The sequence below is a fragment of the Chaetodon auriga genome, chromosome 4, assembly GCF_051107435.1.
Source record: "Chaetodon auriga isolate fChaAug3 chromosome 4, fChaAug3.hap1, whole genome shotgun sequence".
Lineage (NCBI taxonomy): Eukaryota > Metazoa > Chordata > Actinopteri > Chaetodontiformes > Chaetodontidae > Chaetodon > Chaetodon auriga.
This window is the reverse complement of record NC_135077.1, coordinates 17,949,977-18,091,835: the sequence shown is the minus strand read 5'-3', so window position 1 is coordinate 18,091,835 and position 141,859 is coordinate 17,949,977. Positions and strand designations below refer to the sequence as shown.

Genomic DNA, 141,859 nt, shown 5'->3' with positions numbered 1-141,859 from the left:
GCTGTGACGTACCGTTCTGGCCTGTGATTCCTACCTCTGAAGGCACGGCACTGTCTTTACGCTCACATCGGCATAAGAGACAGCGATCGCCGGCTGTGTAGGGAGCCCGCTGGTTCAGGCCGAATGTAAATGGAGTCTGTCGAGAGAGAAAATATACTGTAAGGTACACAGCCACTTAAACATTTGCATTAAATTACTGTGATTACTGTTAAACCAAACGGCTACTTTAAATGAAAAACTGAATATTCGTAAATGGGTATGGGGGGTCGCTTGTCGGGATCAAACTAGACCTTTTATTTGAGTCGACTCGTTTGTGAGGAAAATTTAGTCTTTTCCCACTCTTCAAGTTTAACCAGTCTGCTGTACTGTATATCTGCAACACATTAAGCCAGGTCACACGATTCCTTTGTAGCCCATTGCACTCTGGGTACACCAGCTGTCCAAACCGGCCCACCGGACTTAATTAAAACACTGGGACCTTATGGACAGCCTTGTTAGTGAGTGAACCACAGAGTGGTACAAACACAGAATTAGCATCCAGAAGTTTCAGTCCATCACGTCCACATTGGCAGTTTTTGTCACTGAGCAAAACTGTTTTGGGGATTTCAAAAAGGTTACTTCACATCTATTTCAGCAACATTTTAAAGGTGAACTGGGAGTTTACAGGCGACTATGAATCTGTGGGTGCTCTGGGTTACTCAACTTCACCCACTCCAGGCAGCGGTGTTTTCTGACTAAGCAGCGCTGCAAACCAGTGGTTTTTTCCCAATTGTTTGCCAGCATATTTTGTTTTGTAAATAGTATTATATTAGAGATTTTGCAGTCAAACAGTTGAGTTTTGCCTGAACCATTTCTTCATAAAAAGGCTATAAGACAACAAAAACAACCAGATGTGGTGACAAAAACGTGAGGTAGCCCAGGTCGCGAGCCACAACACATAGTTTGAACAAGGGTGGGCGTGGATTATTTCACGCAACGTGTGTGGACAACATATTTGAACATGTTCAATAATGGACATGTTAATACTTTTGTAACTGTCAGTCAGACTGATTTAAATGGGAAAGAACATTTTGACAAGATCTAAAGAGATTTTATTGCTGTATGAGCACAGCTCTGCACAATTATTCAAATGAGTTTTAATGTAGGAAGGGATACATTCAAATAAAACTCATTTGGATATGTCATTAATTGCCCTGATGCTACAATATCCAGTTTAACTGGTTTATTATCTGTACATCATTGTAAAAGCACAATATAAAGTTTTTTTGAGGCCACATTTTCCCCTCAAGAAAATATTTTGATGACAGTAACTTGAAATATGGCTGAATACTGGCAGAAAGCTACACAACTTAGCAGTACTATAAAACTAGGATGGGCACACAATGAGACTGAATGCAGGCGTTGGAGCATCTGTCGCAGAGCACACTGTATTTAAAGCATGTCACATCAGAACCAAACATGATCAATATTTGTGATAGCTGTCACTCTGAACTTGAGTGAGAGAAGACGATAAATTAAGGCATCTTGCAGCATGCTTCCCCTTCACTGAGCCTTAAGCTCTGGCATGAATGTGTAAATTATGTTTGGCAAATGGGACATGCCTTCGGAGAGAAAAAAAAAAAAAACTTTGAATTTCTGATTTACACCTGATGTAAATTTACCTGAAGGACTCCGGAGAAGTCAGCATTCACTGGTCCTTCCGTAAACTGTGGTGTAACACTGTTGTTCACTTTGACCTAAGGGAAACAAACAACTCTGTGTATACATAGAACTGACCACTAACCATTTATGAACTTGATTAATAACAGTTCGTCAAACTTAAATTAACACTGTCAAGAGTGAATTGCCTCTTGTCTACATTGATCATTTTGGGACCTCTGGCTGATTGGTTCAGTGAGTGGGTGACTTATAACATTGCATTTCAATCCTTATAGTGTGAAGGAGAGATCTGTATTTTCAGAGCTTTGTACGTGTGTGTGTGTGTGTGTGTGTGTGTGTGTGTGTGTGTGTGTGTGTGTGTGTGTGTGTGGTGCAAATTCAAGGAAGACAACTGCCTGGCAGTAATGTCAGGCCTGCCCAGGCTGGACAGGTCGACGACTATATAAACATATTAAGCCCATGACTCGTGTCTGCACATTTAAGGGTCAGTTCACCCAAATTACGATAAAACATTTTTCTAACTTGCGCCTTAGTCGACTCTAGTTTAGGTTTTGTTTGCTCTTTTGACAATTTGTATAAAACTGACAGATTAATTGGAAATCATTTGGCCCAAGATTTACATACAACTTAACTAGGCAGGCAGCAATATTAAAATTACAGCAAAGGAAAGCCTTGTCGCCTTATTAGACACATATGTACTGTAAGTGGACAAGCACTATGACCACAACAAATTTTTAAACATCTGATCATGCAGCACTTCTCTGGGTATATGATTTCCTTGCAATGAGCAGAGGAAGTAATTCTCATGATTTAAAAGGTTTCTCTGAATGGAGAGGTCCCAACATCCACAGCAGGAGGTCATTAATTTGTTAGGAGTCTACCTGTTAGTGCAGGCATCATAAACATACCCACACTGGCTGAGTTTAAGACTTTGATTACGTTTATAGTTTAAAGCAGATTAAATATACACAAAAAACAAAGTAGACCAATTTCACTGCCGTGCAAAAATACGTCATTATTGATCCTAAGAGCTTTTCAACCAACATCTGAGTTAAACTATGAGACAAAGTCAGTAGTAAGAAACTACCTTAACAGCTTACGGTGTCTGTGTAAGTCACTGTTTTAGTGCTAACTTCAGGTGTATAACTAAGCTACTTTGGATAACTGGAGTTAGCTGGAGGATTCAGCCTATCCTCTGGAAAATAGTTAGAAGTTAAACTCGGATAAACCTTTTTATAAACAAGAAAACTGGAAGGTCAGCTTGTAAAAACACATCGAGGCCCAACGGGGCTGAAGTTGTTCATAACGTTACTATTAGCTGTTAGCATTAGCTAGCGTGAATGTTTATCTATGTAATAGCAGCATATGGCCAACTGTGTTGAACCTCATAGTACTCCCGAATAATCTTTGCTTGACCAATGTAAACACCCACCTACATGGGAAGTACTAGCTCAAAATACTGCTTCGTGGTGTTTAAGTTGTTGTCGGTTCAGCTACGATCTCTTAACTTAAGCTAACGACGGTAGTCAAAGCGTTTGGCCAGGGCACAAGAAGACTATCTGTTCATGTTTACGGCAGTTTTCTACAACCTCACAAGGCCAGTTTAAGTACACAGGTTACACGACCAGCGAGCTGGTACGGTATTCCACAAAGCATAACACCCAGCACTGACAGTAATTAAGACTGTTAATTTCTAGCTACGTTGTATAGGTTAGTTAGCTAGCTACCTTCCTTGCACCAGTGTCGGGCCCAAATCAGATTTGTGTCGTTGATAACGCTACAAGCTAGTCGCCCCCGTTTTGACATCCACCGGTTCACATTGTGTCACCCTCTTACCTCTCCGTTTATGCCCGTGATGGACCCTATATTCCCGTTGCCTGTGCTGCCAGGTGTTAAAAAGCTGACGACAGAGGCAGGTGTTGCTGTTCCCGCACAGCCTAGGGCCGAGGCAACCCCGGCCTTGCCACCGCTGGTATTGCAGACAGCACTGCAGCTACTGCCACCGCCCCGCTTGTTCTTCCTGCGTTTAGCCCCTCGTTTAGCATCGGTTGGACTCATTTTTTCCACAAAAGAAACGAGACAACTTGCCGTCCAGACTTGGCAGGGTCTCAAGTGGAATGCCGGGCGCAATCACTCAGGTATAAATCCGGGATAGCGATTTAGAGACTCCCAAAACGATAAACACTCAGTCCCATCAAAGTGCAAGCCGACTTCATAGATTCCAATATGGCCTCTAGCTGGACTGCCTCAACCAGGCTTCAGCTTGCGTTGCAACGCAACTGTGCGACGCCCGTCCCGGGGCTTATGGGAAATTGAGTTTGTTGTCTAATATCACATTGTAGCAAGCTATATGAAGAAAGTTGTAGCTTTTGCTGAGATAAACATTAAGGCTTGACCAGCACACAAGTGTACTCATTGTCGTATTTTGACATTAAATGTGTATAAATATATTTACCCATTTCTAAAAGATAGTAAAGTAACTTATGTCAGACCTTGGACACAAACTGCAAAAAGCGTATTTTAACAGCAGGGGGAGAGCGCATGCAGCAAATGATGTGGTGTGCCTCTGATGACAGCCGAGGGCCCACACAGTGGATCAGTCTTTCCGGGGTTCAAACACCGAGTCAAGTGTGCTTGAGTAGGGGAGAGGACCACCGATGAATATTTGGTAGTGTATATATATGCAACGTTTGCATTAACAGCAGGCGCACCGCTTTTCAAAGAAACGTCCAGCGCGGCGCGGTACCAAGGCTTTCAGTGAACTACTACAAGGGCTAACAGTTCACAGCTAAATAGTTAGCCACGACCACAGACAGGTAACGTTAACTAAAGTTTTGACCATCGCCATTCATTTATGGTGTTGAGTTGCATATGTACCAAAAAAGTAAAATAACGTTAACCGCTTAAAGTGCTTTTACTGAAGTTATTCACAAGTTCGTCATCTGCTGTATAGCAACGTTAACGCTAGCTAACACGTCAACGGCTTTGATACATTCACGTCAACGCAAATTAGTGGGCAGCTTGAAGCTAACTGACCGGGCGGAAAAACTACAGAAAGGTTTGTTGAATGCTTGGTTTTCAAATACATCACGTCATCTTAGCCTTAAGCAGACGATGTGTCCTTACTGGCATTAAGTACGTGTTTAATCACTTTTGAACGCCCTCGCTAGTCACGTGATTGTGCTGCAACAGGTATGAATTTACCTAACCTTGCCGAGCCTAAGAGCCAGTTCCGGTGTGTGATGTTACAGAGGAGAGGATGAAACCTTGTGGCTGTAATGTTTGACTCGATGTCACTGGGTCATATTTTCTTGCACCGCCTGATAATCTGGAAATGCTCACCTTAACATTACCTTGCCAGCAGTGCACACCACCTGTATCCTGTCCGGTGATTGATTTAGTGTGTCGAGTGGCTGCTGATATTTACTACTACTGATATATTTTACTGATGAACACCTGAGATCATCAGGTGGTTGGACAGTTGTAGTGTATTCATAAAGCACTAGCTCATAAAAAAGCAAGTTGAAGGCATCAGAGGTGCTAGTTGGAGATTATTTACTCTGATTGTAGGACATGAAACAAACCAAAATTAAATCTGCATCTGCATTAAAGCTATTTTGGTTTGTTAGGTATGTGTGTGGAGGTTTTATTTGGGTGTATACACTGTATAGATGCATCCACATCTCATATAGGCAGTATGAATATCCAGCTTGGGGACAATAAAGTTTCTCCATCTACAAGTGTATTATCTGTTATAATTCTCCATATCAGTCTTATTGTCAGCGATTTAGACTTTCATTCACAATAATGTATTTATATATTTCTTGTCTTGTACAAAATATGCAGCTACTGTCAGACCTTGGGGGGGGTGAATCTATTTTTAACAAGCAGTAGTAGAATATTTTTATTTGAGGATTGTGGAAATGCCCTCTAAACAGCTATAATTGTTGCTGAACAAATATTGTCAGGGATTTACCTTTCAGAAAAACTTTATTGACATGCATTCACATACAGGCACACACTGGGAAAAGGTTAGCAGCACACTGCTGTATTGTACACTATTAGTGCACTGCAAACAGCTAGCTTGACAGGACCCATTCATACCCTGCTATCTGTCTGTTTTCAGGTATGTCTGAAGTTAGTCTTGAGGCTGAATCGGGGAAGACCTCAGCCGAGGACCCTCAGATGGATTGTGAGGAGGAGGCTAAGAAAGCAGGGGAGAGTTTGAGTGAGGATGAAAAACAGGAGAGTGTAGACAACAGTAAGGGAGGAGATGGCAGAGATGAAGTGCTGTACGACATTGATATCGACAGCGCTGAAGAAAATGCAGGAAACAGTGACAAGGATGTTCAGGAGGAGGCTGAGGAGGTTCAGAGTGAGAGCGTGGTGACTCACAGTGACGGTGATGCCGCACACGTGTCTGACAGTGTAGACAATGAGAGACACAAGACAAATCATCATGGTGAGGCAGCTGAAACGCCACAGGAAAGCGGAGATTCGGACGTGGAAACAAAGGTGATAATTACCTTCACTTTGAACGATCCACCTCTCCCAGCGCTTACTCACTGTGCTCTTGTTCATGTTGCTGTTTCGGCCTTTATTTGCTGTGATGGTGGTGGTGGTGGTGGTGGTCGTCTCTTTCCTATATGATCAAATTATCATGAGATTGAACTTTATTGTGAGGCTTTATCTGATACAATCAACAACATGAACCTGAGTTATCGCTGTGAAGTGATTGTATTTGTCTCTCGCTTCTATGTCGGTAGATGTGCTTCAGATTTCATTCTGCTTTGCGGGAGGTTTTGGAAATATGTAGCGGGTGTAGCTGTTGCTGTGTTGATGATGCAGTTAGTGGCTTTCCCTCTTTTACTTGTGTGTGACCTCTTCTGTGTTTGGGGATGATTAAGGCTTCATATCTTTCCTCTGCTTTGGATCAGTGCTGGCTTATCTCAAGGTGACTGTCGAGAAGGGTTCATTACTGTGCAATATACATGCGTGTTATTCTCAAGCGTAAGCATGCACTTCTCTACATTCCTGCCTTCTTTTGTTTGACACTGACTCTGTGTGTGAACATGTATGTGATGTACCAGTGATAACCATTTCCTCACAGTGTTTCCGTGTTTGTAAGCTGGGTGTACGTAGAGCTCTACATGCTGTCAGTCACATGGTTGGGTAAGTGAAAAGGATTTGGGCTCCTGACTGCACATTCTCAGGCAGTCCCACATTTCTTGTGCTGCTGGAATGTGTGACTCCTCAGGCTCTTGATCCACGTTCTGTTTCGGGGCTCAGTGCCAGGTCTCCACATCAGATCGCAGGAATTAAAAATCAAAACTCGTCTTTTTTTGTAAACCCACTTCATTTAGCAACCCCAAATGTAGCACATTATTTCTGGTCTCACTTTAAGGCAAATTTTCTGTCGTTTTTATACCTTAAAGCCGACATTGTGCAGCGTGGCTGTGTAATGTTCTTCCACAGTTTGAGAGGCAAGACATGATTCTGTCCTCTTCAGCTGACGCAGCTAATTGGACAATTAGCTCATTGTTGTTACCCCTCTCTCCCCCCCTCCCATGCCATGTCAGCTTGTATCCAGGATACTGAACTGCAGGGAACAGCACTGAATGACATGCCACACCTTGCCCCTTCATATGCCTGAATGATTTGCAGCCGCTTTGCTGCTCTCAGTGCTCCAGCAGGCTGACACTATTAGCAAGCTTCCTTGCAGAATGTTTGCAGATGGTGGATTGAATCATTTTGGCTCTGAGAGCCCGGATCATCCCTGGATCCACAGCTGAACTGTAGCCATCAGGTTTCACAATAAAAGAAGACTCTTAAATCAATATCCATGGATAGTTCTGCTATGACTGCAGCTATTACAAAAAAACTTTATTGAAAAGCGTGTAATCAGAGACGTGCCTCGACCAGACAGTCTATTTTAACTTGATGTCAGAGAGGATTATCAGGCAGGAGTCTGTCTTATCTGCAGAAGGTGGTTAGACAAGTCTCACAGTCCACGTCTTTGCTGCCTGCCTGCCTGCCTGCCTGCATGCAGGCGTCATATGACCTTTAAGTATTTATGTGTCTGTCACATGACACAACACTCAGTTAAGTCTTTGTCGCACATGCCAACATGAAAGCATGTTTAAGTGCTTCACTTCGGTCTATTTAGTGTGTTATATTCTGGATGAGCGAATCAGAAGTCGTCGGGTTCTGGCCTTAAAAAAAAAGAAAAAAAAAAAAAGATGATTCCAGAGAGTAAAATATCCCAACGTGGCAGATTCTTTACCTGAAGTTTTCCTCTCAGACACCAGTTTTAACTCTGCATAAAGACTCGCACAGCATCAGATGACACATTATGATCACTGATGATTTTAGGAACTTATTTAACACTAGTTTTAAAGAAGCTGTCAGGTTATTTATACTGAATCACCTGATCGTTTTGTGTATTTTATCTTTTTTTCTCTCCTATGAATGGGACAGTCTCTAAGGTCACTCAATCCGCTTACAGGCTTGGCACTGCCTTTCGTCTTATGGTCACATAAAACTTTATTTTGAAAGGAGGAAACCTCACATTTAAATCTGCTTTTTTGTGTGTGTGCAGTTTCAGTGTACTTGCACTCTTTCATTCATAGTTATTGTCTGACCTCGAATTAAATATATTTAGCATCGGAGGGAATTGTATGTGGTCGTCAGGAAAGATATCATTTAAGAAATAACATCGACAGTGAACACGCTAGCTCTGACCTGAAATGTGCTCTTGGTGTGAACTCATGATTTAAACTCACTCTTTTTGCTCACACGGTGAAACCAGTCCGTCTGTTTTGACTGGACCCAGATCTTGTTACCTGGTGATCTGGTAGCTATTTGCATTATTTAGACTGGTCAAGGTCCACCTGTAGTCGAAGGATCTTGTTTGAAGATTGTGCACATAACGATTTATTGATTATAATGTTTTTCCAGTGGTACCTTCCCCATTTGCCACCAAGCAACGTTAACGAGCTTTACACTGTTGCACTCTGCAAAGCTTCATAGCAGTTAGGTTAGTGTCCCAGTTCCACAGTGATTAGGCCACAAAAAATTCACTAAAAATAACATAGCTGTATCTTCAGCCTGCAGCACCGGGCGGCCAGTGTGTTACAGCCTAAACACAACTGAAACTGCCATAAACTGTTGTCTCCACCCTGTGGTTTGCTCTGAGCCAACAAGCAAATATGCAGCTGAGCAAGCCAGTGTGTCACTGTGTCATTTTAATCCACACAGGCACGATTAAGAGAGCCCGTTATTCACGTTATCATAAAGATTATGACAGGTCTGTCCACGTGGTCGTTAATTATATTCAAGGCCAAGGAGAAATTTGTTACATGTGTTCCTGCATCACACGACTTTCCGAGTTGGACCACAAAATGAGCAGTTATAAACTGTGAGACACAGGGTTTAATGTGGTCTGAAATAACTGATGCCTCTGTAAAACACAAATGCTTGTGTTTGCTGGGAAACACTGACATGAACCTGGCACCAGATAGTGTCCATCTGAAGCATCGCTATGGACACATCATGCACTAAACCTTTATGACCCATTTATGATCAGAAACCGTGTTTACAATACTCGACCGACCAAAGAGCACATGTATGTAAAGAGTGAAGATGGCGTAATGATCTTACTCACATATTCCATCCTGCTGTGTTGTAAAATTGGCGAGTGTTGAAAATTGATGTCAGTTGTTGCGTCAGAGCTTCCTGGTATCCTGGCTAATGCTATAATGCTGCAACATAACTGACTTAAAGCTCGCTAAGCTCTCCGCCCTGTCCTGGAAATTAATGAAAGAAGTCACTGAAAGAGGGCGAACTGACCGGAGCGCGGGCGTATTTATAGCACACATTTGCTGTGGTGGAAAGATTTGGCTGAAATCAGTGCCATCATCATCTTTTTTGTTTTATCTCTCCGGTGTATTTTACGATGTTTGAGTTATTCTAATGTGGAACAATCAAAATGGTTTTCATTGAAATTATTATCAACTTTGTTCACCCTGATATCACGCTGTCCTTTCATCACCAGACCACTTTTTCCACTTTTCCACTATGGCTGCATCCACAAGATGGCAGCCCACAACTCTTGTGTCCCACTAGTGGATCCCGAGTCCTCTGTTCTTAATGGACCTTCTCTCTCTTTGAAGTTGTTTGGGAGCGCTTTGGAGAATAACCTTTTCATTTCACCCGCCTCATTACAGGAAAGCACAATGGCTGAGGAGTCCCACAGAAGCTCAGCCGCTGAGATCCCGGTCACCAGCAACGGAGACCTGGATCAGAGCCCAGAGACAGTATTCCAGAGGGTAAGGGTTTGTCTGGAAGCTTCTGAGCGCAGCATCTCTCATCATTGTCCACCGGCTTCCCAAACAAAACCTTTAAGAGGTGTTCAAAGTCCTCTGGTTGAAAGATGGCGCCTTTAACTGTGCTGTAAAATAGTATATTTCATTTAATTGGCTCAGCATAAAACAGTAAAAAATATACTCCTGCTTGAAAAGTAACAGTGCAATGTATGCCAAAGGGGAGCGCTGCAACTGAGTTATTTACATTATTGATTTAAACGCCATTGATTAATTGGTTAAATTGTTATGTCCGTGAAATATCAGAAAAAAGTTTTGACTCCCGTTGCATGTGGAGATTAAAATCAACGGTCCAAAACTAAAAATCTAGTCAGTTTACTGTCGTATTTAGGCGAAGAAAAGCATAAAATCTTCACATTTCAGAAGTTCCAACCAGCAAATGAAAACAAAAGTTGAATGTACACAATTACTCCAAATAGTTGCAGATTCACTTTTGTCGACCAGTTAAAGGAAAACTCAGTAAATCGTTTCATCCTGTGGAGCGATGACCTCTTTAGACGGACGAGGTGAGCTCTGATCTGATCATAACTCACAACCACACCGATGGTCCGTGGCAGGGAAGACGCCACAGCCACAAGCGTGAGTGCAGCTCGAAACAGCTCAATGCTCAAAAACTGGTTCAGGCAGGATGAGGACTGATAAATAGCCCGAGGGACTTACTGTACAGTGATACAGTAGCAGCACATACACCAAACCTATGGTGCAGTGGGTTCAACTTTGTCACATTTAAGTGGCGCCCTGATGGTTCACCTGGACGCAGCTTGTTCATCACAGCAGCCCGGGTTCGATTCCAGCCCGGAGCCCTCTGCCGCATGTCACCCCCGCGCTCTTCCCTCCTTTCCTGCACTTTCAAGTGATGGCAAAAAAGCTCCCAGTCTCGTGCTGATCTGTATGTCTGAGTCCTCTCCTCTGATGTTTTATACTCAACAAAACTTTCACTTTAAAAACACATTGATGTTTCAGGGGACTGCACAAACATCCCCGAGTGCTGCTGAATAATGGGAGAAGTTAGCAGGAAGCAGGTGTGGGGAGCATATTTATGTTAAATTGAATAAACTTGATTTACTGTAAAATATATTCAGAGAAATTATTATAGCTTTTATTTTGAAGTTGATCTAAATCTCCTTTTTTAAAAAATATTTTCCTGTTTTTCCAAGTGGATCACTTTTACACAGGTCAGCTGGTTCAGTGTAGAGTCAAACGCACATACAGGAGGAACCACTAAACCTGTGAAGTTAATCCCAGTTTGATTTTTTCCAACAGGACTCTTACCCCAGTGGCCCTGGGGCCCTAAACCTTTCAGAGTCCTGTGTCACCGCCAGCAACTTTGCTTCAACAACAGAGGGCATCATTGAATCAGGACCATACAAAGGTAAACATGTCACCGTGCCTCTCCTTGTGTTGTCTGCGCACCGCTTCCTCGCCCGGTAGTACTTTGTGACGGAGCAGCTCATCTAAAACTTGTTAGGCCGTGTCAGCTTGTTCCATTATTTGATTGCTCTGCAGCATTCTGTGTTAACAAACAGTGTTTCCGTCCATGTATTCCCAGTGCTCCACTTCTGGCTTATAATCTGTGAAATTTTAAAGGCCAACATTTGAATTTGTAAAGGTGGACATCCAATTGAATTTAATGAGTTTCCTCTGATCTCCAGGTTGTGAGCCTCCTTTCCTTTTCATCAGCACACCCTTGTTGCAAATGCAAATAAAATCTCCCCATAGAGGAGCGAGCTGTTGCAGCCCGTTTACCACAATGTTGCCATGGCTATTTTCCATGTTATGTACACAGGATGAAGAAGGCCTTTGTTCAGTGAGACATTCATCCTGCGGCACGGACAGAGCCGCCGTAATTTAAACAAACGCAGAGGAAACCAACATCAGTGAGAAATTGCCCCTTACACTTGTGTTGGCATACTAACGAATCATAACTCTGAATATCTCCCAGGGTCAGCAAGCCTGCCCACGTCTCCCGTGGCACCTGTAGCTCCCAGCACGGCTGTTGCTAGCCGCCTGGCTCGCTCTTCCAGCGATAGTCAGGCTGAGAAAGGTACCCGCAGCGATGGAGCATGAATCAGATGACGCCGAGTCGTCACCCTGTGCACACTTAATTAACCGCAGTCTTTTTGTGCCCTCCTTGGTTTCTTACCTGCTCCTGGTTCCCACAGGCTGTGCTCCATTCACAATCAAACCTTTCTTCTCCTCCTTTCTAGTGTATTGGCTCTCCAAACTTAACCTTTCAATAAGTCTGGGCTAATTGAAGTAGTTTCCTGCTTTGCAGTGGCTAATGATCCATACTGCTTAGAGTCACTTTCCTAAGATCTTGGTCTCGTGATTTCTAGATCTGATGCATCCTCTTGATGCCTGAAGCATTTGCTTGGCTCGGAAAGAAAACTGCTTTCACGTGTGTTCGCAGTGGGTTTTCCTGCTTGCAGCCTTTGTCCTTGCAAAAGTTGACACCCATAGTTTCTCTCTGCAGAGCCTTGAAACAGACAAAATGGAGTAAAAGGTTGTCCGACAAGTCAAAAATAGAAATGAATACATCAGTAGATACTTTTTAAGTTAAATAATTAAAATGGAGCATTAAAAGAAGTAAAAGTTTTCACATACATGCAGTCGGTGGAGGAAAAATGTGCATTTTTTTATGTTCCATGAATCAGTTGATAAAATAAACTTGAAGCTTAAACTTAAAGTTAAACTTAAAGACCCCTAGTGGCAGAAACTGTGTACTTTTCACTAAGAACAGTCTTACAACTACAGCATTCAGTGGACGACATCTGAATCGTCTGGATGCTGCGTGGTGTTGTAGCAGCCCTGTATAAACTCTGGTAATATATAAACTAGTGTAGCTGATGAGGCTTAAGCCTTGACAGTCCATGACTTCTTTCCAGAGCGGCTCTTTAACAAAGAGTGAACATTAAGAGACATGCACTCGAAGATGAAGCGTTCGTTAGCTAGCTTCAGTAGTGTTAGCTTGTTGGCTGAAAGTGAAATGCTTTGTTTCTTTTTAAACTCAATTTTGATTATTTAACGAGTAACATTATTTACTGATGTCTTTATCTGTATTTTTACTTGTCTGATGATCTTTAACTACGCCTTCACGTCAGTGTCGGGGCTCAGTATCTTTCACCACTTCCCTTCTGTGCTGAAACCACAATAAAGTGCTTTTCACCACGTTCACTGTGACTGTTAGCCTTATCAGAGTGACTAATTGTGTTTAATGTTCATTTTGATTTGGATAATCACAAACCTCATCGGCGTCGTCCAATGCCTTTAATTTCAGTATGTGGTCTGTGTTGAGGTGTCAGCGTTAACATGACAATCTCATTCCACTGTTTGATAATTACAGCGCTTGACTAATTTTCACCACAGCTCTCTAGCCTGCAAATCCAGTAACTTAATCACTAAGTGAATGACTTTTAATTGTCCAGGCCCGATGAGAGCACAGCCAAAGAGTGGAGCGGTGGTCCTTTCGGATGACTTAAAGAACCCGGCCATGGAAAAACTGGACCTTGTGAGAAAGTGGAGCATCAACACATATAAAGTAATCCTCTCTGTCCTCGGTTTATTTGTCTGTCCCTCTTATACCTCTTATCTCACCTCAGTTCCTCTTTTTATTTCCTCTCAGTTATGAGGATGTTGGCAGAAAAGTGAACTATACACACACAGATGATTGATACCGTCTCTTTAGACTTTGTATTTTGGCTCCACTTCGTCCCTCAGATCGTCTCTTTTCCAGTCTCTCTTCTCACTCGCAGAAGTCAGATTTTAAAATGGACTTAAACTCCCGTCAGTTGAGCGTTAATAAGCCTGCTCTCCTCTGCAGTGTACCAGGCAGATCCTGTCAGAGAAGCTGGGCCGGGGCTCCAGGACCGTGGACATGGAGCTGGAGGCTCAAATCGAAGTCCTGCGGGACAACAAGAGAAAGTACCAGCATGTAATCAAGCTGGCTCAGACGCTGGCCAATCAGCTGTCCCAGATGATGCAGACGCAGAGGCAGCTGGGCGACGCTTTCGCCGACCTCAGCCTCAAGTCACCAGAGCTCCATGTGAGTCCAGATATACAGATACATGTTGTGTTATCCTCCTTTAGTGTCACAGAAAAGATGATAATAATAAGAATATGTGTCGACTTCTGGGTCACCTGCACGGCAAGCGATCCCTTTAAATTGCTGTTTATTGTTATTGTTTATTTTTATTTTATTGCAGCACCACACCACAGGGAACACTCCAAACCAAGATGTTAATGGCTTAAAAGGCAATAGAGAGTCATGCATAATTAAAAAATAGGTCCTCCTCTACTTCCTCTGAGTCCTCTAATTGCGTTACAGGATTGATTGATATCCCTCCATGTTTCAAACACCCATACATTCTGTTTTACATGTTTACAGCTGAGTGCATGTTCACATGTTCTTTTGGGAATGTTGTGCAGTAGATTTATTGTTGTAATTGCTGATTAATTACGTCCTCTGCGTATTCAGGTAGTTTTTGAAAATACTTCTGAGGAATTGGCCTCCGGATGTGTTAACGTGTTCTGTTGAATTGATGCAGATGGAAACAGAATTCATTGTTTTACAGTCACTGTTACTCTTGTGTATGTGCTTGTAAAATGTACTGAACAGCAGTGCCAAATAACCAAAAAGCAGCGAGATAATTCAAATTTGTTCAATCTGTTCTTTAGGAGGAGTTCGGTTACAACGCTGACACCCAAAGGCTTTTGTCCAAAAATGGAGAGACGCTGCTGGGAGCAATCAACTTTTTCATCTCCAGTGTGAACACACTGGTGGACAAAACAATCGAGGACACCATGCTAAATATCAAACAGTATGAATTTGCCAGGTAGGTCCTGCATCTTAATTATTGCAGTCATGTTTACTACACGCTAGGGGAAACAGAACTTTCTTCATGATAGGAGCACCCGTGTACTCCCAACACAAGCTAACATGCACGCACATTAATGCAACCTGTGCCAAAATATTAGAAGCATATTAAAGATTCCCTGTTGAGTTTTCTTTTAAATTAAAGTTAGGTTAACATTTGCAAAGCCGGCAGTCTTCTTCTTTCCTGCGTTTCTGCATATCTGGACTGTTAATGATATCACCTGCTTGCACTCAGAGAAAAACTGCTCTATAGAGGTCAAACAGTCGACTGATCTGATGCTTAAACGTGGCAGATTGGACATGGTGTGCAGGGATCGTGCTCCTGTGTTAATGTAATGAATTTATTTCACATATCGTAATGTCGACACACACGTTACATATTTCTGACGCAGTTTAAATAATAACACTCTTCCAGGGTTGAGTATGACGCGTACCGTACAGACTTGGAGGAGCTGAATCTGGGCCCGCGTGACGCCACCACCATGCCCAAGATCGAGCTGTCCCAGCAGCAGTTCCAGATCCACCGCGAGAAGTACGAGAGGATGCGAAACGACGTCTCCATCAAGCTGAAGTTCCTGGAGGAGAACAAGGTGGGCGAGAGGCTAGTCCTGCTCTACGTGCCTGCACCAGCACGCTGGCTTTCAGTATGCTCACTTCCTCTTTATGTCCTTTTCCTGCCCCCAAACAGGTGAAGGTGTTGCATAACCAGCTCATCCTGTTCCACAACGCCATAGCTGCGTACTACGCTGGAAACCAACAGCAGCTGGAACAGACACTCAAGCAGTTCCACATCAAGTTGAAAGCGCCAGGTGGGGACAGTCCATCCTGGCTGGAAGAGCACTAATCAGTTTGACGGGAAATGTCAGATTCGACAGAAACTACAGGAAGCCCCCTCCCCCCTACCCCTCCTCCTTTCAACTCTACTGTCACTGCCTTTCAAACTTCACATTTGTAAATCTTTTAACTCGATACATAAAAAAACCTCCCAGAATCTGTTTGACTGTTGATGTTACATCGTCCTTTTCCGTTTGTTCTTTCAAATCATAGGAAATGCACTTTTATACCGTTTGACAAATCTGTTGAACAGAAGTTGCTGCAGTGAATATGTTTGGAAACTGTAAATGGCCTTTTGTATTCCAGCATATGAATGTTGTATCTCAGCACGGCGGACATATTGGCTCTGTAAGGGCAGCTATGAGATCAAAACAACTGCCACTGTACGCACATTATTTACGTTATCAGCTGACGGGTCAGTGCTTCGTGAAAGTGTAATCAGGAAGCTTCAGGAGACTCTGAACATGAATTCTCTCGTGATTTGCACTCACTGTGATAAATGGAAAAACAGCATTCAGAATTCTGGATCATGCAAACTGGTCACTTTTACCAGCAAACTGATGACATTAATTGTTTGATGTTTTGGGAAATAAGCTTTCTCGCTCTCTCGCTGAGAGTCTGCTGACAAGATCAACATCACTCTTACGCTTGTCTGTTCAATATAGCAATCAGCAGCCAGTTAGCTTAGCTTAAGATAAAGACTGGAAGCAGGTAGCATGGCTCTGTGCATTACTAATATAAAAACCAAAATGTAAAAAATCAAGCTGGTTGGACAGCAGGCAGCGAGCCTCAGGATAGTCAGGCCAGCTGATTCCACCTGATTCCAGTCTTCACGCTAAGCTACGATAACCAGCTGCAGGCTGGAGCTTAATGTAAAAGCGGTAGAGTGGTGGTGTCGATCTTCTTATTCGGATCTCTGCAAGAAAACAAATCTCCCAAAGTGTCAAACTATTCCTTTAAATTGATGTTTAAAAGTCATGACGAGTCCTGCACGTTGTGATGTGACATTGTTGGCACAATGCTACTTTTAATCAACATTACCCTCAGTTTTTTTTTTAACATTTTCCTATTTTGTCTACATTCATGGCATATGACTGAAGGGGTAAAAGTGTTGATTCTCTTCAATTCCAGAGAAAATGAAGGACCAGCCTTATGTGACTAAACGTGCCTTGATGTCTTGAATTCGTTCCTCTCTTCCCCTCCGCGTCGTGATTTCTGGGCCTGTTGCTGAAAACAGGCACTACCAGTTTACGGGACCAACTCTTTAAGGAAGAGAATGGACCAAACACACACACACACACACACACACACTCTCTGAGGATGTACAGTTAGAGCCTGTACAACTTCACATGTTAAAACACTCCACACAACACAACATGATAGCTGTGTTTAAAAAGAAAAAAAAAAGAAGACATTTTAAGACTTGTCAAAGATATTTATCCATATTGCACATATGCACATTTATGCATTTGAGACTAATTACAAAAAAAAAACGGTAAGGTGAAAACCAAAATGCGATTAACTTGAGAAACTTTGTGTCTTCTGTAAAACTGAAAGACCAGCATCTTTTGCCTGAGCTGCTAACAGTTTCTTTCATTGGGCTACATAAAACTGTATTTTTCAAAGAGGACGTATTGTGCGCTGGGATTGATAACCAGCTGCCGCGTCCTCACTTTATTGATTTGTACTTTTCCTATGGTTCACCATAGCAGTTTGAGGGTGTGAATCTTGTACAACAATATATTGTTTCCCTGAAATAGATGGATATATATTTGTAATTTTCTCTATTTTACCTTGAGTATGTAGTCTATGACCAATGCTGCCATTTGGCTTTGTTTTTGTTTATTTCCTTTTCCTGGAGACCTACAGAATGATGTGCTAGTGGATCCTGACCTTTATAATAATGAAACATTAACAAGTGTTGAGTTGAGGAAGGATTCTGAATGTTGTGTAACCTCTTTGGGGAAAATAAAGGTTTCTTTTCTTTAAGCATCTTTGTCGTTCTGTTGAGGGTTTGATGTTGCTGCTCGTATGAAAAGTCACCACCAGGGGCCAACAAAGTCATACAAAGTGAGGTAAAGCCTGATAGTACAACTGCTGAGCAGAGAGCCACAGAAAAAACATCCAAACAAGCAAAGAAAGCTTCTGATATGCCCTTTGAAAACCATTATACTTCAAGTCCTGCACTCTGTTGTTTTGTCAACCTGATACACAGCAGTGGTTTATATTCTGTTGACATCTGGATTCAAATGGACGTGTGTTTACTCAAGTCCAGGTGCTTTTAGATTCCCCTTTAGATTTTCATAATCACAGCCCACCACACCCACAGGTATACATTTGACAGGATCTGGTTAATCCCCAGAAAAGCCTGGAGGATGTTGATCACAGCCTCCCTGTTGTGTTTTATCTCCGTGGCTCCTCCGAATGCCACGCTACGCAAACAGATTAGCTTTAACGCTACTCAGAGCAGCAGCTTCATGTTATTCAGAGGAAAGAAAGGGAGCACTGCAGCTCTAAGACATCAAGTCAAAGGCGGAGCTCAGTTCATCCCTGCAGGATCAGGATCAGAGTGGCTCCTATACAAGAAATCCTTTCAAAAGAATTTAAGGTCATTTAAAAATGCACTTAAGAGAAGTTATACTGTTAATAATGTAGCTGAAAGTTTTCCACAAAACAGTCAACAGCTCTTCACTGCTAAGATAAGATAAACTTTATTGATCCCACACACTTTTCAATTATCTTTTAAAATGATTTTAAAAGCTCAGAGATTTGTGTAAAACCTGGAGGAATGAGCCAGCATTTTCATATCACTGAGGAATAGTACTGCAGGTCTCATCCACCTGAAGTTTGTCTCTCTTCAACACAGTGCACCGAATTCTGCAAATGAAAAAGAAAAGAAATGTTCTGCTGTGCTTTTTAATCATGTGTGTTTGTCTGTTGTCTTGATTAGAACATTTAGAGGAGTGGGCAAACTTGCAAACCCCCTCTGTTCAAGCCCATCAAAGCGTAGTATTATTGGTGTGTAATTTATGTCAGTCGAGCAGTGATCAGTGTAATTTTACCACAAGTGTAGAAGAAAATAACTAATATGTGCATTATTCTTAGAAATCATACTTCCTTTTCACTGATGTCAGCTGTCAGTTTATCTCTGAAAATACTTTTCATTAACAAGTTGTGGAAGAACAGTTCAACTTGTACAGTAGAAGGTAGCTGCAATGCAGTAATACCACACTGTAAAAGTACTGAAGTATGAGTATAAGTCCTTCAGATTTCATTTGAAGACAAGTACTGGTATCTCAAAAGCAGTGGTGGAAGAAGTACTCAGACCCTGTAAATACACTGTTTCAAGTTAAAAATCCTGCATTCAGAATTGTGCCGAAGCTAAAGTATTATCATGAAGTACAAGTACCTGAAATGTGTACTTAATTACAGCACTTGAGTAAATGTTGTTGCTTCTTTCCGCCGCCGCTCAAATCTGCTTAAATGGACCCAGTTTAACGGACCCACCTGAGTCTCCATCACTGCTTGCAGCCTTGTGATTGCACCAGTGGTCACAAGCTGCGTGCGGCGCGCGCCAGGCCCACGTGAACGCGCCCACCCCACCTGGCCCAATCACGTACGAGGAAGCTCACAACACCGCGGTCTGCCGCCGCTGCGTCTCCGCACTGTCCGTGCTGCAGCTCGGCCGGGACGCCAGCAGCTCACCTGACCGGCAGATAACCCGAAGCACGGCGCAGATTTTCTCCTCTGAAAAGTATCGAGCGCTAACTCCAACGGAGCCGGAGCGTTTCACGAGTCCCGACGAGCCCTCTCATCCCTCCGGTAAGTGAAGCGGGACGGTGCCGCCGCCGCGTCAAGCTGTGCGCGGATGTGAAATATGTACCGAGCGGCCGCAACTCTGCTGTGGAAAGTCACGGTACCGTGAGAGAGGAGGCTGCGGGTCCGTGTGAGCACAGCGGGCAGCGGTTACCCTCCCTGCTGCTGTTTGGTCTGTCTCTGAGCCTGTGAGGTGACAGCAGAAGGTGTCCTGCAATGCAGCTGAGGTCCAAAATTACATCATTATGAAGATTTATTGTAGTTTGAGGCCTGAATCTGTTGCTCTGCTGTGTGGCGGCAATGTTAACATGAGCGTCTCCAAGAACTTGATCATATCCGTTGAATGTTGCTGCTGAAGAGCTCAAAATACAACTTATTACACAAGAAATGAACATTCTTTTGGATCCAGATGTGCAAAATAGATGTTTTTTGTTTTTTTTAAAAAAAATCTTTTGATTCTCATTCAAGAAATAACATTGAAATGTTAATATACATACAGCCTGTTCATAGAATGAACCCTCTTTGGATTTCTTCATGTTTTATGATTTTTTAACATTAAATGAAACATTTAACGTTGCTTTAGTGACACTGATGAACAGAAAAAGACCTTTTAAGGAGAATACTGGAGTACTTTCCACAGACACTGTTAGTTGTTATTAGAAGTAGAAGTTCTGCTTATCTACTTGCACAATCCCTGAGTATTGTGTTTTACTTTGAAATCTGAGATATTAGTGCTGTTTCAGCGCTCAGTAACTTTTCCTGGTACTTGGTATAACCATGTTTTTATACAAAATCATTGATTTATTTAACAAAAGTAGCTGAAGTTCTTACATTTACAATGTCTATTCACAGTCATACAAGAACTTTGCATAAAACAACTTGAAACTGGCAAAACTTTGATGACTTCAGGAACTATTTGATTTGATTAATGGGTAAACAAAACTACAGATCTGACCAGATGTTTGTAATACTTCACAGCTTGTGAAGCTTGTGATGCTGCAGATCGCCCCACATGTATTTGATGGGTATTTTACTGGTTGTTGTGGATCCACTAACAGAACTGACCCCCCACCCCCGACCCTTTTAGCTCATCATGCGTGGCTTTATAACTCTGCCCCTGTCGGTTTTGTTCTGCACCTCAGACCTCGGCTTCCTCGGCTTCTCTGCACTATTATACGCACTGAGATGAATTAGAGGGCAATCCATTCAAGTGTTGGGAACAATGCCCCTGTGGAAAAAAAGAGCTTCTCCCCGGGTCAGGTCAAGGGAGAGGGCGGTGTCACCCCCCCGGTTGCTGTGGAAGCAGAGGGTAACATGGAAAACTCAATTCTCTGACGTCATCCCGAGGAGGAAGATGTTTGGGGGGCTTGATTTATTTCTGTGGGAGCACGGAGGGGCTGAATAGCTGTCGCCAACTTGGGTCAACTCGAGTGGTCTTTATTGCCTGAAAATCAGTTTTAGTCTGCAGTGACAAACGGTTAAAAAGTAAAAAACAGAAGAAGAAAGAACAGAGGGAGAAACCCCCTGTCAGCACCACAGTCTATCAGCCATAAAACGTCTCATAATGCTGTGCTGATGGATTTTGTTACTTCTCCACAGTCTGTAATGTGATCGTGTCCGTGCGTTGTTTGTAAGTACCGTTCACAGGTACTGAAGTGTGTTCTAATGAAGCCTGTTTCTCTGGACCCTTGGGCAAACACTTTTCCCCACTGCCACGTAAACATGTTTGCATTCCCTCCATGTTTCCCTGCTGTTGTCTCTATGGTGACCTGAACACCTGCTTTCTAAAACATGCGCCTTCCTCAGGATCTGTTGGTCCGAGCCTGTCGTTGATCAGTCTGCAAGCTTCTGCAGCCGAAGTTGGTTCGATGCTGCACATGACTGCGAAAGCCAAGAGGGACAGCGAGATTTGCCTAAAGCTTATCTTGGCACTGGGCTCAGATTGCTGAAGCAACAATTGCAGAGCAGAGCCAGAGGTGACGGAGGCGCAGTGGTCTGCTGCAGGCCAGACACTGATCACCTGTTAACAAAAGAACAAACAGAGGAAGACTCAAAGCTCTGTTTTTGATCCGTCGCACCGCAGATGGTTTGCTCCGGCTCATGTCGTCCCGCCTCCTGGTCATTACCTCGCCGGAGTGGGTTTTGTTTCACCTGGTTTACTTTTTCTCTGGGCGCTGTAATACCTTTGTATTTTTTATTAGGAGTTCAGTGTGTGTGTTGTGACCTGATGTGTCATTTACTCCTGGAAAATCCTCTCTGGAGTACCTTTGAAACTGCTGTGTCACCATGTGGTTAAAATGTCAGAAAATGGTGAAAAACGTCAATTGGTGTTTCTCAAAGCCGAAGATGACGCCCTCAAATTTCCTGTTTTGCCCACAATCCAATGATATTCAGTTTACTGTCATAGAGGAGTGAAGAAACCAGAAAATATTCACATTTAAGAAGCTGGAATCAGAGAATTTTTTTTTTTCTTAAAAAATTACTCAAAATGATCAATCTATTATCAAAATAGTTGCGGATTAATTAAATAGTGGAAAACGAATCAGTTGCTCTTGTTAAAAGTGGTTCATATCTATGAAAAGTCGTTCACTCTCCTTTAACTCATGATGAGAATCTTTAACACCTGAATGCTTCACTGTTATCACCAGCTAGTAGCAAATTGTGTCTGTCTGTCGTTTGATATGTGGCGTCCAGCCGGTTTGTCGGTGCGGCTTTAAAGGTAAACACTCTGTTGCCGGTTTATTAGGTACACTGAGCTGATACAGATGCAGTCTGTGTCCTGTAATAAATGCTCTCATCATGAAGGTTATGGTGTTCAGCTCTTGTTTAAACTGTCGCAGAGAGGGGTTGATTCAGCTTTATGATCTTTCTGGTGGATGTTTGTTTTGCATTATACCGCAAGTGTTTTATATTTAGTCTACCCTCACTGATGGAAATGGTGTGGACGAAATATTAGAAACACCTTTCAGTATTACACATGGGAACAAATTCTAAAATTATGAGCTGCTTACCAACAAACTTCTAATGAGTGAGACGTTCAAAACATTTTTCTGCTTGGTCAGTTGTTAAGAGGATAAGCACAGATCCTTGTTTGTTTGAACCAGATTTAAAAGGTTTTGCTGTTGGTTATATGATTAGATGAATTCCCTCTTCAGTTGCAGGTCAGCTGACAGGCGTGATATAACCTGTGTCACAGGTGAGATAGTCATTAGTCTTAGCTGAACCCGTCTGAAGCCTGTTTAAACAGTCATTGACAGAGCTGGCGTGCATGCTCTGCAAACCTGCATCTTTAATCTTCAAAATCTGAACACCTCGTTTGAGACGCGGGCTGTTATTACCAGATTTGTGCTAAGCTTTGGGGATGTGTTGTGTTGGGGCTCCCGTATCTGCACACAGTCTTTACACAATCCTGCGTTCCCTGACTCTGCAGCTGTTTGTGTGACAGTAGAGGACACCCTGAAGTGACTGCAGATACGAGGCCGTTTTAATTTTTCTGAATATGCATCTCCATTAGACTGTGCTCCAGGCACCTCAGCACAGAAGAATTATTAGTATTTGTCACATGATGCTACATTCTGCCTCGGATTTAGAGCTGATATAAGCACTAAAATGATTTATGACAGTGTTGGTAATCGTTGTGTTTTGGCGATCTCTAACTCTTATTTTCAAAATGTCCTTTATTATTAATTATTTCCTCATACTGCCAACAGAAATTAAATGCTACACTTGCACAGCCTTCTTCTCTTAAGAAACGACCAGTTAGACATAATTTCTGCCTCAGCATTCTGCAGGCTGTCTCTCTGTGCAACAAATCTAATTAAAAAAGAGGGTTTCAATGGGCTATGATGTTTTTTTTCTATAGATTACCATCATCGATCTGCTTGAGATCAATGTGTTAACGAGTCTAGACGAAGTTCTTGGATGAAATTTTCTTGATATCCCGACAGCAGTCAATAAATCAAATGCTCTAACAAAAAAACACCTGGTATCTGTGGCTTATGCAGACCTTAATTAGCCAATCCAATCATTTCATTCAGGCGAAAAGAAATGATTGGATGACCTACCTGCCTGCCTATCGACATACCTGCCTGCTCGTGCACTCATTGCATACGACTTGAGTCTCCCACAAGGCTCGGCAGATGTGTTGCCAAAGCTATAGCAAGCTAGTTGTACAAAAATGGCAGAGAAAGTGCAGCTGAAATGTCCCAAAGCTAACATGCTAGCTCAACAGCTGTGAGTACTAACGCATACATGTTTATTGTTTGACCAACGTGACCAACCCCAGCTTTAACTGTGGCTGTTGGTAAAATAAAGTATCAGTCAGAAGAGGCCATAAAAGACACTTTCTCAATTCAGTACTCTTAGAGACATTAGGTTATGTAGGCTAATGTTAGCTAATGTTAACAACATTAACAGTTTTTAAAGATCCTGCTCTAATGTGTTTACATTGGAAGTGATTGGGGACAAAATCCACCGTCTTCGTTCTGCGCCGTTCTGAAGCTACTGAGACTTCAACAGCATCTCGAAATATTGAGAACTTATCCTTTAAAGAATAAAATGATGGTGTTCCTCCACTAATCTCTACTGTAGCATCATCATTCCTCTCCAAAATTGAGTGTTAAATGCATATTAATGCCAGTTTTAGCAAACAACAAACATATTACTGGTAGCATGTTTTTTCAGTAGACGATCCAGTCGCATGCAGCTTCATGACTCATTAAACAGGACTCAAAGTGTAGCAGCAGAACACAATACCATGATTATTTGATCATTAATCCGAACCTTAAGTGTCCTAAATAGCCCAGCAAGTGTTTTGTACTTTCTGGACTGAACCACATAACCCAGAAACCCACATTGCAGCAGTAAGAACCAACTTTACCAACTTGATTAGAAAATGCTCATTGTTGTCCAGTTATCCATGAAAATAAAACCTATAGGTCGTATTTTAATCACTTCATGGAGTGAAAATGTGACACATGCAGCAAAAAACAAGATAATTGGGGTTGTGAGGTTAATAATGGAGCTGCTTATAAAACTTTCTGAATTAAAAAGACACTTCTGTCACCTCCAGCTGACAGCTTTCCTCTCACGCTGAATGGGACTGTGATGCAGGGAGAGATGGAAGGGAGATTGCCGTCTATTTATAGTAACGTTTGTGAATTGTGGGCCAGTTTTGAGTCAAGGCAGAGGAACATTGGGGACAGTTTTTAGGTAGATTTAATTGGCATGCTGAGGATCGAGCAGGACTTCAGTTGCTGTTTAATCGATTTTAGAGGACAGTGCACTGCAGGCTTTGAAAAGGTGCTGACGTCTCATTTTTTAAGGCATATTATTCCTGTTTCCTGCTTCTTCACATCAGCAAAGTCGGTAAAATGAGAACTATTGGAGACAAACAAGACAAAGAGGATCCTCAGCTGAGTTTCAGCAGATAAACACGATGGAAAGATCCATGTTCAACAGTATGGCAGGTTGAGTTTCAAATGGCTTGAGGAGCCGTGAACTGTACCTTGGCCTCATTAGGGATTATATTCCTCACTCTAGACAAATAACACCATGTCATAATCTCCTGAAAACCGATTTTACAGATTTGAGAGTGAACTGTTGAGTTTTGTTGGAGCCATGTTAATCCTCCATGCAAAGCCTTCTGTGTCACACATGGCTGTTTGGTTTGGAGGTCGTTGGCCTGTACATGCAGCACATTGGTAAGCCTAAACTCAGCCTGAAACTCATTCTGCAGCATTACTTTGAAGTTACCTGTCACATACAGTGCTGTTTTAATCAGAGGTGGTCCTGAATGACAGCTTCTGGCTTTTATCGTGGATTGAATTATGGATGTTTAAGGGGAGAAAAGGCCTGGGACAGCCTTGGAAGAAAAGTTAAAAGATGAGCAGACAGGTTGGAACGAGAAGAGGAAGTAAAGAAAACTCCCATGATGAGGATTATCAGATTTGACAGCTTGTGGACAGAGTACTGACATGTTCATTGATGTATTCGCTCATCCAGAGCCAAATCTTGATCGCTTTGTGTTCAGGGAGTAGAGCTGAAAGCTGGAGTGTTTTAACTCATTGATCCTTCAAAAGTGATGAGCTAATTTTGCTCCCACATAGAGGGGATCTGCAGGCCTTGAAAAGTCCCAAAAAGCATTGTTTCAATTTACTCAAAAGGGGCTGAAAGGTATTAAAAAGTCTTAAATTTAGCAAAAATTCTGAGTGCTGATGTTCCGGACTTTCATATGTGGGCCTTAAGTTAATTAGTTATTGTTTCAATTGGTGAATCCATCCATTCATCCTCCCATTTTCTGTCACTCATACATGTTTAATGATTAATTAATGATATTATTATGAAAGAAAACTGCTGGGAAGTACTGAGGAAAATGTCATATAAATGTCAATGAATTCTTGCTCATGGTAGATCATTCTCAGTCATTTCACCCCTACTGGTTTTCATTGGTATCTATTATACTGGTATGACTGTGAAACAGGTTAGAAATTGATTGAAGATCCTTCACCTAAGTCTTTTTTAACTTGGTGAACCCTGTAGAAACCCTAACATAGCGTAAAACCTGTCAATTTTCTAGATATAAGTCACATTTCTTTTGGCCTTCAAGAACATGTTGCTCACTGCGTTATGAATATTTCATTACGCCATAAATTTGCACAGGTGACTTGCCTCTGGGTCAGCACCACGGAGTGAGTCTCCGCTCAGGACATCAGCAGTTGGGTTGGAAGAGGGGTTACTTTATTCATGGGCACATGAATAATTCACTCTGTAAGGTTCTGCCAGGGTTCAGTCAGAAAATACAGACATAACGGTACCAAGCACTCAATCTTTGAAAACATTTGATAAATCCAGGATTTCCTAAATAATAGGCCCATTGTCAACAGTGTTTCCTAATTAGACTCCTTTTTCTGCTGCGTTCTGGTCGAGTGTTGCGGTGCATTACACAACCAGTGACACAAGGTGATGAATGGCCTGCAGTTCATCAGATATTTGATATTTGGTTTGTAATTTAAGCACATTTTGTCTGGATAACACAGGCTATGAGACAAGGAAGTTATATATAAGTGTTTCTTTACTTGTAAGTGACATAAACTTTGTTTGACTGAGGTGCATTTTGTTTGAGGATGAGGCTGAAGGTGATTTATGTCAGACCAGATTTCTATGGCTTGAATACATTAGTGATCCTGCTGCAGTCTGTCACCTTCTGCTTCATCTGAATGACAAACAGCAGACACTCAGCACCTGCCAAGAGCTGCTGTACTGTAAACATGGTCACTGTTTGCTACATCACCTAAAAGGTGTCATTTCATATCCTCTGTGTGTGTGAAAGGGAATTTTTGGCAACACAGTCCCTTTGTCTTTGGTATCTGGGCAGTAGTAGCTGGGGCAGTGTGTGTGTGTGTGTGTGTGTGTGTGTGTGTGTGTGTGTGTGTGTGTGTGTGTGTGTGTGTGTGTGTGGAATATGCTCAACTCTCAGTCTATTGTGTGTCCTCTCCATTGTAAACAATACATGGAAATCAGAGAAATAAGGCAGCGCTGTGAAGAGTTCTCAAGTGGACCTGAAGTCCTTTTCATCCACAGGCCCAGAAAACACACTGTCCTGCTGTACGATAGGAAATGGACTGCATTGCTTTTCTAGTATGCCGACCACTCAAAATGTTTTACAACACGTCAGCATTCACACTTTCATACACTGATGGCAGAGGCTGCAATGCAACGTGTCAACCTGCTCATCAGGAGCGAAGGTGGCATTCTCCTCAATCCTCAGTGCCTTGCCATGTCCTGTTACTCCTGCTACTGTCTGTGGTGAGAGTGTGTGTGTGTTTGTGTGTGTGTGTGTGTGTGTGTGTGTGTGTGTGTGTGTGTGTGTGTGTGTGTGTGTGTATGCATGTAGTTAGTTGAGGGTGCGTGTTAGTACATATGGAGGGTGGGAGGGTTGGGTTTTTGGTGTTGTTCTGTTTTTATTTATATTGTTTTTAACTCTTGTAAAGCACTTTGTGTTGCATTATGTATGAAAAGTGCGATACAAATAAAGTTTGATTTGATTTGATACAGCTCTTTCATAGGATACAGAAACCCACAATCCAAGTGGTGAATCACAAACAGTGTGTTCATATTTGCTTGTACAGTTATAGTACAGTTATACTTTAATCCATTCAATCCATTATCTGTGTAAAACCCTCTAAATGGGGATCCCCCATGGGCGCCATAAACAGGGCCTCGACATCCGTGGTGGTGAGGTAGAGGAGAGGTGAAGTGGTACAGACTCTAATGACAGGAGAGAGACAAACAGGCACTTTAAATATCTCTCAGCGACGATCATCATTGGCTGGCAGCACAGCCCACAAACAAATCCCAAGAGGTGAAGGCCCTTTTGATTCAATTACAATTAGAAAGGTTGTTCCTTGCTTGAACTTGGGCTAAAAGCTGCATTAGACAGTCGATTAGCTGAAAATTAATCAGCAACTGATAACTGTTCAACTCATTTAGCAAGTAACAAGATGAAGAGTCTACAGTTACGATGAGGCTGTACTTCAGCTTAGCACTTCAAGCCAAATACTAACATTAGCATGTTCATAATGCTAATGCTAGTATGTTGGTAGTAGGTATTTGGTTTGAGGTTTGGATGGTTTGTTGGACCAAACAATCTGAATCTCACATTGGTCTCAGGGAACTTGCGATGGCCGTTTTTCACTATTTCATGTCATTTTGTAGATGTGATGAAGTGATGACTGAAATGATCAGAAAAGAAAATGATGAAGATGAATTAAGAATGAAAATGATCCTTTGTTGCAGCCCAACATTGTAAAATGTCATATTATTGTCACCGAGTGCATAAAAAAAATCTCAGTGCCACTAAAATCCTGTCACTGGCCGCCCCCTCACCACCATTTGGACAAGTGGAGCTCAAGGTGGTCGAAAGGAACAAACAGGTCTGACAGCAGTGTCCCACTGAGCCCTACGCAAAACTTCTCTCCACTAACGAGCGTTCCCATGGTAATGATGATGGAGCAGGACTCGCCAAATTCCTTGCGAACGCACCCCTTTGCCCCTACGGTGTGAGTGAAAGACCTCGACTCTGTGGGGTGTTCACTGACCGTCAGGAAATTGAACTGGAAGTTAGCAGCAGGGGATTGTTATAACAGGCAATGGTGCCTTGACCTTCAGCATTACGCGTTTGTGAGTGAGAGCGGATTTTATTTGTTTTGGACTTGGTGGCTCCCTGGGCGCTTGTTGACAGTTACCTCCGGTTAAAATCCCGCATGCAGCCAGAGGTCTTATTACGTAACTGAAGATGGGTGACAAATTAAAGTTAAAAACTACACTGAATTGCTCACCCAAGAACATAATCAGTAGATAAATCAATAATGAAGATTATTGGTAGTTGCAGTCCTCAGACCCACGATAATAGAAGGGAACCCTACCAACACAGAGCTAGTCTGGATATAATTTTGTCCTGGTTCGACTCGGGTCCTGGGTAGGTCTCAGTTATTGAGACCCAAGTGGACCCGCCAGATGCTCTGCCTCACATTTGTCTTGAGACCCCTTGGGAGAGGTCCCAACCCCAGGACTCTAGAAGACCATTTATATATTCATGTTAACTTTGACCTCTATTGTTGTGGGCTGTGTTGGCGATCAAAGGCTAATGACAGTGGGTGGGGTATTTCTTGTCACTAATGAAGACTGATAGGAGCAGGAATGCCTCAGGGTCGACAACAGGTGGACCTTTAGATGAAGCCCCCACAAGCTGCCTGTGTTCATTCACAGCAGCAGGTGACTGTGAGGAATCTGGAAGCCGTCTAACAGGGTTCTTTCCCTCCCTCAGGGCTTCTCTGTATAGTGTTACTGACAGTGTGTTTCCTCCTCTGTAAATCATGTTGGGCAAAGGATGTCGGTTACAGCCCTTTTGGTTGGTTGTTGTTCCTTCATGCAGTTTGAAATATACAGTTAATAATCAGGGGGTGGGGGCATGGAGCCACGGCAGCGGGGGTGTGGATGACCAGGGAAACAATATGGAGTGAAACTAAGCTGAATGAATATGGTTTATGGTGGGAAAATGAATTTGCTGATTCAATCGTTCCTGGACTACTTCTCTACCAGGCTAGCTGTTTCCCCTTATTTCGTGTCTTTATGCTAAGCTGTCTCCTGGCTATAGTTTCATATTTAAAGGAATAGTTGGACATTTGGGAAAGATGCTTATTCACTTTCTTTGCAGAAAGTTAGACACTCTGAAGTTGACACTCTCATATCTGAGATAGCAACCTAGAGCTAGCAGGCAGTTAGCTTAAGTAAATATTGGTAAATATTCACTTTACAAGGTAAATATTGCTCCCATTTTTCACAAGCTGGATATCTTGTGGACATAATGACATTTTTAATGAGATAATTAGAAAATTAACTTTGTTCAAGACTTCTCTCTGGCTTAGCAACACATTCTCATGAGATCTGGAGCGAGCATATTAAGCTAGCAGATAAATATGAGTGTTGTGTTGTATTGTTTTTACATGGACAAGCAATAGTCCCTCAGTAATGCCTGAGGTTAAACATGCCCACTGGGAATGAGGAAGGCGACTGCACCCACTTAGCAGACAGGAAATGTCTTCCATTTCATGCCATTGCCGCATCTTTGATGTGTTCACGGACAATCTGTAAAAAGTGCTGCCCTGTTAGCTCTGCACCTCAGCCCGACATTGGAAGAAGCAAAGAGGAAAAGTTAGCTTGAGAAAAGGCATGTGATGGCTGTGAACAGAATAACAAGAGGCAAAAGCAACAAGTGAGGCAGCAAACTGGTGTTTCGTCCACAGCATCTGTCAGAAGAAGAGAAGCCATGTTTTCAGCACCACAGAAGGAGATGACTCGGTGTGAGGTCAGACGCTCTCTCAGTCTGATGAATTAGACATGAGTGACGCTGTGGTCCAGCTCAGAGGACGGGACGGGACAGCTGAGCACGCAGGCTGATGTTGGCAACATGAGGCCAGTGGTGACGTCTGCTTTATCAATTATTAATAATCTGTGGGTTTCAGGTGGATGAGGCTGAGAACTAACGGGGGATTACCACTAAGATGTTGTCTAAGTTATATAAGAGAGTTTCTAGAAATCCCCTGACAGTGCCCACTTATACAATATTTGATATCATGTATTTATTACTCTTTAACAGCCTGATTGATCTGGTTTGCCCTGAAACCAGATTCTTTCTGTTAAGGTGCTGGAAGCGACGTATCACCACCGTGCCTCTGATTTATCTCCTGTTTTTCTTTTTGTCAGAAGCACCTTTCGTTTCTTTGTTTGGGCCAAGAAGAGTATCAGATCACTGTAGCCATGTCAACTGTGGCAGTGACTGATGTATTGTCCTGAAACAGAACCAGTTTCCCTCCAACTGAGAGCCACAGTGCAGCCGTTTACATTGATGGGTACTCTCTTACCTGTGGTGCTTTAAATGGTGAAATAATGTGCATGTGATTTAACCATGTTAAGATGCAAGCTGTGTTTTCTTCTTACATGTAATCTGATGTCATTTGTGGTGCCAATTTTAAATTCATTTTAATTTTTAGATCATTTAATTACAGTATGTTTTTAAGGCTGTGACTAAGGATTCATTTTAACAATCAATCAGTTATTTTTTTGTCAGTTGACTAATTGATCAATCAACTAATGGTTGCAGCTCTTTGTGGTCTCGTGGTTTTCCTGGTTATAGATTATCCTTGTCTGAGGTGCCTGTTAGCTCATGCGTGCCCAGCTGAGCAGCAGTTGAGGTTTGCAGGCGTTGTAATGCAGCTGGAGGTTGTAGAGCTGTATCTGAGTGAACTGAAGCTCACACATTAAGATTTTCTACTCAGCAGAACAACAGTTGCAGACATGCAGTTGTGAGTATGTCTGTCTGTGGGCCTGCTGACATATAGTAACATAACATCTTCTTCACTGTCCTCTGTTGGATTTGCTAATCTCAGCTCTTTTTTGGGTGCACTGTGTTGTCTTTGTCAATGGTGTTGCTCTGCGACAGGCTCTGCCTTCTGGCAACAGATGATGTTGAGCTGAGTACATGAGAGACCGCAGTTGTTTTCCATTAAGCTACAGCCATTACTCGATGCTGATTGGCCACCAGTATGTGTTACTCTGATTTAAATCAGGAGATCTGTCTAATTGGATAGTAGTAGTTGCTGTCGGCTTAAACTGTTACTATAAATGAATGATATGCCATAAATAACTGAGCTGATCATTATTAGACACAAAGCAGTAATTCATTTAAAGTGAACTATTTATTTCACTTTACCTTTTAGCCAGATGAGTGTCAATCTCATCCAAGAGCAGCAGAGAGTCACTGCACTGTTGAACCTGCTAAATGAGACTGTTAATGCTTTAACTGGGACTTACTGGTTATCTTTCTGAGTGCCGCGCTACATGAGAACTTCTCAAGAATGAAAATGATACCGAACTGTGTAACAGAAGCTAAGCTGTGGGTGTAATGTCTCTGACCATTATACACCCCAGAGCCTGACTTCAAAGCCCTTCAAAACTAGAAAAAAATAGGATTTGCCATTTCCCTCATTGTGAGCCCCTTTGACTGGGTACCCCTTCTCTTTTGATCTGTCGCACCCCTTAATTTCCCCCTAGTTTCAGATTGGCCATGACAACATGCATGACTACCTCTGTATAATCCTGTCCTATGTTGTTTTTGTTGCTCTTGCAGCCCCATGGCCATCGCCGCCCCCCACCCTCTCCCCATGGGAGGTAACCTTCAAAGTCTCTGCTCAGCACGACGGATGAACAGCTGAGTGATGGAGACGGACAGAATCAAAGGACATGCTCCCTTCATTGTGACTAGATGAAGGGGCACCTACCTTCTTCCAGCAGTGAGGGGACGTACGCTGCACATGAGTGAATTGATGCACCTGAAAGTAAACAAACTAGGTCTTTGGAAATCATTTTGAATAAGAGGAAATACTCATCATATATATTCAGTTCCTCCCTCAGCATAGACCTCATATGCTGACTGCTTATCCCTGTGATGCTTGTTATGAGTTGTCCATCCACAACCAATGAGCCGGAGAGCTGCAGCAGCGAAGGAAGCAGCTGCACCACTTCCTCCATCACCACCTCGGACCCATCCTCTATGTCTGGACACACTCACGCCACCTTGCCTTCCCTGAGCGATGCCCCTCACGCCTCTAAGCATGAAGCTCCCCCACCTCCTCCCCTGCCGCCACCACCTCCAGGAGCACCCCCGCCCCCTCCTCCCCCAGCGACCACATCCGCCAACCACAACGCGAGGAAGAAGCGCCGCGTCCGCAGCTTCTTCTGGAAGCCGATACCGGAGGAGAAGGTGCGCGGGAAGCCCAACATCTGGACGCTGGCGGTGCGGCAGCAGCAGTACCAGATCGACGTTCGCTCTGTGGAGGAGCTGTTCGGGCAGCAGGAGGAGGCGGCGATGGGCATACGTGGGTCGACGTTGTCCGCTGGAACCTCGGCTCGGGTCTCCAGGTCCCGCTCCTTCAAGGAGAGCAGCAAGGATGAGGTGAGTGGTTGTCATGAGTCTGCTGTAACAGTGACACCAGCAACACTGGAAGATTTGCGCTGACAGCCAACAAAGACGTCAGCGGGGTTTAGAGTGCTGACAGTGATCATACATCAGTCCTCTTAAGACTAAAATCACTCTTTGTGTGCAAAGTCATTATATTCAACACACAGGACTTGCCACGGCAACCACTTTTGACAATGTAAAGTATTATATAACCTTGATTCAATCAGATAATCTCATTGAGATCAAGATCTCTTCAGCAAGAGTGATCAGCAGAGGAAATGGGTATATATAGAAGACACACTGGAAACACAGCCAGTCATACAACACGCATACAAAAAAGCATCAGCAACAAAGAGACATCTGTAAAAAGGTCCAAAATTCAAAGTTTAAATTCATCTAATGGAATGAGATGTTCCAGGTTGTAAGATTTGTCCAGTTCTGATCTGATGAACAGTCATTTTACATTTGAGAGGAGACGAGAGACAGTGAAGCAGCTTAGTGGGAGACATTTATAAAACAAAAATTATAGCATATAGTTCTCTTCTTGTTGCAAGTGAGGACCATAGTGATGCAGTGCATTTTTTCTCTGAGGACAAATCTCCAAAGACTGAGCTAATTCTCTCAATTTGCTTTATTATTGTGATTACGTTCTGTTTGCTGTCGTTACAAAGCTCAGATTCAGAAAATACACAAGCTTGATTAGTGGAAATATGGAGTCCTGATGCCTGTAAACTCTGACATCCACTGCCATTGTTTGCAAACATGTTACATCAGGTCCTGAACGCACCACATTACGGGATTAGGAAGTCCCAGAGTCATAACCATACAGCACTAAAGTAGGTGGTTCGACCCTCTCTAAGGCATCCCTGCAGGGACAAGTTAGGTAACAGAGCTCAGTTACAGCTTTTCTTTGAGTATGAAAATGATTTGTATTCATAAACAGAACAAAAGCATGCTTGCATCATTGTGGACTCCTGGAAAGCAACGTGAACTGTAAATCAATACCTGCATGAGGCGCTGGGAGACGCATGTCACAGAATAACTCACCTGTGTGTCCCCACAATGAGCTGACTGCAGCTGGCCAAGCCTCGAAGTGTGAGCAGGGGGCAGATGCTACCAAACACTCCGGTGGGAGTTTGAAATAATGCCACCGTTTGTGCACAAGGAACATGCTACATCTCTGGTTGCTACACTGTGTATTATGTGTTAGATGTGAAGTATGTTGTTCTAAACCTTCTGTTTTTATCATGGTCACAAGGGAATTTCTGTAAAGGACATGTTTTCATTATACAACCCTGATTCTCAGAAAAATGTGGACGCTGTGTAAAACATAAATAAAACAGAATGTGATGATTTGTTGACATACAGTCTATTGAAAACAGCCCAAAGACAATATGTTTAATGTTTGACCTTATCAGCTTCATTGATTTTTGTAAATATCTGCTTATCTTGAATCTTAATGTTTTATTTATGGATTGTTTGGTCTTGAAAATGTGACAAACGCTCATCACAAGTCCTTAGAGTCCAGGGGGATGTCCTCAAACGACCTGTTTTGTCAGACAAACAAGCCAAAGATATTCAACTGAGGAAAGCAGCAAATATTCACACCAGAGAGGCTGGAGACAGAAAATATTGGCATTTTTCTTTGATAAATGACCCATTCACTTTCTGTCTATGCAGCACTGTCTTACCTGCAGCATATCTGGTCTTCCTCCACCTCACCTGTTCTCATGGTCTTCCACACAAGTGTCTAATTGCTGTTTAAAAGCTGTAATTAGGTCTTATGAGGGAGCCTTTTTTTAAAATGTACATACTGTACAGTCACCTGTTGCGGAAGGATGTACAAGCCATTGTTAATGAGGGAGGTGTCGCCCGGTGGAATTTCAGTGTTCCATAGTGTGACTGAGGGTGGTGGTGAGGGGGTGGAGGGGGTTGGTAAGTAACTCAAGCAACAACAACCAGCAAAAGTGAGAAGATGGGAAGTGTATGTGTGTTTTATTGTGTGTTTAACCAAAAACTAACGTGAAGTCGTGCATCACTTATGGTGTCTGTCGTTTGTTTTCAGATCAGCATCCTCGACTCCAAGAGGGGGATGAATGTGGGCATTTTCCTGAAGCAGTTCAAGAGGTAAGTCCTCCACCTGCTGCACTGCCTCAGGGAAGAGCTGCTTGCCTAAAGCTCAGTGGAGTCTGCAGATGGGTGAAAGGAAGAAAACAAGATAAATGATCTTTTTGAGCCTCCAGAACAACTTTGGTGCTCATTAGCAGAGATCATCCAAGTCTCCAGAGTCTAGTAAGACTTGTTACTCCTTCATTTGGGGTTTTGATGGTGGTGGTGGAGGAAAGATCCCCTCGCATAGCTTCATGTCATTTGCAGTATGTCAGTTGATGACTGTAGTCGACAGCAGACTCTTCATGCAGACAGAGAGAGTATTCAAGGCACAGTTGTCTGGTTGTGCTAATCTGAGGAGCTTTGATGCTGAGTTGAGACATGTCGATGATGGGAAACAGAGTTCTAGCACTCCAGATGTCTTAAAGGTCATAAACTCAGACTGTGAAGGAACCAAAAACACCAGCACATCACTTAGATTTTACCTGATGAAGGTCACAGCACCAGGATGTTGGTGATAAAGTCAATATATGTTATCAATTTGTCAGCGTGCTGCACCACAACTCTGTTTCCCGCTGCTTACACTGCTGCTGTGGGACCTCGAATAGAACAGCTGAGTTGCAATGATGGTCATGAAGCAACATTAATCACAAAGTTCCAAAAAAGCTTGGACGCTGTGTAAAACACAAAAGAACCAGAATGTGATCATTCCACAGGTAAACAGGTTGATTGGTAAAAGTGATAGTGTCATGATCGGGTATGAAAGGGGCATCCTGGAAAGGCTCAGTTGTTCACAAGCGAGGATGGAGCGAGGTTCACCACTTTGTGAACACATGATTGGATAAAGGAGATTAATACATGAGCTCAGGGACACTTCAGACTCAGCACTGATCTTGAAAACATTTTCAGTTTTTCATTGAGGAGGAATCCATTAAAACCCTTCATAACTGGGGGAGATTAGGGTCAAAATCTGTGTCAGTTACTCCAATAGGCTTCTTTAGCCCTCTATTGTTTAGACTTAATTGGTTCAGGAAATCTCGAGGTGTGTTCCAGCAGACTCAGCATCGTGTTACATAAGTCGTCTGGTGCAGATGTACAGAAAGTGTGTTAGTGTCTGTTTTGCATGACGGTGTATTTGCATTGCTGCCCACTGTATTTTAATGACATTTGACTGTCAGCCATAGTGTATTCAGCCAGGACTGAGTATGCACTGACCTCATCACAGATAGTGTTTACCTCTGTGTGTTCTTCATTCGACTTCAACTTTAATACGTATTCACCTTCTGTCCCATATATTGTCCTCTGTCCTCTCCTGCACAGGTGTACAGATGCTTTGATTCAGTTTTCACAGTAGCATTTCAAAGTGCAGAGCTCACCGTGTAGCATTCAATCTGTGGCAGTGAAGCAGCAGCAAAATCAATACACAGATGTAGATGTGTGAAGTGGGAGAAGCTGCTGATTATACTTTTTGAGTCTTTTGCTTCTTTAAATTCCCAGTTCATTTTTTTCACATGAGCCTCCTGCTGCTGATATGTTCCTGATAAATCACTTTTTATCCATTTGGTATGTCGAAGGTTTATCTGATGTCACTGTGTTGGTGTTGTTAGTTGGGATGTCTGTAAAATCATCTGTGATATGTTTACCGACAACAGTTTTACAAAGTGTTCCTGAGCTCTTGTATTCATCTCCTTCATCCAATCATGTGTTCACAAAGCGGTGAACCTCACTCCATCCTCGCTTGTGAATGACTGAACACAACTTCATTCGTTATTTTCAGTTTCTTCTTTTTCAGCTTTCATGCTGCGCCGGTTTGCAACTCTGTAGTGTCCAGAAATCCTGTTTCACTGTGACGACCATGATCTCACCCTGCAGTGATATGGACAGAATGCTGCACAATATAATTCGATCCAATTCGCAGATCAAACTGTGGCCTCGAGAGCTGAATAAAAACGTATCTGATTCAGTCAGTGAATAACATAAGCCTCATAAAAGTGGTATTGATTACAGAACTACTGTACTGGGCTGCATCATATTGTAGGTGTCAGCTTACTGAGTATTGTCCTATTCTAGTAGTGGTCTTTTATAGCGGTGATGTAACTGGGAAATGTGGTGCAGCACTACAGACTTTGGTATGTAATAGATGAATGTCACCAGAGATAAGATAAGATAAGATAAGATAAGATAAGATAAGGTAAGTAATTGATCCCACCCCGGGGAAATTAAAAAAGCAAAAACAGTGGCAGAGAGGGGTCAAGATAAAAAGTATACAGGATATAAGATAAAAAATCAGCTATGTATATGTACCTTATGTACAGATTATAAAAATACTAAATGCCATAAAAATACTACTGCGCGTAAAAATACTATTGCCAGTATTCTTATGCCAAAACTACCAATGTCATATGTTGTATTGCACTTGAGAAATACGGTTGCATAGGAAGAAACGTTGAATTGCACGAGATGAAATGGATAATATGAGCATATATCAGCATTAATAACAGTAGTGCAAAGAAACCAGTAGGTTTATGATGTAGAATTGGGAAAAACCAGCATCAACACAGTGCGACATTACATGATGTTACACAGTCTGATAATAAGACATGATCGAGAATGCATGGTGAGCTCAGCTGGAGAGGATGTTTTTAATTTGGCTTATGTTGTCATTGTCAGTATTTTTGATTCGTTTGGCCCATTAATGAAGCCAGACAGGGACGTCCGGCTCTGTGAGCAACAGCTGCATTTAGTGCCTTTGTAAGCACGGGGGAGCAAGCATTAAGAGAGAGCACCTGTGCCATTTTTCAGCAGACTTAATTGAAATAAACTGTTTGTCTTCCAGGTCCAACCGCTCTATTGTTGAAGACATACGGCACGGAGAGGGAAAAATTTATGGAGCAGAGCTGCTCAAAGACCTGCTGAAGCTCCTGCCCGACGCAGAGGAGGTCCGTATTTATGAATGTCTGCGTGGCTTTCACCAGAACTGATGATGAAAGAAACTGAATGTAGATTGAAAACAATAGAGCCTGCTCAGCTTCCTCTTCCTCTATTTTCCAAACAGATCAAGAAACTTCAGGCCTTCAAAGGAGACCCAGACAAGCTGACACTGGTCGACTCCTTTATGTACCTCTTGATCCAGGTGCCTCGGTAAGTAGATTTCAGGGGTGTTTACACGGTGTACTTTGAGTCAAAGGGAAATGTGAAGTCACTTGTTTGACAGTCAGTGAAAGAAGAAAGGGTTTGTTCTGTCCAGAGTTTTATAGTTTTGTGAGGATAAATTTGCATCTTGTGAGGATTTTCCAACAGACTGTGCTGAATTTGTATGTATTTACTTCCCTGGGACAGTTAATCAGCAGTTTAAAATGTAACGTGCCAGTCTGTTGCCAAAGAGTTAAAATCTTCATAAAAACATTAAAGTAGTATTTGCGTAATGAAAGGGATGCAATCATAACTAGCTATAGAACAGAGAAGTAATGTAGTGATTGGTATGAAAAACACTACTCCCAGAGAGTATTAAATGAAGTAACTTTGCTTTTTAAATGAGTCATGAGTGTCCAGAGGTGCATCCATCAGCTCTCACTGCCAAAATAAAGATATATAAAGTTTTGCATGTATGTATAATTATCACTCCTCCTCGCCCATCATCCTGAACGTTCAACAGTGAAAATAATGTTTAGGCTTCTCTGCAGACCTTTAACGAGACCCTTCAAGGAATCCCTCTCATCACAACCTACACAATGAGATTGAGATCGCAGATTTAACCGATCTCTTCATCTCTGGCAGATTTGAGGTTCGGATCGAGGCCATCGTCCTCCGAGAAGAGTTCTTCCCTTCCTGTGCTGTCATGAGCCACGAGATCGATACCGTCCGTGTCGCCACTAAAGGTAATAACACAAGGGCTCTGCTAGATACACACACATACACACACACACACACACACACACACACAAACACACATGCTCAGACAGGTGACCCAGATATTTGAGCTGTCAGCGGTTCTGAACAAAGTAGGAATGTGTCACCTGAGGAACAGTGATGTGAGGACAGAGTGAAAAGCTAAGGCTATATGTAAATGATCTTTTTTTAAAAAAATTATGATATTTACTATAAAAGTTTGGAAAAATTGGCATCATTTTTGTTAATTATCATGCTGAGCTGCTACAGAGTAAGAGCAACAGAAAGTTTTCTTGTTTTCCTGTAAGATTTACATTAAACATATCCTAACAACAGCCATGCTAACAACACTGCAGTCCAGTGGTGTCTTGAGCTAAATGCTAAGATTAGCATGCTAACATGCTAACAACATCCTTGTATTTACCAGAGATATGTTGCACTATGTTAATCATTAGTTCAGCATTTTAGCATGCAAGCATAATTAGAAATAAACACAGAGTACAGCTGAGGCTGATGGGAATGTTGGCAGATGTTTGACAAACCAAAGAAATGGACCTGATGATGGCACTTAGGCCTTGACCAAAGTTGTTACAACTCACACACAGGAGGATGTGAGTTTCTCCACCAAATTTCGAGGAAATCCATCCAGTAGTTTCAGTCTGGAGCAAAGGACCGACCAACTGACTGAGCAACACCTCCATCCCTTAAGCTATACTGCTAACATGCTAACATGGCTAAAAATGTGTTGTGCTGCTGTAAAACAACACACAGGAGTGCAGGCACTGACTGAGCAACTGTGAAAATATTATAAACTGAGCTTTTTTGCAACCTTCACTTGAGCCTGTGTCATTTTAGCTGAGTCACACTTGCCTCTCTGTGCTTTATTGGATTCCTTTAAACCTTCTCCTACAACACTGTGACCTTTCCACTGCATTGCAGAGCTATCAGTTAGACACTGTGTAGGACAAGTTAAGTAGAACTTCTAATGACACCGTGAAATGAATACTTCCAACAGTATTTCATATTTACCCTCACTGTTAGTACCAAGAAGACACTCAAAATGCAAAAATACATTTCAGTCACTTCCTATGAATCTGCTGTAATTGTTTCTGCTGATTGTTCTGGGCAGTGGTGGTAAATGAAGGTGAAGTGGTGCTTAATGCACTGATGGTATCTGCTCTGGATTCTCTAACTGAGTTTCTATTGATCTCGTCCTATAGAGCTGATGAGCTGCGAGGAGCTTCATGCCATTCTGCACCTGGTGCTGCAGGCCGGAAACATCATGAACGCTGTAGGCTAAGTCCACAGTCATGTTCACTTAATACATTAACATCACTATTATATGTCTGAGTTAAAGGGTTAGGCTGCCATTATTGGACCTGTATTAAAAGATACCATGAAAAGACCAAAACTAACACTGCAATACTCTCTGGCTTCCCTGTTCTGTCTGTGGCACCAAAGCCCATTTATTCCTACTGAGGACAAAAGTCTTCAAAAGCATTTGGTTGAGACATTTAGCTTATCTTATCTTAGTTTAGCTTATCTTAGCTTAGCTTAGTGTAAAGAATGGAAGCATTGGGAAACAGCTAGCCTGGCTTCGTCTAAAGGTAAGAAAATTGCTTGCCATACGATGAGCAGACATCGTGGTTCATCCAGGATTGTCCCAGTTTCAAGCTGGATGTCCTGAGTCCCGAGACAGTATCTGAAAAACTCTAAAATGTTACCCAGTATAACAACGTAAACAATGCATCACGTGACTGAATTCAGCACTGATTTGTCTATACATGTGTTAATCAATCAATGTGTCAATGAGACGTAAGCGTTGTGGTTGTGGTCAGACCTGTCTGTATGCTAACGGTTAGCTGTCAAGCCAAAGAGAAAGAGCTCCAGGAGGCTTTCTCCTTCCTTCATTAAGTACCCAGTAACGAAAATGCTATCCAGTTTCTTTATTTTGCTGAGGTGTGCTGGGTTTCTGACTAGACAGAGCCAGGCTAGCTGTTGCCCCCTGCCTGCAGTCTCCATGCTAAACTAAGCTAATTGGCTACTTGCTCTAGCTTCATACTTGGTGGACAGACAAAAGGCTGTTATCGATCTTCTTATTTAACTCCCGGCTACATAGGCTAAACTTGTTGGAAGGATCAGTTCATTAGTGGTTTCAGTCTTTTCATAGGATTTGTTGTTAATAATACAGATCACCGAGTTTATCCTTCAACATTTTGACATGTTTTTGTGAGGTTTTTCATTGGTCCCTTTCTCACTCTCAGGGCGGCTACGCAGGCAACGCTGTGGGCTTCAAGCTGTCGTCCCTGCTCTCACTGGCCGACACCAAGGCCAACAAGCCGGGGATGAACCTGCTGCACTTTGTCGCCATGGTCAGTGAACGCCTCAGTGATACAGGATGATGCACACAGCACCATGAAGGCCTGTACTTTCTTATGTAATCCAATACTACACAGCAAAGTGGGGCTTGAGGAATTACAGTGGAGTTAAATCAGCACTTTTCTGACAGGATGTCAGCATAAAATTTGATGCTGAAAGCTTCATACGGCTTTGTTGCGGGGTTGCATCAAGTCAAACCTCAACTATATACACTGCTGTCTAATAAAAATCTATGTTTTGAAGCCATTAATATGTATATTTTGGGATTGTTTTCACCTGTGAAGACGTTAATGTACTAAATACATACTTTAACTGTGAGATACACTGACATGAAGCAATGTACTGTACTATGGAAAGTCTTTTGGAGACAACTAGACACTGATTGCATCATATGTCATATTAGAAAGTCTGGTAAATCACACCAAACTTCAAATAAAAAGATAAACTCTAAATAAAGTGGGACACACATTTCATTTGTCAGCCACAAAGAGTTTTATAGAAATCTTTCACAGCAGTGAGCAAACAGCATCCAAATCCTCGTCCTGCAGGAGGGCTGGTGGACAGCAGATGGTGACAGGATGCAGAAAAGAGCCAAGAGAGGCGGGCCAAGCGCTTACATAACCCAACTAAGAGTCGTCCTTCACACTGCAATGGTGACACTGTATTGTAAACAGCGACAAACTTTTTGATTATATGATGCATCTCTTCACAGGAGGCAAAGAAAAAAGACGAGAAGCTGCTCAAGTTTCCAGAGAATCTTCAGGACGTGCAGAGTGCAGCCAGGTAAAGTGTCCCTGGCATTTTTAGATAAACCTGAACCAGTTTTCCCTCAAAGAGAACAATGCATCAGCTTTGTGTCTGTGAAGCAAACTTGGGGCCTTTTTTAACAGAAGGTGAGTGGTTAAAACTGGAAACAGGTGGATTGTAGCAGTGTTTAAAAGCTGTGATTGGCTGGCTTAACCACTGGCCCTGTATTCATCACTGCACTCTTCCATCTTCATGCCTCAACAACTATAATCACTCCAAAATCCACAAGTTCAGACTCCTTTTAATGTTTTTCTCATCATAAATATTCCATAAAATCCATTTGATCCAAACTGTGGTTTTAACATATTAATTTACCGCTGAATTGACAACCACATCCAGCCTCATTACCCAAGCTGACGTCTGCCTTAAGTGCAGGACTTTGAGAGTCCTTTTGAGAGCACAGCGTGATGCTGGTGGCTGTCAGGCTCTGTCAGCCTCACAAGGTCATCTCTGTGTGGAGTCAGTACAGCTCCTGCACCACAGAGCTGAGATTACTCCTCCCTCCCTCCCTCCCTCCCCTCCTCAGGATATGTGAATGCATTTTCTCACAGTGGTATCTTCATCTTTAACGGATGACAGTCTGACGCTGCATTCAGCAAAATCCTGTCAAATATTGTCACTCTAAGCAGTGTTATGATGACAATTTCCAGTTTCTAATGTGACTATTTTCAATGCAACCACCAAAACTGTCTCTAAGCACATTGTGTTCCTGCTGCTGTTTTCATGCAGAATCTCAGTGGAAAACATCGAGGTGGAGTTTTCCTCCTTGTATGTCCGGATTAAAACCCTGGAGGAGAAGGTTCAAGGAGATCAGGAGCTACTGCAGCAGCTGGAGCCCTTTCTGCAGGTGAAGCAGCAGCAGCAGCAGCAGCAGCAGTGGTTACGTAATGCAGTATATACACAGGCACACGCACAGAAAGTTGGATCCAGGCCGCTGTACATTTCAGGCGCTGCTGACTCAATTGCTATAGATAATGACACTCATAAAAGTGTATAATGTTTCATATATAAAATGTGTGTGTGTCAGAGTTCAGCACGGACGCTTCAGGACCTGAAGAGACGCAGGCTGGATCTGCGTAAAGAGGGGAACGCTCTCATTGACTTCTTTTGTGAAGACAAAGACACCTTTAAGCTGGACGAGTGCTTCCGCATCTTTCAGGACTTCTGCATCAAGTTCAAGAAAGCTGTCAAGGTCAGTTTCATCCTGGTTCATTACTGCTTTGCATAGTTTTGGGCCTCATTCTCATGGGTAATAATAACATTGCACTCTTGCTAATTGCTGAGATCTGAGAAAACTTTTTCAAAAGAAAGTCAGACTGGACGGCAAACACGAGGAGACGATTACACACTAAATTAAACTGTTTGTTGTAACCATCCATCACAGCAAACAGAACTCCAGCTGCAGCTTTCAACTTCAGCTTTAACTTAATTGCAAATTGCCAACTAAAAGCACACAGGTTTAATTTCAAATGACGTGGTTGGGATGTTGGCTTAAGTGTCTAATTGTAGCTTATGTGTTGATATCACCATAATTTGTTTGCATCCATGTCTTCGCTCTAAACGTTTCTCCACCTTCCTCTTTTTCTCAGGACAACGTGGACCGTGAGCTGAAGGAAGCAGCCAGACAGCGTCGCCTGAGAGAGCTGGAGGAAAAGCGTTTCGCTTGGTCGGGTGCAGATCAGAGTGGCGTATTCGGTCGCAGCAGCAGCGAGAACGACGTGGAGACGCTCACCAAGGAAGGCCTGCTGGACTTCTTCCAGCAGAGATCTCAGAGTCCACACAGCCCGCTGGGACGCTCTGCCAGCGCCCGCCGCCACCGGCACACCATGACCTCCATAGCGGACCGAGAACTCCGAGGATACCTGGAGCTGTTTGGGGGGACTGGGAATCCCACCGACTATTCCAAGTTTAACAGCCTACCTCGGTCGGGCCGCACCGTGCAGCGGAAGACGACTCCCTGGATCTTAGCCCAGGACGACAACCGTGAGCTGGGCTGCGACAGACAGGTGACGTCTCCACATGCAGAAACTGAGCCCATCAGCCCACTGGCCAGGTTCTCGTCCTCTGGGCTAAATGATAATGATCCATACAACAACAACAACAGCGTTTACTCACCTGTGTCAGAGGGCAGCGCTCTGCCTCGTTCCTTCTGTGTCTTTCAGAAACCCGCCCTTCTTCCCAGCCCAACAATCACTGGCCAAATGAATGTCAGTGTGGAGACGCACACTTTAGTTCGAGGTCCTCAAGCTTTTGACCTACCAAGCCCAAACAATAACAGCAATCATATGCACTTCGTCAACCAGGGGGACGTGGTGGTGACTGATCAGGAAAAGGAGAGACGCTCACCTCCCACAAGTCTGGACAACCTTAGAGTTGTGGAAAGAGGAGCAGATCCCAAGGCAGCCTGGGAAGGGAAATTAGACCCTCCCACAGAGGCTGGGGTCTCTCCTGAGAGAGAGAAAGAAGAAGAGGACAACAGTACAGTTTCATCAACAACCTGTGATACTCCCCTCCCACTCGACACCTCTGTGTCCAGTAAGAAACCAATGTTTTATATACTAGACTGCACAGAAACAGACTGCTCCGTCACCTTGGATTACTCTGAGGTTGAAAGCTCATCTCTAACCAAAGAGGGACTTTTCAGAACGACGGACTGCAGCAAAGATCAGGAGAGCCAACAAGATCCGAGCTCTCTATCCTCTAATTTGGAGTCCATGTCTCCCAACGAACAGTCTGTTTCAACCAGTGAGCTTTCAGCACCAAAATCTGTGGACGCATCGTCCATGACTCCGTCTGCAACCACAGAGGAGTGGGACACAGAGAGCTGTGACACCGCTGAGGGGAAACAAGGTGCAGAGAAAGACGTGCAGAGAAGCAGCAGGAAGCCTACGCACACAAAGAGCAAAGCTAACAAAGCGGCGAAGTCCAGCGGAGGTCGGAGCGTGCGAACGCTGACCAGCAGCGAGAGCCAGGGCATGCGCAAAGTCGTGCCCATTAGCAAACTGACAAGGACGGGGAGCAGCAAGAGAGCAGAGGTGCATGACAGCGGAGAGTCACGTCGGCCTCTTCGAGACCAGAGCACCCCGGCCAGAGGAAGGACTGAGAAGACCACGAGGCCCCTCCGACACTCCAGTCTGCCTCCTGACGAGTCAAAAGCTCAGAGGGGAAATAGCCTCACAGGCGGCGTTTCCAGATGGGCTCGTGATTCGACCCCGAGAAAGGCCTCCATCCACAAGCCGAGCGCCAAACCCCTGAGGAACATCCCCAAGCCCGCACCAGAGGAGAAGATGTGCCGCTCCACCATGAGAGCCCTGGCACAGGCCCAAGCTCAGGCTCAGGCTGCAGCCTCCTCTGAGAACAGCAGCTCGCACACACTCACCACAAAAAACACCTCAGACGTCCCCAGCTTTGCCCGCAACACCGTATCTTCGTCTTCCAGGACCAAGAAGGAGCTGGGCCCCCCGTCGGTCCCCTCCACCCCGTCTCGCAGCCCCTCGCTCTTAGGTCGACAAACCCCGGTGAAGCAGAGCAGGTTGTCACCCACAATTCAAGCCGCCGAGGAGCGACCACAGGGGACAAACCTGCGACGGGTGCAAAGTGTGAAAGCGGCCAGTCGCAGCGCCTACCGCAGCGAGACCCCGCCACCGCCTGCATCGCGAGAAGATATCCGTAAGACTAATAGCTTTTCTGAAAAGTCTGTCCCATCTAGAGACTCGGTGACGTCCAGCAGAAGCGCAAAACCAAGCTGGAAATGAAACAAAACAGAGACCTCCTGCCCGGGTTTGATGTAAATTGACTCGTGCTTTCACATCATGCAACAGACAGGAATCTGAAAAAAGAAGTTCTCTCACCTTGTAAGGCTCCTCCAGTAGCTGACTCTGTATCAGGTTTATGAATCGCAAAGAGCAAGATGCAATGAACTGCTCCACGTGCTCCTGTTTCATTCATATAAAAAAAATGTTGTTTTCATCCTTTGGGGGGGGGGGGGGGGGTCATTAACTAAACTGACAAACGGCAAATGGGTGTTTGCCCACAGGAGCCTCTTTGCCTGCTTAGCTGTCCTAGCTGCTACTGTCTGTGATGATGTTCAACACTACTGACTATATGATGCTGCTAATTAGCTCTGACAATTTGAGACTGAGTTTCAGTGTCTTTTTCATTCAGGGTCACGAGTTGTTTGTACCTTACCTGCTGCTGTTACGGTGTCTTTTAGTTTTGTTGCATCCTCCTGTAGAGTGTCGCTCTGTTTGTTTTTTGGTTCCTTTGCTTGATACCTCAGAGAGATCGCAGTGGCCTTGTACCAGCAGAAGAAGTAGATTATGTTCATTTGGCTCTGCATGATGAAATCAGATACTTTGGTTTAAACTGCAATGTCACTTTTTACAAATTCCTGGTATCTTAATATTACGACAATATATAAAGTCACAGATTATAAGACAGTGTAAACCAACTGTGGTACTTGTGTACCTTGTGTATGTTTGTGTCAGTAGTTTGTAAATGTGTTAGAACTCCTCCATATCGTCATGGAGCAGACGTGCACGTAGGAGATGTTTCCTGTACGCTGTAGGCTAATGCACGATTGATGCTAATGCTTTGAGAGAAAAGCACTGAACGCATCTGAAACAACACAGAAATGATCATCAGTCACGTGATTGTTTTGACAGTCTGGTCTAATTTTTCTACTGTGAATGTAGTCATGTCATTTTCTGCAGGCCTGCACCTTTCATGACAAGGTTAAATAGCAACAACTCCTCTAACTGGTCATAATTCAGCCTGACTCCAGTTTGTGTCTCTCATTTATTGCCATTACATTTGAGTCATGAAGTTGTATTCCGTCCTATGCAGGGAGCTGCAAAGTACAAGTCCTTGCTGATTTTGTATGACACAATATACAAAATAGGTATTACTGTACATCAATATGACAAAAATAACAAACAAAGGTTACACATTTATATATCTGTGCAGCGGCTGTGGCTCCTCAGTTCAGTTTTCTCTAAACACACGTTGACCCTTCAGTCACGTTCACGTTGAAACCATAAACCTCAGAAAGTCGGACCTTAGGAACGTCGGTCCAACCCCGACTCGTCCCGTCCACACGTGCCCTAAGCTCCACCCTTGCGTGGCGTCTCCGTCGCCGTGTGTGTGTGTGTGTGCTGCCTTTTACAATAAAGGAAAGATTTTTAATCTGTTTCTTCAACTCGTGCCAATGTTTAATTCAAAGATGGCAGCCAGAAATTCAATATTTCCCAGCTCAGTTTGCACAATGTGAAACAGAATTAAAACGTTTTATTAGTTAGATTTTGTCCTCATTGATGTTGTATTGTTTGTATTTGGTTCCTTGTGTCGTTCAAAAAGAGCAATAGACTAAAATTATTTCCTAAAATCTTTTTTATCATTAAGCCAATTGAATCTTTCTTCATCCAGATGGTTTGAGGAGTCTGATTAAACACATTTCTGGCTTTTCAAAGATCACAAGTTATTTCTTTCTCAAAAAAACAAAACAAAACAAAACATTTAGCTCTGAGACTCGAGTGTAACGGTAATCCATGAGAGGCACAAACAGACTAAATTCAGCCCTGTTGACCATTTCGCACCACTTGCCTTTCAGACTGCATTGTGCCATTGCCTTGATGGCAACAACACTCACAACTGTGCATTGCCTTAAAGCTTAATGTAGCCGATCACCAGTAGAAACTCCTCTTCTGTTGAAGGAGACTAGAAACTTTTCCTACATTCCATCACGCCGAGCTGAAACAGTGACTCCGCTGGTTAGTGATTCACTTTGTACATAATGTAAAGACATAGTATTTTTCTGAATATCAATATGTTTACATAGCATTAAGAAATGAAGGTGAAGAGAGCGAAGTGTGTGAGCGCGCAGATATTTTCAAGTGGTCCAAGCAGCAGCATCCGTATCTTCTGTGTTGAGAGCGCTGGCAGCGTGTTGACATGCTGTGGGTGTCTTCCTGTTCCTTGTAATGCAAATGAGGTTGATGAACCGATGACACAAAAGGCCCAGTGTGACATACCACCGTGTGTGTGGCCTGCATGAAGCCTGAAGTTCAGCACTGACTCAAGTCATGGAGGGCTGCAGCTAATGACGAATATTTCCTTTGTTAATCATCAAGGTCCATTAAAAAGTCAGAAGATGGTGAAAATGAGGTGATGACCAAGTGCAAATATACAGATTGATCGATGAATCAAATATTGAATAAATTCATTTGGAAAGTAATGACTTTAAGCCTGGGAAAACTCCAGCTCCAGAAACTTCACCTCCATCCAGCCTGAAATGAAGATCTCCTTCATTTGGTCAAACCATTTGAGATCTATTAAAGTGTTTCCTCCTTTAAGCAAACAACCCCCAGAAAAATGTGTCTTCAGGGCAAAACGCACTAAATTTGTCTCTCGGTTCGACTGCTGGGAGGTTTAATTGTGGGATCAGCTTTTGTTGATGCTTTTCTCCCAACCTGAACTCAGTTTTACACATCAGGTCCCGGCCTCCCGCGCTCTATCTGTCCTCCTTTGTGTCTCCCACAATGCCCCCTGCTGCCACCTTTTTAACAGCCCCGAGCATCACAATGGCTGCCCTTTACATTACATCTGCCTGCTGCAGAAGAGCCGCTGTGGAATTTGAATACTTGCTCACCCTTTTTACCACAACTTCCTTGTTAGCGAGGGGCTACCTTAGCAACAGGCCAACATAAATTACCATTACTTACTAAAAGGCCTGTAAACCTAAAAGGTCAACGCCGTCGACAGATTTTTGTCACATTACGAGCTCTAGAAAAGCCTGAACTGGTATTGTTTCATGTCACCAGACCTGCTTACATCACGTGACTTTATATTATTTAGAGTGAATCTTTTGTGGCTTTTTTAATTCAATGCAGATCTGCTGATTCTCTTGTTCTTTATCTCTCACCAAATGATTAAATGTGTCCTGTTGTGGCGTTAATTCCCTCAGCGTGTCTTTTGTACACTGGAAACCAATGACGACTGTTGTTTTGGTGTATTTTTTTTTTTTACTCTGTGATGAAAATCTTGCCGTGTCTGCTGTAGTTTTCACACCTGAGGCCGAGAGGAGCTCCACCGCTCCGCCCGCTCCTTCACAATCTGAAGTCTCACACTGAAAAAGAAAAGACTGATCACACAAAGTTGAGCAAACGATCATCTCTGATCACTAGACCGCAGGGCTGCAAATTGTGACGTTACTCCGCTGCAGTTTATATTTCTGATGATGACATCTGAGAAATAAATAAAATCACATGTTGCTGTGTAAACTGTGATGTTGGTGTTTCTTTACACAGTTTGGTTGAAAGGCTCCTGAACTTTGGCTAGTTTAAAACAGCTGGTTTATTGCATAATGTGGGAACTGCTTATCACTGCCAAATCAAACTGTAATGCCCACAGATCACAAGTCATCTGTACTGTTTAAACTTAAATGAATGTTTCAAATGAAGTAAGTTATGTACTTGAATTACAGTTTTTAGGAAAAGTGAAGTTTCTCATTTACGTTATTGTCAGTTGTGTAAATGATTTGATTGATTGGGATGGGAGCTAATTTGACCTCCTGGCAGCAAAACAGCGCAAAACGTCTTTTCTTGGTGAACCTGCAGACTTTAAGAGTTCAGCCTCTAACCACCAGAGTGCAGCAGAGGATCTCGAGTGTCTGCCGTCCTGTTCGTGACGTCCGTCCTCATCCAGTCTGTTTGTGGGTTTATGCAGAGGTGTAGCTCCTGTATATACACATCAGTTTCAATGATTTTGAATCTGTAAAGGCCTTTTTCTCTCCAGATGCAAAACTAAAGCTGCCCAGAGAGGATCGTGCAATAGATGCTTGGAGAAAATATATATTACACATAATGTAAACAATGGTTTCATGTTCACATTTGTCCACAGCGATGAACATTTTAGCATTCAGGACAGAAAGCTGAGCACAGCTGCACAGTCTGAGGGCCTCCTGAGAGGCTGTCAGCGTAAAAGCGACCGTCTGAAGAGTCTCCAGGTCAGGGTTATTCAAGGAGGGCTGAATCTAGAGCACCTGGACTCGGCTTAAACACTTAAAAACATTTCACTTCTCAACCAAGGGGCTGGTTCACAAGTGGGATCAATGACAGCAAAAAACACTGTTCCTCCTGCTGCAAACATTTGGATCTGTTAGAAACAAATTATCAGCATAACATTCAACATACCAGGTTTAATGGGAGGAGGACTCACACAGGTACGGCTTAGTTCTGCACTGACAGACTCAGTTTTGTCTGGCATGAGATGTCAAGTGGCTCGTGACTTGGCACGTTTATCTCTAGATCAAAGTTGCTGTAGCCATGTGCGAGGGATTATGCTCCTCTCAATCCCTCCTTATCCTGCAGCTCAACCTAACACCTGAAGAGTAGGATCTTTCCTTTCACTCTCCTACTGCTGCAGGCGGAGGTGGAGGTGGAGACGGGCCGTCTCATTGTAGCCTGTCATCCACAGCTGGTGAGGAGACTAAGGTCTCTTAGTTTGGGATTCATTTTGATGGATGTAAGAGAAGCTGAGGGATGTTCTCCTGCTTTAATATGGATCAGACCACAGCCTGGACAGGAAGGAGGTCTCAGCAACGCCATTCCTAGAAAGAGTGAGTCACAACGCCTGTTTTATGAGCCATTTGCAGTGCACATTTAGCACAGCAGTGAATTCTGGGAGTCAGAAATGAGAAGCACATTTTCTTCTGGTGGATTTAGAATCTTCCCACACTGAATGTTCGCATGTTCGCGGCCAATTTTGTCGGGCATCAAGAACTGAACGCAAGGAAATGGTTGTAAAATGAAAATAAGCTCCAAAAACAAGGCTGTGGCCTTTTTTTTTAAGTCTTTATTAAGTCTTGAGGTCATGTGAGGTCATTCCTCAGAGATGGTTTACTCTCGCTGCCCATCACTTTAAAGGACGTCGCTGATAATGCGTCTCACTTTAAACTTTAACAAATGCCGTGGATCCACAGACATGTATGTGCCTCTGCAGCACACAACACAGACCAGTTCTACTACGGCCACAGGGGATTATCAGTGTGACATCAACAGACGACCACTGAGATTAACAGCCAACCTAAATACAACTGCCTCTTTGTCTCCAGACTGTATGGCCAAAAATCATCCAGGAAAAACATGCACTTCCACACACTCAGGGTGTCTTTTCATGAGGATTCAAGGGCGAAACAGATCAGTATTTGTCAGTGTGAAGAGATGCTGACGTCCACTTCTTCCTCTCTCTTCAGATTGTACGAAGGTGAAAGTTGAGCCGCTGATCTGACCTCGCAGACGCCGAGAGACGAGACGGGAGACAGAACCGGAGGAAGCAGACATGGGGTGAGACGCACTCTGCGTTAACGTGATAAACTGCTTCCTTTTCCTGTTTGGACGCTGCTTTTTACATGTTAGGTCACAGAACGGTGCTGAAATCTCTTTTAGTTATTAATTTATTGAGTAGAGCTGACGCCATTGTCGTTTTAACAGATTAGATAACTATTTTGATAATTGAATAATCGTTTTGGTCATTTTTCAAGCAAAAATGACCAAAACGATCTATTTCCTGCTTGACTAATTTGAAAAAGTTTGCTGCTTTTCAATGTCAGACCTTTGAGTTTTATTTTAATGGTAGGATAGCACAATTGGAAGAGGCCTAATACTAAAATACTGTTAGAAGTTAGTCCTGCATTCAGAATCTTAATTTAAGGTCCAGTTTGTAGGATTAAGGGAAATCTACTAGCAGAAAATTAACGCAATATTCATAGATATGTTTTCATCAGTGTATAATTAGCTGAAAATGAGGTATATTTGGCTAAAAACGAGCTCTTTATAGCTACAGATGGGGGGGGGGGGTCCTGCCAGGTTCCCTGCTTTCTTTCCTGCTGCTTCTACAAACTACCATCAGATCACAAACCCTACGTCACTGGTGTCTTACCACAAATGTTCCCATAACCCTGCTCTCACCCTCTAAATGTCAGTGAATCTCCTGGTCACTGTATGAAGAAGCTTGACTTAGACGACACTGCACATTTAACAGTAATTTCAAAATCCCCCTAATCATCATTTCCACGTCAAACTTTTATTGCAATTCAGCGCTCAACACATGTCCAATCAACACAGCATGCATGAGACAGAAGAAGTTGGTCAATTATTCAGCAGCCATTCACAGGACTCTGCTAATCCCACCATGCTCTGCTGGACTAATGACAGCGGCAGGTGCAGAGAGCTGGGACCAGAGCGGGATGAAATCATGGTAAAGCTGCTCTGAATATCCTGATTCTACCCCGAGAACTGTGGGAAGAATAAGCTCGGCGTGGTTTATAAGCTCTGAGGAAGAATCTGCTGGATTCTTCACGCGATCGCTGGAGTCGGATCTGTCTGATGTGCTGTTTGGCTGAAGTGTGAGTTTTAAGCTGCTGCTGCACCTCTTTAGGTATTTTTAAGGTGGGATGCCGAAACAAACAGAAATCTTTGCACAGAGTGTGTGATTGTGCACTGCATGTTAAGCAGGTGCCCTTTGACTGCTGCACACACAGCGCATTAGTTCTCTAAAATAGTCGTGAGGCCTTCAGATGCATCAGGATTGGCCCCCCCCCGCCCTCCTGCCCCTCCTGCGATACACCAGACAATAAACCTCACACGGCCCGTTTTCTATCGCACAAAATCTTTAATGGAAAAGGAATGCAAATAACTTGTTTCTGCCTTTCTTTCTTTTCTATTCTTTTTTTTTTATCTGAAAAGAGTCTTTCATGGGCTGCTGCATAATGTAGGGTTGTCATGGCAACAGCCTCCCTCATAAGAGGGGAGGGGCTTGACTGGAAGCCACAGTTACTACTGGTGCTGGGATGTCCCATCAGGACTAGCTGCTAGAATGTCGAGTTTCCAGTTCTTTGCATCTGTTCGCAGAGGTCAAATGTAGTGAGGTGCATTTACTGAATCCAAAAGTTTGACATTTTCAGAAGCACTTAGTTTGTTCTCTGGACGTTTATGTCATAAACTTTAGGCCTCAGCCAGCAGTAGGTTAGCTCTGCTCAGCACAAAGTGTGGAGGCAGGAGGAAATGGCTCACCTGGCTCAAGAGGTGGGAGGTAAAGCTCAGCAGACAGAGGTCGTATGTGCACAAAATCATGTAAAAAAAAACAACTCGATCATAACTTGATGATGACGTGACATGATCATGTAAGGAAATATAAACAAATTGGTTCACAGTTCACTGAATTTAATCATGTAAATTAAAGAAAATCACCAAATTCTACCAAACTAGCAACAATGAAGACACGTCAGTGGTTGTATCTGACTGCAGCTCTCTCACTAAGCTCCTGTGTAACAGGCATCAATTATAAATCAGTTTCCTCACCAGATTATTCCCACACAGCTGCAGAAATGTCCATAATCTGCATCATTAACAGTCGTTTAGAGGTCAAGACGTACAATTGAATTCATTTTCTCTTCTCTTAAGAACTTATACAGATACAGACAACGTGTTTTGCTTAAAAGAAACATTTAACATAAGAATTTCACATCACGTTGAAGGTCAAAAGAAGTCCTTTATGGACTGTAGGAGATCCTAAAACAAGCTAACATAATTCAGTATTGTTTTTTCTTTAACACAGCACACATAATATGCCACAAAACAACCTCTGCGGGGACAAACAGAAGCAAAGCGTGCAAACCGAGGCTATTTTTACACGTGGATGTAATATTGATGAAGCTTTTTTTTTTTTTCTTTTTTGCCGGACTGGATCAGATCCAACTGCATCCGGCTGCGGTTGCCTTTCCCTTTTATTGTCGGCGGGTCCTTTAATAAGTGAGGTGGAAGTGAGCTCTCAGTTCAGCTTTGGCTCTTTTTCCATGCGGAGCAGCAGCAGACAGGACGGAGCGCGAAGAGGAGAAACAACCGCAGGCGTGAACGCAGCGGAACGTGCAGCCGGTACCAGCTCACCTGACGCATCCGCGTGCGTCACTGTCGTTTGCACACCTGCAGAAGCGTTTAGGTGAGTGATGCGTAACTTCCTGCGTGTTTTTCTTGAGAAAACAACTGAGATTGAATGAAAGTTCGTGTTCGTCCCCGTTTATTCACAGTGAGACTTTTAGATTCACGCGTTCATCCTGGAAACGACCGGACAGAGATGTTTGCTGCTCGTTTGGGTGCAAAGATAAAACGCTTTCGGTGTAACATTTCACCTCATCCAGTGCATCTGCCCACCGTCAACAGTAATCCTGCGTCCCTCACCCAGTTCGCATCTCAGCGCTCAGTGAATCCATTTAGCAAATGAAACCCTCCGCCAAGTTTTTACAAACGGTTTCTCTCACTGTCGGTGCTTTATTTTCTGGATTAACAGCCCTGTGACGTCTTTCCAGATTGTTTCAAACATGCAATTATTCACCTGCTTCTGGAAAAAAGAAAACAAATCTCAATAATTACAGAGCAATATCTAAATGATCTTTTTATCTCAGGGGCTGCAGAAAGTCATTTCATCCCAGTTCATTTATTTTATGCGAAACACCCTGTTTGACTCTTATCAATAATTTGTCCTCCTGCACCATCTAGAAACCTGATTGGTTGCAGCACCCTTTCAGTTTTAGCAAATGACAGTTCCTCTGTTGCTAATTCTCACCATTGTGTCCCTCAAGGGTCCGCTCTTGACCCTCTGTTGTTCTCAATATACACTGGCATGAAAAAGTTTGACCCTCCTCGGCGTGTATCACAGCTTGTAAAGGCTCCAGGTCTTGTTTGGGGGATTTTCACCCATTCTTCCTGCAAAAGGCGCCTTTCATGCTCTGCTCCTCTGAGGTCTATCCACAAATTTTCATCCATGTGTAGGTCAGGGGGACAGTGGCAAAACCCTCAGCTTGTGCCTCTTGAGGTGTTCACTGTAGATTTTTTTGTGTTTAGGATCATTACCCTGTTGTAGAAGCCATTTTCATCTTCAGCTTGGTGTGCCGTACAGTACAGAGGTCTGCTTTTCTGGATATTCTGCACTTGTTTTGCCTCCAAACATACTTTTGTTCATTGCTGCCAGAATGTACTATTTTTACTTCAAAATCGCATCAGGCTTGTTGAGTTGTTCCTTTGCAAACCATCACTCCAATCTTCCTGAGGGTCTTTTGCAGTCAAATGGGAGGGTTTGATTTGTCTTTCTAGTAATCCCCTAATTTCCTGCCATTTCCCAAAAACATTACACACTGAGGAAACAGCAACCTGAAAACACTTTGCTGTCCTCTTACAGTCTTCTCCTGCTTTGTGGGCATCAGTTATCTTAATTTTCAGAGAGCTAGGGAGCTGATTGGAGGAGTCCGTGGCTGCTGATTGTTGGGATAATGTTTGATGAGTCACGTTATTTGTAAAGCTTTGAAATTTGCTGATGAATCACAACTGTGAACAAGCCATAGTCGTGAGAAGCTAATTAAGGTCTGAGACTTTGGTAAAAGTTATGGGAGCTCAAATCTCTTGGGGTGCCCAGACTTTTTCAGGATTCATTTTAGATATGCATCCAATCTCAAGAAGTGAAAGCATCCAGACAGGCCTGTGTCAGCAATCCATTTACACCAACAGCAGATCTATTCCCAAGACAAATGAAGTCTTTTCATCTTGGATTTGGGAACCGCTGCTTTAAAAAGCCGTTTCAGTGCTGTTTTCCACTCCTTTCAGGCTTTATGCTAAGCTTCATGCCAGGCTAATCACCTTCTGTCCTGTGTGAGAGTGGTAGCTTCTCATCGAACTTTCAGTCAGAGAGTGAATTAGCACATTTCCCATTATGTCAAAATATGCCTTTACCACCAGTTTAGTAAACTACATTTTTGGATGAGATAATCATTGCATCCCTGTGACTAATTGATTGGAACAATTCTTTGCACATCAATCAATGAAAATGGTGTTTAGTTCTATTCCTATTATCACCACCCGTCTTCATATAACATTGTTCCAGCAGCACATCACAAAGCCATATTCATGTCATTAGTTGGCTCCATTCATCCTCATAGATAAACTAAGTGGATTAAAGTCTCATTACGTTTGCCTGCGCTCTGTCTACCCCTGTGTGTGTGTGTGTGTGTGTGTGTGTGTGTGTGTGTGTGTGTGTGTGTGTTCCTTTGATCTGTAGTTTTTCTATGGCAGCTGTTTTTTCAGTCACTGTGACATTAGAGGTGCTTGAATGCAGTGCGTGATTCTGGGAACAGGACGTAGAGAGTGATGCAGTCAAGGCTGCATAACTCTCCCACCGCTGCAGTACACTGTGCTGCAGCTGCAGCGCTGAAACCGTGGGACTCCTGTGATCAAAATGCACACTTACGTCACTGTTTCAGACAATAATTGGCTGATTTGTCACAATGCATGACAAGTTACACATCAAGGCTGCTCAGGGAAGTGAAGGCAAACTGCTTTTACTTCTACTCTGCTAATTGATTACGCACCATATATATGTACTCCAGTCCACTACACTGTAACATCACCACCAACTGAGGTCTCAAAAATCAAGACCCCACTTTCTTGGTGCAGATAAATTGTTGTGAAAACTGAGCATCAAAAGCTGCAGAGTATGGACTCAGAACTCCGTTTCACTCCTTCATACTTTGATTTTTCATTTAAATACCAACCTTTTGTGGCTGTTTTTGCACAGACAAAACTGAGTGTTGGAGGACTTTGGCTTCTTGAGGGAATTTAAAAAAAAAATTGAAAGAAACATTGAAAATCAAGTTTATGTTTCTGAAAGTAAGGTATTAAAAAGTTTTGATTTGGTACCTCGTATTTTAATCTTCTGGAATTCAGTAGATGTTTTGTTGAGTAGTAAGGTGGCCATGAGCGTTTCATTATCCAGATAAACACTTTTTCCATTGCAAACGCTGACTGGTGTTGGTATTGATGATTTCCTTCGGTGACTGAAGGCCCTGCAGGCTGAACTGTCGCCCTGTGACACTTTAACCTCCCAGGATCAATGGGCTCACTGCTGTGAGCTCTGCTGCGGCTCTGCAGCGACGTCTGTCTACGTAAAGCTAATTGATTAGCGCTGGACGTCAGCCAGCTTAGTGACTCTTAACCGAGTAGTAGCTCTGAGCGTCTGAGTGTGAAGGATTTGGAGAAGTGACAGTGTGTTTGTGTGTTAAGGGTCATAACAACATATACTGCAAAACTAACTCCACCAGCTTACTGTGCGTGTAGAAGTTTATAAAAGCTCTGATGCTGAAGTGAGTACAATGATACAGGTTGTTATTAACATTGTGTGTATATGTGTGTGTACAGATGTGTTGATATGTATATGAATCTTCATCTGCCTTTTATCCTGTATTGCCCTCTTTGATGTGACAATGAGACTTGGGTTACATCAGGAAAATGTTTTTTCCTGTATGTATTTCCCCTCTTTTTCTCTGCTGATTACTTATTTTGTGTTGTTCTTGTGTTCCTTTTGACCTTGTGTAATAACCAAAAAAATTAATATTTCTTTGCAGTTGTCACAAATCATAATTAAGCTGAATTTTTATATTTTTTATTTGAACCAGGGGTGCTGCTGCATCTCCTTTAAGGTGGACTGCTCCTCTGGGTTTACAGCCAAATGTAAATTATTTGTTTTGGTTTGGACCAAATGGAAAAGCTGATGGTGTGATAGCGGACAAAAACTCACGGCTGAAAAGGGCACTCAGCTTCCGTACCTTTGCCTGGTCTTCTTCCGGGGGACAGTTGTTGTATTCCAGGTAGGTCAACAGGCTCACAGATGGGACTGCTCTTTCCATGACCAGGAAGGTCTCAACCTTGCAGCTACTGCTCCACCTCTTCTTGGTGGGCTCAATGACGATGCGACAAAGAACTGCTCATGATGCACAAAATGGATGCCTTTGAAAATGGCAGATTTCAACAAAGACATGCAGTATATCAATTTCATATATCTGCATTTAGATCTACAAACAGGTTGTTGTTGATAGCTACTTGTACCTTTGTTGGTCACTGACACTCCTGGTAATTGGTACATAGGTGTGTTTTCACACACTGTCTGCAACAACATACTGAAGACAAATTATCCCTGTGTAGGTATTCATGTCCAGTACGTGGTAGCTGTCTCTGTGCTGCGTGTTCAAAAACAGTAGAAGAAGAATGACACTTTATAATTAAACATGGCAGCTTCCCTCACGGCCGATCAGAGGTGTTGATCTTATTGATTATGTTAAAGCTGCAGGCTAGCTCTTCACCGTGTTTCCAGTCTTTATGCTAAGCTAAGCTAACTGTCTCCAAGCTCCAGCTCAGTACTGTATCAAATAAGTGTCTTCTTCTTCTTTGTTTTCTTCTTCATCTTCCAATGTCCATCTGTTGCCAGAGCCTACAGTAGCATCTTCCATCAGCACAAAACCAAAAAATATTCAACATTCAGTTCTATAAAACAGAGAAAAGCATTTAATCCTCACATTTAAGCTCGAAGCAGCAAATGTTTGGCATTTCTGCCTGATGACTGAAGGGTGCTGCACGCCTACACAGGTGCTTTCAATTATTCTGGCTGGTTGGACCTCTGCAGAGGATGATGTTGGGCGCAGCTATGATGGGAGTTACACGAGGTCACCAAAGAGTCAAGAAGCTGTCAGTCAAGCACAGTTTATACCGTCATGCACAAAGAGTGCTGAGAGGAGCTTTAATCAGATTGATTCAGTGAGTGTGTCCCATGATTGATTGATTAACTGACTCTTTATTTCAATACACAACATAAAATCCAACTTTATAGTGTCTGGAACTGAGGCTGGGATAATGAGAGTTCTGATAAATCAGCTCTAAGGTGAAACAACCTTCAGACTTCCTTCTCCTGAAGCTGCCAACACTCGGTGTGCTCACTGCTCATAATGTCAAGGTATAATGTGATGTTTGTGTCATGCTCCAGCCAGCAGGGGCTACCAGCGTTGCACAAAAGGAGCATGACCCTCCCAAATAATCACCACAGGCATGAGAGTAGACTGATGGTTCTTCTTAAAATGTGCCTGGTCATGAGTTGGCAGTGCAAGCCCAAACCATTCCAGTAAGTCCTATGTGAATGAAAGGAATATGTAGTGTGGTATACAGTACCGCGGTCCATAAATCTGACCCTTCTTGATGACTCGTTTCAGCTAATTGGTTACTTGAGCTCACCTCTCAGTGTCATTCAGACTGATTCATCTGCAGGGTCTCACTGGCTGCACTTTTGCATGTAGATTGAGTAATTTCTTCATTTAAGGGAACGAGAGAAGCATTAACCCACAGTCTGGTATTCTATTATTATTCTATTCTTTCTTGGTCCAATGTCTCATTTTCTACACAGTGGGCTGCAGTTAATTATTGGACTCCCCTCAGTTATCGTTTGACTCAGACTGGCAATTAACCCTCACCCTGGATATGCATTTAGTTGTTTTTGTGTTTCTTATTTTTGACTGCCTGTTCATGCCCACTTACACTCTCACAGGGATCAAAGTGGCATCATTAGTCTAGTTGACAGCTGTGTTGTAAATTGTGCGTACAGTATGTTGTTGGAGCTCAAATTGTGGATCTTTAAGAGACACAATGAAGCTGGTTTCCCTTCCCTTTCCCCTGTCATGTTTAGATAAGTTGAAAATGGATTGCATCATGGTATTCCTGTGTCCGTTCAGAGCCATTTTCTGTGCTGTAAGTAATCCAGTTAAGTGGGAGTGAATGTACAGAGGGAAAACAGATGCATTTGGATAATTACTGCAAATGCTGTTTGTGGCCTGCCAATAAGATTAAAGCTTTCAAGAAATGGAGAAACTCTCGAGGGGCATATATGTCTGTGTTATGAGGCGTTTGTGTGTTCCTGTCTGTAGGAAAGTGCGTGATTGTGTCTGTGTGTGTGTGTGTGTGTCTGTGTGTGTGTGTGTGTGTCTGTGTGTGTCTGTGTGTGTCTGTATGTGTACAGCCAGCGTGAATGATTTTGTTGTTGTGGAACCACCAGTGTTTCTCTGCCAAGACGGAAGTATGAAAACTGTGGTAACAATAAGGGGAAGGCTGCCCTCAGAACAGGATGCTTATATTGCTATCATGTTTCTGGACATTGGAATGAAGTACTACTAATAATGAGATACTAATATAAACACTATATACAGCAAAAAGTCCCAGCTATCAAACTTCAGTACATTTGTGGTACCAACTAAAATATGTCAACAGAGTTAGATTTGTAGTATCGTTCTTATGACGGGGTCCATTTTGTAGCAGTTCTGGAGCTTTTGAGCATTTCACATTATCTTCATCAGCAAAATGCTCAGTTGTTCAATTTTCCTGATGATGAAAATCCTTAAAATTGATCCAGAGAATTCATCACATTTAATTTAGTGTCATGATATGTTGCTAAAAAACACAAATTCCAGCCTCTCAGTGGCTCAAGATGAAAAGCCAATGGATCATCTGGAGACACTGAATGTCTGAATGTACAAGATTTCATGGCAATCCATCTGATAGTTGATGATTTGTGTTTATTATTATTGGATGTGTGTGTTTATCCTGGTGATTTCTGGGTGAGGCAGTCATCTTGTCCCTCCTGAGTTGTCGTCTTCTGTAGTTCTGTTGCATCACCTCTGTCTTGTTTACCAGCTTTGTGTCGGTGCAGGGAGTCCCCCGAGGCTAACGGGACATTTAGCAACATGCTCGTTTAGCTGGTGAATATCTGCAGTTTCCCCCTCGGCGCTATCATGTTCTGTGTGTGACTGCACTGTGATCATTCAGGAATCAGGCCTGTTATGGTTATTGTGGCTTACTGTGACCATTTGTGGGCCATCTTGTTTCAATTACTGTGACTTTGGCCAAGTCTTCAACCCTCACGTCATCGATTTTTCAGGAACGGCAATGAGAAAGTACATTTGTTTTACGCTCTGCAGTCGAAAACTCAGGCACCTTAAAGGGGGAAATAGAGCATGTGTACATTTTCTTGGAAATGGAGATACAATTGCGCGCATGGAGTCGGGGTTAAACTTGACAAAAAGAAACAAACAAGATGCAGCATGTAATACAAAGACAGGCCAGCACTTGAACTAATGAAATAATGTGACTCCTGTTGGATGTTTGGTTTCTCTCTGTCAGAGGCCCGTCCTCTGTCACTCCTTATCTGTTTCTTTAGTCATGCCTCTGGGACTCTTGCCCTCACTGGGGGTTAAAGAGCAGCACAAGCTTTAAGCCCAACCTCCCGCAGCCTCACCAAACCCTCTGATTGGTCTGTGGTTTCCCTCTACACCACCGACCGGCCCTCCCCCCTCTGTCTCGCTCGCCCTGTCAGTCTGTTTGGATTATTGTAACAGCTCAGGCTTCCCACATGCACACCCCTCTCTGCCCACTGCACAAACGGCAGCATATCAGAGATGAGACGGATTAGGTGACAGACAGCAGCGTTTGTTTTCACCCCAGAGAGGAGAGAGGAGAGGAGAGCAGCCATGGAGTTGAAGTAAGTGGGATGTTTGGGATTTACAGATGGAGAGGAGGATTGGAAAGAGTGAGTAATAGCTGGAAAAATGACATGAGGGGAGGGGAAAAAAAGGAAAGATTTATGATTATAGGGGAACCTGTGGTGGTGTTTTGGAAATGTCCTTAAGCAGGGTGCAATGTTGATGTGCTTCTGTAACAGGAAAAGGTAATTATGCCTCTAAAGATGCCTCTGTAATTTCTGGTTATTACCCTGCAAGTCTTGTGAGCTCATACTTGAAATACAGGTTCCAGCTTCAGTTTATGAGCTCTCAGGTGTTCACAATGAGAAATACATTTCGCTTTCGCTCAGCAGATGTGTTTCCAGTGGCAGGTGAATACGTACTGTATGCTGGCAAGAAAATATTTGCTTGACTCTCATTTCCTTTTCCTGTTTATCATGTTCAGGGGCCTCGGCTCAGCTGTCTTGAAACCAAGCAGGTGCACTGTGCATGTCCATACTCTGTGTGCTGAGAAGAAGTACTGTCTCCCAGGGCTTTACAGTCTGGGCAACATGTGACCTCCTCCTTCTGTAGACCAATGATTTGGTTAAAAACACTTATTTGATTCATCGCATATCATCCAAAGTAGTTGTAAGTCTGTTGTTTATCAGCGTGCAGGATGAAATCAACAACAATAGAAAAGCAGAGTCAGCAGCTGACTCTGATGAAATATGACATTCAACTATGTTGGCAGTAATGATTAAATGCTGTAATGACGGTTACTCATTTACTGTTAATTAGTTACCGCATTACAGCTATTTTCTGGATGCGGTTAGATTAAGTAAATAAGTAAATAATCACACAGACTGCTAATGCTACAGGCAATGTGCAAAAACAGAAAAACAAACAAAATTAAGGACATTTCATACAATCATTTATTACAACACATTATTCTAATAAATCATTATCTTGAATTTTCAACAGAAGCGAAGTTAATCTATAGAATAAATCTTCATTAAAAACAATCTGTCACCTTTAGTATGACTATGATCAGTGCCATGTAGGAGGACTAAAACCGTTTTCTGCTTATGCAGTTTGTCTGGACATTGAGCCACAATGAATTCTGCTTGACAGATGTGCAGCGTGGACAGTTTCCAATGGCTCTATGCTTGCACATGTGTAGGCCTTAATTAGAGGTTAGTTGTCAACTTGCAGGCACTAACGCACTCAGACAGAGCATTGTCTTATCTTGTGTCACCAGAATACACAGTTGGACAGATATGTGGCCCAGTGACGCATTGACATGAGGTTTCCTCATTCACTCAGAGTGCAGCCCTTTTCTCTCAAACATACATTTGACCCCACAGACCTTAAAGACTGGCAGTGAATTCGGTCTCTCAACAGGAATATTACACAACTCTCAGATGAAATCAAAGGTTTTAGCATTTATTAATTGCAAAAATGTGTTCACGACCTTAAAATGCTGCTCAGGAAATTGTTTCAAATTTATTTTGAGGTTTAAACCCCCATTGACCACTTTCATCAGATGCTGCTGCTCGTCTTCAGAGAGGAGGAGTGGAGGTGGAGTTTATTGAACGAGGATGTTGCGGCCGCAGTCGTGCTCTGCTGCTGTAATCTCTCATCATCCCGCCCCCAGTGGATGCTTTAGATTAGCATGAGAGTGTTTTTAAATTCAAGGGTTGGGCTTATGTCACCCTTTCCAGCACTGGAGGCATGTAAAGCCTCCATTTCTCTGAAATTCAAAGCAAGAAGAAAAGAGAAAATAAAGGAGTGGTTTGATTATTTTGTGGTAATGTTCTGGAGCTGCTGCTGAATAATTACAGCGTCTGGAGATTGACAGTCTCAGAATTTAAGTGTTTTATTGTGAAATTGTTGCAGCGCTGATGAAACGGTACGATTAGAGGATCACGATGGACATGAAGCTTATAATCAGACCATCTGGCTTTAAGATTGAAAGCACAATAAATGCCGAAAACAAACTGCAACTGTCAGAACTCACATAAAAATCAGTTGTAGAGATGATATAGTGTATCGCAAGGGTGGAGTTAGCCTAGCTTAGCATACAGACTCGAAGCAACTTCCCCTGAAACCAAGAAGCAGTAGTAGCACCAGCTGTAGTAGTGGTTATAGTAGTAGTAGCACAATTGTTTTTTTTTATTCATGCTAGCCTCCCATCAGCCTCAGCTGTGCCAACAGCCCACAGCAGTGCTTTGGCTCTTAGTCTTGCATTACTGTTTGCCTACAGATTAAACAAATAAGATGTTAATAGTTGAGCTTCGAGGTGATAGTAAGCGTAAATTTGAACCACAGACTGTGTGTTAGTAGACGGAGATGCCAGGTCTGAACAGTGAAGACACTGTGGAGGTGCTTTAAACCTGCAACCATCCAGTCTTTCTGTTATGCTAGGCTAATCGCTCCCCAACTCTTGCACTTCATGCACAGACATGAAAGCGGTATGGATTTTCTAAACTTAAATATTCCTTTAAGTGTATCAGTCTTTGCCTCCAGTATGTTGTGGTATGAGAGCTTGCAGCTAACACGGCAAACCTAGTAGCCTAATTAGCCTTAGCACAAGCTCGTTTGTGACATTTGTGTACACGTATTATACAGCTGCATGGGCTGGACCGAGCGCTCAATGGAAACTATTTGGTGGCACGGTGGTAACACTGTCAGCTCACAGCTAGAAGGTCCTGGGTTCGATTCCTGCTGTGGGCGCCGGGGGCGTGTCCTCCACCATGCCTTCGGTGCCTGCTGCTCGAGGAAAAAGGGGCCTTTCTGTGTGGAGTTTGCATGTTCTCCCCGTGTTCACCAGGGGTATCATCCTGCATGCAAGAAGATCACCACCTGACCAATTGTGACAAAAGGGAACTGGGTCCTGTCGGCTGGCAGCCCGCCGCTCCTGGTCTGCCGCGGAGGAAGGACTTGCTGGGATGGGATAAATGGGGAGAAAAGAATTTCACAAATGCATGGCGTGTGCAGTTTCCCTCCCTGTAACCTTGTATGAATTGTGACTAATCTCTCCAATCAAAAAACAATCCTCTTTTTAAGAGTCTTGAGAAAGTTTACATTCATTAAAAACACTTGTGCAAACAAGAACAAAATGTTATTCACTGTGGAAAGGTGTGCAGACTATGACAGTATTTATAGAAGTGCAGAACAATTAAAAAACAATCTCAAGATAATAAAATCTGATGATGTAAAATGCGGTTGCTCCACGTGTCCTGTTACTCTCCTCTCATCTGATCTCAACATGAGAGCGTAACAGTGAACCTTCATGTGACTCTTGGACTTCTGACCTGACAAATGACTCAGTCTTACATCATCAAACAGTATGAAAGTAATGTGCAGGTGGAGTGAGACAAGCCAGCCAGTTTACCCACAGACCCACCTGTTTGTCTCCACTCTGGTTGTTTACACTTTGAAAGCGGTCATTCAGACTGGGCAGTGTCGTTATTGTGCAGGGTGACCTGGCAATTTTGTGTGTTTAGAAACAGGGAGATGGTAAAAACAGCTGAGGTCAGTGCTCTGGAAAGAGCTGTGGGATGGACACCAGAGGAAGACCCAGAGTTACATACAAGCCGCTGCGGCCACAATGTCAACCAAAACCTAAAATATACCTAAAAGAACTGTTTGAAAACGGCTTCCTCTTCGTGCTGGTGAGTGGAAATGAGCTGGTTTAAAATGACAGCTTGCCCCAGATTCTCCACATGCAACAGTTAAAGCTTAATATTGCTTAAAGTTGCCTTTTCTTCAATGAGGATTGGTTAGGGGAGGAGTAGGTGTTGTTTTTTGCTTCACAGTAGTCTTGAGTGTCTTAATGCATCAGGGGTGGTCATGTGGGTGTGAACAGTGAAACAACAAAAACAGGTTAAGTGACGTGTTTTCTCCTCATTATTTGGATGTGTGTGTTATGTGTTTGTGCCCCAGAGCTATGAGCGTCTCTACCGGCCTTCTAGAGATGTGACGGTCCTCCTGGATTCTTTGAAAGGGAATGAATGTCAGTCTGTGGGTTTGTTGATCCACCACCTAAGTCCTGACTGAAATATCTCCACATTTTTCAAACATTCATGGTCCTCAGAGGGTGACTTTTCCCCCAGGAGGTTGACATTTGTGATTTTGAGTGCCAGAATAAATTGTGATAACTTTGGTGCTCCATTAACTTCATTTAGCACCATCACCAACAAAACTAATGACATTCCCATTAGATATTTAGCAAATGTTAGCATGCTAGCATGCTAAAATCAGATGGCGAACGTTGTACCTGCATTGTTTTCATTTTTATTGCATTAGCATTTAGCTCAAAGCACCACTGTGCCTCAGTGCAGCCATTAGCATTACTGAAACTCTTAGTATTGTTGAAATATATTTATATAAATAAGAGTTTGACGGCCTCTTTTCATGTTCATGTAATAAAACCAACAACAGCATCAGAAAACACTAATAACTTTGATTTAGCTGTTGCTAATGTTAGCATTAAAAGGCCTGTCGGTCCATTTGAAAGCAGGTTCCAGTGGCAAGGCTGACACTTCAGTTTCCATCCGGATTGCAGCCTCTGCATTTTGACAAATCAAAGTGATGAGGAGGTGTGTTGGTTATAGAAGCTGATGGCTGTGAGGGTGTGATGTGTTAAACAGAGTCTGCAGATCCAAATTGAAGGCAGCCTATAACCAATCATTAATCCTTTAGGTATCCTGTGGAGGTTTTCACCACTAGGTAGGGCTGTGGAGCAATGTTTTTGTGTTTTGTTTATAAAAGTACCTTTAAAACATAAAGATCATAATGCACTGTATCTTTCTGATTGTTGATGAAGCCCATGAAAAGACCAACAATATGTTTGTTCATCTGTCTCTACACTGTCAGCCTTTGAATCCAGGTTTGGAAACTGCTTGTTGTATTCGCTCAACTGCACACACAGAAGTGACTGTCCAGCCCTTGTGTTTTCATCTGTCCTCCGGAGCTGCGTTGGTTCCTCTTGTTCTGTGTCCCACTCACTGACTGACTCAGAGCTCGCTGACTTTGGCAGAGGCTCAGATGAGATCACTGGAACAGCCTCGGAGCTGCCAGGCATAACGAAACGTGTGAAAAAGCTCCGTCAAGAGCAGCTTGTGTTGTTCAAATTGAAAGGTAGAAAAGCTACAAAGGAACTGAAGAAATCCCCTTGTATTATTTTTTTTTTATTGGCTGGCAGAAATTTCAAATTTCAAAGATAAGATCATTCAAATCAGGCTATAGTCTTGTGAAATATGGGCAAAATTCCTATTGCTGATTAGATTACAATGCGTGTTGCTGTTTTTTGGTGTTTTCAGTGGAAATTCCCCTCTTCATGTTTTTATTGTCTTTCCTCCAGTAGATCCATTTTGATTTGGAGCACATTGATCTTGAACTGACTCCAAATGACATAATGTTATTTGAAGACATTCCCAATAAAGGGACATTTTTGAAATATTCTTCCTCCAACTATTGAAGTCATTCATGTGCAATTATGATGCAAAAATGCGCAGCTTGAGCTTCATTCAGAGGGTCTGTGTTTTCACTCACACAGCAGTGCAGTGCAGCGACTGAGACCCCGGCCTCTGAAATCACACGAGCCCTCATCTTTTCTCAAAAAGGAGTTTCACAAGTTTCACCTCAGAGTTATGTCAGCAAATTATGAAGGAATAACAACATATTGCAAGAACTAGTCTACCTGTGCTATACCATGCATCATAGTGATTGTGAAGTGTGTGTGCATGAAGGAATGTGTGCATGCGCATACAAGAGTGTCTGTTTTTAGTTGATAATCATGATTCTCTTTCATCTTTTGTCTCTTCTTTACTTGCTCTGTCTCTGCATGCACAGTGACTCAGCAGCATGCACACGCCCACCACCCCCCACACACATACATACATTGAGAAAGCTCCCTTTGGCTTAAACTCTGTTGGCCATGGAGGGGACCCATAACTGCTGTCCCTCTTGATCTGAGATCACAAGCCGTCAGCCAGTACTCACTCACATACTCCTGATGCTGCACACGCTCACTGCTGCAGTGAGCCAGCATTTACTTGAGAGAGAGAGAGACAGACAGAGAGAGAGAGAGAGGGGGGAGGAGGAGGTGGAGGAGGGAGATGAATGGATGAGGCAGACTGAGCCAAGAACGCAAGTGACGGGAGGAGAGGAAGTGGTGAGGCAGAGTAAAGGAGAGAGAGATGGGAAGAGATGAGGTAAAAACTGAAATGCATTCTGCCTGAAACGCCCCCCTCAACTCGGCACCCACAAACACACAGAGGAGCTATCTGGCTCGCACACATCCTCTCGTCTCCTGTTTGGTTCCTCGCTGCTACCTGGAGGGAGGCATCACTGCATGTGAGAGCGGACATGAGGTGAAGGCAGGGTGAGGGTGCACACGTTCTGCTCGTTTGGCTCACATGGAGCCAGCGTTTCGGTCTGTGCGCAGGAGTGGATGCCGCCTGTTGATCCCATAGATGCAGCACTGTAAGTCTTCCTATTCATCACATTATGAAGGAAATAATGAGCCCTTTGGATTAGCTGGTGTTGTTGTTTCAAGCTCATGTTTTTGTAGGATTTTAACTGTCCTCTCTTGGAGTCACAGCATGCGAAGAAGACGCTAAAATATCTCCCTTTTTCATGTGTACCCTCCGCTGCGTATTAGATGATGGCTCAATCCAGCAGGAATTATTCCGCTTAGCTGGTGCGGATCTGATTATGTAAGAGGGAAGCGTTTGTGTGGCTGCTGCGACCTTGTGCACCGTCAGCACTGGGCTGCTTCTGCTGTCCTGTTGTGGCTGTCTGCAGGATTTAGGAATTGCAGTTTTATAATCGGTGCCATATTTTGATGCTCTGTTTATCTGCTTAATCCGGTCCGTGGGGCTGGTAAGTTATTAAAATATAGAGCTTTTGTGTTTGTGCATGCCTGTGCTGGAGTAGAGTGTTTGTGCCATTCATATCTTGCAGATGCAAAAGATTTCTTTCCTTTTTATGTGTATGAATGAAGGCTGAAGCCTCTAAAGCTACTTTTGGTTTACGAGAGGGTCAAATGTTGGATTGTGAGCAGCTTGTTGAAGTCTGTAACTTGCTTTGTAAAATTGAACTGAGCTGCAACACATAACTATTTAACCACTGACAGCAAACACATGACACACCAGTCATGTAACATGTTGTACATTTTGGTAATAATAACCCACTGACAGCATGACAGCTTCATTATGACAATCATTTTATCCACCGCTCTCCATTTTCAGGCTTACCAAATCACCACATCGCAGTAACAGGATCTGCTTTCAGAGAAAGGACAGAGAGGAGCAGGATTGTATGACAGAGAGATAAAGATTAAGAGCAAATGGAAGAGAGAAGAGGAGAAAGAGAGCATGCACCGTAGAAAGAAGTCCAGTCCCGGAGGGTTTCCTCTCAGCAGCAGAGGTGGCCTGTTTCTGTGCCTGTCTTCAATGAGAAGAGACAATAAAAGCACTGACACACTTTCTGTGTCTAAGTTAGCTGCCAGACAGCATTACAGAAACGCCGGCCATTAAACTGAAGGATGCAGCAAAAGGGTGATTCAGATAAAACTGGAGAACATGTTTGACTTCACGATTAAGAAGAATCAGGACGAGTATGGTGCTGTAGTTTATTTTTATAGGTCTTTCACTTATGAGTGCTGAACAGAGTTTTTTGCTCTCACTTCATAATCAAATATTTATCGCTCAAAGTGCCTTTTAAGACAAACAGCCAGCCAGCAGCTCACATTCACTGACTGCTGCTGCTGCGGTTTCCAACATGCGGGTTGAGACCCTCAGAGAGGTCGCAGGATAAATTCTGCTGAGTCTATGTGTGGGATAGTAGGTAACCCAATATCAGTTCTGATCCCTCAAATGATCTGCAAATCTGAATATTTTCAAAACAACTGTCTTAATCAGTCACATCTGGCAGATAGCTGATCCGCTTAATGAGGTCAGTGCAGGTGGTTCTGAAGCCATTCAAATCAACCAAACTGAGAAGGCGGCATCACTCTTTGTTCAAGGCCTGGATGAAACTGTTTGGTGTCCTCAGGGCAAAAATGTGTAAATTGATAACAGATGTGCAATTAAATGAGTTATTAAAAACAAACTGAGGCATGACTGCAGTGCTTTGATGCCCCTGGGGGTCTGGTGCTCCTGGTCAGTTGTCTGCCTTGTTTGGTTGGTGATCCAGCTTTGGCTTTGGTTGAACTGCTCGCACCGCCTGGACACAAACCACCTGTGGCCTGCATTACTGCTGCATTCACGTGCACCTCAGATGGTTCCATTTCATGAGTTTGAAAGTTGTCCTGACTTTGGTGTGTTCGTGAGCGTTCATGAGTTCACTTGAATGAATAGCACTGACCGAGCACATCAGCTAAAAGGTTTTCTAGCCTCTGCGTTGTGCGGCTCTCTGCGTTAATGTTTCTCCTCTCGGCTCCGCCCATGCATTCCCACTCGGCCAATGATGTCACACAAATCTAAATTATTTTTCTTTGCTTTGGGAAAGTTTCACAAATGTGAAAAAAATCACAATCAAACGAGTAATAGCTGGCCTTCTTTACAGTAGGAGGCCTCTTATGTAATGGTGGTCTATGGAAAACTGTTTTTGGTGCAGGGGGTTTTTTATTGTTGCAGTACCATGAATGACCACAGGGACACATTGGCTAGATTTGATCAAAAGCTCCAGAACAGCTACTAAAAAGACCTTAAGGTGTGATTATTTTGTCAACTGCTGTCTCTGAAGGTCAAGGATGACGTGAGTCCACGAAACTGCAAATGTTTTGATCCACACATGCTTTGCAAACATTTGAAGTTAAAACCTCAGTTCGACCTTTCGGCCTCTTCACAGCCTCTCAGGTGTTGTATCTGCTCCCAGGATGAAAAATGAATTATATGTAAATGAGTTTACCCACTGACCTAAAGGAAAGACATGAAGCAGCTGGTTTTATCTCGATCGCCTGCTGATTGAGGGGATGTTTTCAGTCACTGTTTCTAATCTTAATACCTCTATTTACAGGTTTGACTTAAAGCCTGTAGCCACAGGCGCTGATTGGTGTGTCTGTTTGTGCTTTTGACACTTCCTCTCTCACTGAGGGGATGGCAGGAAGAGGGCATTCTGCTGTAATCTTTGATCTTTACGGCCCACCTCCGCCGGTCATCGCTGTGTGTTTGATCATACTACGTGGTGTCTTTTTGCTACGTCCTCACATCTCATCCTCCCTCTGTTTCGCTCGGCAGGGTGCAGGGTAAGAGGAAGAGGGACTCCTATGTCAGAGTTTTAGGATGGCCAGTGAAGGCTCCACTATTCCCAGCCCCGTGGTCCGCCAGATTGACAAGCAGTTCTTGATCTGCAGCATATGTCTGGACCGCTACGAAAACCCCAAAGTACTGCCCTGCCTGCACACCTTCTGTGAGAGGTGAGTGATGCTGTAACGCAGTGATTCATGTTTTAATCCTGTGGACTGTGTGTACCGGACCAGTGTGTGTGTGTGTGTGTGTGTGTGTGTGTGTCTTGAGGTTTAAATGTGCAAATGAGTGGAAAAAGCAAATTCAGATGTAGGATTTCTATGTTTTCATTACAGCATGACAGAAAGTGGGATATGCAGCAGTACTGTCTGTATTTGTAATCAGTACTGTGTGGTTTTTGTTGTATCGGTGCCATCCTCTCTGAGAGCCAGCCTTTGTTTCTGACACAAAAGAGAAACTGTGGACTGTGCCTGTCCGTCCCTTCCTCTGGTCGCTTCTGGAGAGTCATTAAGACAATTGTTTTCTCTTATATAATATATTCGTTTCTCCAACGTCCGTGTGTGTGGTGGTATTTGCTCTTGATATGATCAAATCCAAGTTGTTGTGAAGTTATAGTTTCAACTTTTTTTGTGTGTCCTGAGCTTCAATTTATCAGCCAGATCCAACAATATTTCAACATAATTTATGCTTGTAAAACCTAAGTGCATTTTTAAAGTGTGTTATGAAGCTAAATTCTCTGTGGTAGAAAGACATTACAGCACTGATGTGCACACAGGTTGAAAGCCTCCTTTACTCTAATGTATTTCTGACCACATCCAACATGATGCTGAGTGGAGTGACCGCACTCATCAGTGATGTAATGGTGCTCTTTATTAGATGCACATGTACAGTTCAGTGCAATCGATCACAAGAGCCAGGCAATAGATTGGTGAAGTTTATTTTTTCATTTTAGTGTTTATTGCATTCAGAGCCTAAATATCCTCACACCAGAGGAACCACCGGCACCCGAGGAGCCTGGTTATTGAGCCATATGTGGGTTTAACCTTAGCAAATTTACTGAAATGATCAAAAGGACCAATGCAAACTTTAAATGCATGATCATATATGATCTTTAGAGGCTAGTCTCCGTGATCAGAAAGTTACACAATAACTTAAATCCTTATTAAAGATTGTGAGTGTCTGCTCCACAGACCCTCAAAGGTGCTCATGTTGCCGATTAGATCTGCTCAGGTGGGAGGGTCGCTTTACATGACAGCAAACACCACTCAGAAGAATTTAATAAACACCTTCTCAGACATGGTGTCAACAAAACGGAACATTATAAGATTCACAGTGGCTGAATTTATTGGATTATGTCAGAGCTGTTGTATTTGATTGCACTACACTGTGCAGGTGTAGATAATAAACTGGGAGAGACAGTAACTCAGTTTGTTCTGCTACTGGAAATCACTTCTGGGCTGTAAGTATTTCAGCCACTGGATGGAATTAAAGGCAGGATTTTTAGCTGTCTTCATCCAGTTTACAGGTCAAAGAACTGATTATGAATGGGTTTGCAGAGATTACAGTTTTGAATGTTTTTGTTTAATTATTTTTAATTTATAGGCAGTCACGAAAACAGAAAGAATAAAACTGGATCTCAAGAGACTTCTCAGTTGCATAATGTTTCCTATGTCTTCTCTCTTCTCTCACACCACCTACACCTTTCTCCACACTCTCTTTGATACAACACTCCCCCTGCCCTCCTCCTCCAGGTGCCTGCAGAACTACATCCCGGCCCACAGCCTCACACTGTCGTGCCCCGTGTGCCGCCAGACCTCGATCCTGCCGGAGAAGGGTGTGGCGGCATTGCAGAATAACTTCTTCATCACCAACCTGATGGACGTGCTGCAGCGGGCGCCCGACAGCTGCAGCCAGGAGGCCGCCGCTCTCAACAACATCACCACTGTGGCTACAGGCCAGCTGCTCTCCTGCCCCAACCATGGAGGCAACGTAAGGGTTCTGCCTATTCATTTCACACATAAAACATTTTTCTACAAACAAATGTGGCACAATGCATCTGTATATGTGTAACTGAGAGGTAATAAGGCAAGTTCATAGGTCACACGTTCAGGTTTTGGTCATTCTTTTTAAGGGTCACTGTCAGACTAAAGTTCACTATTTTGGAAGATAAAGTATCCACAAAAATATTAGTAGAAATTATAGATAGAAAAGACTAATAGTCGACTACAGCCTGCAACGGCTGTATGAGGCTGTATGTTGGCATGGGGTTTGAGCTAAATGCTAGACTGCATGCTAACATGCTCACAAGGACAATGCTAACATGCCAATGTTCAGCAGATATAATGGTTACCATGTTCACCATCTTAGTTTTGTGTGTTGGCATGTTAACATTTGCTAATTAGCACTAAGGACAGCTGATGCTGGTGGGAAGTATTGGACAAACTTTAAATTTGACCAGAAGCAAGATGAAAAGTGAATAGAACCAAATTTCCTGTGAACCAAAAATGTCAACATGCTGGTGGTGCTAGAGGAAGAGTCATTAGAGTCTGTAGGCATCAGCATCTGGGGGACATAAATGTCTGTACTTCACAGTAATCCATCCAATAGTTAAGATATTTCAGTCTGAACCAAAGCGGTGCACCAATCAGTGCTGCCATTAGCCACGTTCCAAATGTGGCTAAAAACATTTTGGACTAAACCACAACCCCATATTTAAGTCTAACCTCTGGTTTTTCCTCTTCTGCAGGTCATGGAGTTTTACTGTCCGCCTTGTGAGACGGCCATGTGTCAGGAGTGTACCAGTGGCGAACATGGAGAACATCCAACTGTGCCTCTAAAAGACGTAGTGGAACAACACAAGGCCTCGTTACAGGACCAGCTAGACGCTGTTAAGAAGAGGTACAACAGCAGCATTATGTAAACGTCATTATACTGCAGTACAGACTTCATGCACATTACTCCGTAGTTGTAGCAGCCATGATGGCATGAATGAAACAAACCTCCTTTATGGGCTCGCTCCGTCATATGACTGTTTACTCACTACGTGCAGGGGCATGTCCGGACCTCTTTGACTGGGGTGGCCCTGACTTACGCATGAAGTCGTGTCTCCGTCACATTTGGGGACATTGTCTTCCACTCATTTCTTGTACACTTACATTAACCACAACCACGACTTGCCTGATCATAACCTAGCCTGAGCTGAACCTGAATGCAACATTGCACATTCAAAAACACTCATCACACAGGTAGTTCGATCTAAGGTCCAGCCTCTCACTGGACAGATAGCCAATCTTACTTCGGGATAATAACTAATCAGATTTCCAGAGTGGCCGGAGCCACCCCTGACCGCCCCCTGGACATGCCCCTGGCTAAGTGAAAACTCCACTCATTCCTCCGGTCCCTCTGTCGCTCCCAGGCTGCCAGAGATCGACACAGCCCTGCAGACGCTGTCAGAGATCCTACAGCAGCTGACCAATCAGAAGAGCTCCATTGAGGATGACATCCACGCCACCTTTGACGAGCTGCAGAAGACACTGAATGTCCGCAAGAGCGTTTTACTCATGGAGCTGGAGGTCAACTACGGTCTCAAGCAGAAGGTGAAGTACCACGGTTTGAACACTTTAATTTAGCTGACACGTGCAGAGTGTCGCTGCAGTGTTGTGCTTTCCGGCTGTTGCCACAATAATAAGTTTGAGTTTTTTAATCAGCGCAAAGCGTGAGTTTTTGGGAGATTATGACAAGAGGAAATAATACAGAAAGAAATAATTAACATGAACACAACATTGACCTAATTACAGTCTATTTTTGGAAAGCATTCAACCTATCACAGGCTCCTCATCTGGCTTTTTGCTGATCTGTGTGTCAGGGGCTCAGCTGGCCTGATAGGCGATTAACAGGCAGGAAGAGGGGGAGGCTGTGGAGCTGGTGCACCACCCCAGTCCTGACAACCAATCACCCAGCCTGGTGAGGAGCCTGCTGCCGCCCCCTCAAGGAGCTCCCATCACATGGGTTGTTAATGATTTACAATCCGCTGGCTGGTGCGCAGCAAAAACACTGGAGCCAAAGGGAGCGTCGGATATGTGACTTTCAGCTGTGTTGGTGCTTGTAGCTAGATGGAGCCAGTGTACTGTATGCACACTTGGGTTGATTTGGGTGTGTCATGTGCAGTGAGAGAACACACTGCGGCTTCGCTCTTCATGCTGGAAACACTTCAGCCTCTTCCTCTGCAGCTTGATCGCTAGTCTTACAGTATGTGTGTCTCCAGAGCTTCACAGTGTGAATTCATATGAAGAGAAAGAGATAGCAGAAGGTGTTTGGAGACTCTAGTCAGAGATATCAGGTTCAATGGCCTCTCTTGTTGGAGAAGAAGAGGAGTGTGATGGTCAGATGGGGGTGAGTGTGTTTTGGTGCTTTCATCAGGGTGCAGTGATGTCCCACTAATCTTAAAGTGCAAAGAACGTCCTCTTTATAACACTTGAAGTAAAGCACACTGAGAGATGTCATGATCTGAACGTGACTTGTATTAGCTTGTTATTAGCTAAAATGGTAACACTTCCTAATGTTACAAAACACATGCATAAGTAAGGCATAACTAACGCATGACTATTAATGTATGATGTCACATATCTTGAATTCCTCTTCTTCATCGTGCATGAAGTTAGACGTGACCAAATCCAGTTAAATCAAATTAGTTACCAAGTTACATGGAAAAGGGAATATGAGACCCCTTTTATCAGAGCTAAGAGGAGACATGTGGGCTCTTTGAACTGATTTTTGTTGTTGCTGTTGAAAGATATGATGTGTAGCACAGAAGAGGATGAAGACACCTCCCAGCTGTCAGTTGATGAACCCTGACATTATTCTTCCTGATCTGAATGGAGGGTCTGAGGATGGAGGCTCTCTTATGCTGCACAGATATATATCATCTGACTCGATACAGTACGAGAGACCGTTTCTGCTGACTGTTTGGTTGTGACAGTAACTGGAACAGTAAATTCACAGAGAGATTTCTGCATGTCGCTGCAGGATGAGTCTTCATCTGTTTTCATGAACAGTCTCTGCAGCTGCGTGTGAGGACTTTGGTTGGTTTGCGTGTTAAGAATCACAACAACTCTGGGATAAAATGTTGAATTTATTGTCTGTAATTTATCTATAAATTATCTTTCTATCTATAATTTACTATAAGAAGGAAAACCCACTCTTTGGTTGACCTGCTCACAGCATGTAGACATGTGATGAGGGGATGCCAAAAGGGCTCCCAAGCCAAGACTGCTGGTCTATCTAACCCCGCTGCCCCCTGGTGTGTCTTTGTGTAGGTGCTCCAAGCCCAGCTGGACACGCTGCTGCAGGGCCAGGAGGGCATCAACAGCAGCTGTAACTTCACAGAGCAGGCGCTGAGTCACGGCACCGAGGCCGAGGTGCTGCTGGTGAAGAAACAGATGAGCGAGCGTCTCGTCGAGCTCGCCAGCCAGGAGCTTCCTCTGCAGCCCGGAGAGAACGACCAGCTGGACTTTCTCGTGGAGACGGACGGACTGAAGAAGTCCATCCACAACCTGGGTACTATTGTGACGACTAACGCTGTGGCCTCTGAGACTGTGGCTACTGGTGAAGGGCTGCGGCACTGTGTGGTGGGGGTTCCCACCTCCATCACCATAACCACTAAAGACAAAGACAGAGAGCTGTGCAAGATGGGTAACGCAGTCATCACTGCAGAACTCTCCTCACCTGATGGCAGCAAAGGTGAAGGAGAGATACTGGACAACAAGAACGGCACCTACGAGTACCTGTTCACAGCTCCTAAAGAGGGGACTTTTAATTTATCGCTGCGTCTGTACGACCAGCACATCAAAGGAAGCCCCTTTAAGATAAAGGCCACCAAGTCCATAGATGTGTCACCAACTTCAGACGGCGTGAAGAAGAGGCTGAAGTCTCCAGGCAGCGGTCACATCAAGCAGAAGGCCATCAAGAGGCCGGCCAGTATGTACAGCACAGGGAGGAGGAAAGAGAACCCCATCGAGGACGACCTCATCTTCAGAATCGGTGAGAGAGCAGATGTCCTAAGGATCGTTTGTTACGCAGCATGGTGCAGTTAACTTGATAAAACTCCATTCAAATATCAGTTCTTCACCAGCTTAGTCACAACAACACTCTACTAATATGTGTACGGTTATATTTTGTGTTTTTCAGGCACAAAAGGAAGAAACAAAGGGGAGTTCACTAATCTGCAGGGAGTGGCGGCCTCCTCTCTGGGAAAGGTGCTGATAGCAGACAGCAACAACCAGTGTGTCCAGGTAAAAATAACACTGAAGAGGTTTGCTGGAGCGCCATAACTCATCACTGCTCAGTGACCTTTGCCATCTCCTTTGAGCTTAATGCTGTGTTTTTTTAAATGTGTATTGCACTGCAGATTTTCTCAAACGATGGTCAGTTCAAAAGCCGCTTCGGTGTCCGGGGCAGGACTCCGGGTCAGCTGCAGCGGCCAACAGGTGTGGCCGTCCACCCCAACGGTGACATCATCATTGCGGACTATGACAACAAATGGGTCAGCATCTTTTCAAGTGAGGGCAAGTTTAAGGTGAGTCGAGCTCTGCCTTAATTCATATATAGGCTGTCTGTGGGGCAAAGTAATATGACGTCATCATTTCAGTGTTACTGTATCAGTGATTCAAACAGCAGAACAGGTGCGCTGTAAGCCCCGCCCCGCCTCATTTGCAACTTTCCCACCTCATTTGCACATTTCTGCAGAGCTGCACAGATTTTCCACTTCCCTCTTCAATCTATTTCTGTGTGGATGCTGAATTCTGAAAGAAAAGTGCACATTTTAAAGTGAAAATGTCTTGTTGCTTTCTTGCTTACAGTCAGAGCAGAGTTGTAACCATTGCCATATGTTGATACACCCATGTTTTTAACAGAGAGCAGCCTGCAGCTCATTCGCTGAAGGCTGGCCTTCTCTCAAACACTGTCACACAGCTATTTATACAGTATTTATGTCTGTAGTGTGTGTGTGTGTGTGTGTGTGTGTGTGTGTGTGTACTGGTTAAGCGTAAGTCACATACAAGACGAGATAGAACATTTTAAAGGGATTCTGTGTACGTGTCAGGTATGCATGTACCATTATGCAGTAACATTTGCTCTGGTATTACTCTTCCAACACTGTTACAATTCTGTTATATGTAATATTATGTATTCTGAATATTATATTATGTGCATCTAATATTCATAATTATGTTTTATTCTTCCCCAGAATAAGATTGGCTCAGGGAAGCTGATGGGCCCTAAAGGCGTGTCAGTGGACAGAAACGGCCACGTGATCGTGGTCGACAACAAGTCCTGCTGCGTCTTCATCTTTCAGCTCAACGGCAAGCTGGTCACCAAGTTCGGTAATCGCGGCAACGGTGACAGGCAGTTTGCAGGTACACTCAATGGTAATATGTGCACTGCCCCTTACAGCCTCTCTCCGACCAGCTCACATCTGCATGCGGAATGAAGACGTATGCCAGACCAGGAACCATAAAGATCCCATCATCCTTTGACTTCAGAGGTTTTTCAGAATCATAGATAAGACAAAGACCGCAGACGCAGACTTTTATCATGTCCGTTTTAAGGTCCAGTCTGTAGGATTTAGAGAGATCTATTGATGGAAATGGTATCTAATGTTCAGAATTATGTTTTCATTAGAGTAAACGCCTGAAAATAGAATCACTGTGTTTCAATTACCTTAGATTGAGCTTTTCATACCTACAGAAGAAGCAGCTCCTCTTCCACAGAGTCCGCCATGTTGCACTATCATGTTTCTACAGAAGCCCAGAGCGGACAAACCAAACACTGACACCAGAGAGCGCCTTCCTTGTTTTTGGGTTTTGAGCAGTCACCGTAGAGGAGGGCGAGGCAAGGGCTGTTCAGTTAGTTGCAATCTGCCTTCTTACCACTAGATGCCACTAAATCCTGCACACTGGACCTTTAAAACATTATGACAAAATACAAATTTCGTTTTTTTATTGTTGATTAAATGGTCCTAAAACAGCATGTAGTAGGAACCACCTGTTATGGTATGAATATTTCAGGACAAACTTTGTTGTTTTTTCCTGTTTTCGTTCTCATTAAATGCACTCGTCTACTTTTTAACTTGCATGTCCTCCAAACCACCTGCCATGAAGTTGTTCTCTAAACTGAATTGCTTCTGTCTGATTTTGACCAGCAGCTCTTATCTGAGACCTTGTTGTTGTTGTTTCTTTATCATTAAGGTCCTCACTTCGCTGCTGTCAACAACAACAATGAAATCATCGTGACAGATTTCCACAACCACTCAGTCAAGGTAAGTACAATATCAGGCAGATTTTAGTACTAAAACGGAGGCTTCATGGTAGACTTTTGTCTTTTATTGATTCTCTTCCTTAGTAGTTTTCCCTCCAAGTGTCTGATAATATAATATGTATTGATTAAATTTTGCTTACTGCGTCGACACACGTTTTATTTTTTTAAGTCATTTTACATTTTACATTATTGTCTCCATGCTGTTAACCCCCCCCCCCCCCAAAAAAAAAAAAAATATATATATAGGTGTTCAACACAGAAGGAGAGTTCTTGCTGAAGTTTGGCTCTAACGGCGAGGGAAACGGCCAGTTCAACGCGCCCACGGGGGTGGCGGTGGATATCAATGGAAACATCATAGTGGCAGACTGGGGCAACAGCAGGATACAGGTCAGTGCAAAGTGTCACCTTAACAAGTCTTAAGAAAAAACAAGTGTTGCATAAAGTCTGTCTTTATGGCAAATTCATTTATCACCAGACCCAGTGTCATACAAACTAGACTTTAGATTTTGAATGCAATACTGTGCCATTTTCGGACCCATATACAAACGATGTACTTCATCTGTACATCAGCCAAATGTGTAAATATGATAATCTCATTTTAACAGCACCTGATTTTTGCCTGTACAGGAAAAGCTGGTTTCACATCAGATTCCAAACTTCCCACACTATACTCAGTGATTTAATGACCTAATTGTATATTGTTATTAATATAAACTGCAAATGAAGTGGGAGACAGAACATCTGCTGGTTTTATCCCAATAAAGAGGGTCTTGATTTTACATTTCTCTCTCTCTCAGGTGTTTGATGGAAGCGGTTCGTTCCTGTCCTACATCAACACGTCAGCAGACCCGCTGTACGGCCCGCAGGGACTGGCGCTCACCTCTGACGGACACGTTGTGGTTGCAGATTCAGGAAACCACTGCTTCAAAATCTACCGCTACCTGCAGTAGTGTCTCTTCTCCCTCTGCACAAACTGTACAGTGTATATATAGAAACTCTCACATGCACTCATCACTATGGAGCCGCTGGCAGATTTGCACTCATCCGCTCACCCGTTCATCCTCGAATCGTGCCGTCGTCGTGCCATCTGTTTGACCGTTGTATGTCTGTGGCGTCACCTGTGGCGCCGTGGGAACAACAGAGTGACAGTTATTTGTGCTCTGAATGAAGTGTGAGGATCTATGATATTCACAGACAGCTGCTGCTGATTGGTTCTGTGAGGAGTCACTCATAACCTTGTTCACATTCCATCATCAATACTCTTATTTGAAAGATAAGTATTGTATATTAGACCTTTGATTTGTTGTGACATTCAGGTAAAATGGAAAATAATTCAATTGCACTTGTTCCTCAAAATAATGGTTGGACACTGTGTAAAGTAAATAAGTACATTAGTCACCTGAAAAATAATGGGAATTCTCTTTATAGTTCCAGTAACTGCAGCTTCCTGTTAAACGCTCTCAAGAGTCACATTTTGCCTGTTCCCTATAAAAGAACAATCTTCCACCTACTGTGGGCAGCAGGGTATTTTAGAGCATGATTAAGCATCTCTGTGCATGCTGTTTTTACTAATAAACACCAGAAAAGCTACTGTGCACTATATAGAAATTGATATCAGGCAGATACTTAAATACATCACCAAAAGAAACTTTAAATCGAAGCACTATTTCAGTAATACTTCTACCTACATGTGAAAGTGACTAGTCGATGTTTAATGTCATCACTTAAAATTAACACAGGTGTTTACTAAAAATATGCCGATGACTTCTGCTTAATTGGTTTTACAAAAACGCACAGTGTGTTTGTGTGTGCAAGGCGAGTGTGAGAGTGTCGTGATCAGTTAAGGTACCAAGCAAAAGCTACTTGATATGTTGAATTACAATCTGCTGTGTGTGGGCGCGTGTGTGTTTGGGTGTGTCGTGTATGAAGCCTCTTGTCATTTTGACTTACGATCTACTGTGATTATGTTCAAACATCTTAAAATTTGCTGCAGGGGTTGAGAATACAGCTAAAAATGGGGTGAGTGGGGTGTGGAAGTCCTCACTGAAAGGGTGTGCTCATCAGTCTAATATGACAGAGCTGCAGAACTGTGATCACCTTCACTCCTTCCCATGTGCTCTTATGTCCTTCAAAAAATCTGTAGAACTACTAACAAGTTGTGTTTTAGTAAAACAGTTTGTCTGTCCTCCAGAAAAGATGCGTAAGAGCGTAGTTCAACAGTGGAGGTGTATGTTGTAATAATGCACTGTGCTCCTGATAGAAAGCCTTAGTCAAAATCTGTTTGTCTTCAAGCACACAGTTTTCATTACATGTAATCCTGAATTTGGTCATCCATTTTCTACACAATCCTGTTAAATTGTTTTCCATTGTCTTGTTTTTATTTGTTATGCCAAATGGAATTAAAGTGCCCATAGGAAAGAATATGGTGTTTGTATTTGAAGTTGTCTTGTACAAACTACATGTTGTAAGATGCATTTAATGTTAACTCCACAGCTGATAAAACAGTGTTACAATGATATTAAGTTGTGTTATTTAATTAGTGTAGCAGCTACTAGTTTGCAGACTGACATCATGTCAAATGTCCTTTGCATGTTCATGATTCTACGAGTCTGTTAAGGATCACATGTATAGTATTTCTCCCTACAGTGGTGATTAATCAATGTTTTCAACATGATTGGAGATAACAAAAAACTGCAAGTCTGCACAGCACATTGTAACTGATGTCCTTTTCATTTAAATGTCACCTAGTAGCACAACAGACCTCCAGAATTTAACGTGTTTGACAAAACAGTTGCCCGGTCTTCACCAGTCTTCACTTGAAGAGTGCGTTGCTTTAGACAGCAGGGGGCGCCAGAAAATCACAAGTTGAAGTCAAACAACTTCAATGCTGCCTTCCCTTGCGGTCGGAAATAATCAAAAATGCTGCGAACAAACACGAATGGCGCAAAATTGTAGCTAATACAGATACCTACGGGTGGTAAATGTGAGTTTTGCGGCGATATGCTAGGTTCAACAATGTCCCATAACATTATCAAAACATAAAGCTATAAGTGTCTCAGTGATTATCAGGATGTTAGAACGATGAGCCATTGTTTTAAAATGAATTTATTATAGAACTCATTATTGTGTTGCAGCACAAATAACCTACATACACCGGATTTTATTAAATGAGTTACATTTATATAATCAACATTAACCGTGTGTTCAATTTAAGACATCCCCCATAGCGTCACTTAGCACGGGACAGAGAGGGGGGAGTTACGGAGGAGCATTGAAAGCAGCAGGACTTCAGCCTTCCGCGGGAAATTCAGAATAGCTTGCTTGTTTGGATTACAAACATAACAACGCTGCATAACACCACAAAACGCAAGTCCCTGACACATTAACGTTAGTGGGGGTTACTGGACCAGCCAACACAACAAAATGGTAAGCAGGTGTTCATCTTTATCTGCAGCTGATTTGCTTCGGAGACGCGTCGATCAGGCTAGCATTATCGAGCTAGCTCCAAGCTAACGTTAACTTCTGCTTTATCGTTAGCTACCAAACGGCAGTAACGTCACCTCGCTATAGTTCATACAAAAGGTCTTTAGAGTTACACACTTAGCAGTGCTAACTATTTCAGCGTTAGAGGACCAATGTTCGACTTAATTCAGACTGTGACCAGTTATATCTCTCCTGTGTTATACTAGTGACCACCAGTTCATGTCATCAGCGCACACCGTGTTCCTTACCGGAGGACGAATAAATACAGTGACATATTAACGTTAGAGGAAAGGTGGGCTTCTCTGTTGACTGTCAGGTGGAATAAAAATACTAAAAACTCGACAAACTCCAACAGAGTTTGGGTAATTTTCATTAGTTAAAGTTGGTCGTAGGTAATTTCTTCCTCGCGGAGGTGGGAGTAGCTCAGTGCTGCGCGTAGCGGCCGGAGGCGGTATTACAACAACAGTACCCATGTAGACTCCGTGGTAATAAAGAGCCACCACAGGCAGCAGTGACAGCCTATTAAACATGCATAGTTCACATTGCTGCAAATGGGGGACATATAGTGTTACATTTCCATGTTTTATGTCCATTAGTTTATTGTGTGCTAAGTACAAGCAAGACTTTGCATGGAAATGTGACCAAGCCCTCGTACAGTGTTTACTGCCACTTACATATCATTGTATTGCTGTCTAATATGGAAGCATATTAGCTGCTGTTACTGGGATGATCCAGGCCTTATGTTACGTCTGTTACAGTCAAAGAAGAAAGGACTAAGTTTGGAGGAGAAGAGAACTCGCATGATGGAGATTTTCTTTGAAACGGTGAGTATCAATACAACACAAGGCCTCCCAGCTCATGTAAAAAAGCATAAAGGTGGTGGTGTCCTAATTTTAAAAACCTGCAACACAGAGCAGGATGATCTTAGAAGAAATGCACCACTTTGTGGGTTTCTCTGTCATTGATAGTCATACACACAAATACTTTTCACAACCAAACTGCAAAGTCAGATTAACCATGTTAAAATGAGATCACTGCAAATAGAATCAGGAAATTAATAGTACAGAAAATGAAACATGTTTAGGCTACTTAAAATAGGTAGACAATGAATAAAAATACCTGGACTTGTTACTGTGTATTTTAAAACAATGATGAATATAAATTCTTAAATATATCCGTTTCTAGAAAGCCCAAACATAGTGCAGCCAAAATGTACTGAGACAGATGATAAATAGTGCTGTTTTCTATTTCCTTGAATGTGTTTTCTCATCCTCTTTGTAGAAAGATGTGTTTCAGCTGAAAGACATCGAGAAGATCGCCCCGAAGACAAAGGGCATAAGTGAGTAATGATCAACAGGTTTAGCAAACGAGTGTTATTAATAATGATTTTTTATTTTTATTGTCATTTTCTAAAGTGTTCAGGTTGGCTGCCTGTTTAGCAAAATATATACAGTCTCTCTTTTGTGTGTTTCCTCTACTGGTTTCTAACTAAGTAAATTAAAGTCAACACTTTTACTCAGCAGACGATTAGTTTATTATTGATTAATCTGCCAATTATTTTCACACCCAATCATTTAGTCTGTATTGTGTCAAAAATCCTGAAAAATGCTTGTCACAATTTCCCAGAGCCCCACAGTGGCATCTTCAAATTGTTTCTTTTGTCCAGCCAACAGTCCAAATCTTTACTAGACTGATCATAAATGACAAAGGAAAGCAGCAAATCCTGACATTTAAGAAGCTGGAACCAGCAAATATTTGACACTTTTGCTCCAAAAATGACTGAATCGATTATCAAAACAGCTGAAAAAGATTTGCTTCTCTCAATTGATTACTCGGCTGATCATTGCAGCTTTAGTCAGAGCTATTGTTGCATTACTCTTGGTGTAATCTAACAACTGTCAACTCACTGAATGTCAGACAAAGACAGGCAAATATTCAAAGATACAAGAACCATGCTTTGGTTTAGATGCTTGAAGAGTAATCAGTGAGATAAAACATGCATGAATACAAACAAAGGTATTTTAAGGAAATAACCATCAGTTTATTTCAGACCATGCAGTCAGTGTCGACAGGCGCTGCACCCTCATGCATTCTTGAAAACGCTGTGGTGACAGGCTTGCAGGATCACCATGACTACCAGAACTAGCTGATGCCAATTTAGCCGTATTTAGATCGGGGTCTATCAGCGGCAGTAATCTCACAGCACAGAGAGCTGTTGAAAGCTTTTGGTTCTTAAATAAAACATATTCCCTCAGTGTCAACATGGAGCCTGACACTGTAAACACTGAAGGGGAAATGTATTTAAAAAAAGTGGATTTTTAAGTGCTGCACCCTGTGAGGCTGATGTTTGGATGAAGCGAGGAGGGATTTTTGTCTTAAAGTGGACATTAATCTGGAGAAACCGGATCGTGCTGCCGTGATTGAAAGCACATGTTTTTGACCCCCTTACTTGGGCAAGATGTAGTGACTGGGTGATGGGGGAAGGGGGCAACAAGAGATCTGTATTGTGGGCATGTGTTCCTGTAAAAGGGGAGGAAATGTGAGAAAAGGGGCCAAAAGAGTGATCTCAACTAGATTGAAAAAAGAGTGGTAATAACATACTGGTGGCCCTTAAAAGGCATTGTTGTTGAAAAAGGCAAAAAGGTATTTGAATGGGAGACGAAGGACTGGAAAAGACAGTTCTGAACTCATGCACATACACAGTTTGGTTGATCCCTCCTAGTATTTTCCATTTCCGACCCATTTTCGTTTTTATTTTTGCTGCTGTTCGACATCCTCTCAGGACTCAGCGCAGCTCAGCTCTTAACATAGCAGATAAGCTCTCTCAGTTTCACAGTGGACCGGCTGAGCTAACGTGTGGGAGTATCACATTTCACCGCTGACACTCGTCAAGATGGAACTCCTGCTCTCGTACATCCTCTCATGCACTGTTCTCTCAGATAAGTATAAAGGGGCCAGATAGGCTGCTGATGTGTGGGTTTAGTTTTGTGAACATTTGAGTGTTAAGCCTTGCCAGCAGTAAAAATGAGAGCTGCTGCTGACTTGTGTTTTTTAAACCCTCAGTGGAGTGAATTATTATATCTAACATCAGACGATACTGCCTGAAGGCTTCGAAGCTTGTAACAGTGACACACCGAACATAAACGAGTTGTTCACAAATCAAAGCAGCAGAACATGAAAACAACCCTGATTCCTAAAAAGCTTGGATGCTGTGTAAAACGTAAATAAAAACAGAATGCAGTCATTTCCACATTAACTGTTTATGTTCAATCTGAACCTCGCTCCGTCCTCGCTTGCGATCGACTGAGCCTTTCCAGGATGCCCCTTTCATACCCAATCATGACACTATCACCTGTTACCAATCAACCTGTTTACCTGTGGAATGATCCAAACAGGTGTTTTTGGAGCATTCCACATCTTTTCTAGTCTTTAGTTGCTCCTGTCCCAACTTGTTTGTAATGTGTTGCTGCATCAATCTTTTACATCTTTACCATCTTTACTATCTTTTACACACTTTTTTTGGGGTCAGGGTTGTATTATCAACTCTGCTGGGAAGGCAAAGGAATGACTGAACATGGAGGATTGTGGACCTTTTTAACATGGAAGCTGTGCTCTCTTCTCTGTGCTGCTTACAGCTCCCATGTCGGTGAAGGATGTGCTGCAGAGCCTGGTGGATGACAACATGGTGGACTGTGAAAGAGTGGGCACATCCAACTACTACTGGGCCTTTCCCAGCAAGGCCCTGCATGCTCGCAAGCACAAACTGGAGGAGCTGCAGAAACAGGTGAGGGAATTCAGCTTAAGTCTGGAAACGGTTAGTTTACGTCTCAAAAGCTGCAGATTTTACAAAACAAAGTAAGATGAATGCAGAACAACTTGCTCTATACATCATAGAGGCTGTGATGGACAGTATCCCGGCAGAGGTTTCCACAAACAAAATATATTTTATGAAAGGAGAAGATGAATTTAAACAGATTTTAGTCAAAGGATGTTGTGTTTCCTGTTAGAAGACGTTGCTCACTGTAGCTCACAGCAAATGAAGTCATCCTGTTAATAATAAGCACAGCACAGAAACACTTTCAGAAATAGAAAACAAAACGAAGAATGGGAAGAAAATGCAAACGAGCTGCAGATTACGGGCAAGTTCCTCTGAGTTAACTTTTTTTTTTCATCTTCTTATTCTTAATATTCAAAATAAACAGGAACAAGAAAAGGGCAGTATTTATAACTTCAAACCGAGAATCTCTCATGTTACATTTGGTGGCTTTTGTGCGAGATTTGTTGTCACAGAAACTGTCGCTGCCGCTCGTCTTTGAACGTCTCGCTGCCTGTTGTGTCCCACTTCCCTCTCCTGTTGCGTGGCGGACAGATGGTGTGAGGGAGGTGACTCCATGGAGAATGTTGGCCACCAGATTTCTGGGACAGAAGTTTGATGCTGTAGAGCAGCAATCTGTCACAGAATAATGACGTGTGACTGTACTGTAAGCACTACAGTAGTGCGGGCATGGATGAGATGCCACAGCAGTTTAGATTTACTGTAGAGTCCTGATGTGGAACGGGACGGTTAAAATCGCGTCATCTATCTAACACAGCAGTGTATATTCACGTGCTTGACGTTTCGACTGTCGGCTGTGTAGAGTATGAATGGAAAAAGTTGGGATTTATAAACAAATTTCAACGCCGCTTCTTTTCTTTCAGCCAAATCAGTTGTAGGGCAGCTTTAGCCGCACAGTTTACAGCACTGTAATGAGCGATTCATGCTAGTAAACATCACCCTTTACTGCCAAGATTTTAAGAGTGAATGCAAACCAGTGAAAAGCTGCAAAGGCAAAGTGACCAGTGCTGATTTTAGTTGGTCTCACTAACTTTTTAAAATCTTCTTTATTGCCTGTTTGTTCTTTGTTCTTTTCCTGCCTCTCCTTTTTATTCTGTTACTGTACCTCGTACATTTCCTCAGCGTGGGATCAATAAAGTCTTATCTTTCACTAAACGACTTTATGGCAGAATACAGGAGAATCTCTTTTCCTTGGTGGCAGTTTGGTGTCACATAAACTAAATGTTAAACTCCTTTACTCTCAAGAAATCTGAAGCAAAGCAGCGGAAAGAATCTCTCGAAAAATCAGTGGAAAAAGCCAAAGTGGGACGTCAAGATACAGTAAGAATATTTTCAGATGCACCTTGTTCAGAAAAATCTTTTCTTCTTCTTCTTTTTTTTCTGTTAAGACTTGAAAATCTCCCATATGATCTCTGTTTGTGCAGAATGAGAGGAGCTCCCTGCTGAAGGAGCTGAAGGCTCTCAGAGAGGAGCGAGCTCATCTGCAGGCCGAGTTGGAGAAATACAGGGAGTGTGACCCGGAAGTCATCGAGGAGATGAGTGAGTACGAGTGCGACGTGACACATCTTAGCTTCAATCAGGTCACCTACGATCACTGATCAGACGAATCGAGCCTCCTGTAAAATGCTGGTCTGAGTGTGTCTCATATGTCATGTCATTGACAGTGTAGTCAAACAGCAAGTACAACTAATTCATGTGTTCTCTTACATGTATTTCATGCAGTGAGCTTGTAGTTAGCCACTGTCTGAGTGATTTTTGTTCTAAAAAGTTAATTTGACTCACCAGAGAATAAGATGGACTCCAACATCAGGAGGCTCATCAAGGCAGATGGTGCCGGGAGCTGGGCAACGTCCAAGAAACAAACCATTTGAGGTGGTGGTCTGGTTTCACACCAGATGATCAAAAATGGTGCATTGGGAGCTGAATTATTTCACTGCAGCCTCCCACAAATTGTCAGATATTAGATGAACGTTCTCACCTGTGTTTTAGCTGCTCAGCACATCACACATTCAGTGCAGAGATGGGCACAGTGATGGAAATGATATCAGGAGAAACATCCAAATCACCAGTTCTGCGATGAACTTGGCCACCAGTCAAAATCACCCACTCACTGTGCTAAAAAAAAACCCCAAACAGGACATGGAAAAACATACTTTACACCCTCAATTTCCCTCCTCTCACATTTCACTGAACGCTATCTTGGATGTTCAGACAGCTCAAAATAAGGTGTGAATGCATCCAGATACATTAAAGAGATTTATCCAGAATCAGTGGTGAGCAGGAACACGTGACTGCGTTCACATGCGGTGCAGATGTATGAATGCAAAGTCTGGCCTGGCTGCATTGAAGGACTGCCACATCAGCTTTACAGTGTGTTTATAGAACAACAGTCCACCCAAAGACAGTGGGATACAGTCTGTGTGCCTGTGCCACAAAACATTACTTTGAGGCGCTTGTCACGGGGGTCCGCATCTCGAATTGTACTGTGAAGATCAAACATATTTTGCCTGTAGCAGCAGGGTTGCAGTTTCTCACAGTCAAACGAAAGTGTGAACAAGGAAGTGAAGATTGATGACAAGTGGTCACTCAACGTGCGTTTAAGATGCACTCTTAGGTCAGCTTGATCAACAAACAGTGTGAACCTCCCTGCTGAAGCCGAGGTGTCTCTGCTCAGATCTCAAGACTTGCTCGTCAGTTTTAATTGTGGTCTAAATGAGTCTCGTAACCTCTGATCTCAGCCCGAAGGGTTTGGTGTTAAAAGCTTTTCAAAGCACTGTCCGTGACTCATTCACCGGCTCTTGCACATCTCCTCACAATGCTCACAGCTATTAATGGTATTACAAAAATCCTCACCTGCCTTCTGTTCATGTTACAGCTGACCTGTGGTAAAGGGTGTGTGTTATTTTATGGACACATGTGTGGTGTCATAAAAATCTGGTCTGTTTGCCTGCACCTCCCAGTGCTTCTCCAAGCATGCAGCCGGTCTGCACACAGTTCTGCTGGCATTTTCCACTCCAATGTGACAATATTGTCAAGAGCACTAATAACCACATGCAGGCAGATAACTCTGCCTGACTAATCTGAATCTAAATGAGACATTTGGTGTTTTGAAAGTATCTGAAATGAAGTAAATTTTGGGGCTCTGGTAAGATAACTCTTACCATGAAGGAAATTACATTCAGTCAAGGCCAAACACGTCCATGAAAGCTGTCGTGTAGGTGATATCTGTAAATAATTACTGTGTCAAAGGCAGCTGGACTTATTGTTTAGGATAAATTTTCAGGATATTGAGTATTTGACACAGTCCATCTATATAATAGAGGCCAGATTTCCTATGGAATTAGCCATAAGGGCTCTTAATTTGGCCTGAAGTGTAGAAGTGTAAACGGAAAGTGAACTTGAACGGCAAGCAGCTGCCACATAGTGTGCAAGCTAAATATCCTCTGCTCTGATTGGTAGACAGAACAAAAAAATATAATGAATTGTACTTTCAGCTCGGTGCCAAGCGAAAATCCAAAAAGTCCTTCAACATTTTTATTTGGATCCCTGAGAAATAACGTCACGATGAAGCAGAAACTCAGCCTCTGCTGCGGCTGTGATAAACTTATTGCCAAGCTTTAATCTCTGTAACAGCTGTTGGATTCCCAATCCAAACACCAGGAAAGCTTTTTTTACAGCTATCTGAACAGAGACTGAAAAGGTTTTTTTCCCTCTAGAAATACTGACAAATTTAACAAAACAGTCGAGCAGATTGCACCGAAGCATTAAATGCTAATCCATAATAGTCATCTGATCTTGTTTGGAAGTCAAACAGAGATATTAGAGGTTTATCTTTGTTCTCGGGGGATATACGAGGAATCCAGGAACATCCTATCTATTAACTGACATCTGTGTGAACTCTTATGTTCACTCTGTGGAGTTGCTCTCTGTCTTGTGGCAGTAATTTGGGCTGATCTATGTTCTGCCTGTGTGTGTGTGTGTGTGTGTGTGCGTGCGTGCGTGCGTGCGTGCGTGCGTGCGTGCGTGCGTGCGTGTGTGTGATGGACAGTGGACGTTCTATAATGTGATGAAGATGACCCATAATGCAGATTCAGTGGATAGACCCAAGGAAGGAGAAGCTTCCTCTCACTTTCACTGACTTTTGTTTTCGATATCGCTGTCTCCACTTGCCTGCAGGACTTCCTTCTCTTTTAAAGACACCGCACACACGCACACACACACGCACGCACACACACACACACACAGAGGCTTGTTGCAGTTTCCCCTCAGTGAAAGCTGAATTGTGCTCAGAGTGTCTAGCATGATGTTATGTCTACTGCTGAGGTGCTTGGATTGAACTTGCAGACTGGGCTCAGATCTGTTCGTGCAGCTGTGGATCAGACAGCATCTTTAAAGCAGATGTTTTGTGTGGAGGAATGTAACTAAGTACTTTTATTCAGTTAAAACCCTAAAACAATGAAATCCTAGTTGCATGTCTGTGCATCAAGAATAATAGTCCAATACTATGATATGTAATAATTTAGACGTGGGAAACTCATGAGTTCAGTTTGTGTTAATTATTGGTCTAAAAGTTTACTTAATGATTTTAAATGAACATCACTGGGTCAAAATTGACCTGGTTTAGATCAATATAGCACCAATGCAGTATTGGGTTGACCTTATCTGGTTCCAAAGGGTCATTTTGACTCATCGTTTCACCTTAAACTGTCATGAATTTATTGGTAATTGTACAAAATGATGTGCAAATGACATCCACAGTTGCAGTACAACACTTTGGGTAATTTACCCAGCAGTAAAAAAAAAAAAATATTATTAATGCACATTTGAACATTTTGAACCATTAGTGCCTTTTTATTTTGAAGGTTTTTGTGGAATATGAATAATAAAAATGAGTCAACAATAACAGAAGCACACTTTCAGTGAGTGAATAAGGGCTTTACTGTAAAAAGTGTGTCAGTGCCAAAGGGTCATTCAGACTCAAACGTAAGCTAAGCTTTGTTTACTTGTCCTCTGCTCTCATGACAACAGACACACGCCACCAGTTTTTATGTACAAATGATTGCGTATTGGATTTCTTTGAGACGGCTTTTGCCCTGAGCATGTTTGACTGTGGTCGCCGCACCCATGGACCAACAATAAGCTGCTGTGTTCACACAGGTGGGATTAAAACCTCAAACATGACGATTCCAACTGAAACTAAAACGTAAACACTCGATCGGGGTCGGTGTGGAAGTGCGACTCGTCTCATCAGATCAGACCAGAATAAATTTACAGCCATATTGAAGGGAACCTTGACAAGCTCACAGATTTATTCATGATTTTAAAATTATTTTAAATTCTTACATGACTTGCTTACAAAAGGAACTTTTTTCATGATTATGTTTCTTTAGGGTCATAGACAAGACAAGCATGAGACAAGATTGTCTCAGATGAGTAAATGATACTTTCTTAGGCAGTAACAATGCTAACAGTAAGATATATTGTTTTATTCATGTTCAGGGTGCCCTTTTAACATCTAGACAGGGACAACTGATTAAACATGGGTCCAACTTAGACGCATTTACAGCTCCAGCAGGTAAACCTCAAGTCAAAGCTCAGCGGGCCGTCACCGCTGCTGGTCTGACTGGTAGTGGATGTGATGTTGGTGCGTTCATGTACCCTTCAGCTGTGTTTCTTTCGGCATCCAAATTCAGATGTTCCTCCCACCTGCAGCTTCTGTTTATTTTGGTGGATATCTTTTGTTTCCACAGTGTTATTATCAATAAAATGGCTCATATTAGCTGATCTTAGGATGTTGCTCCCCAGCAAAGCTGGCAAATAAGTGTCTGTTGATGGTTAATACGGGTGCAACCAAAGGTTATATGTGTCCACTGGTAAAAGGTAAAGTGATTATTCCAGGTGGATAGAAATGCATCGATGTTACCTGCTGTTGTTTGAGGATTCAGTTTTCTGGGTCACCAAACATGTCACTTAAAACACGAGCCATGCTGTTCGAGCATGTTGTTCAGCTCTGCTTCAGGTTTGTAGAACTAGCACTGTGGGGAGTGGGGGGTGGGGGTGGGGGGGTGCAGGCCAAACTGTCCACTGTAATTTAGTAGTAAATCACCACCTGTTCATACAGTGTGGCTGGAGCTGTCCAATCACCACATCACTGCCCATACTTTCCTCCATAAAGAATATTGTTTGCTGCTGAGTCACAAAACACACACACACACACACACACACACACACACACACACACTCTGTTTGTATATGCAACAGAAAGTGGATGATGATGTTTATCTCATGTGTAACATGAATACACAGTCTAATGAAGTGTAACTCATCATGTCACCGGTAATCTTTACAAATGGCTTTGCTGCTTGTTCAGCAGGCGTCAGTGAGTTTTAATCACAGGCTGCTGCCTCGTTTTGAGCAATAATGCAAAACTGACTTTAATTGATTGCAAGTCATCTTGTCCTTCCTCTGGTGTAAATAATGCAGCGAATAATAATTCACTCTTAGCGCACGTTGCAGAAATAATGCATAAAGCTCATATTTTGTTTTGCAGGAAAGTCGAACGCTGTAGCAAAAGACGCTGTTTCCAGGTGGACAGGTGAGTCATCTCCTCTTTTATCTGGAGTCAAGCTCAAATAGTTGATCGACTGTTGGCAACAATGTAATAATTTATTAATGTTTACGTCATTTCTCAAGCCAAAATGCAAACATTTGATGCTTCTCAGATGTGAGACTTTGCTTGTTTTATTTGTCTTACATTATAGTAAATTGAATTTTTGGGGGGTTTTGTTCAGATAAAAGAAGAAATAAGAATTGAACTCAGGGCTGAAACTAATCGTTATTTGCATTATAGATTACAACATGAGGTTTTCACATTGTTTGTTTTATTCAACCAACTGTCCAAAACCCAAAGATACAAACCCATCAGATACATCGGCTGATTGATTAATAATCCTTGCAGCTCATCGTTAGTCGCTGCCTTAATATGGAGTCAACAGCACGGTTACCTCAGAAAGCTGCTGAATATCCTGCTCAAAAAGCAGACCTTACTCCATTCACTCCACTTTAACGCTCTCAAATTCACAAAGTCCAGGCTGTAAGGGCACTTTGTGTTGACATGTCACCTCCCAGGAGTCAACAGTTAACACAGTGTGTGCAATGGTTGACCTACACAGTAACCCTGGAGACAGCTGACCTCTGGGGATCATGGCAGCCAGCCGGCCCGGCTGGTGTTTTCACTCTCTGGGTCAACAAAGTCAAGTTGTCAGTTTTAGTTGGCGCATTTTTTCTTTACTTCCTTAAAATTATATTCATTTTAAGAAGCTGTGAGTCATATCTGCCTGTTCCAGGACTTGAACTTCACTCTGGGGTGGACACTGCTAAACAAATACACACGAGCCAGCAATCAGCATCAGCGTGTTTCCTCACAGGACTGTAGAACTGCTGCTGTAGGACAAGCACAGTGCAGGTTTTACTACAAGCTGTGATGCTTTCAGCTATCCTGCTGTGACTAACAGCACGGTTTTGTCGGTTCTCTCGATCAGGAGTTTTTAAGGAATGTGTTGCTCTGTTGCATTTTGACCAAACACTAAAATCAACACAGCAAAACCAGATTTTCCAGTCCAGTTCCTGCATCTTTGTGCGCCTTCATTCTATTATTGCTGGCGTTATTTCAGCGTCTAGTCCGGTCAGTGTTGTGTGGCTTTAACCAGCAGCCCTGAAACACACCCACACATAAAGACACACACACACACACACACACACACACACACACACATGCCCTGACACAGTTAATCAATGCACTTCAGCAGCATATTGTCACACCTCAGGTGGAGGGCTTTACTAACAGCATGATTCACAGTTTATTGACTTAAACCCGATAAAACAGGCGATAGTCTACAGGAAGCTGTTTGATTTACTTTCACTTTGTCTCTTAAGTCACCTAAGTGTAAAAGTTACTTACCTTCAGTTCATAGGAACTCGTTTTAGATTGTAGAGTAAACTGCAATAGAGAACATGAATTATATGATATATAATAATAGAATTATCCTCTCTGATTACAGCCAAGTGGAGGCTGCTTGTGTGTCTCTAAGCTGATTGGTAAATGACATACAGTCAGATTAAACAAAATGACACAAAAAGGTCTTCTGACATTAGAGAAGATTTGTTCACCATCACACATCATCGCATTCACGACATGTTTTATTTGAAATAAAACATTTTTAAATATGAATCACAAACATGCAGAGTTCATGCTTCTATTTTATTACTCGACAGAAACCTCAGTGTTTTAATTGACGGCAGCCTCACTTTGAACAGCCAGATCTAATCTGCCATCTGTGTGTTTCTAAGATTAAGACTTTTCTGTCCACCAAAAACTGTAAAACAGGCCTTTATGCTTTTAGTTCATCGCAGCTTGACTGCATCTCCCTTTTCTCTGTCTGCAGTAAAAACTCTCTCGTCTGCACAGTTAATCCAAAATGCAGCCGCCAGGATTTAAACAGGTGCCAGAAATTACACCTGTCCTTCCAACCTTCACCTGGCTGCCTGTTAGTTTTAGTGTTGATTTTAAAATTTTGCTTATCACTTTTAAGCCTGAAACCATCTGACCCATAGCTACATTTGTTGTCATTGGAAGATGCCCATTTCTTCATTGAAGTCTCATCTTGTTTTTCTTTTGTTGTTCTTATTGCTTTCATTACTGACACCTTCATGATTCTGCTGTTTGCTGTTTCTACCCTGCAAAGCATTTTGGAGACCTTGTTTTGGAAAGCTGCTGCATACATTAAGCTTTAAATGATTATAAATGATCTGCTTTGATAGCAGTTTATACTGCAGTCAACAGAGTGCAGTAAAATGGAAATAGACTGAGCTGATTATGTGCATCATGCATTATTAATTGAATCAAAGAATTTGCAGAGGAGCTAATGTGAAGCTAATGAATTAGTCAGTTTTGCAAATACTCCACCTCCTCTTGATTGAGGGGAAAGTGCCAAAAATGCAAATAAAAATTAATAAACAAACAAAATTAAAACACAATTAAGTCTCAATCAGGAACATTTCCAGACACTTGTTAAAATTCAATCTCACACAGCTCCACCTGACAGATTTGGTATCTAATCCAACCACCAACCTCATCAAGGCCCGTAATGACCCAACACATTCACCCTAATTGTACAAATCATGCCCAGGTGTGGGAAATGGTCACTGGTGGGAAACGTTCTGTGTTCAGGAAGTAGTAATCCAATCTTCAGCCACAATAACTAAACTTTTGCCAAAGCAGCATCGAACAAGTGCTTGAGAGCAGTGAGACAGATGGTTTGTCCTTGGACTCCACTGTTATTCTCAAGTCCAAGAATATTCTCATAATCCCAGACTGACTGTGCTATCCATGATACCACAATAACACCGGAGGGGCGAGTGCGTCAGTGTATTTTGATTCATTAAACAAAGATTTTGATGTGTTTTCAGACAATATTTTCTCCATCAAGTCATGGACAAAGAAGAAGTTCGCCTTTGATGACAGCCGCATTAATAAAGCCTTTGGGATCCCCGATGACTTTGACTACATGGACTGAGTTCATGGTAACAGTGAGGTTTGAGCTTCAGTTTGAAGGCAGTATACCTGGCCTCAGCAGTCCCAGCTTATGTTCTGTGTATTAGAGTTAAAGCAAATGTTCCAGGATTGACATTTGCGGTGGCATTTGAATGAGGATGGCTCTCAGTAAGCTCTCAGTAGCGGACGTACTTCATCAGAGGATAGGTTGCTTTCATGCAACCAGAGAAGAGAGGCACCGACCATTAGTGGCTGCGAGGGGTGACACAACCTAGCTGCCTGACTTTTGGGACACCTGTTTGCATGAAAACTGAGAGCCCCAAGTTGATGATGGACAGGAATCAACACTTAACACATCTGTGCAGCCAATGATCTAATTTATATGGTTTAAACAGATGGTTTGGAATCAAATGCCGGTGCACTTTTTTCCTAAGTTTTCCCGGTTTTATTTTTGCTTGGTGGGGCTGTTCTTGTTCTTCATTCACCAAGTGCACTGGGACTGACAGGAGAATTAAATTACAGAGGATATGTTTAGGATATGTTATGTCTACACGTGCTGTAAATATTTAAAGAACATTTACGTTTTGCACGACCTCTTTTCTCGTGTTGCAAATAAAATGTCCCTCTGAGTTTTACGAGCCATTTTATGCAGTTGCATTCCTTCCAAAACTTTGGGTGCAGCATACGAATGCACTCACTCAGGGTCTCCTATCGTCTGTGCTTTCATTTCTTTAGAAACTGCCACTGGAATATTTTAAAATCTGTCACAAAAGCACTGGATTTTCTTCCCCAGAGTTGCACACTCACTTTCTGTATGAACAAAAAAAGGGAACACTGTCAAGACATGTCTAGAATGACTGTTGTCCTGCTTATTTTCCTCCCTTTTTCTGTCAAACCAGATGCAAAACAGGTAGTTGTGTGTTCTGCATTAACTCACTGACCTAGTTGCCAATGTGTCTGGCTTGGTTGATTTAAATTTCAAATGTGCTTCCATGCTTGTCTTCCTCATCAGTTAGCTTTCTTTCCAGTTGATTGATAATATGTAAACACTGTTAGCTCCCTGTCCAGTCATTGCTTGCTTTTTATTTGTATTTTCTTAATGCAGCTAATTATCTGTAAGCCATTAAAGAGGAAGTGTTAAGAGGCAGATTTTATGTGAACGATATGTGTCCTTACTTCCTAATGCTTCGAAGACCATAAGTTCAGTTATTTACACTAATGAGGATAATCTTCTACAAGACCATGTGCAGATACAAATAACAGTGCTCTTACATGTTGGATATAAATTGCAGCTATCCTAAAGCTCCTAATTAGAAGTACACTGTAGTGACACTGATCCAGAAAAAAAATGCCTGTATTCGTAGCTGTACTCTTGTTTGTTGGAGCTGACACACCCACAGAAGAGTAGCCTGAGTGTACGTTCATGTGTGTACCTGCCCAACCTGTCCCAACAATGATTCACGAGTCTGACTCGCTGCATGTCAAAGCTCTTCTCGAAGGCTGTGCATAGTTTTACCTCACTGTCGCTCACTTAAAGACTACTGTTAGCTGCAGCGTCTTAGGTTAAACATGGTCAAAGACGTCAGCGATGCAATAATTATGCTGACTTTAGACTTTCACTTAACCTAAAGTACAGGCCAAAAGAGGGACATAAGATTATACATCACAAAACTGATGCATAGATCACTTTTATTGCATGTAAAGGTTCCATCAAGTAGGATAAACACAGATTTTAGCTAATTTAATTTTAAAAGTCTTGTACTCAGGTACTGTTATCAGTAAAATGGACTGAATGTATCAGAAGTAAAGGTGCTGGTTTTGTAGAAAAATAGACACTGACTGATTATAAATTACATTTTTGGACTGTTAAAACAGCGCACAAGTAGCATTGTACTGATGGAGCTGGTTTTAACTACTTTATATACAGTTTGGTAGTTTAGAGCAGTTCCTCAGTTGCTCATAGTTCTCATAATCAAGTTGGGATTCAGCTGTATTTTTTAAATATGGGATAATTTTAAGTCAAATGTTTATCTGTAGTGTAGCTCTTAACTATAACTGGCAGATATATATATACTGGGGTAAAAAGTCCAATTATCTTCCTTGAAATGTAGCAGAATAGTATTAAATAGCAAAATGTACAAGTACAGTACTTGAGCAAAGCTACTGTACACCACTGAGTAATATGTGCAGGTGTGTAAGGTTCTGGTGTATTATTCAGATCCTTTACTCAATAAAAGTACAAATATTGAAAAATAAAAACAGTGAAACTCAAGCAAACTGTGCATGTATTGTGAGGAAAATGTTCTTGAAGTATCAAAAGTAAAAGTACAAGTGTTAGACTACTCCATGCTGATGCATTCGTGTGCATCTTTTTATACTGTACTTGGCTGAGGTGGCGATAACTAATTGTTTAATATGTATTGTAATGGTGCATCATAGTTTATAAACTGACCGTGTTTTGTGTGTAAAATCTTAATATGAAAAGTAACCAGTAACTACAGCTTTCACATAACTGTGGAGTGGAGTACAAGTATACAGTGGCACGAAGTGAAAATACTCAAGTTAAGTATAGGTACCTCTAATTTGTGCTTAAGTGCAGTGCTTGAGAAAATGTATTTAGTTTCTTTCCACCGCTGTAGGGTTTTGGTTTGGTTTACCTTCAGCAACAGACACGTAAACAGCCTTTTTGGAAGTGACACTGGTGTCTGTCCGCGCGGCGCGGTGCGGTTCAGGGGGCGGGGATGGACTGAGGGAGGGAGCCGCTGCCGCTGCTGCCGCTGCCGCTCGCCGAGAGAAAGAGAGAGCAACGCAGCGAAACACAAGGCAGGCTGCTAGCTGAGAGGGCAGCATGGCGGGGCTACAGGACTTCCAACAAGGCAGCCACTGTCACAGGAAAACGTGGATCAATATACTACTAGGAATACTACAATTACTTTTACCCTGCGTACAGCACGGAGGGGCACAGCTGCAAGGTTTGTACTCACCTTTTAATTTCCGCTTCGGAGGTGTAAACGACCGTTGCAAAAATGTGAAGTTAGCTGGACAGGACTTGACAGCAGACGTTATACTGGGAAATGGTTGCGAAGCTAAATTGCCCAAACAATTTAAAATCAAATTGGGCAAAATTAAAAAAAAAATAAGTCAAGCAGCGACTTAGATATATTTTGTTTTTTTACTAACAGGGTTGTAGCTAATGATTTGTCACCCTGCTAGTTCATGCTAGCTGCCAGTTCCCTGTGCTGTTAGGTTAACTTGTGCAGGCAGGGAAGTAACGTTAGCCTATTATCGGGACGTAAAACGGGCATTTAATCGTCACTGTTGCCCCTGTAATAACCCTGTAAAATGTGGAAAATTAATTCAATACAGCTAAACAGTCGTGTGTGCGTTACTGCAGCGGCAGGAGAGATGTTTTCCAAGTTGGTTAGCCACCGAGCTAACCTTTGTGCTAATCAAGCAGCTAGCAAACAGCCTTTGTCAGCCTGTCGAAGCCAAGTCATTTCCTCACTTGTCTATATGATTATCAGCCACGCCGTTTCAGTTGATTCATTTGTTATTACCGATTATAATAACAGGGGTTGGTAGCTTGTAGTTTAATTATATTGACTGTTTCTATCTGGCATATTTCCAATCGCCTGTCTTTCCGTGTTGCCCATTTTCCGACCTAACATCTCACTGTTATTTTTATTTCTCGCTCCCACAAAGCTCTGAGTCAGATGTCCACCAGCGTGGTCGAAGTCTGGCAACCAGAGGACGCAGACCCATTAGTCCCACTTCAGGTAATCATAAGTTCTTCCTTGGTTGTGTTTGTATGAAGGAGGAATTGAGAGTATCTATATGCAAAACACATAATCACCCAGCAACCTCTTGCAAATGCAGCCAGATGGATGAGCACGTGTGTGGTTTGGTGCATTTCTATTGTGTTCCACTACGCAACAAGTCGAGCTGTGCATTTTCGTTTGCTCATGCGAGGAAATATCAAGGACCATATACGACCTTGTGGCCATACTGCTGTGTAAATGTTGTAGTTTTGCACAAAGTTCCAATACTGAAATGAAACCAGAGCGGGAGGCCACCTGCCATGTGGCTCCTCCTTATTTTCTTTTGTACATAGTGTCCATTGTGGAGTTCAGTCAGTAGTACACACTGGAAAGCATGTTAGGAACGAGGCAGTGTGAATGATACTGTGCTGTGCAGCCCCTTCCTGCACAAGGCTCTGCAATTATTTCCTGCTTATGTAGATTAAACGTTTTTCTTTCAGGATCTCAGTTACAGATTTCCTAAACATTGTCAAGTAGGCCTGTGTGATGATTATGTAATGATGGGGCAAAAACAGCACATGCAGCAGCAGGAGTGAAGTGTTTACTGATAACCTCTCAGGAGGTCACCAGCTGACTGTCATGTTACCTGAGGGGGGTGTGGCATTTTCCACAGGTCTCTGTTAACAGATGTGAATAGCATAGATAATTTGGTTCAGGTAAGTGACATGATAGCGCATGTTACACCAAAGCAGTTTTGAAATGTTCATCAAAGCCTGTGTTCGTTTTTCAAGGATGAATGGTTGGCTTTTTTTTTTTTTTTTTTTTTTTTTATTTCATGCGTATAGTAGCAGTGTTGCCACCCACAAAAATACTCATTTGATTTGCAGCTATGTTGCGCAAAGTTTTTAAAATACTTCTTGGAGGTGATTTCAACACTGAAGAAAACTCTTAGAGAAAAAAAAAAAAAGAGGGTTTAGAGAAAGGGGGTGTGTGTCATTGTTTGGATGTTTTTTTGCCACTCATCCCTACCTTGCAGACCAGTTGGCAGATGGCAGAATTGTTGACATTGTTAGGTGTCATGTTTAGATAGGCGGCAGTGAATGGAGTGGCTGTCTCAGTTACATGGGCTGTGTGAAACAGAGTATGACATGGGTGTCTTTCTGCTATATTCCACTGCTGCTGGTGGTCAGCTGGTTAGGTAGCACGCTGTATGTTGCTTTGGGCATGTTGAAGTGGTGATGCAGGAGATTCGGTGTCGTTTGTCTTTGATGCGGTGTGCAAACCGAATCAGGTTTTGTGCAGCAGAGATCATAACTGAGCACGTATTGTGTGCATAACTAGAGCTTGTAATTGCTGACGTCTTCATCCCATGCCTCTCACTTGGTTATTTTGGAAACACTGACTTGTGTTTTGGATTTGACAAAGGATTGTGTGGTTGGATTGGCTGCAAGCTGAATATAGGTAGCTTCCAGTCTCCTAGTGATTTTTAGATTAGTTCAGGTTTCCATCTCTTTCATCTGCCTATTTGAGAGTTGTGTTGTGTAAACAGACTCTTGTCATAAATGTTTTAAATCCCTACATTCATCTTAAAATCCCTTCAGCTAGAATCCAGCTCATTTACAAATGAATATTCCTCATGCTTTAATGGCTCACCTGCTGCAACAAGCAGAGGCAGAATATGTCATTGTTGTGCTTAATCAGCTGGAAAATCTGTTTTTCCTTCACTTAAGCCATTAACTTGCCAAAATGTGCTGGGGGCATTGTAGGACATAAAACAGAAAAAAACAAATTAACCTTTCAAGCTGCACCCAGAATTAGTGTATTAGATTTTATATCACAGTATATGTGTGTATATGTAGTCAAAAAACCATTAAAAGATCGCAAATATAGATAGAAATGTTTTTTGCATATCCAGCTAATTAAATGATAAATTGTCTGATAAATTGATACCGTCCGCAATAAAGAAAAAAATCCAATTAAAAATCTCCTGTACTGCCATAAACCAGTCCTCCTCTTTGATTTGCTGTGTTGCTAGCAAAGACATTTAAAGGATATATTTCTACATTTGTACAAACAATATGGCATAATCTTTACTGGCTGACAAGTCTTTGTCATCTCACATTGTGTCATGCATCCCAACCTTTGCTCAGACTACAGTACAGACAATATAGCATTGGATGTCGTGCTTTTAAAGATGACATTGTAGCTCTATCTTATGTTTGTGTGATTGTCCTTAGTTAAGCTACCTTGCAGTAGAGGGCAGGTGGAGAGATGGGAGAGGAGATAATATGTCTGACAGATCAGGATTCAGTGTTTCAGACGGTCCCTGTGTTATGTCCTCCATTGGTGTCATTTTATGGCGTGATCATGAAGCCATCATGTCACCCTCAGGCCCCAGATTATTTCTATGGAAACTGTATGTTCTACGTTTGAAGACACCAAAGCTTATCTCTGGAGACCACGCACCATGCACGTAACCTACTACAGTGAAGTTAACTCTGTTGGTACTGCTACGTTGTCATTTTCAGTCACTTATATGGAAAGCCACATTCAGTAAAATACACACACCCCGTGTACGTTCATTGTTTCTGGTTTTCATGTGGTGCTGCTGGCGTGTGAGCCCTGAAATGTTCTGCCGTGTTTAAAAGGATTTCCTCAGGTCATTGTCAAACTGAGCCTCATTTTGCGAACTTAATGAAAATGCAGGGAAAATTACGCGCCATTGTCACGCAAATGGGGGTTTGATCCAAGCCACGTTGCTGTGACACTGATCAGTCAGTTGTCAATGACCTACCAAGTGAACTCCTGGTGGGCTTTCCCCTCAAGTAATTATCTAATGAATAAGAAGGACTTAAGTATGTACAAGATACTGTGAACAGTGTCAAAATCTCTAAGACCAGGAAAAACCCAATTTCAACAGTGATGTCAACATTATCTGGCGCTGCATCAAACTGTCGCCTGATCACCAATAGCACCATTTTTTTTTGTTTGGTCTCCAATATTCAGAAATGCTGTATTCATTCAGTAATCCAAACGCACAGTGTGAGAACATGCAGATAACAACAAACTGGACGGTCATTGTTTCATTCTGAGAAGTGCATTATGCTCTGCCAACGCTGGCAGAAACTGCTGCCTGCTGCCTAACCCTCGGAGTCGGGGTGGAAAAGATGTAATGCCAGTTTTAGTTTCCCAAAGCTGTTCCAGTTTTCTGCTTGGATTTCCTGGTTTATTTACAGTGAAATCATATTTCATGCAAAGTAAAACCTTTGACATTTCAAGAAATAGAATACAGATGCATAGTGAAACGCGTCAGGGCAGTCGGTGGCATATCCGCGTGCTTCAAACTGCTGTTTATGAAAATCATCGTGGTAGCCAGAAGGCTGTTTGGCGTGCCAGTAGATTTACATCCCACTGAGCCTCCTGATGTGGTTATTTCCAGGCCACAGTGTGAATGTAGAATTAATGGGATGGAGTTAAGTGTTTTCGCCACGTTGACTGAAATGTGTTTTTCTTTCACTTTCAGGTGGAGAAGGAACGACGAAAAGATGGTCTTCCATTGGAGGACAGGTGAGCTTTTTTTGTTTACCTTCTGAAATGAAAGTCTTCCATGGGTTTTCTCAAACACCTGCTGAGAAGGTGTAAAACATCAGGGGAAGTCAAACATACTTTCAGCAAATTTAGAAGATTATCCCAGCTGTATGGAGTTGTTAAAGGTTTCCACCTGTTAATGAGTGCCACTTGGGAATATGTGGAGACTTTCCACCAAGCCACATAATTACCAACAAACCCCAGACCAGCATACAGATTGCATCATACTGAAGTGTTTTCTCCTGTACAGAGCAGACTAGAATTATACTGTAAGACACAGGATGAAAGCAGGGCTGTGGCGTGGGTTTGGTTTGTGAAGAGCCCAATGGAAAAACAGCGTGTTTTATAAAAGGAAATTCTCCAAGTTAATGTGAACATATTCAGCAAACTCTAGCTGAGAGCAGAGCGGTGTTAAATGGTTTATTTAATATGCCGAATTTGACTGCAGCTGTAGGGTGACATGTTTTTGTATTCACACGGACAAATGATGTCTTGTGGTTTCGGTGTTATGGGACTGAGAGTTTCTAAAGCTTTTAAATGTCCAGTCCCTCACGCAGGCTATGTTGTTTATGTTGGTGAGTGAGGGGGTGTGTGACGGAGAGGTTTGGGGGCGTGTGTTAGGCAGGCGCAGAACCAAATTCCTGACTAATTTTAGAACTCCTTGAAAGAAAAAGGAGGGGAGGCCCGTCTTTCCCAGCTGTTTTTGTTCCTGCAGAAAATTGTTTGGAAAATACGAATTAGCAGCAAAATATCAACTAGTCATGGTTTTATTCAGTAATAGCTTGCTCCGAAACAACAGTTTTTAGTCTTCCCTCGATCTGATGTTGAGTATATAGATTTCTCAGTCTCTCTAGTGCTTGTGCTTGTTTCAGCTCCTTGTTTATCTTTCCACAGAAGCAATGCCAGTAATGTAAAGAGCCCAACCCTTCATATACCTAAACTGGCTGAGCATGTTCCACACACTCATGTCTTCCTTGCTCAGAAGTTTGTTCTTTGAGCGAATTACATACAGTCTGACTGACTTGTTTCTGCAAGATTTTTGTAATTCTCTGCATACTTTTAATGGTACTGTACCTCTGAGTTATTGCAATGCCATAATATTACTGTATATAACCCAACATGACAGTGCTACACAGTTCTGTCAACAATATGAAATTAGTTGGAGGTGCACATTCAGTCGAGTTTGGCTAATGCAGCCTAGCAAAAATGTATTTCTTTCATCTGAATATCTGACTCCACACATACAGCCACAAACAAACTTCAACAAACTTGCATCCGATGTGTTTCACCTCTGAGAGTGATGAGCTCCCTGTCTATCACAAGCTGACCTCAGTCAATCAGAACAACAAACAGTGTGATGTATCAGGACTCTAGCTGAAGCCAATCGGGAGAAAAGCGATGCCGTTTTTGCTCCTCTTTCGATGCAGAAATACTTTCCAGTTCTGATATAAATGGTGCTGTCGCAGCATCTACGCTAACCTCTTTGGGAGCTATCATGTTGTTTAGCTTCCTTTGCTGTCGTCACACCTACACCGTGCCTGTAGCTCCCAGGAGTTCAGTTGTTAACAGGAAGCTCAGCAAGATGGATTCTCAGCTCCATCCAGCTGTCTGACAAGGTAAACTGTGTGTGAGAGCTGCCCGCAACAGTAAATAATAAAAGAATAACAATAACAATACAGGACTAAATGGCTGGAGTTCTGCTTTAAAGAGGCGTGCTTTCAGTCTTCATATAAAGTTAATCTAATTCCTGAACAGTGTGGGAATATGGCTGTTTTTAAGTCCATGGAGGTGACAGGCAAATGACCCTGAGGACCTGCAGAGCTGTGGGCTGCGAGGCCTCTCGTGCCTGGGTTATCAGGCACTTAGCAGGCCTGCCATCACTCTCCCCCAGCCTGAAGAGCAAAGCAGGCTGCAGATACAGAGGTTAATGATATCTCTCTGTGAGTCCAGTCTTGTGCCAAAATGCTCTTCCCTTGTCTTTTCAGATCTTTTTACTTCCACCGCAGCCTTAGTCAGCTATCACTGTGCCATGTGGTTTTAATTTCACTGTTATGCTCATTGTTTCCCCTTCTTCTGCAAACACCTGTGATCTAGCTCTCTGCTGGTCCTAACCTCTCCCCTGGAGCATGGCTGAAGTCACTGCTAACGCTGACTTTATTTGAGTTAGATCCAGGGGATCAAATAGCGCCAAACATAACTTGTTATTTTTGTACTGTGGCAGTGGACAGAACCCATGGACTACAGCTCAGTGGTACGCTTGTTGAGTTTTTCTTTAAGAGCAGCAGCTGTTGAATTCAGAGTGAATACTAAGTTACTAATACATGTGATAAAGTAAATGCCCTCATCTGCCTTTAAAGAAGTTCATAGTAATCTGACACTACATGAGAACAAAGAGCGCAGCGCGTTTACCACTTCTCATTTTAACACTGAAGCTTTTCAAGTTGAAACAAATTAGTTTTGCACCTGCTTTAATCAGCATTATCTACATTTTAATTAGGGAATGCTTTCCTAAACGTCGTCTTTAACAGCTGTAGTGTGCTTTTAATTCAATAGAAAAATCTCTGTTGAAACTGCTGACCTTAGATTCCAGACACCAGTGCTAGATCTGTATCAGCTGTCTGCCATCACACAAGACTTCTGTGAAGATGTCCTCATTTCACCTTCACAATCGATCCCTCATGCTCACACACACACACTAGGCTTGTTTGGTATACCGGTACTAAATTGGTACCGGGGTACTGAGGCATTTAAAACGGTACTATACTGCGCTTGGATGGGACCGGTACCTTTTTTTTTTTTTTTTACGTCGCCGCGTGACGTCACCGCATTGTAATTTCAGCTGAGGCTAGCGATCCGGCGAGTGAGCGAGCGACCGAGTGAGCAGCGTGAAGCTGCAAACGGAGCAGGAGTCTGAAGACAGAGAGAGATTGAGACCCCGTTTATACGAAGACCATTGCGAATGAAAACGACAAAATATTTTATCGGAAGTGCCTTTCGTTTACACGGCGACGGCGCCGTCGAGGTCTGAAACCGCAAAAATTTGAAGACGCCTTCCAGAGTGCAGAGTTTTGAAGACGACTCGGGTTGCGTCTCCGTCTAAACGGCAAGAAGCGCAAACCACGTCGCGTCACGTCACGTCGCATAGCAACTACACCTTACGTCACACTCAACGCGCCAAGCCGGTAAAACAACAACAAACAATATGTTTGACTACGTGGATCCCACCGATGTTCAAGCTGTGCTAGCAGCTGTAGTCAACATACAAGAGTCATTTCAACAATTGTATAGAATGTATACGGATACTATAGGCGAACAGAGATGTGTATACAATTTCATGTGTCAAATTTTGGATTCCCCAACACGTCGTAGGCGCTCTATCACAGTACCACCTAGCGGCCTGGCATGCATATCCAATCGAATTCGCCCACTTTTGCGTCTTCGTATAAACAAACAATTCCTGCTGAGAACGCTCGTCTAAACGCGGATAAAAAATTGTATTGCATTAGAAAAGCATGTCTTTGTGGTATTTTATTTTATTTACTGATGCATAGTTAGATTTTCCAATAAAATAAAGTCAATAATGACGTTTATTGTGTTTTCAAAAGTATCGAAAAGTATCGAAATACATTTTGGTACCGGTATCGATACCAAAATGTTGGTATCGTGACAACACTAACACACACACACACACACACACACACACACACACACACACTGTACTTCCACTCTGACTAACACTGTTTGAAGTTATACTGTTTGACAAGTTATGAATTAACCAACAATTAAAACCACACGAGGGGGAGAAGAAGCACTTGTTATGTAACAGAGGAGACAGCGTCCCTCTCATCAAGTCAATCTCTCGTCCAGCTTATTTGTTGTTCTTTGTGCTGAAGTTGTGCTTTTGTTGTCATGGTTGGAATATACATCAGGGAGAAAGGAAGTGAAATACCGTAATTTCACAGGTGGTTAAGCTTGAAGCAGTATGACAGTTCAGTCCTTCAGAGCAGGTGGATGAAGAGCTGGTTGAAAGAAGAGGTATGTGTGAATAGTGAAAGGCGGAATTTAACTGTTTGACAGCCGTGTGGGTTTAAGCAAATAGGAAGTTCCTGAATGAAGAGGGCTAATGTGACATCAAGAGTCCATCATGCCATGCTTCACGTTAGCATGCTCACGCGCAAACCACAGTGGTTCAGATCAGTCATTGTTGTGTGAGGACCTGCTGGCAGCTGCAGGTGGGGTTTAGGTGCGATGCCAGTGAAAGAGCTAACTGTGGAAAGAAGAGCTTCCCTCTCAGCGAGGCAAATAAAAGCACGTTTGCTGCTACAGCACACGTGCTTTTGTGATCTAGCTGTGTTAATTAGGTTATGCTTACTCTGAAATTAGGTTTCTTTTGGAGCTGGGGGTGCATATTTTCACACTTCCTTCCATTTCTATTCTTCCGTGTTGCATCTGAGTTTTTCCATTACCTATTTCATTGCCCATTTCACTCATGTCACCATCATATCAGTATCTGCAAATGGCACTTGCAGTGCAGTGGATATCTTTATGTGTGCATTGTTGTCTGTTAACCATTGTGGATGGTTATTCCAATTCAGTTTAGCCTGAAGTAAAACGTTTTATTTGATGACTGAGCAGGTCTTCCCTTTTTTCCATTCCTATCTTGATGCTTGTTGGGGCACAGAGGCAAGTTTGATTGGCCACAGCGGAAGGAAGATAAAGTGTTGCGTGGGGGTTGCCAGTCTGTCGGTGCTCTTTTTGTTTCTGTTGTCTCAGCATTGACCCCTTTTCTTTGTTGCTTCCTTTACATCTAACTTCATAGACTAAGCTGCTGCACAGGCAGTGATCTAGTTCAGCAGAGCTGTGGCACAGGTGACGAGTTAACTATGGAAACTGAAGGTAAAATAAAATACCACCAGCCAACTTCCCATTTTTAGCTTTCCTCTGCAGAAATGAGTCTTCTCTGAAATCTACATCACCAGAAGTTAATATGTTCTCTTAACTCACAGTGTTCGCCAGATGTAGTACAATGCTGCACTACTCTTTGAACAGGACAGCCTCCACATGCAGCTCAAGAACTTTGTGCTCTAGCAAACAATTTCGTAGTTAAACAATTCAATCATACAAATGCTGGTTGCATAGATACAAAATGGTGAGGGTGTGGCAAAAAAGTCACACCCAAAAAGCACAGTAAAAGAGCTGGAGGCTAACACAGTAACACACTCAGTACAAAAATCAATTAGATCATACATTTGAGTCATCACAGAAATGAAGAGAAATGTTGAACTGTATATACTGGATGAGGATGGCACATTATCATTTCCCTGTTCAGCTATATGACAGAAGAATTTAAGCCTTTAGCCAAAAATAGACCTTTTTTGACCAAAAGCATCACCTATCATAGCTGCTGTTGAATTAATGTTAACTATAAATGATAACTGTTTGCTGTTGTTCATTGGTAACAGGCCACAGTCCAGGTAATTCATGGGAAATACATGACAAGTTGGTAATTTTGTGTCCCGGCAGTAGACTGAAACATGGCCCTGTAACTTCACACTGTGCTGGCCTCAAATCGCTCTTGACTTTAGAGTATTTTTTGTCAAGTTATAACCACGTTTAAAGCTACATTTGTGTTGACTGTTATCAAGCTATAGTCCATAATGGAGTTTAGACATACAGGTTATTATATGTATGTTTGTTATAGGCAAAAGGGTGGAGTGCCATAACAGATATTTAAAACGAGATGGGAAATAAGATTGCTGCCTTAACAGGAAACAATCCACTCAGAACATTTCCTTACATTTGAGTTCATTATATAACGTTGTGTGTGTACTTTTCCATGTTGTACATGTGTGTTCATCATGGGAGTTTATACAGCGCTGCCATGTAAAATAGTGTGACTGTTTTGGACATGAAGCTCAGTTTACGAATCCCTGCAGAGAGCAGGCTGCTTTGGCGTTGATGTTATTCGACATTTCCTTCCAAAGAGTATTTCAGCAGTGGTAAACAACCATAAATTACCATCTTTGTTGGAAAACACGCTTCTAGTCCTCGTACCTTTTTTAGAATGAGATGTTGAAGCTGAAAGGCAGTGGAGTTGTTTTTTTGTTTTTTTGCCTGGTTCAGTAACAGATAAGTTGTTTCACGTTTAGAGTCATGGAAATCCCTCTGCTGCTGCCTTCCAGTTTTTAGGAGCTGCTTTGAGACACGTCCCAGCAGTGGCAGAATGTATTAGCAATCATTTGTAGTGACAGTATCTCACTACTGTCCCACAATAATAATAACAACATTTAGTTTTTCATGAGACGCATTAGTTTTCAACTTCAAATCATCATTAAGTTTTATTGTCACATGTACAACACAGTGAAGTTCTTAGGTGCTTAGCTCCAGACGTGTATGTCAGGACAGGGTTAATATCAGGAAGAATGAAGACTTAATGAAGGTGGTTGTGTAGAAACATGAAGTCTTCATTACTGATGTTTAGATGTTTAGAAATTCTATGCAAACTTGCAAGACTAAGCCTGCACATTGTGTATTTCTGTCGCCAAATGCACATGTTTTATGTTGTATTTAAACACAATATTCAGAAAGTCAGAAGAAAGAAACATTTTGCACTTCACGTATAATTTGTTACTGAGTCTGTGTTTTAGTTAGTGCAGATAAACTGAGCCTGATTACGAAATACTGCTTAGAAGTAATATAGTACTGTAATTAAATCCAGCCCTTGAATTGAATGCCGACTGGAGCCCTGATCACTTTAAAGTCTGGATGTGACACTGATGTGTTGACTGTGACTAAGCCGAGTCCCTGCCCTCAAAGTCGTAGAGTTTAATAGTTCACAAAAGACTCTTGAATCTCTTACAGCATGAAGACATTAGAAAAGTGACTTCCTTTAAGATGGGGGCTTGAACTGTAGTCCTTCCACTTGCTTGTTCAAGTTGTTAAACATCTGTCTTCTGTCAGCTGGGTTCAGTCCTGTTTTCATACTTGCAAAATCCCAAATTAGCCGCTCTTTCCCCGCTTCATGACACCGCTGTTGACACCGATATCAACCTGTTGAGGGAGAAGCACATTAAAGCAATGACGATAACTCAAAAGAGATTAAAAGGAGGCCATTTTTTTCAAGCTGCATGGCTTTCTGTAGAGTGGTCACAGTGCTGTCATACAGTGCTTGAAGTGGGCAAATCATTGATGAAGCAATACTGATTTTCCTCTGAGTCACTGTAGGAGAGTCACCAGTACAAGTACTGCACTCGTACAATACTGGACTTGTGAGAATAAACGTATCCTGTCTTTACGTGCGTATGTTTTAACTCTGGAGATGTTTTTTGGGAGATGTTTTGGGCCATAATGATTAAAGCCTTTTTTAACTTAATTGATGGCAACTGTGCAGTTTGGTGCTGAGGATATTTTTAGTTGTGTCCAGGAAGTTTAGGAATTTCATGAAATTACAGATTATTGATGTAGTTGTTGGAAGTCTTGAATGGTTGTTCAGGAAGTGCACAGCTTTTTCCAAAATACCCAAATTACATGGAGTGCTGTGTAATGTTGTTGTATCATATTTTTGTGATGTTTGGCTCAGTATAAGTCAATGTGTGAAATGAAGCGTGATCTAACACAATTAAGCCATGTGTTTTCAAGTTTCAGTCATCAGCGTACTGTGAAATTATTTTCATATGCAAAAAGCTTCAGTTAAAATGTGATCCATGGCATCCATTGCTCCCCCACCTCTCTTTGTGCAAGGTTATCTAACTTCTGTGCGCAATCAGAGTCCCCTTCCTTGGCAGGGAAATATGTGGTTTGTGAAGCGGCCGGGGGGCAGTAATATTTTTGACTATAAGTTAATCTCTGTGAACTCTGTTTGAACAGAATGTTCTTGTCTTCACGTGTTTGTAAAATATAGAAGTTTTTCTTCTTGTTTTGTAAGTCCTCAATGAAACTGATGAAATTCAAGTACTGCACTTTGGTCTGATGTTTTTTCCTCTGTGATTTTCTTCCCAACAGCTCCTCTCCATATACACGGGAGAATGGGAGGCCTTTGCATTTTCAGCCCCCAGTGTTGGAGTTCGGGACGCAGTAAGTACTGCTCTCACATCCTGCTTTCGTTTGACGTGCCTTAACAAGCATCGGCGTCATTCAAATGATGAAACTCTTTAATACACACCCAGCTACAGAGTGTACTTCATTTGGTCATATCTTAATCTGGAGCGATGTGGAAAACTTCACTGAATTAATGCCGTCACAAAAGCTACTGAAAGGGAAGATTTCATAAAGCAGGGGCCCCTTCAGCCCAAACGAACAGACAGGATATCCAAGTATGGCAGTAAGCTCCTTTTCCCAGCATCCAGACGCACACTGGAGAGGGTTGACCCCAGTTAAAAGGTTAAGAACTTCACTGTTTGCCTCCATCGTCCCAAAACGGCCAGAATATCAGATGTAATGCTGTGCTTGGACCGCAGTCAGCATTGCTCCTGCTCAACGCAAACACTCACAAACAACATGTATTTTGCAGTATTTTATATCACGTCAGGAATCTGGATAGCAGGCAAATGACCAAAATCCTCTAATAGTATTGGGTAAATGTTTGGACACTGAAATACCACTTCAGGAAATTTATAGTTGAGATCAAAACAGGAATTTGAGCCCACAGTCCCACACATGAGCCAGTGTTTTCCTTTTTCTCCTGTGAGAACTGTGGGGACAGTCATAATTAAACTGAATGGATGTTAAAAGATGTACAATGATTTAGCTGAAGCATGTAACCAAAGAAGACAGAAATAAACCTGCGCTGAACTGCAAGTGACCAGACACAGCAGTTTATCTGTGTTACAGTGTGACACTTGACCAGGTGGACAGCTGGAAAGGAAAAGCAGACGCTCTCTAATGAGACCCCCGTGCCTCCTGATTTAAACTTTGCTGAACGTGCATGACATTTGCGTAAAGTGAAAGTAAAGTCAAACTCTCACAAGGAAACAGGAAGTGAAAGTTGCTTCAGTTGAGGCTTGACTGAACATCTCAGATGTCGAGAATGTAGTGCTGACATGTTGTAGACTGACATGTACAGTGCAGGGAGAAGTTTTTTGTTTTGAAATTGGCCTCTTAAATCACATTTGTGCTCAATTATTTTGTACTCAAAACTAAAGTAATCAAACTAAAACTGAAATTAGCACTTAGTCTGAATATTCATTTTTGAACTCAAGATGCATACATTTTAGATATTTCTGTACCTTCATGTCATATGATCCTACTCCACCGTGCCCTTAATCATGGATAATTCGATATGGAATGGAACCAACTCACAGCCTACAAATGCTGAACAAACTGCTGCTGTTTTGCATTCAGTCTGCAGAGTAATGAGATTCTTTTCAGAAACTTTAAAAAAAAAATCAAGTTAAACTGTAAAAAATATTGATTTATAGTACACTACTGCATTCCCCAGATGAAGTGCAGCAGTGAAAATGCTGCCCTTGTGTTCTGGGCTTTGCGGAGAGAAGCATTCATACACATGCAGACCAGCATTGACTTGACTCACTCTGTCCACATCTGTTTAAGCACAACAGATCTCATCTTGCTCATGCATAGCTTCTCTGCATTGGTCCAATAGAGAAGGGGAGACTCTGTTATGCACAGAGGTTGTAATATCTGCAACAGAGAGTCAGGGTCAGAACTGTCCAGTGATAGCTTAGCATTTGATGCATGAGTCTCACAAGAGGAGATACGTTGCACTAACATGTCAAAAAGCTATTATTTTTCTTAAATATCTGAAGGTTTTCAGATCAGATGCTACTATATGCTAACCAAACATTTGCTGTCACATTAGGATAACCAACAACCAACCAAGTGTTAACCAAACCTAGCACACTCCTATATGCAAGTGATTGGTCAATATTTACCTGCCAGACCTGTCGTAGACTACAAGGGCAGATTACACCGATGGCTGATGGATGAGTAACTCTGTCTGCAGTGTGAAGTTTCTGTGTTGTCATCATTTGTTCAATGACAAGACATTAAAGCATGATAATGTCAAATAATTTGTTTCCTCATATACAATAAACAATGTGTGTACATTCCACTTTTAAAGGTTATGAACTGAGTGTGAACACAAACAGAACCAGTAACAACTACAGTACAATGTAATGCAATGCATCAACATAAACTGGCATCAACACATGTAAAGATGACCCAGAACCTCTGGCACACACTCAACCAACACTGAAAAATAGAAAGCTCACAGTGGTAGTATTTGTTGCAGGGCTGCAGGATTGGATTGCAGTATTTCTTACAGAGGTAACCTCTTAAATGTTAATGTTGCTGCCTGCAGTGAAAGTACAATCATATTAACCCGTATGTACACTTTGAATTATGCAAGATTATCTCTAAGGCCCAGTCAGCTGTTGATTTAGCCCACATGGAAGCCCGCTGAATCCCACCTCAGTCAGCCACACGCTTAATGAAACACCCTTTCTAAGTACTGGCACACGTTTAAATGGCTTTGTTATTATCCTCCCCTTGTTAGGTAGTTAGACTGTTCAGTCCTAAACAGAGCTTTGTATTTGAATTGAATTGGAAATCTAATTAATTTGTGAATTAAATTAACTTGAGGTGCTTTTGGAGTGGGACAGGGAAGCAGTGTTGATTTGATTGACCTAGTTTGGGTGTAAGCACTGAATGTTGAGTGTCACTCTCATAGATTATAGCAGAAATGGCCAAACCCAGAGAGCTAATCTTTATGCTGATGTAACCCAAAGGCTCTTTATAGCCTTCCTCATCTCCTTATTTGTATATGTGGTTTGTCGTCTGACACTGGGGCCTTTCTGGAGATGAAACATGACGAGCTCATACTTGTTGACTGAGAGGCAAATGGATGATTTTCATTTTAAAGCTGCTCTATGTTGACAGAATGCAAAACACTGGTTATTCGATGAGTCATTGCACTGACTGAATGACCAGGCTAATCTCTGACCTGTAAACACTGACACATGGTGGATTAAAGTTTCATCTAACCTTTTATACAAAGAAAAATGTGTGAATTTAACCACCATAACCGCTGCGATCCAAATGGGTTAAGTGAGCAGCAGAAGGATCTAATTTAATAAAAGGCTCCTTTGAGGCCTCATGAATAAACTCACTTATGGACGACTGTGTCCACAGTTTGGTGCTTGTAAAATTTGGGCATGAAGTTTCTCAGCTGGCAGCGGTGCTGCCCGGGTGAAGGTTTAGTGCAGAGCTTCGTATTTATGATGCTGTTGTGTCTTGTCTTTACAGGCCGCTGGGGCTGGCAAGAGCTGAAACCATATATATACACAACCCCAGCCAGGAAGTTCCTGTGACACTGCTGTCAATGTTTACATCCAGCAGGCATTTTTACATACCTTTCTTTCACAGAAGAGTAAGTGTCAACGTGTTAACGCCGTCAGCTGCACAATATATTCACAAGTCATGGTGTTAAGTGTTGGTTCTGTCCTCCTTTGTGTGTCGTTCTTTGCAGAATTGTCTGAAATAACTTCTCATGTGTCCTCTGTGTCCTAGGTGATCCCACCCAGAGGGAAGGCATCTTTTAAACTAGTTTTCCTCCCGTCCGAGGAGGGCAATGTAGAAAACACATTATTTATAAACACATCGGCCCATGGGCTGCTGTCATACCAGGTCAGTTCCATTAATACACCTCCTGATGTGTAGCCTCAGACCACGACCTGTTGGGCTCGTGGGGAAACGCTGCATCGTGATGCATGTGGCCTTTCCTCTCCGTCAGCATTAACCTGCAGATTGGTTTTGTTGTCACAAATCAAACTGGAGTCATATCAGTCAAAAACTTGTCATCCCAAACAGCATCAGACCAAACTACTGCTCAGCTGTAGCTGGCATCCATGTTTGTTTTCACGTTTAATCTGGCATGCACATGCTCATAAACAAAGGAAGTGGAATAACTCATTGTTAATGCTCATAGGAAATCATGTTGGACTCTTGTTTCAGGTGAACTTTTTAAAACCTTTGACCTCAAAATCCAGGATTAGGACTTGAAAGGTGACAATAGTAGGTCGCTGTTGAAATAAAGCGGTGGTGTTGTTTCCAGTGAAAGTAAACGTATTCAGTGCTTCAGTAAAAACACTCCAACCAGTCCAGCTTTTATCATGACATCTTAAACGTTTATGCTTTCACTTCACCTCAGCAGACTCGTGAACTCAATGTTCTAGTTGTCGTTACATTAATAGGAATACAGTCTGGAAACGTGCATTCACATGCTTCAAACTGCTGTATCCTCTGGGCTTATTTGCACTCCGGTCCCTCAGTCTGTCTTGTTATTCCATCCCAACGTGATATATTACCACTTTAGGGTTTGTCTTACCTCAGTTTTCTTAAATTTAGCAGGCTTTGGTAACTGTAACTTTTAAATTTCACCTCGTCACATGTTTTATTGCACGTTCACAAGGAGCAGTTAAAATGTTTGGTCTTGGAAAACTGGAATTACCTGAAGAGATTAACTCCAAATGCATTAGAAATGTGTATTATGTTGTCGTGGTACACTTCGCCTCCCTCACATTAATCCTGCACCGCAGTGTTTCTCCCATGCCGCTTATTAATGGAAAACAAACACACCCAAACACGCAGACACTTGGACTGAGCGGTGCCACTCCCTTCATGAGCTTCAGACAAATTGAAATGTTTCAGTCGCTCGCTTTTTATGTTTCCAATGAGCCGAACTCCAATCTTTGATGTACAGTTTTCTCAAACTTTTCACGTGTTGACTCTTTGTACAGTCTCCGTCATTGCAGTAATGGTGCCTTAAACCTGTGCTGTTAAAGCTAAAATGATGTGTTGTGCCACGTTGGCACAGGTGTGACTGACTGTGTTAAGGTGAACCACCATGAAGTGAATCACACGCATTAATCTTCAGGGCTTAATGTGTGACCTGCACGCTGCAGTATGTTCAGCTTAAATACAGGGCCACTTAATATCTTGATTACGCTTGATTTGTTCTTCGTCACCGTGCTGTTACAGGCTAGTATTTGTTGGGCAAAGCTCAGTTTGACTCAATATTTAAGCTTCTTGGTGGTGTTATGTTTGCGCCTTGTCCATCCGTCCGTGTGGTGGTACGTCCCATTCTCGTGAACTCGATATATCAGGAATGCCTTGAAGGAATTTGAAACACTCACTTGGACTCAAGGATGAACTGAGTAGAGTTTGATGGTCAAAGGTCAAAGGTTACCACACACAAAACATGTTTTCAGTCATAACTCAAGAATTCATACTCTAATTCTGACAAACTTTCACACAAATGTTGAAGTGATGACATTGCATAACCAAAAGGTCAAAGGTCAACGTCACTGTGACATCATAATGTTCTGCAGAAACTCTTTTCTGGCCGTTATTCAACACCATAACTGAGGAACAGAAGGGCAGATTGTGACCATATTTCACATTTGGTCGGATACTGATTTGGTGACATTAATCTTTGGTGTCCACCTTGAAGCTGTGCTGATTGTATAGATTGTTTATATCTGCTGAGCTGCCACATTGAAGATTTTATAGCATCTTTGCAGCAACATCCATATTTGAAGCATTGTAGTCCAACCACAAGCTGATTGGTTCTGCTGATATTGAGCTTCAGGTGATTGTTGTTGTGCCATGTGATAAAGCTCTCTATCAGTCCTCTGGAAACATAGTCTCTAAGTGAAGACAGCAGACAGTGCAGTAAAAAAGACACTTAATATCTTTTTATTAAACTCTGCCAAAGTCGCTACTACATACAGTATCTTGTGTGAGTCTGGACACACATGGATGTAAACTGCAGCTTGACTGGTTGGTGGAAGTTTACAACCACGAGGTGGTAATAATAGTTTTTTTCTAATATTTCCCATGTATGGATCCCACACCTTCACTGGCTTTGTTTAGTCAGTAGTTTGTTTTCAGTCTCAAGCTGTTATTCCCTCCAGGTCCATGTAGCATGCACTGTTACAAACTGCTGCAGAGGTTTAGTTCAGGTCCACTAAATGACACGACTCCTTTGTTTGCTTGTTCACTGCCTGGCCTTAATATAATGCATGTGGTGTATTGAGAAACCCTTTTCTAATTGTTAACTGTTCCTTTTCCAGGTATTTGGTGTGGGAGTTCACCAGGGTTCATTAAAGTCTGTCCAGAGAAAGGATAGTCTGCTAATATTCCCTCACATCCAGAGCATTAAGCTGACCCAAACTCAGGTATGTATTTAAATGTCTGTGTGTTGGTTTGTGCAGGCCATGCATAGTAGTGAGTAAGAGCTCATCATTGAAAACAGCTGATTTCCCCTTTCCTGCCAGCCCTGATAAACAGACGGCTGCATACGTACACACAGAGGCTTTGTAAGGCAGACAGGCTCTTGCTGCCATAAAGTTACTGAACGTGTGTCCAGTCAGCATGAAGGATATCATAAAACAATCACTTTTCTTTCTTGCATAAAAGTGTAAATGTTTGCTTGCGGACTATAACCGAAAACACTCCTTTTAAAGTGATACAAGCTTTGTGCAATCATTCATTTGTACACACATTTCAAAGCCATGCGAAACAACCAAAAACCAATGACAAATTAGTGTTCGGTTTTAGAAGCAAGCCAAAGCATTGAAAGTATGCGAGAAGCTATTTGAAAGGGGTTCTCGCCTCCACAACAGGAAGTGGAGTAGCAGTTGCAAAATGTCAGCTTGGCCAAGTGCACAGAGACTTGAGCTCTCATAATCACTCAGACTGCCGCTTGTGCTGAATGCAGCCTTTTCTCTCTCAGCAAGCTGCTGTGTTTCAACAGATGGTTAACAGAAAACATCCTCCACACACACAGTATACTCTCTCATGACGTTTCATCATCCAGTTACAGCCAAATTTTCGTTGTGTTTCTTTTTTTTCTGTCTTCTCTGCATGTCTGCTTCATATTGCACAAACTGCCATTTTGTGCCACAAGGCTTTGGCTGTTAGGAGATTCGATCGATGGATGTGCATGAACGTGTCCTGAGATAGTAGTGGTGGTGGGGCAAAGACGTGCATGTTTACAGACGGGCTGTCTGTCAGGCTGATTTCACTTTGTGGTGTGTGGAAACTTAAAGAGCGACTTCACACCTCGGTTGTGCTGTAACACATCCCTTTGCAAATTAAAAAAGCATTCTGAACTCTGACACACAGTTTCGTGACAGGAAATATACATTTTTCAGGTTCAAGTGGACACAATTACTGGATTTTCTGTGCAAAGAGGAAAACAACCTCTGTTGCAGTAAACACTTTAAGATGGGGCCAGGATCAATAGATGGTGTCATAAAGTGTAGAGTTTCGTGTTTTAACTGACAGCCTGTCACATGCAGGTTTAGATGCAGGTGCATTATGTTGGTTCAATAAACTCTCCTTTGCAAGGTCCATCATAATCAACATGAGAGCTACTGATTACCTGAACAACATGTAAACCACGTTTAAAGATTGCAGGAGTTTACAGCCATCGTGTTCAGTGGTCTGTGTTTGCAGATCTGTGAGTGGAGTCATTGTACTGCTCCTTTTAATTGGCTCAATAAGAGAGCAGAATTGCTCTGTTTCTATCATGTGCAGTGCATGGCTAGCACCACTAGAGCTCAGTCAAGTGTGGCGTTGCAGTAGCCACTGATCAGTGAGACATAAATAAAAGAAAACTGCTGAGCATGCGACTCCTTGCTGATGTTTCTGTATTTTGCATATATAATGCTGACATGATGTTTTTAAACCCTCTGCTTTTCATGCTGTTTCTCCTGCAGGAAGATGCCTCCAACATCACAATACTGGGTCTACTCCTGGAGTGCAGCTTACCGAAGAGTTTGTTCAACAATCCCCAGGTACTAATTTATCTTCCATTTACATAAAGATCCCCTCCACACACGTTCTAAGACACATCAAAACTGTGCTGTGCTTGAGCCAGTAATTTGTGTCTGACATATAAAAGTTCAATGATCCAACTGAAAGTTCTTAAAAATACCATCTACTCCATCTCCCTCAAGAATAAATCCACAGTGTAGGAAAAAGCAAATATTTTTCTTTCATAAGTTGAACTGCTTCACCCAAGATGTCTCCTACTTTAATGTAAGTCAGTTCTCAGTGTTTATGCAATGGAGGTTTCCAGTTTCCGCATCACACTTGTGCAAGCTGCATATTGGACCACGACTGACTTACAGACTAGTCGAGATTTCATAAAGTCATCCCTGTTGGTAAATTGCTTGAACTTGCACACAGAGAAACTTTCCTCCTCCAGCTGATGAAAGTGAAAACAGGCTTCAAGCGTCAAACTTTGCAAAGGCATCTCTCTGCACAGTGAAGCTCAAACATCCGAGACACAGAGTGAGTGGAGGGGAATGGAACTGATATAATTGCATATAAGTTCATCAGCCCTTGCTGTCAGTTCTGACCCGTCATGTCTTCACACCACAAAGGATGAATGACATCAGAACTGAGAACTCAAATGCAGTTGTTTTACAGAGGAGACTCTGAACCTGCTTTAACCAGACACTCGGCCCTCTTGTAACAACACAAATTGTGACATTACACTGAGTTGCACTTGCTAATTAAAACATTCCTGAATTTGCAAGCAGTCCGAGCATGACAAGGGAGGGCAGAGGGCAGACTTTGAGGAAAAACACACCATTTTTAGTTTGTTCATAGTTTGCAGTGTTTTCACCCGTCTTGTCGCTGAGTTTTAGAGTGGCTGCCCTCTGCTCAGACAGACAGCCGGGCTTGTCATCTGAGCGCCTTCTGTTTTCTCCAGAACCCCTGAGGAGGGTGAGATCTCTTGCCAGACTTTTAATTGCTTTCTCAAGAGACTCTATAATTGAAGCGTGGCTCCCAGCGCTCGTGTGGAGCAACACACATGATGCAAGAGGTGTCTGTAGACAACCTGACTGTGTCGTCATAATTATGCAGACTGAAATCATCCTGACGTTCTGTTGCACGAGTGTTCCAGCTGCGACCTTTGGCTCGCACCCAAGATCGACACCTGCTCTTCAGCTCTTTTTCAAGTGTCGCTAACAAAATGGAGAAGTGGCCTTTGGTGAGCGTCTGCGCTGCTCGCAGATTAATTGAGCCTTACAGGAAGTTAGCAGTAGCCTGGGTCTCAAGGGATTAAGTCTGCTATTGCATCCTTGAGCCCCAGTGGCACCAAGCCAGGGCATCTGTCTGCAGGTCGTCAAGCGCTGATTCACCCTGAGATGAGCCCCAGTCTGCAGTGAGATTTGCACTCTTCCAGTACTGATGTGTCAGCTCCAGTGGGGTGTTAGTCACAGGGTGGGGTGGGAGGTTACCGCCTGCTTGTGTCTGTCTGTCAAAGTACAGCATGCATCTGTCTGTCATGGCAAAGAAAATAAGTCACACTTCCATCCCCATTTGCTTTCCCTGTTCACATTTTTTTGCCTTAAAGATCCAAATTGAACTTCTTTTTTGTTGCTTTATTTTAGTTTCCATTTTAATGTCCTAAATTCCTTAATTCTCGAATTACTCCTCATTGTTCACATGCTTCTCCTTCTGCTTGGTGCGTGACTGGTATGCCTTTCCTGTCCCATCCCAGGGGTCCTGCCTCCAGAGTGAGGAGCGCCTCAGTCTGCAGATTAATCTGTCTGCGCGTGGTGACCGGCCCGCTGACCTGGACAAGCTCAAGCCTTACGTCATTGAGCACATTTTGGTGCTGCTGGTGGCCCCTGCTGCTGGACAGGCTGCAGTAGGTGGGTTTGTTTGACCAATGTGACCCACTGTCTGGATGCAAATCGGCATGTGACTGCACAGCGTCATTAAAGGACTGATTTGTCCTCATAAATGATACTTCAGTGTGGAAAGAGAAACGTAAGATAACACATAACTTTATTAATCCCTGCATTACAGACAACAAGCAATAGCAGCAGGAATAAAAAGGAGATGGAGAATGAAAATACAGATACAAGAAAGCAACTGTATATATGTATATTGTACACAAAAGGAGTGAGAAAAAAATATTGAAAATGGAAAATTTGTGAAATTGCACAGATATGGATAATTAAGTACAGTGGAGAAAAATATGTAACACAGACGGCCCATTAAGGGAAAAAAAAAGTACTATTGGACAAGATATTGCATGGATGTAATAACAGGATGTTAAACATGAGTAACGCAGTAAAACAGTGAAAGATCTAGTTTCACATGAGTGTTTTGCTGTTTCTTCAGCCTCTGCTCAAATAACCACAAAACATATTTTATCTTCTTGAGCTGTTTCTGTGGTTGACCACTATCAGTGCAAAAGTCCAAAAGGGTAAAATAGTGTTTAGATTTTGAGACAAGAGGTAGACTTAATGAAGGTCTCCTGAATCTACATCTAAAACTTCCTGACAGGAGGGCAGAAGAGAGCGTTAATATTTTACTACTGTTTTGAGAGAAATATAAGAAGACACTACTTCTGCTCTGCTGGGTGTCAGGAAGGATGGACAGTCATGAATATCAGGATAAGCCAATCAGAGGCAGAGTAGGGTGGGTTGTGCCTTCCCCATCCTGTGAAAACAAATCCTGACAGAGTAACACAGAGCCTGGAGATCAAAAGAAATCAGCTGCAGTGTTTGCATTGGTGTACAGTCACTGCAGACACTTTGGTTATGACTGCTCACGATCTTTGCTGTTGACCACATCAGCACACCAAACATGTCACAGTTTTTACATAAAGACGATTTCTGCCGGCAGCAGGTCGTGACTTGGCTCACAGTCTTGTTCTAACTTGTTTGTGAACATGGTGGTCATTTTTCATTTTCACTTTTTATCATTTCTATCAAAGCTTTGTTCAAGAAATCTGTCTTTGCCTCAGCAAGCAGGTTTCAGCATGTTGTCTAAAGAACGCAAGTGGGACCTCTCCACAGCTGAAAATGTAGATTTGTACATACACGAGGATCACATAGAACTGTGTACAGATATCAATCATTTTAGTATGTTATACTGTACATGTATGTGCACTGGTGTTACTTGTCTGATATATATATCTATGTGTTTTGGTTTTTTTTTTTACAGGCGAGCCAAAAATAGGAGTTTATATGTTAAATTCTGGAAGCAAGAAGCTTGATGTAAAGGTGAGGTCTTTGTTTTGCTATATGATGGATATTATAGGAAGCAATTTATAGACTCTGACAAGATGATTCATATCCCCAGGACATGCAGGTCCTATCAAAAGTGGAGGCCAGCCTGGAATTTAATCAGGTTCTGCTGACACCAGAAGCAAAAAACTTCACTGAAGTGGCTGCACTTGCCTGCAGAGGTGAAAACTCATTTCACTTCATATCATTTCTTCGAAGTGCAATTGCATTCAACCCCAGTGTCTTGGAATATTTTACCAGCGACAATTTTGCTTCTTGTATCAGGTTCATTGCCAGGTCACAGAAGGAAATGCACAAGTCATATCAGTTTAACGATTCTGGGAAACCGGACGACCCACAGCTTCCCTGGACTACATATCACACACAGGTGATGTTGAGACCTTTTGCCATTTCACGCTCGTGTTGTCCTCACAAACCATTAGAAATAAAGCTTAAGTGACACACAAGATGAAAACACTGGTTGTAGCTCGTGGCGAGCACCTGGAAGTACACATATTTACTGTCCTTAGTGCTTAGAAAGTGTCATTAACATGCAGTAATCCTTTTGTCATTGCTGCCTGCAGACGGACCGAGGGGGATTTGTTCAGCCTGTTCCAGGTGAAGCAAAGAGATGCAGACAAAGTGGATCTGTGGCTGACACATTCTCTCCTGCTGCCCCTCACTGTGATGAACGCCAGTCTCTCACAGAAGCTGCAGGGAGTAATGAAGGTATTCACCACCGCCTGATGAAATGACAGGAAGCAGATCTGAGTACAACAAACACTTTCTTAGTTTATGTCAAATGAATTCTGACATGAGCAAAGGACACCCTGTTCTCATATGATCAGGATTTGACAGTAACGCCTCTGCTGCCCCCTGTCTGTCAGGTGATGAACTTCAGCGGCCCACTCACAGTTCCTCAGGGCTGCTGGCGTATCCTGTCCCTCCAGCTGCTCAGCAGGGCCCTGCCTGTCAACCAGCTGTCCACTCTGAGTCTGGACACCAGCCTGGGCACAGCCCTGCATATCCCCCTTTACTTTCACTCAACTCCTTTCAAGGTAACATGGCAGCTGTAGTGGCCACTTAGTGTGTTGGGTTGGGCATCAGTGCATGGGATCGGGTGTGGTAACAGATGATGTGTCTGCCAGCAGGGGGAAGCAATGTTTGAGGCAGAGCGAGAGTGTGGACGACCTTGCCCACTCAGACTGTCTGAAACAGGTGAGGCATCGCACCAAAGGTTGTGATAAAAGAGAGTTTTTTATTGTTCGTGTATTAATGTTCTCTCTGGTCTCCCATCAGGTCGTTCAGAGTGGCAGCGTTCCCTCCTCCCAGACTTTTCCTCGTCGTCTTGGGCTGTGGACAGCAAACTGGCTGCTGAGCTCTGCTCTCGATGGCAGAGCCACAAAGACAAGCTGCCCTGCAGGTCAGCCTTCAAAGCAGCACACAGCTGTCTCTTTCATACCTTTGTTCTTCTTGTAATGCACCACTACAGTAATGTCATTAACCATGTAAATCCTTTGGTCTTCTCAGGTGGCCCAGACTCCCCGTAGAGACGTCCTTTCCTCTGGACTTTGGTGCTACTCCCGTCAACGAGAGCAAGGTGGGCAGAACTTAATGATTTTCCACTAAAAATGATGCATATATTCTATAATCTGTGACATTTGTCTGCAGCACAAAGAAAACATTAGCTTTCATGTGTTTCAGGTGAAGACGTTCACGGTGAAGAATCCTTCCTCTTCAGTGGTTTCTGTGGAGATTCGAATCCTCTCGCTGTACCCTGCCCCCCTGGAGGCCCTGGACCTCCTAACCAAATGGTACCCTGCTGAGATCATACATTTGATACCGATTCAGCTGTTCTGTGGCTTGGCTGTTTGGAGCATTGCACCGCGTTGCTCCAGCGCATCCCTCTCGTTGCTTTGTCAGACTGTTTTCTCTATTTTGATTGGCAGGTTTAATATCAGCCCCCTCTCTGTCAACATCAGCACTACAGAGTTTTCTCTGTTGGCTTCTCCCCCAAAGGTAAATCCTGAGAGTGCTCCTCAGAAATAATCTTTTCGTATTTACTCATTACTTTTCAGCTCCTATAAAAGAATTAACTGATTGAAGTCACAGACAACACCGCCATTGTTGTGCCTCAGTAATGCTCATGTCACTTTCCCTCCCAACCTTTTTCCCCTCCTCCTGTGTGTTTGTGTGCAGGCGGGTGAGAATGTGGAGGACGTAAAAGGAGGTGGTGTCCTGCGTCTGCTGCTGCAGCCCTGGGAGGCCAGGGAAGTCGCTGTGGTCTTCACTCCCACTGACCACAAGCCCACCACTACCATTCTCGTCATCAGGTACTGAGTCATATTAGTGGATGAGTTTGTCTTTTCAATATGTGTGTTTGTGTTTGTGTCCAGCATGTTGACTGAGTTCTGTCAAACATGGTCTTTGTCTTCTGTGTTTCAGAAACAACCTGACAGTGTTTGACATGAAGACGGTGCAGGGCCACGGGGCCAAAGAGCTGCTAAGAGTTGGAGGCAAACTGCCTGGCCCCGCAGCCTCTCTGCGCTTCAACGTCCCTCAGTCGACTCTGATGGAGTGTCGGGATGGTGAGATGAATGTTTAACCTTCGTAAAGTTCAGTGGCCGCTCGTCGCTTTCGAACAAACGACTTAACGTCGCTGCCTGTCCCTCGTAGGCCTGCGCACAAACAAGCCGCTCTTCGCCATCAAAAAGAGTTTCAAGGTGGAGAATGCAGGAGAGCTTCCTCTGACAGTCATGTCCATGAATATAAATGGATATAAGTGTCAGGGATTCGGCTTCGAGGTTTTGCAGTGTCGCCCCTTCAGCCTCGATCACAACAGCTCCTCTGAGATCACCATCGCGTAAGTGGACTGCAGCCTGTCGTATCGACTTCCAGTGGATTTCTTTTATTCAACACTTCAGTGCTGCATATTAGAATTAAGATGGACTTTCTTCCTCTTTCACATCTTTATGCAATGTGTACCTCCCTCTTCCTTTTTTATCTTTCTGTTCCTGTTCACTCCTCTCTGCCCTCCATGTCCATGTCCTTGTCCCTCACTGTCTCTGCCTGCCTGCCTGCGTCCTCAGGTTCACCCCAGACTTCACCTCATCCTGGGTGATCCGGGACCTCACGCTGGTGACTTCCCGCGGCACCTCTTTCCCGTTCACCCTCAATGTGACGCTGCCCCACCACATGCTGCCTCTCTGTGCTCAGGTGGTTCCCGGCCCCAGCTGGGAGGAAACTTTCTGGGTGGTCACCCTCATCTTCACATGGTTAGTTTGAGAAGGAATAAAGATGTGCTTCTTCTGCCTCATTAGCCATGTTTCTGTCAACGTTTTGATGCACATTTTGAGGTATCACACGAGGAAAGGTTGGTGGAAGCAGCAAAATTTGAAAAAACTTCATCAATCTTGCAAACAGTTTTTACGCTTGCTTGGGGTGGTTTTTGACCTTCTTACAAAAAGAGTTAATGCACTTAGTGAGAGATGGAAACACCTTTTCCAAATAAGTTCTGACGGAACGAACATTTAACTCAGCGTGACTGATCAGCTGGTTTCTGCCCAAAGAGAAGAAGTCCATTTTTCTCTTATAGATGGCCAAGTTGACTGGTTTCGTTCCTTCTTCTGTGAGGTTTATTGGGCGGTGACAGACGTGGTTTTGTTTCTGGTTCACGATGTCTTCTTCTCACCGTCTGATCCAGCCATGTGTAACGTAGCTTAAACCACCCTTTGCATAGCCTAATTTATCAGTTCAAAAACCATTTGATGGAAACAAGATTCATTTTCTTTCTTGCAACATTTCGACGGTTTGCTTCATGCTCTGACTGAATCTGTTGTATTTGTTTGTGTTTCAGCTTCTCCCTCTTCGGTGTGTGTCTGATGGCCTTCCATCAGGCCCAGTACATCCTGAATGAGTTCTCCACACCCAGCATCAGAAGCAACCACAACTCCGCCCTGTCCCGGGATAACGGCTCCTCCAATAACATCACACTCAATGGAGTAAAGTATGTTTTTCAAAGACTCTAAATTTGCATAAAGATAAATGATGGAAGTGGATTTTTGTGGTGTGAAAATTCTTACATTTGTCATTTCTGTGTCTTGTTTGCACAGTAAAACAAAGGGCAGTTGTAAGAGCTATGTGGACACCTGTCACACCTCAGACAAAGGTAAGGGGCGTGGCTCTCCAGCCCTGGCCAACAGCCCCGCCCCGCGTCCTCAATCCTCAAAGAGAGGCTCCTCGGTCACCCCGTCCCAGCCACAGAAGAAACACAAGGTTTCACTATATTACACCAAATACAAGACCAGCTTGTCCACAGCAGCAACCAGTGCTGTGACGATGGATGAAGAGCACGAGGACCTGATGCCGGACCCTCCCCTGACCCCAGACCCCGATATCTGCAACAACAACGAGCCAGCTTTCATCAGTGAGCTGGACAAAAAGACATCAGCAGACTTAAAAGAAGAGCCCCACAGCACTATAGAAGATAGAGCGCCAGCAGAAGTTATGTTTCCCATGGAAACGCCTGCTGGTTTCCCAGATAACGTCACATTGAGTCCAGGACCAAGACCAGGCCTGTTGGTGTGCAGCCCGGTCGAGAAGAGCTGCACTGAGCACTACGCAGAGAAGAACGACTCCGAGAAAAAGGACGCTTCTGAAATGGAGGTAAGAAATGCACTGATTCACTTTCATCTCTCACTGATATGATCTGATCCTCCACTTTAAAAACTACCATCAATATTTTTTTCTCTCTCTCCAGCTGGGAGACGACGGGAAAAGCCAGAAAAAGAAAGCACAGAGTGCAGAGACTGGCACTGCTTCAGGAAATAATAAGGGAAAGAGGAGTCGCAGGAAGACAGAAAATGTCTCTAGGTAGACCTCACTTGACCTTTAATTACATCTGTAATCAGTTTACCTTTAGTCTGATATTCATTTATTCATTCTGTCTGATTCCTGCCCTAGTGCTCCTGAGCACAATGTAATAGTGATGCCAGAGAGGGAGAAAGAACCTGACTGGAAAACAGGGGACCGTAACATCAGTGGAACCCGAAACAGGAACCGCTGCTTCAACGGCGCCAAGTCAGAAACGCCAAAGCCGGGACAGAGTGCCGAGAGCTCCCTCAAACAGAACGGTGGGTGTCCGCTCGCAGCTCTCTGCTTCTTTACTAACTCAGCACTCGATTTTCATCTCACCTGCCCTGTCGATGTCCAGCAGGTGTGTGTCCCGCTCGTGCTCGACGGAAGTGCACCACAGAGCGCCGCGGCGGCGGGGTGTGCGAGTCGGGCTCGGACTCCGGCAGTTCGTCGGGCAGCGTGAGGGCCAGCAGAGGGAGCTGGGGCAGCTGGAGCAGCGCAAGCAGCATGGAGGGAGAAAAAGACCCCAGTGCCCGAACACACGCCTGCACTACCTCATCTAGAAAAAGTAAAGAACACCTGAGCATCATTTCCTCTAAGAACACACACAGCCACAGACTGTAGCTGGTGTTTTATCACAGATGACAGTGATGAATTACATTATTTTGATGCTCGTCTTGTTTTCAGGGGACTCCATGCAGTACGGTGTCTACCCAGTAGAGCGAGACTGCTACCAGACCATGAATAACCACAAGGCTCTCAGGTAAGTCACAGACACCTGGACAGAAGAACAGGCTGTGTGAGCCTGTTCAAAGTGTTTCTGTTTATCCACTTTGCAGCGAGGTCAGGTCACTGATGACAATCTCTGGGTTATATATTATATATTATTTGAATATGGAAAGTTGTTTTTGTCTCCTGTTTAACCTGTAACCTTTGTCTTCTCTGTGTTCAGCATGAACAGCTTGTACCGTAAAGACCAGTGCCAAAGCCCAGATCTCACAGCCTCCAGCTTTGCCCCGAGTTTCGCTGCTGTTGCTGCAGGAGTGGACAGGAACATGGATAAAGACATTCACAGTAAATACAGGCTTGCTGTTTTTAAGTAAAATCTGAAATCAACACCTGTTCATGTCTGAAGCATAAAAGGCTTTTGCATCTGATCACTAACGGAAAGCTGTCGTGTGCTCCCACAGACCTGGCAGGTCAGTATTTGCCTGAAGAGACGTGGTCGGCTCCATCCATCCCCCTCACCAATGAGTTCAGATACAACGCCACCGAAGCTCTGCCCTACATACCTCAGCCAGCAGCCACAGCGTCGTACAATGGGTGGGTGTCTGAAAGCATGTCTGTTAAAACTCTACTCACGACTATTTTTAGCAGACAGTCAGTCAGTGATGAAGAAAGTCAGACATAAAACAGTCTGAAGAGACAGATGTTTCCCTCGGGAGCCGGTGGAGACGGACACAGAGCTAATGAGAGAGTGAATGTCGGACTTATCAGATGGACGAGGACCAAATGAAGGCTAACGTTGTGTGTGCTGGATGTGAATGGAGGAAACTGTTTGCTAACATTCACCAGAACAGTGTTATGTTCTGTAATTACCAGCTTTTTAGGGGTTCTTCTTCCTCTAAAGACCCAAAAAATTTAGTTGCAGCTTAAAGGAAGTCTAAGTTAAGTTTTTTTGTATTTTACACGTGATGGGAGGACAATGAGTTGCTTCTTTTGTGACAGAAATAAGAAATTGAACTTTTACCCCCTGAATGAAAGCGCTTGTATTGCTGTGGTCGATGTGTGGACTCATCTAAAAGCCTTCACAGAGCTTCACCCCTGTTAATGAGCACATACTGCAGATCTGACCTGGTAACAGATACAGGTTTGCAGTTTGAATAATTAGCATCCCGTGCTGCAGGAGGTGTTTTATCTGTCCCTGTTTAAACTGTCGGATCACGTTTCCTTGTTTCCTGCAGGTTTACTTGGAGTAGTGCCAACAGCCAGTGCAACAGTCCCTACACCTACTGCGAGGACAGCAACTACACAGGTACAGTCCTCTTCTACAGTCGTCCAGTTGTGCATTTAAATGACACTGTACTCACTTGAAACTGTTCCTGGAACAGGCATCCACTCTGCCTCCTTAAAGTTCAGCATTTGTTCGTTGCACTCGTCTTGTAGGTAATGGAACATTTCCCAGTGGTTTTCCCTGTCAGGAGGGTCAGAACGTTCACAGCAGTCAGACCAGCTGGAGTGAGGAACAGCCTCAGGAATCGCCCTCAACCTGGGACACAGCAGCCTGCGTGGGCAGCAAGGTGATGAGTCTCAGCATTAAACTGACACGTTCAGACAGTCAGCAGAGTGGATTTATGTCGTACAGCTGCAACTAATCATTGTCATTATGGATTATATCTGCATAGTATTTTCTGAATTGGTTTAGTGAGAAATCTCCATTATTAATTATTTCCAAGAACCCAGTGTGATTCTTCTGCAGGCACAGATCTTCATCTTATTGAGTTTTCATTGAGGTTTTTTTTTTGTAATGATTTCCCCCCCCCAAAAAAAACCATAAATCAAGAGGTCTGAAAGGTGAAGTTCCACACACGCACACATTTGCGCTTATAATATGCATGTAGAGGATGTGGTTAAAGTTACTTAATCTTGAAATGAAAACATGAAGACGTAGATTTCGGTAAAATCTTGATATGAATGAAGAAACAGTGTGAAGTAACAGCACTGAATCCTGATAAAAATACTGGCGGCAAATAAAGGGGGAATTACTGTTGCTGACACAACAGACTGCGTCTGTGATTTCACCACAATCAGACGTACGTTAGAAAAAAGAAACTTGTGGAAATGCCACACGACACGTGCGTGAGTGTGTAACGTGAACCAATGAGAAAGCAGCGTGCCGCCTGTAACCTGTAATTAGCACTAACTTCCTCATTAACCTGCTGCCTCACCTGTGTCTGCTGAAACCCCCCTGAACTCCTGTGATGCACACATTAACACTCAGATTTGCTCTAAAACTGGATGATTTTGTGTCATACTGAACAGCTCGAAGGCCGCAGCAGCTCCTCTGTTGTGACTCATGCACCATTTGAAGGAAGCTGTCAGCTCTTGTACTTTCGTCACTCTGCTCGCTGTGTCTGAGCAGAAATGAGGAACAAGAACGTTTGGTCTAATAGACTGTCTTTTATAAACTTCTTGCGGCTTCTCGTTTTTGCACAGTGTACACAGGGGGACTGGATGTTACCTGGCATGTATCGTAACCACTAGTTATTGCAACAGCCAGTGAAAGGACTTTTTTGCTGATGGGGAGAAACTTGTTTACTTGAGGGGAAGGTCATTTTAAAATTAGCTGAAAAGGAGAGGCACGATGTAAAAGCTGAGAAACGACAGCCAGGTCATCTCTGCAGGGAACAGGCAGCCAAACAGCCAATGATAGCAGAGCACAGTGGCAGGTGAGGTTAGAAAAGGTCATGGAAGTTGAGCACTGGCCTACGTTAGTTCAGACAGCTTTGTTCTACACACTAACCTGCTTCAGCAGCTCAGAAACTGCATCGTAACAGCTCCTAATGCTTCTCTTTCTGTCCTCTGCAGCCATACTTCTCGGGTACCCGCAGCCTGTCCCCCATGTCCAGTCTCTTTGGCTCCATCTGGACGCCCCAGAGCCACTTCCAACCTGAGCGATCGGCCCCGATGTCCCCCGTGTCCCCCATCACCCCGCCTCATTCTCCCTTCAGCCGGGAGCCAGAGGGGAGGTGCGCACCCATCCAGTACTCCAGCTTCAACCTGTTTGGCCCGCACATGAACCTGGACATATGGAACTCTTCCTCCAACCGCAGCTCCAACTCACAGCTCTCCAACGACTCCGGCTACTGTGGAGACGTTTAAAATAAAGAAAAAGTCAAAATGGCAGACCTTAAGTATAATTGCAAACATATAAAACATTGATATGTAAAAGAAAGGAAATAAAAATGAATGTTCTTTTATCATTAATGGGGGAAAATGTGAATATTCCTTTTCTTTTATGTTCCCATTTTCAAATGTTAAATGTTGTGAAAGGTTAAGCATTTGTTGTATATTTTTCTAGATGTTTTGCAGTTTTGATCATAGAAAATAAAAAAAAGGTTTTGTACTTGAACAACATTTGAGCCTTTTCTCGCATACAGAACGCAGTAGTTAACTTTATTTCATTGCTTGCCTCTTGGACTATTTGTCATCCCACAAGTCCCTTCATCGGTCATCGCTTTTGTTTCATCCTCTCAAAGCTCACACTGAAACACCTCAGACTCAGGTGTACATTACTTACATTAACAAGGTACATCGACCAAAAACTATCAAATTTGAGTTGCTCAGAAAAGCCTCTACTCTGTGATTCTACAATAAAATACTACAACTTAAAATGCTGGGAGTCTAAATTTGCAGCCCAAGCTGAGAGACGCTGATTTATACTTAGTCAAGCTCCAAAAACACTGGATCCTATATTTGGTTTGATTTGATTCTGTCATTTAAAAAAAAAAAAAAAAAACACAGAAAACACACTTCTCTAAAATATCCACAAAACTGAATTAGAAGAGAAGAAACAACACAGATTCAAGCTATGATTTCCACAAATTTAGCTCAAAATGTCTTTCCCTGCCTGTTAAAGGCTCTGTGTGTCACACACTATGACACTGCTGGCATCACCAGGGCTACTTTAAAGTCACAGACGACTCTCCATAGGCTGAGTATTATGTCTTATGACAAATTTTGAGAAATGGATGTTTGTAGAGGTGTTCTTACACTTCCACAGCCCTTTTAAATTAGTCGTTAAAACACTGAATTTGGTTCTAGACAGACAGACAGGTGGGCTAATGACATCACAAGTCTCAGACCTTTTTGTTAAAAAAAAAAAAACTGCTTCCCCCAACCAGACAGACTTAGTTACAGCTTTAGTATTTCAATAATAAAAACTAATTGCAACAAATACAACCAGCTAAGAAGAGACAATAATTAGGCAGTTTATACCCATGTTCCCCCTGCAGGAACGAGGGCCTGCAGCCTCTCTCAGCTCTCATTGGACCATAAGTGTGTTAGACGTTTTCTCTCAGGGCTAAACCACACATTCACATCCACACCTACAGGCAGCTACAAGTCTTAACTGATGCACGTTGCTTGATAAGGTCGTTTGTGTCTCTCAGCCCCAGCAGAACAAAGTTCTCTTTAATGTTTTAGTCATTCGTTTGAGAATAAATATTCTGCTCAGATACAAGAGCGTCCATTAGTTGTGTAGCAACCTGACAGAAAAAGGCGTCGCTCTGCTGCAGGCGCTGATCCACCTCAAACACTTCCTTTTTTTTTTCTGTCTGTCCAACACACAGTGAAACCACACAAACCAACAACACAACTGTTACTCAGGGGATCACCTCATCCTAAAGCTCTGCCAGGAAACAGTCATTTTATTTCCCTACTGTGGCAAAACATTTAAGAGGCATGTCGAAAGCATTTGCAAAGTAGAGAAGTGATGCAGAAAACGATTCACACCCTGACTGTGCTGACAAGGACAAGACAGTGCAGCTGAAAGACATCGAGACGCATCAAGGTATTTAGTTCATTCATTACTTAAAATTCAGTCCTCTGTCAGGCTTTACAATGTGGAGTGTGTCATTATAGACTTTTTCAGTCTGCAATTATAGATAATAATTAAACCAGGTCACATTTTAAAAAGCTACCCCAAATCCAAAAGTCTTTTTTTCATAATTTTGCAGATCCATTTTAAATTTGCACATTAATTCCTCATTTGCATTCAGAATCAACAAAAACTGTAGAAATAGCAAACCAGTATTACAAGCAAATTTAAATAATGTATAATCACTTTTTAAAAATGTATTCGCTGATTTTATGCCATAGCATAAATAAATTCCCAATTCTGATTGGCTGACAGGTGTGGATTATTTTTTAGTAACTGCACAGTATAACTGGACACCTGTGATGCAGGTGTTTGCCATTTTAAATAAAGATGCAGGTACTAAACTGTAGGTAAGGACAGTAACACTTTAGCTCAAGAGCTTGGAGTTTGTGTCATTTGTGGAACAAAAACAACAGATTAATAGTTTGTAAGTGAGAACCACAGGAATTTAATTTTAAATATTTGCATTTAATATTTGTATTGTTAATATTGTTAATATTTGCATGAATCTGGCCATACAGTGCAAGGGGACCATACAACATTCAGGTGTGATCCCTTAAACACATAAAAAGACACAAAAACTTCAGACACACACTCCAAACTCACACTCCATAATAAGCTTTTTGCAGGGAAAACCTTTTGCTGTGTCGCACAGAGCAAAGTGCAGGGGGAAGTAATAAACTGAATGATGGCTGGTTTCCCTTCAGGGTTCTGGTATTTGTAGTTAATATGTAGTTCCGATGACGCAGAGGGTAGTTTGATCAATGCAATCACATGTATGCCAGCGTATTAGCCCCAGCTGGCAGCTGTATTTTGTATCTGACTGTTGAGGTTTTCTTTTGTATTTTATAGGGCTCAAGATGCCAATCCTGACACTTCTCATGTTTGTCCTTCTGCTAAAACATCAAAGCTTCTCGCTCTCCAGACCACAGTGTCATAACTGTCAACAAACGTCCTGCAACTGCTCAAGGCAGAGGCTGAGGGAAGTCCCTGCGGCGCCCTCAAAGTTCATCACTGAACTCGATCTCTCATTCAACAGACTGAGGACAATCATGAAAAATTACTTTGCAGCATTTGTCAGTTTACGGTCTCTGATCCTGAACAACAACCTAATCAATACGATCCATGAGCACGCATTTGTCCCCCTGGCTAATTTGGAGAAACTGGACCTGTCCTTCAACAGACTGGAAACGCTGTCTGCAGAATGGTTTGAGAACCTTTTTTCTCTGCAGCACTTGAACCTTTTGGGGAACCAGTATAAAGTGCTTGGTAAAGGCAATCTTTTCCTGCCACTGAGGAGCTTAAAGACCCTACGCTTTGGTGGACTTCACCTTCAGTCCATCAGAAAAAGTGACTTTTCTGGCCTTAGTGCACTTGACGAGGTTGTTTTTGATGGACAGAATCTCCAGGCCTATGCAGAAGGAAGTTTGAGAGACATTGGGCTGATTAAATATGTAGCACTCGGCCTGAATCGTCCATTCATGAGCAATCAACCACTTGTAGAAGCTATACTGTCTGATGTTGCACACCCAAACACAACCCTGACATTCATCGACACGGTTTTCGGCACTGCAGCTCAAATGTCCCCGATTAAAAGGGTTTATGATGGCGGAACAACACGTGTTATCCTAAAAAATGTTAACATTACAACCAGAGCTTGTGTGGAACTTTTGAATAAGCTGTCACACTCCAATCTAACTATGTTTGCACTTGAAGATGTAAAATTCTCCTTAACCTATATTGGTGACAGTGTCCCAATCATACAGCATTTAGAGGAGGCTTTTTTCAGAAACGTTCATGTCCCTCGGTTTTACAGTTTCCCAGTCCTCCCTTTCCTCCAACCTGTGCTGAAAGTGGTGCGAAGGGTGTCTGTGATTCACTGCAAGTTGTTCGCCATTCCTTGTGCACCCTCTGTCGATCTCTCAAATATGGAGTACATAGACATCAGTGACAACATTATGACTGACCTGACCCTCAGCCAAATGATGTGCGATGGCGAAGGCCATCATTGGAATCTTCAAACCATCAACATCAGCAGGAATCACCTGCAGTCAATCAACAGCCACCTCTTCACCAAACGACACAAGCTCAAGAACATCGACATGAGTGAAAATGCGTTTCACAGCATGCCGGACACTTGTTACTGGCCGCCGAGTCTCCAATTCTTAAACCTCTCATCCACACATTTGGAAAAAGTGACCAGCTGTTTGCCGACAAGTTTACGCGTCCTCGACGTATCGCACAATACTTTGACCGTGTTCAACATCGAACTACCTTTTCTCACAGAGTTACACATCTCTGGCAACAAGCTCAGTAGTTTGCCCGAAGGGAGTTTATACCCCCGTCTCATGTTTCTCTCCATTCAAAACAACGCCTTGCACACGATCAGCAGTAAGAATCTGAATGATTACAGTAATCTGACAAGTCTAGAGGCTGGTGCCAACACGTATGTCTGTTCATGTGAATTGGTCGCATTCATGACAAGTGACATGAGTCGAGTCATGATCGGAGATAAGCTCAACTCGTACATCTGCGACTCCCCTGATGCCATGAGAGGACAGCGTGTGGCAGAGGCGAGGTTATCAGTGTTTGAGTGCCACACTGCTTTATCTTTTTCTTTACTCTGCTTAGGCATCCTGGCAGTGTGTCTGCTCATCGCAGGTTTGTGTCACAGATTCAACGTTGTGTGGTACATGAGGATGACCTGGGCCTGGCTGAGAGCTAAGAGGAAGCCAAAGTTAAAAAAGGGAGAGCTCGAGTATGACGCCTTTGTGTCCTACAGTGAAATGGACTCTGGCTGGGTGGAAGCACATCTGGTCCCAGAACTGGAGCAGGCCGATCCTCCTCTCCAGCTCTGCCTCCACAAGAGAGACTTCGTTCCTGGAGGCTGGATCCTAGACAACATCATGGACGCCATAGAGAAGAGTCACAGAACTCTGTTTGTCCTTTCTCAGCATTTTGTCAGGAGTGAATGGTGCAAGTACGAGCTGGATTACACCCATTTCAGACTGTTTGACCAAAACGACGACGCAGTTGTGCTGATTCTGCTGGAGCCCATTGACACGGAGACCATCCCCAAAAGGTTCTGTAAGCTGCGGAAAGTGATGAACTCCAGGACATACCTGGAGTGGCCTGATGATGACAACCAGATCCCCAGGTTCTGGCAAAGCTTGAGAACAGCTATCAGAAGACCTGAGACTGATGATGGAAACCATGAAAAAGAAACTGAGGGCATATAATACAAGAGTTTTGCATTGCAGTTTTTCTTTTTTTATCGTTAACATTTGAAAGCTTTTCCATAGTAATTTCAGTTCAGTAAAAATGGATTATCTCAATAAAACACAAGCCCAATTCCACAAAAGTTGAAACGCTATTGGGTATTAAGGGGCATCATGGAAAGGCTCAGTCGTTCATGAGCGAGGTTCACCACTTTGTGAACACATGATTGTATAAAGAAGATTACTACATGGACTCAGGAACACTGTAAAACTGGTGTCAGTAAACACAGTTTGCAAATGATTTCTTTCTGTCTTTTATTTATGTTTCTTTATGAATTTTTGTTGAATCAGGGTTGTATCTGTGGTCGGCTCTGAACGGTCCCTCCTCAGTACGTGTTATATCCATCCATTCATTCTTTAAACAGCTTGCTTATCCTATGCAGGGCTGCAGTGGCTGGAGCCTCACCAACACTGAGGAAGTTTTTTTCTAGTGTATAAGGCATTTCATTAATGTACCCACATTGCAGGAGGCTGGTTGGGGTGTATAGTGGGTGGAAAACGTGCAGGACTTATTTGATTTGCTTAACAACATTACAATGTGTAGCCTATCGTTCTGCTTCACTGGGGTGCTTTCCAGCAGCACATGCTGTAACTGAGGCCAGTTTATGTGTCAAAATAATGGAGCAAAATCATGTCTTTAAAAAAGGAAATTCATGTCTCATACAAGTGTGAAGGTGTGTATCGTAACAACAAGCAGGCTACAGTCAAGTCTACTGTTTTCCTGACAATGGTTGAAATAGTTCAAGGCCTCACAGTTCTTGAAAAATGAAGAGGAACTGATTATCATCGACCCCACATGAAACAGTATTTGTACAAAATACTAGGTTGATACAAACTGATGAATGACTGTTCTTAAATCAACCTATTTCAGATGTTTTTAGATGTGTGTTCACTTCCAACATATGTAGAACAGCCTCCTATTCTTTAACCTCTAAACAAGCTGTTAAAAATGACTAAAAAATTTCAAAACGCCAGTTTCTGAAACACTGATTTAACCTTTGTAGCTAGACCGATTTTATATTAAAGATAAAATAAAAATGATTATTATAAAATAAAATTATTATTCAGTGTGTGTGTGTGTGTGTGTGTGTGTGTGTTTGTGTGTGTCCATGTGCTCGTGTGCCTAAAAGTGTGTGTAATTCATTGTCAGGCTCTTGAGAGCTGACATATTGCTGCTATTGATCTTTAGTCGTAAGATCAACACAGAAGCCTGGATACTGATGACAGGCAGGCCAGGGGAGTCAGGGTGTCCTGATAACACACACACTAACACACAAACACACATCAATGCTCAACACACACATATACACAGAAGCACACGCACATATTTACAGAGTTACAGATGTCTGTAAAGGTCAGTAAAATTGGGTGGAGTGCAGGACTTAATCTGAGAGCCTTAAAATCAGTGTTACATTTGTATGTTTTAGAAATGCAAAGGCGCCAACGCCTAACACATACATGTTGTATGTATGGTGAAACTTCATGATTTTAGTGAACCAGCATCTCCCAGAAACAACATACTGTGCGGCTCGACACTGCACTTTATTTTAATTGCAATAAAGATCTCAATGTTTCCAAAGATCTCAAGTATTTCTGGTTAAATGTTGCGGACACAAAATTGTGCAAGACGCCAAAAATAATCCCGTCTGATGAAATGATGTCACTGTAAAATCAGAGCAGATTAAGTTTCAGTTCAGCTTTCTGGAGCTTTAAAGGACTACAGGGACAGAAGATGTTAAAACTGTATTTTTACAAAATATCTGACATATTTTCAATGAATTTTTCAGAAGTTTCTTTTGTAGGAAATTTGATTCTGCTGCTATAAACACTCACTACAGCACCAGAGGCCGGCTGGACCAACAGGGCTTAAACCTGGTCTGGTCGCACAATTTAGGCTTAAGCCTTGTCCTTGCTAAGGCCAGGTGTAAATGTTACACCTGCTGAAGTCAAAATCTAGACTGTTTCTATAGTAATGACTTTAAACAACGCAGCCCAGCGCTGCGGCGACGACGGCACGTCTTTTATGTCGACTTTACGACAAAAAGTCTCACTGCTACTCACAGCGTATCCTCACAGTGCACGTAGACATAGTTGTGTGGGCGTTCATATGGAGGCGCATCGCTACAACCGGGTGAAGTTAAGACTAGGCTGACCGATTTAGCAGTTAGGACCTGGCTTAGTAAAGACCAGCTGATGCACATGTATTCATCCACAGCTAAAAGTAGTCCTCAACAAATGCACTATATGACCCTGTTCGAGTAACGTTTGCTAAAAGCTGCAGCGCCCTTCTGTCAGCCAATGACTTTCTTTAAAAATGAAATTGTGTTTAAATGTTTTTGAGATTGCGGCACAGTGGCGCAGCAGGTAGTGCGCGTGCCTCACAGCAAGGAGGTCGCTGGTTCGATCCCCGGGTCGGGCAGGGCCTTTCTCTGTGAAGTTTGCATGTTCTTCCCGTGCATGCGTGGGTTCTCCCTCTCTCTCTCTCTGGGTACTCCGGCTTCCTCCCACAGACCAAAAACATGCTCATTAGGTTAATTGGTGACTCTAAATCAGGCATCTCCAAACTATTCCACAAAGGGCCGAGTGGCTGAAGGTTTTCTTTCCAACCAAGCAGCAGCACACCAGACTTGACTCATTTTATCAGCTGATCTCAGTCTTGATTGGTTGGAGGAAAAACCTGCAGCCACACGGCCCTTTGTGGAATAGTTTAGAGATGCCTGCTCTAAATTGTCCATAGGTGTGAGTGTGAATGGTTGTTTGTCTGTCTATGTTGCCCTGCAATCGGCTGGCGACCGGTTCAGGGTGTACCCCGCCTCCCGCCCATTGACAGCTGGGATAGGCTCCAGCCCCCCGCAACCCCCAAAAGGGATAGGCGGGTGTAGAAGATGAATGAATGAATGTTTTTGAGATTCTTCAGTCAGCAGTAATTGTGTTGGGGCTGAGGGTCATAGACGGGGTGGGACATTGGAGCCTATTGAAAGACGGACCGATGACACTTTCGGTTTCGGTCTTTTTATGACACTTGTTGACAAAAACAAACACAAGACAAGCCTTGTCCTTTAACCTTGACCTTTTCTACGCTCAGCGAGAGTAAAAAGATGCAAAGTGTTAATCTGCTCATCATTCGCTGCAGGAGGCTGTGCCACAGGTGAACCTGAGGGTGTGTCCCTGTGTACTATCACCGTCTTGAAAACCAGGATTGACAGTTTGACTGTTTGACATTGTGTCTCTATTAAAAATAATTACAGTACATCCTGTTTGAAGGAGATCCGTGTCTGGTGAGGTCTGTCCGGTCCGTCAGCGTGCTGACGCCGGTTCAGAGTGTCCCCCTTTAGAAGTCAAAACAGCATGTGATTTGATTTCATGCTCTTTTATCCTTTAACTAGCCTGATAACAGGGACGGAAAAAAAGCAATGATGTGTGTTTGTGAGTGCGTGTGCGTGTGTGTGTAACCACTCTTCATCGTCCCCTAGCAGAGGATCCATTAGCCCTGTACCCCCTTCCTGGTTGCCCAGCGATAAAGTAAACAAAGTGTGTTTGACCAATCCGGCACGCAAATATTTGTTCTGGAAGCTGCCTCATCCACGGGAGGCGCACACACCTCTGCAGCCGCGTGCTGAGGTATATATACAGCGGCAATCCTGATGGCCCAGTATTACATATGCACACACACGTACAGAAAAGCAGACCCATCAGAGATCCAGGTCGGACTCTTCCTCGAACTTCAACACAGATTCACCTGAACCTGGCAGTTAATCGTGCTTCACCAGGTAATGAGACTTTTACTTTCTCAACCGATTTCAAATTCTTATCCTGTCAACAAACTGCTTTCCGAATCAATTCTTACTTTGTGTGACCGTCTCTGCAGTGTTCATGAGCCAACATGGCGGCAGGCGTCATCAGAAACTTCCTCATCCAGGCCCCGACTCCGGCCTACTTCCCCCTAATTTTTCAGCACTCTCCATGCAAGGAAGACGGTGAGGAGCCTCTGGAGGAAAAGCCAGAGGTGAGGGAGGATGAGGAGGAAAGAGACATGGAGGGGGAGGAGGAGGAGGAGGATGAAGAATCTGAAACTCAGGAGGAAGAGGAGGAATGCTTAGAGGAGGTTTTCTTAAACCCTGCCCACTATGCTTTGGATGTGACCAAGCAGCTGCTGAGGTTTGCAGATCTCATCAGCCGCGACGTCCAGCGGTATTTTGGTCGCTGCTCCAGCGATCGAGAAGCCTGCGACATCTACAGCGACGCCGTCTCCGTCACCACCAGCGGGCGTCTGCGCTACTACGATGACCTGCTCAAAATCGCAAGAGCGGGAAGTTCAGAGGAGCAAGAAAACAGCTTTGTGACTTGTGCTGACGCTCGAGGGGTCGGGGTTGCGAAGGCCAACAGCGGTCTGGGGCCCCTGGCCGAACTCTTCAACCACAGGGGCCCAAGTCAGAGCCGCAGCCGGCCGATGATCAAGCGGCATCTCCCGCTCAGTTTCTGGACTGAGCCCATGCCCTGCTGCTCTCTGGTCAGTTTCAGTCACACACCTGATGGCGACACGCCTTCACAGGACAACGCGCACACGGACGCTGACACACACGTGCACTACAACCCGCTACCACACCACAACACCCATGGCCTTGACAGCGCTCAGCCAGACTTCAGCGACCTGCTGGCAAACTGGGATCCAAACCCGGAGCTCACACACACACTGACGGAGAACACACACATGCAGCATTAGCTGGGACTGACAGCTGATTTTTAACTTTGACAAGCACTTAGAAAAAGTTTAATAAAAAAAGAAAAAAGCAGAAATCAACACGTGTTGTGCAGTTTTCTGTTATTTACGTGATGTTTGTTTTAAAGGGTCACTTCACCTAAATTACAAACACTTCCTGTCTCTCTTACATCTCGTGTGTCCGGGTTTTGAGACTGTAATTTAGTTTTTTTGTGCTCACAGACTTGAAAAATGACATTTAATTAATTCAGCAGCAACTTTCTGTGGACGGCGTCCTGGTTGATCTGAATAATCCACAGATGTCACAGTGAACTTATTTCACCACTGTTGACAGTGAGGCCTGTGGATAATCCATTGTTTCTACAAAGATACACAGCCTCTGCTTGAGTTAGTCTAGTCTGTAAACAAAGTAAAGCCTTTCCAAAGCAGCAAGAATACTTCGGCCCACTGTCTTAGATTTAAGTTTAAAGAGGAACTTGCTCTAAAAACCTCATAGGAAACTCATTTGATTTTGCCAACACATGCAATGGGTCTGCTGACAATTTCTTAAAGCCCTCAGGTCTGGATTTTGTGCCAAACTGGTCTGTTACCTGTCTTTTCTGTCAAACAGTTGTGTGGACGAGACGTTTAAAGGCATGTGGGCGAGAACAGTGTTTGCTGTAGTTTAACTAAATGGAAATAGCATGAGGAAGAGAGAGCCATAAATGTCCATGATTACTGTGCTGTCACTGTTTTTATGTAAATGAGGGCTTGATAAGGCCCAAAGAGAGGAGTGAAAAATTAAAGAAGCATACACATGTACATGCTACCATCTGGTGGGTGATGGGCTCTGAAAGCTTAAGACACAATGAAGAAAACAATCAAGAAAAAGATGAAAAGGAGAC

The 141,859-nt window shown here is 42.9% G+C and overlaps 7 protein-coding genes across 24 annotated transcripts in view; 6 read left to right on the top strand and 1 right to left on the bottom strand.

The window, feature by feature from the left end:
* fam193a (family with sequence similarity 193 member A) overlaps positions 1–3,919 on the bottom strand; it is an 18,606-nt gene extending 14,687 nt beyond the window's left edge. For 2 of the 3 annotated variants that reach the window (XM_076728627.1, XM_076728628.1), the window contains exons 1-3: positions 3,496–3,919; positions 1,662–1,736; positions 1–136 (exon numbers count right to left, since the gene is read on the bottom strand). The exon at positions 1–136 is cut by the window's left edge and continues 107 nt beyond it. In XM_076728627.1, coding sequence (XP_076584742.1) covers positions 1–136; positions 1,662–1,736; positions 3,496–3,717 — 433 coding nt within the window. In that variant the 5' untranslated portion in view covers positions 3,718–3,919. The remainder of the gene's footprint in view (positions 137–1,661; positions 1,737–3,495) is intronic. The other variant, XM_076728629.1, reaches the window with a different exon arrangement.
* A 263-nt stretch (positions 3,920–4,182) lies between these two features.
* Positions 4,183–17,736, top strand: arfip1 (ADP-ribosylation factor interacting protein 1 (arfaptin 1)). 7 transcript variants are annotated; one of them, XM_076728681.1, is made up of 10 exons: positions 4,231–4,327; positions 5,786–6,174; positions 9,885–9,986; positions 11,304–11,412; positions 11,983–12,084; positions 13,466–13,578; positions 13,861–14,082; positions 14,715–14,872; positions 15,329–15,503; positions 15,602–17,736. In XM_076728681.1, exons 2-10 carry the CDS (start codon positions 5,788–5,790, stop codon positions 15,755–15,757), a joined length of 1,524 nt encoding a protein of 507 aa, XP_076584796.1. In that variant the 5' UTR covers positions 4,231–4,327; positions 5,786–5,787; the 3' UTR covers positions 15,758–17,736. The 7 variants fall into 7 exon arrangements, with proteins under 7 accessions (XP_076584800.1, XP_076584796.1, XP_076584793.1 ...); XM_076728678.1 differs by having other exon boundaries at positions 4,231–4,475; XM_076728680.1 differs by lacking the exon at positions 4,231–4,327 and adding an exon at positions 4,498–4,717.
* Positions 17,737–19,323: 1,587 nt separating this feature from the next.
* Positions 19,324–47,748, top strand: fhdc1 (FH2 domain containing 1). The gene is made up of 12 exons (XM_076728802.1): positions 19,324–19,569; positions 32,252–33,076; positions 35,148–35,209; positions 38,028–38,130; positions 38,247–38,332; positions 38,969–39,069; positions 40,300–40,370; positions 41,344–41,451; positions 42,171–42,241; positions 42,995–43,112; positions 43,293–43,457; positions 43,855–47,748. The coding sequence occupies exons 2-12, from the start codon at positions 32,570–32,572 to the stop codon at positions 46,018–46,020; spliced, it is 3,558 nt and encodes a 1,185-aa protein (XP_076584917.1). The 5' UTR covers positions 19,324–19,569; positions 32,252–32,569; the 3' UTR covers positions 46,021–47,748.
* A 6,308-nt stretch (positions 47,749–54,056) lies between these two features.
* trim2a (tripartite motif containing 2a) lies at positions 54,057–81,613 on the top strand. Of its 8 annotated transcripts, none has more exons than XM_076727743.1 (12): positions 54,057–54,259; positions 70,871–71,049; positions 72,631–72,868; positions 73,626–73,777; positions 74,295–74,475; positions 76,195–76,918; positions 77,066–77,169; positions 77,286–77,453; positions 78,123–78,291; positions 79,123–79,193; positions 79,439–79,579; positions 79,990–81,613. In XM_076727743.1, exons 2-12 carry the CDS (start codon positions 70,916–70,918, stop codon positions 80,140–80,142), a joined length of 2,235 nt encoding a protein of 744 aa, XP_076583858.1. In that variant the 5' UTR covers positions 54,057–54,259; positions 70,871–70,915; the 3' UTR covers positions 80,143–81,613. The 8 variants fall into 8 exon arrangements, with proteins under 8 accessions (XP_076583858.1, XP_076583853.1, XP_076583856.1 ...); XM_076727738.1 differs by having other exon boundaries at positions 54,094–54,259; positions 78,123–78,303; XM_076727741.1 differs by lacking the exon at positions 54,057–54,259 and adding an exon at positions 61,494–61,660.
* An 834-nt stretch (positions 81,614–82,447) lies between these two features.
* Positions 82,448–97,211, top strand: mnd1 (meiotic nuclear divisions 1 homolog (S. cerevisiae)). The gene is made up of 8 exons (XM_076728706.1): positions 82,448–82,618; positions 83,434–83,499; positions 83,957–84,014; positions 86,311–86,459; positions 87,756–87,830; positions 87,935–88,049; positions 93,061–93,105; positions 95,979–97,211. The coding sequence occupies exons 1-8, from the start codon at positions 82,616–82,618 to the stop codon at positions 96,083–96,085; spliced, it is 618 nt and encodes a 205-aa protein (XP_076584821.1). The 5' UTR covers positions 82,448–82,615; the 3' UTR covers positions 96,086–97,211.
* A 1,607-nt stretch (positions 97,212–98,818) lies between these two features.
* On the top strand, positions 98,819–131,453 carry tmem131l (transmembrane 131 like). 3 transcript variants are annotated; one of them, XM_076728926.1, is made up of 34 exons: positions 98,819–99,035; positions 99,766–99,839; positions 103,345–103,388; positions 111,411–111,482; positions 114,672–114,795; positions 114,936–115,052; positions 117,500–117,604; positions 119,150–119,227; positions 120,946–121,099; positions 122,403–122,461; positions 122,541–122,646; positions 122,750–122,852; positions 123,049–123,193; positions 123,352–123,522; positions 123,613–123,682; positions 123,764–123,887; positions 123,995–124,064; positions 124,169–124,278; positions 124,414–124,483; positions 124,664–124,797; positions 124,910–125,052; positions 125,141–125,327; positions 125,554–125,739; positions 126,321–126,470; positions 126,577–127,129; positions 127,224–127,336; positions 127,427–127,596; positions 127,680–127,886; positions 128,006–128,081; positions 128,271–128,392; positions 128,509–128,641; positions 129,283–129,353; positions 129,485–129,618; positions 130,907–131,453. In XM_076728926.1, the coding sequence occupies exons 1-34, from the start codon at positions 98,912–98,914 to the stop codon at positions 131,198–131,200; spliced, it is 4,593 nt and encodes a 1,530-aa protein (XP_076585041.1). In that variant the 5' UTR covers positions 98,819–98,911; the 3' UTR covers positions 131,201–131,453. The 3 variants fall into 3 exon arrangements, with proteins under 3 accessions (XP_076585041.1, XP_076585042.1, XP_076585040.1); XM_076728927.1 differs by having other exon boundaries at positions 98,843–99,035; positions 123,616–123,682; positions 127,677–127,886; XM_076728925.1 differs by having other exon boundaries at positions 98,843–99,035; positions 127,677–127,886.
* A 1,429-nt stretch (positions 131,454–132,882) lies between these two features.
* Positions 132,883–136,281, top strand: LOC143319436 (toll-like receptor 2). Its single transcript, XM_076728428.1, has 2 exons — positions 132,883–132,890; positions 133,830–136,281. The coding sequence occupies exon 2, from the start codon at positions 133,838–133,840 to the stop codon at positions 136,214–136,216; it is 2,379 nt and encodes a 792-aa protein (XP_076584543.1). The 5' UTR covers positions 132,883–132,890; positions 133,830–133,837; the 3' UTR covers positions 136,217–136,281.
* The last annotated feature ends 5,578 nt before the right edge of the window (positions 136,282–141,859 follow it).

What these genes read in the sequence shown, in the direction of transcription:
- fhdc1 (XM_076728802.1), top strand. Translation starts at nt 32,570, where the DNA reads ATGCTTGTTATGAGTTGTCCATCCACAACCAATGAGCCGGAGAGCTGC. An exon ending in TTCCTGAAGCAGTTCAAGAG is followed by an intron (nt 35,210 to 38,027) that starts GTAAGTCCTCCA and finishes TTTGTCTTCCAG; the next exon opens with GTCCAACCGCTCTATTGTTG. An exon ending in GACGTGCAGAGTGCAGCCAG is followed by an intron (nt 42,242 to 42,994) that starts GTAAAGTGTCCC and finishes GTTTTCATGCAG; the next exon opens with AATCTCAGTGGAAAACATCG.
- arfip1 (XM_076728681.1), top strand. Translation starts at nt 5,788, where the DNA reads ATGTCTGAAGTTAGTCTTGAGGCTGAATCGGGGAAGACCTCAGCCGAG. An exon ending in TGAATCAGGACCATACAAAG is followed by an intron (nt 11,413 to 11,982) that starts GTAAACATGTCA and finishes AATATCTCCCAG; the next exon opens with GGTCAGCAAGCCTGCCCACG. An exon ending in GGAGCATCAACACATATAAA is followed by an intron (nt 13,579 to 13,860) that starts GTAATCCTCTCT and finishes TCTCCTCTGCAG; the next exon opens with TGTACCAGGCAGATCCTGTC.
- LOC143319436 (XM_076728428.1), top strand. Translation starts at nt 133,838, where the DNA reads ATGCCAATCCTGACACTTCTCATGTTTGTCCTTCTGCTAAAACATCAA.
- mnd1 (XM_076728706.1), top strand. An exon ending in TGGAGGAGCTGCAGAAACAG is followed by an intron (nt 86,460 to 87,755) that starts GTGAGGGAATTC and finishes TTTACTCTCAAG; the next exon opens with AAATCTGAAGCAAAGCAGCG. An exon ending in GGAAGTCATCGAGGAGATGA is followed by an intron (nt 88,050 to 93,060) that starts GTGAGTACGAGT and finishes TTTGTTTTGCAG; the next exon opens with GAAAGTCGAACGCTGTAGCA.
- tmem131l (XM_076728925.1), top strand. Translation starts at nt 98,912, where the DNA reads ATGGCGGGGCTACAGGACTTCCAACAAGGCAGCCACTGTCACAGGAAA. An exon ending in TACCTTTCTTTCACAGAAGA is followed by an intron (nt 114,796 to 114,935) that starts GTAAGTGTCAAC and finishes TCTGTGTCCTAG; the next exon opens with GTGATCCCACCCAGAGGGAA. An exon ending in CGAGGACAGCAACTACACAG is followed by an intron (nt 129,354 to 129,484) that starts GTACAGTCCTCT and finishes CTCGTCTTGTAG; the next exon opens with GTAATGGAACATTTCCCAGT.
- trim2a (XM_076727738.1), top strand. Translation starts at nt 70,916, where the DNA reads ATGGCCAGTGAAGGCTCCACTATTCCCAGCCCCGTGGTCCGCCAGATT. An exon ending in CGACCTCATCTTCAGAATCG is followed by an intron (nt 76,919 to 77,065) that starts GTGAGAGAGCAG and finishes TGTGTTTTTCAG; the next exon opens with GCACAAAAGGAAGAAACAAA. An exon ending in GTTTGCAGGTACACTCAATG is followed by an intron (nt 78,304 to 79,122) that starts GTAATATGTGCA and finishes TTTATCATTAAG; the next exon opens with GTCCTCACTTCGCTGCTGTC.